The sequence below is a fragment of the Rhamphochromis sp. 'chilingali' genome, assembly GCF_963969265.1.
Source record: "Rhamphochromis sp. 'chilingali' genome assembly, chromosome: 22".
Lineage (NCBI taxonomy): Eukaryota > Metazoa > Chordata > Actinopteri > Cichliformes > Cichlidae > Rhamphochromis > Rhamphochromis sp. 'chilingali'.
In genome coordinates, this window is record NC_137950.1 from 5,410,360 (window position 1) to 5,530,576 (window position 120,217).

At 40.9% G+C, this 120,217-nt stretch overlaps 4 protein-coding genes and 1 long non-coding RNA gene across 10 annotated transcripts; 2 read left to right on the forward strand and 3 right to left on the reverse strand.

Annotated features, from left to right (window-relative positions):
* The first annotated feature begins 3,412 nt into the window (after positions 1-3,412).
* LOC308390454 (uncharacterized protein) lies at positions 3,413-12,426 on the forward strand. The gene is made up of 5 exons (XM_080872473.1): positions 3,413-5,485; positions 7,185-7,278; positions 8,475-8,524; positions 8,649-8,712; positions 10,162-12,426. The coding sequence occupies exons 1-4, from the start codon at positions 3,545-3,547 to the stop codon at positions 8,709-8,711; spliced, it is 2,148 nt and encodes a 715-aa protein (XP_080728599.1). The 5' UTR covers positions 3,413-3,544; the 3' UTR covers position 8,712; positions 10,162-12,426.
* A 2,897-nt stretch (positions 12,427-15,323) lies between these two features.
* bsk146 (brain specific kinase 146) lies at positions 15,324-31,326 on the reverse strand. The gene is made up of 5 exons (XM_080873462.1): positions 31,121-31,326; positions 21,637-21,887; positions 20,762-20,964; positions 20,447-20,638; positions 15,324-20,365 (listed from the first exon to the last, which is right to left on the reverse strand). The coding sequence occupies exons 2-5, from the start codon at positions 21,806-21,808 to the stop codon at positions 19,583-19,585; spliced, it is 1,350 nt and encodes a 449-aa protein (XP_080729588.1). The 5' UTR covers positions 21,809-21,887; positions 31,121-31,326; the 3' UTR covers positions 15,324-19,582.
* A 15,459-nt stretch (positions 31,327-46,785) lies between these two features.
* LOC308390389 (uncharacterized protein) lies at positions 46,786-92,798 on the reverse strand. Of its 5 annotated transcripts, none has more exons than XM_080872339.1 (47): positions 92,475-92,798; positions 86,696-87,513; positions 85,083-85,272; positions 84,630-84,988; positions 84,046-84,165; positions 83,769-83,966; positions 83,486-83,626; positions 82,694-82,954; positions 80,778-80,958; positions 80,506-80,672; positions 80,215-80,355; positions 79,952-80,130; positions 79,246-79,418; positions 77,289-77,513; positions 77,087-77,196; positions 76,348-76,563; positions 74,619-74,745; positions 74,284-74,503; positions 74,037-74,184; positions 73,220-73,397; positions 72,922-73,099; positions 72,179-72,305; positions 71,949-72,068; positions 71,253-71,403; positions 71,051-71,163; positions 70,378-70,528; positions 69,189-69,437; positions 68,690-68,902; positions 64,743-64,924; positions 64,440-64,623; positions 63,858-64,000; positions 62,179-62,360; positions 59,080-59,339; positions 58,743-58,980; positions 58,476-58,659; positions 55,487-55,613; positions 55,210-55,296; positions 54,158-54,343; positions 53,815-54,077; positions 53,506-53,654; positions 52,197-52,281; positions 50,896-51,010; positions 49,533-49,664; positions 49,194-49,445; positions 47,807-47,948; positions 47,542-47,698; positions 46,786-47,463 (listed from the first exon to the last, which is right to left on the reverse strand). In XM_080872339.1, the coding sequence occupies exons 2-47, from the start codon at positions 87,500-87,502 to the stop codon at positions 47,050-47,052; spliced, it is 8,925 nt and encodes a 2,974-aa protein (XP_080728465.1). In that variant the 5' UTR covers positions 87,503-87,513; positions 92,475-92,798; the 3' UTR covers positions 46,786-47,049. The 5 variants fall into 5 exon arrangements, with proteins under 5 accessions (XP_080728465.1, XP_080728464.1, XP_080728463.1 ...); XM_080872338.1 differs by having other exon boundaries at positions 91,957-92,798; XM_080872337.1 differs by having other exon boundaries at positions 91,952-92,798.
* Positions 64,826-66,475, forward strand: LOC308390391. Its single transcript, XR_013970440.1, has 3 exons — positions 64,826-64,944; positions 65,115-65,260; positions 65,374-66,475. It is a non-coding gene; the product is annotated as an uncharacterized lncRNA (long non-coding RNA).
* A 3,872-nt stretch (positions 92,799-96,670) lies between the features above and the next one.
* On the reverse strand, positions 96,671-108,163 carry sult2st2 (sulfotransferase family 2, cytosolic sulfotransferase 2). 2 transcript variants are annotated; one of them, XM_080873628.1, is made up of 6 exons: positions 107,885-108,163; positions 99,591-99,802; positions 98,754-98,880; positions 98,482-98,576; positions 98,190-98,370; positions 96,671-97,618 (listed from the first exon to the last, which is right to left on the reverse strand). In XM_080873628.1, exons 1-6 carry the CDS (start codon positions 108,021-108,023, stop codon positions 97,509-97,511), a joined length of 864 nt encoding a protein of 287 aa, XP_080729754.1. In that variant the 5' UTR covers positions 108,024-108,163; the 3' UTR covers positions 96,671-97,508. The 2 variants fall into 2 exon arrangements, with proteins under 2 accessions (XP_080729754.1, XP_080729755.1); XM_080873629.1 differs by lacking the exon at positions 107,885-108,163 and adding an exon at positions 106,671-107,205.
* Between the last annotated feature and the right edge of the window lie 12,054 nt (positions 108,164-120,217).

Consider the following 120,217-nt stretch of genomic DNA (forward strand, 5'->3'; position numbering starts at 1 on the left):
TGTGATCTGGCCTTATATAATTAAAATGGAATTGAATAAACCCGGGAACATGTTTACAAAGGCCTGTTTTAAATTTCTGAAAAACTATTTTCTTGCCATTGTTTACGACCTTCTTCATAATGGTCATCAGCTGTTTATTGTACTTTAGCAAAACAATTCATTAGACAGTAGTATATGAACTAATTTTGTTACTTGCCTATGAACAGTCCTGTGGTTTTCATTTCTCTGCTGCATTAACAGGTTGCTTTGAGGCCATTAAAAATAACTCAGATCTAAGGCACGCTAAGCTATTTTCAACTATAGAAAACCTGTACAGAAACAGGTTCAAAGTTTAAAGTGTGATGTTATGATGAAGTAGTACATGCCATACTGCATATGTTTTGCATACTGCATAGTACAGTACATACTTTGTGAAGGCAACAACCAGTCATACCTACTGCCACTTAGGATCACCAAGTAACCTAACCTCATGCATGTCTTTGAACTGTAGGAGGAACCCAGAGAGAACATGCAAACTCCACACAGACTCCCATGACCGTCTTGCTGGACGATCACACATTACATTGTAACAACTGTTATTCACATCACCAAGTGATTTTAATGTAACTTTTGTTGTACAGTATGCATTATGTGTATGTTAGTGGTATACTAATTGATGGAATACTTCCTTATCTCAGTCTTACCACTGTGCTATTGAACCTAAAGTGTGTTACCACTTTGGATTTCATCATTATTTATTATTCATCTCTGGCTCTCTTCCACAACTTGTGTTTTGTCCTGTCTCCCTCACCTCACTTCCAATGGCTCACGGTGTGGCATGGGTCCCCTCCCTGAGCCTCTTCTGTCAGAGGTTACTTCCTGTTAAACGGGAGTTTTTCCTTCCCACCTTCGCCAAGTGCTTGCTCATATGGGGTCGTGTGATTGTTGGGATTTTCTCTGTGTTATTGTTATTATTAGTAGTACCTCACAATATGAAGCACCTCAAGTGTAGTGACTTGATGCTAATATAATGAAACTGAACTATTATTATTAGTAGTAGTTGTTGTTGTTGGCCTTTCTTTAATACTGCTATCAGTAGCAACGAAAGATCATAAAACACTCAAAAGTAAGGCACTGATTAGTACTTTCTATTAGATCACACCACTCGTCTCCCATAATGCCTTTCTGTTCCTTAGCCAAGTGACAACTGTTTCATTGCTCGGTTTGACTTGTCAGGGCACCCGATATCAGATGACGGCAATGCTGAATAAAAAGAAAACACAAAAAACTTTTCATCATCAGTGACTAGCAGCAGAACTTGACCTTGAAGTAGGCTAGCCTACTTCAAGGTCAAGTTCTGAAGCTTTGACAGCTTGCACGCAACCGCTGGATAACTGGCAAATTAATTTATCTGGAATAGATACTGAGTTTCATTTCGCGAAACCTTTTTTGTATTTGGACTTTGCTTTTTATTGACATGTTAAAATTTTATAGCACTAAACCTACTGGTAATTACTTTATTGTGAAAGGAGTGCCCGGAAGCCTTAGATTATGTACAACTTGACAGTGCTGCTATCAGAGTAGTGTGTTCCTGGAAAGTGTGTGGATCTTTATTTAATTTAGGGCTTTCTCACTTTGTAATTTTTACTGGGGTTAATTAGAATAGATGTGTTGCTGAAGGAGATGTGGGGCGGGAGGGATTCTTAACTGGACGTTTAAAAAAGCTGCGATTTCTCCCGTCCGGGTAAGTTTTGATCAGCAGCAGAACAGCACAGCGCATTACCTCCGCTCTGTCTTTGTTTCATCCAGCCGGGCCTTGCCCCGATGCTTGCTGTTCTCTTTAATTGAGAGAACGTCTCGCCAAACTCCATGAAAAGTAACCCGTAATTTGATAATACCTTGGTTTACGTGTTGTTTGGACCTCTACTAGCGAACAGGATGTCTTTCTCTAAATCTTTAAGATCTACTCTTCAATTCGGAACTCATTTAATAAAGCAAAGGCCACAATTTTAAACAAAATAAAACATCTTTAAATCTCATTGGCTGCTGTTTTCGCACTAAAGTTAGTAAGAGCCGCAGTAGGATGTAACCCACGGTGTCTGTCACTGAGCTATAAAAGTTGTCAATTTATCGGAATAATCACACTTTGCGGGCAGTGGACCTCGCCGAAATGAACAGTGGCTGTTGTCGATAAGTAGAAGTTGATAAATCACGTTTTGTATGATACGGTTTCCAGTCTTCAACTAAAAAGCCCTTAAAGTTCTCAAATCTTTAATGCAGTTAGAGAATGTTACCGGAGCCGGGCCTAGCTAGCGTTAGCTGTGGCTAAGCTAAGTGTGGTTAGCAAGCTCGACCTGTTAGTTCTAGTAGTTAAAAAGTCAGTCCAGCGTTCGGACAGAGATTATTGGGTAAACGTAACAACTTTTTATTCAGAACATTTAATACTATTAAGACAATTTGGAAATAAGCCAAAGCGTAAATTGTCAGTTAACCCTTGCCATATTCTCCAGCGTTAATGAAAATCAAGCACACGTCAGTTTCCAAGCTAATTTTAATAGCATGACTTCATTTGTACGGGGTTGTGGTTCAGTTCTTTGCTTCAAATGAAATAAGCTTACTTTTGAGTGTGTTGAATAACAGTGTAACAAAGTGTCAACTCAATGTAATGGTAAAAAGTAAAACTGTGATTTGGAGCTTTTGGGGGGAAAGAGTATTTGGTCTTAGGAAAGCCACTCTGGTTATCCTGTGTAGTGGTGAAATAAACCCAGAAACTGATCTCTGTATGCCACCATTTATAAGCTAACATGAATATCTTCTTCATTTTTCTACTGCAGTTGTTATGGAGCAGCCACCAGGGAGCATAGATGATCTACAGCCTCAAGAGCTCTCTACTTCCTGCATCCCCACTGTGATCGACCTGGCCAGGAAAGGGGAAGAATGTGTCCTCAACTCCACGACGGCTTTTGATGGCTTGTCGATGGTCAAGAGCCCCTGCTGGTTCCCAAACTCTGGGAACAGCAACCCTGGATTACAGGGATTCTCAGAGACCAGCTCCTCAGACATCGCACACCAATCAGGGGATCAAATTCAGCCAGACAATGCCTTCTCGCGCACTACAGTCACCCTTTCATACGTGAGCCGGTCTCACGTCTTGTCTTTTCAAGACACCCTATCTCAACACTCGCCTCTGTACAGTGTGTCGCCTATCAGCAAGTTCTCCCTCCACCCTCCTTGTGACACAGATAAAGGGCTCGGGGAGACCGGCTATGCAGTGAACCAGCATTACTTGGCGCAGGTTGAGGGGCCCGAGGACCTCGCCACACAGACGGAACTTTTTCAGTCATTGTCTCAGGCTCAAGGGGGACTGGAGAACAATGTGGACAGAACACAGGACTCTCATGAGTGTAACAGTGGAGTCACTTTCGGTGAGAATCACAGCCTTGCTGGTGATGACAGCCCACATCTGGATAACTGTTCAGGAGCATGTGCCGAATCCTCTCCAGAGACTGTCACCCCTGTCACAGAGAAGGACGAGGAGAAAGCAGGCGCTGAGGTGCTCTTTCTCATGTCTAAGACACCAGAGCAGGTGGTTGCCTCAGACAGTGCGGGTGCCAGAGACCTTTGTTCACTGAGCAGGGAGTATATAAGTCCTCTGGAGGACCCTGTTTCCCCCTCTGCTACCTCACTGGACGATGTGGAAGATGTATTTGTGCTGCCTCAGGCCTCGAGCTCACCCAGCGGCGACAACTCTTATCTTGAGACAACTGAGGGGGTCTCGTGTGATAGCTTGAATACAGAAGGGGCCATTCAGCCAAGCTCTGGCATCAGCGATGGCACCACAAGGTTGGATTCAAGTGATGAAAATAAACAGCCGGGCAGTAGACGAAAGGCTGCGCTGGAGCCTTTGATCGACTTGACAGATGATGTTTGTGCAGCGGAAGTTCCTGAAAACAATCACAAGACTGTTATTCCTCACATGAACTGGAATGCAAAGGCACTAGAGAGAAGTTTGAAAGAAAAGAAGCTGCCAATACGTTCCAGCAGAGGGACACGGCTAGAGGCCATAGTTATGAATATAAATTCAAGCAGGTATAAAGTATCAGGATGCATACGCACTAGTAACAAAGTTAATGCTTCCCAGTCAACATCTAGCGATTCCACTATATCTATTTCTAAGAAGAAAGACTCTGTGTTAGCAGGTAAAAGGAGAAGCCGAGTAAAAGTGTCTGCCTCAGCGAAACCAGTGAAACAGAAAGCAGTAACTCCTCTGAAAAGAGGCAAATCAAATAACCTGAATACTGACAGCTGCAAAGACTCTACCTCTGATTCAGAAATGATCGGTAATTCTAAAAAGTCGCGGCGCAGCGCGCCTCCAAAAAGCCCCCGGTCTGCTGCGCGGAGAGAGAGTTCAAAGACTGAACCGGTGAATGTTTCCCAACCTGTGCACCCACCCGAAACTAGCCCTGTGAAGTCAAAGAGGAAAACCTCCCCACAGTCAAGTCCTCAGTTTGCTCTACATAATAACTCAAAGGAGGAGCCTGAACTGCTTCCTCAGCCAGACCCCTCAGTGGAAATCCAGGTGGCAAGATTTTCACCACCATCAAAATCTCCAAAGAAAAACCAAGGCAAAGCCAACAGCAGATCTCCTGCTAGCAAAGCGTCGCCCACTGCCAAGACGAAGGCTGCTCGCACTCCCAAAAGAAGGCGAAAGAAACATAAAGCGGGTCAGTCTTCGTCCATGTTTTCCCCAAAAGAGCCTGAGATCAAGCTCAAGTATGTCAACTACAAGGAGGATAAAAGGGATATGAGGCCAGACAGTTTCTCTCCGTTTATCCACGTGGAGCGTCAGCAGTCCTCTCCGTCGCTGTGTACTGTCGTCAATTACCCAGAGGAGGTAAGGGCGCAGCACAAGAAGGGCTCGCAGCAGCAGGCTAATACCAGCGGCTTCATTTCTGCAGTCGTACCCAGCACTTCCTGTCTGCAGCTGGGCCGGGTGTCCACTCACGGTCAGGATCAGCGCCCTCTTATCTGCTGCCTGTGTGGGCAGTCAGCCAACGCCATGGACTTGGGGGACCTTCACGGCCCTTACTTCCCTGAAGGTTACCAGCCGAGCACCAAAAAACCAGCCAGCACTTTAGGCCTCAAAGAGGATGACTACAGTGATTCGGACTCTTCATCTTGCAGCATGAGAGGAAGGGGGAGGAAGTGTGCCGCTGTGCCCGCTGTGCGGGCCCTGAGGCCTGGAGCTCAGCTGAAGAAGAGGGGCCTAATAGAGAACCACCGATGGAACATCAGCACCATCGGCACAGGCAGCCCTGCAGCTAAACGAGTGCGGTCAGATGCTAGCTCTGCGAATGTGGAGGACTGGTATAGCCCCCCTATGTTGCTTCTCCAACCTTGTGAATACTGGCTTCATGAAGACTGCGGCATCTGGTCTGCAGGCGTGTTCCTTGTGAAGGGCAAAGTGTACGGCCTGGAGGAGGCTGTCAAAGTAGGCCAGGAGACGGTAAATCTGCACTTTAAATTTGGAGTGTTGCACAATAGCACATGGACTCATAGCTGATATAATGAAGCTGGAAATGAAAGCAGCATTGTGATGTTAATGTACTGCAGGTGGCTTGTTTTCTGTGCCTGTAAGAGAGTTATATATTTTAAATGCTTTCAAATCACTGCAAGAGGAAATGTGAATAATTAACTTATTAGCTCAGTTAGAAAAACACTGGAAATTATTGGTGCAGGGAAAACGACAGTGAGACACTATTTTTGGGGAGATCTCTTTACTTTTTGGCAAAGTTTTAACCATCTACACAGTAAGATGGGTACAGTGCATTCTCTTTTGAGGCCAAAAGTCAAAATTTGCAAATAGCCAGTCAGGATTTCTCACCTGGAACACCTCCCTGAACTCAGGCTTCCAACTCGGAAACCTGGAGCAGTCTCACTAACTGTAGTCTGTGTAGCTACTGTTGTATATTTTCTACTGGCTAAAATAGTCATATGCACTGACCCGGTTCTGTCTGTGAACGTGCTGCAGCAGTGTTTTTAAGTACTGAAATCCAAGCATAGGGAGTGTTGTTAGTGATGTATTAGTAATAAATATATACGCTCCCCCTTGCTGAGGAGCAAATGAAATCCGGATTTTCCAACTTTGCTACCAAGACTTGGTAACCTCGAGAGTGACGCCACTCCCGGTTCCAACATGGGTCCTCCAAGGCCGTTATTCTTAAGGAGAAAAATGGTGCCAGTGGCTTTACAACCATATAATTACAAGCACTGTGCAGTCAGAGTTAGGTTCTAATTTAGCTCTTTATAACCTATTTGATATAACCAGTTAGAAACCTTGTGAGAAAAGGCGAAAATGACCGAAAGTTGATTTAAAGGTTCTAGTTTCTGAAACTATCCTTATTCAGCATGTAGTTCAGATGACCTAGTCCAGAATTCCCCCAATGTTTCATTTGCCTCTTTTTAAGATAAGATCATTAAATTAAACATTGATCTCTTTTTAAGTCATTAGTAGAAATCTTGCATAACTTAAGGCCTTCGATATTTATATGATGATATCAAATGTGTGTTTCATAAAACAGTCCCTGCAAAATGTGTCACGGCAAACTTTTGACTGTTGGTTGAGGTCATACAGCTCAAGATAACCTGAGCTAGCTTGTGTTCATCCATTGTTCTACACATACACTTGAGACACTGCAGCTGGAGGAGCAGCTAGTGCCAGCATGTCCCTGCAGCCACCGGAGTAGGAGTTATGCATAGAAATTAATAGAGGTGATAGTATATTTTAGCTTGAGCATGCCTCGGGGACTTTTAGTTTGATGCCTGATACGACTGAAGATCAACATTGGCATCTTAAAGTCAAAGTGTCTCCTGTATGAAGGGTACACCAAGGCAGCGTTCTTTCAATTTCTCCCAAGGTGATAAGGTGTTAACCATCTTAAACCATCATGAGTCAGACCGATGTCAGATTGGTGGTAAATGCAGCCTTTCGGTTTCGCTTTATTTTGAAAGACTGTTAAAGAGCCTCACTGTTTACATCAGCCATTGTACATTATGACGACTGCTGCTGAAGGCAGTGTTTTAATTAAAACTATATAGTAATTACCTTAGTGCTATATATCCTGTCCCATGTAGTAAAAATGGAAATCACAGCTTGCAGAAGTGTGCACGATGTCTTCTCTTAACCTCATCTGCTGTTTTTTCAGACGTGTTCAGCGTGCAATGACCCAGGTGCTACGCTGGGCTGTTTCTTCAAAAGCTGCCCCAACAAGTACCACTACAGGTGTGCTCTGGAGTCAGGTACGCAGCAGAGCAAAAACTCTTATCATGCCGGTCTTGTGCAATTTTAAAATTTGCATGCATGCTTAAGTTGTAGACTGCATGTAAAAGATGGACCCGAATTAATTTCATTGACCAATAATTTTCGTCATAGTTTGAAACTTTTGTCACGAAATGTCTGTGAAGGTTCTCAGTCATCCAGGTCATCGTAGTCAAAGGAGCTTGCAAAGAAAAGCGTCTGGACTCCTTTAAGTTGCTTGAAGACGTTTCACCTCTCATCCGAGAAGCTTCTTCAGTTCTAAGGGTCAAATGGCGGAGAGTCCCAGATTTAAACCCAGTGGGAGTATCCCCCCCCCCACAGAGGGACAAAAGGACCCCCTGATGATCCTCTAATCACCTGAGCCAAGGTGTGAAAATGGGTGTGGGTCCCAATCAGCCAGGCTCCTTTGACTTTTGTCACAAAATAAAAATGAGATAATGCAGGGGAAGTGATACAATCTGAAGTAATCTCCTTGTGCATATTTGACTCTGGCCAATGCAGAAGTGCCTCAAACTTGGATTCTTTCTGCTGGCGCCTGTGTTTGGGGAAAAATGCTTTCAGTTGTGTAGAAGTCCGCGGGAAAACGGCCCTGGCTCTAGGTGACATCCGTAAACCTTTTACGGAGTGTTTTATAGTCTTAACTGGTAGTTCCAAGTTTTCTTAAATACAGCATTTTTTTCTCTAATAGTCAAAAAAGCGAAGTATGTTTTAGGGCTTGGTGGCCAGGTTCATCTTTTATATACAGTCTATTTTTTCAGGCTTATCTTGAGTGTTGAATTTACTTACAGTAGCACGCAGCCCTGCAGGTTTTCCTCTGGTGATTGGAATTTTTGCCACCACCCACACTTTGATGGAGTAACTTTAGATTTATGTATGCCATCTGCCCCTCTGACTACTGTTTTTACTCTTTCTTATTTACTTTTTTTGCTCCACATCTGAAGTCTCAAATTAAACTTTAACAGGTACAAATTTAAAGTTGAACACATACACCCACGACTGTTGCTTTGTGCTCAGTGTGTGCGTGCACGCATGTGCACTGTTCTGAAAATAGCTCCTTTGTGAAGGGCTGTTGGCTCTTATCACTTCCGCTCAGGCTGAACTTGCACGTGGGGGCGTTTGAGCCTTGCAGATGAATCAGTGCATCGTTGCCAACTCCTGTTCTGTTCTTGTTCTGCAGACTGTGTACTCATTGAAGAAAACTTCTCCATGAAGTGTAAGAAGCACAAGGTGAGCAGCAGTGCTCTTTAAAACTGTATTTGTGTGCGCTTTTAAAATGTATGTTTGCTCTTATTGAAGATTTGGCTTGTGATCATTTAAAAACGTAACCTCTGGATTTGTGATGTCTTCTTAGAACAAGACATTCAAAGGCCCCTCCAGGGAGCAGATGGGACGAAAGGGGACAGAAACCTCGTGAGGTCAGTAAATACTTTTTCTGCTTTCTGCTGATCAAACCACTGACAGTTGAAATATATCGGGCAACAAGAGAGCGTTTTTTGTATTTTTAAAGCTGTGAGCCAGTATAGTGGTTATCTTGGTTTGGGGTATCTGCTGAGCGGCAAAAGTACACAAGCTAATTTTAATTTAGCTCGTTTTCTAAACCCACAGTACAGATTTGCACGAGGCATCAACTTCCTGAAAAACAGTATTGAGCATGGTTTTAGTTTAACCTCAGCCACAATCAAATCATATGTAGACGTGCTGTTACCTCTAGAACATCGAAATGCAGCCAGAAATGAGTGATTTCATTTAACTGTTTCCATTAACTGTTCATGATATTATAACAATCTGGAAGTGAATGGGAAAGACAGCAACTCAGGTTAGCTCAAGAACAGTGTGTACAGAACTTAATGGAAAGGGTTTCCATGGCTGAGCAGCTACATCATCAACCACAATGCAAAGTGTTGGATGCATGGGTGTAAAGCATGTTGACACTGGACTCCAGAGCAGTGGAGACATGTTCTCTGGAGCAGCGAATCACACTTCTCCGTTGAGCAATTCGATGGACGAGTCTGGGTTTGGTGGTTGCCAGGAGAATGGTACTTGTGTGACTACACTGTGCTAAGTGTAAAGTCTGGTAGAGGGGGCATTATGGTGTGAGGTATGAGTTGGACTCGGCCCCTTAGTTCCAGTAAAAGGAACATTTTGGCCACTTTCATGGTCCCAACAGTTTGGAGATGACCCGCTCCAATTTTAACATGACTGTGCACCAGTACATAAAGAAAAGCCCATAACGACATGGACGAGAGAGTTTGGTGTGGATAACTTGACTGGCTTGCACAGAATCCTGCCTCAGCCCGACAGAGCACCTTTGAGATAAATTGGAGCAGAGACTGAGCTAGCTAGGCCTTCTCATCCAACATCAGTGTCTGACCTCACAAATGTGTTTCTGGAAGACTGGTCAAAAATTCCCATAAACACTCCTAAAACTTGTGGAAAGCCTTCCCAGAAGAACAGAAGCTATTACAGCTACAAAGGGTGGGCCTGCATCATATTAGTCACTATGGATTAAGAATAGTGTTCGCTCAAGTTTATATGCATGTGAAGGCAGATGAGTGATTACTTTAGGCAATATAGTGTATTTGTTAAAAACATATAAGCTAGTTTTATTAGATCGGAGGGTTTACTTTAACAAAGCATGGTTAAGTTTTTACTAAGGGAAATGGGAAACAAATGAGAAACATTGAGACAAATCGACCTGCTCTTATCACTCGAGCTACTGGTGGTTAGGATCCCGAACCCTGGTGTGATGACTCATGTAGTGGCAGCTGCTGCTACTTTTTTTGCTCTCTATGAAATGCATTGAGAGGGGGTTTTTTGTTTTTGTTTTTCTCCTGTTAGAAGATTCACCTGCAGCATTTTCGCAGGCCTTCCCACCACCTCGCTGGTAACCATGGCGACACTGGACCAGGGTTGTTCTGACTGACAGCTAGCACCCGCAAACCTTAACTTCACCCTCTGTCCTTCAACTGCACTGTTAACCCCCACCAGGCACTGGGACTGGAGGACCCCGGTCACCTCCCTCAGTCCAGTCTGACAGTACTTATCAGCCAACACCACCCGCGGACTGACGAGAACCGTTCTTGAAGTAACATGCTGAATTTGTTATTTGTGTAGTTATTTATATGGGATGTTTTGGTTTCTTTTTTCTTCTTCTTCTGAATTAAATATGAATAACAATCAAAGATATTTAATTTTTTTTAAAGATTTTCTAAGTATTTGATTATATTTGGGTTATTTATTCTTGTATTGGTTTCTTTAGCAATTGTCAAAGAGGTTGGATTGAGTGTTGTGTTTTGTTTTTTTTAAGTTATTGCTAAAGCAGTTTTGATGTTGAATTAAACAGCCAGTCATGGAGACAGAAAGAAGGGGCTGGTGGTTCAAGGTAGTACCCTCCCAGAGTAAAGGTACCTGATTATCGTCAACACAACAGGGTTCCAGATTTAATGCAACACCTTGTTGGATCATTATGCTTTCTGTTTCCCGTGCAGATTCACCCAGCAGGTGTTACTGAGCGAGCCGCAAAGCGTGCATGTATTTGAATGTATTTTCACAGGAAGCACTTTGGCCCTCTGCTCCAGCTGCAGTATTACTGTCTTCAGCTGACCACTGCCTCCAAACGTTGTTGGCTTCAGGCTCTTATATCTGGCTTTTGAGGCTCATTGGTCACCTTGTCAACTTAAAATAGTCAGATCCAACTGCCTGCCTCCCACCTCGGCCTGAGAGAATTTCTGCCTGTACGATCTTTAAATCAGTTTGGATCTTTACAAACTTCAGTCTGAATTGTTAGGAGCTGTGTTAGGGGTTTATAAATTATTAAACAATTAATTTTCTTCCACTCCTTAAGGAAAGGGAATCCTGTGTTAGATTTCCCTTTCATCATCTCAACAAACCAGCCCCCTTAGACTACAGGACCACTCAGCTGCTCACTTGACTTCAGACCCAACAAGGAGGGGCAACAGTTACTCTGGTGTTCCATCAGTCTTAAATTGAATAGGAATGGCCGCGCTAGTATTAAGGTTCCTGATGTCTTTACTTGGGCCTACATGCTGCTTTTGAAGAAGCCTTATCTGACTTACCAGCGCTACATGGACTCAGTGTTCCTTCACTAGCTTGTGGTCCAACAACAAATCCGTGGATGTACTGCACACGGTGTTCCTGAGGGCAGCTTGCATGCACTTTTATGCAGCAGACTCTGTTGTTAGTAATACCAGATACGTGCTGGGCCGCCTCCTAGTAAAACCCTCTGACTGCACAGGTGCTCACCTACTCTGTGGGACTGGCTCAAACCCAGCGTACCTGTTGAGGACGTCAGACTCTGTTTTTTGTTTTAGAAGAAAAAGTCTTTGTGATCAGTTTTGGTGTTAAAGTCTGTGTACTTCTCCTTAGCGCCATTAGGAGCAGCGCTGTGCTGTGTGAGGCCCATTAAGCCATTACTCGATGTCAACAGACATCCACACAGAGGCAGCTGAAGGCTTCGTCTGCTTAGTGTCTCACCAGCAGCAGCAGGATACAAACACACACATCTCCCTACCCTGAAAACACCATGTCTGTTCCATTTGTGCCATCTTTCTGTTTTGCCGTTTTTATATTTTGTTGCAGTGAAATAATAAATGTTTTAATCAACCATTTTTAAGTAAGCAGGTGTGTCACTGAGCCTGTAGTTCTTTGTTTTTCGTTTTCCAGTTTCAAGCACTTGTACCAAATAGAGATTTTGGAGAATGTTTTATTATTACAGTCTTGCAAAATGCTTGGATTTTTTTAAAACTATGTTGTATGTGTGTTAATCTCAGGGCTGAATCTCAGATATTCGAATGGGTTTTTATGTTTGTTTTCTTCTGTTGTGTCAACCCCACATTGACTGGAGCAATGACACATGTAGCAGGAAGTGCTCATCTCCTCAGATGTAACGCCTTTTTTCTGTCCTGGTTACACACTACTCGTCACATTCCAACGCCGCCTCCATGTGTCCGTCAGTGATGCGGTGTTTTGTTTTAGGACATGGACTGCTTCACTGTCACACTTTTGTCATCGTCTTATTTTTATGGTAACTTTTTTTGTATTGTCTTGTCCATTTGTTGGAGCACCAGAGGTCATGTAATTGTTTAAGAATAAATATTTTGTTCACTGTTTTTCTGAAAGAATTTTTTATCTTTATCTTGAGTAAAGTTTTTATCTCATAATATAGACATATTAGAATACTGCAAAGCATCAGAATGACTAATATGAAATTATATATTATGATAAAAATAAATGTGAAATTGATATATAGTTATAGCATTTATCCCTTCATCCTGCATACTGAGGTGATGTCCACAGTTTGGCTCAGTTTTTCCAAAGTTGAGACATTTTTGTCTTTTTATTTATATGGTTGGGAAGAAAGCAGACAAGGGACAGCAGCATAAACCTGCAGCCATCTACAGATTTTTGTTGAATGCAATACATAAAACAACCACACACCCCTAAAAGAGAAGGAAGGGATGAAAGCATTTAAACCTGGGACACCTCCAGTAACTGGATAAAACCGTAGATGCTGCTCTGGGCGCAGTCGTTTAAAAGATGTAATCTGAATAACAATTATCCAGCTTTGACAGGGCCCTTACTTAATCCACTTTGTCTTGGTTGTTCAAAAGGACATTTTATAAAATCACACTGATCCAAAACTACTGAAAGCCTTACTGGTAATAACCAGTAATTTTACTGGGATGCAGAGGGCGCCAAAGTTCATGCAACAGAAAAGCTCCCTTATTAATTCATGATATTAAGTTTGACATTAACAGCTGTTATGTGAAATATCTAGTTAGCAATGCATTTGCTGTTTAATTCATAACCATATTTCACCTGCTTTGTCTTTATGAGAATGTAACAGCTCACAAACACTTAGCAAAAACACAAAGACAGGTGGAACTCATGCATGAGTAAATCTACTATTTAAAAGCGCGATCGTGGCTCAAGAGTTGGCAGTTCGTCTTGTAATCGGAAGGTTGCCGGTTCGAGCCCCGGCTTGGACAGTCTCGTCGTTGTGTCTTTGGGCGAGACACTTCACCTACTGGTGATGGCCAGAGGGGCCGACGGTGCGATATGGCAGCCTCGCTTCTGTCAGTCTGCCCCTGTGACTACAACTGTAGCCTCCACCAGTGTGCGGATGTGAGAGTGAATGAATAGTGGAATTGTAAAAGCGCTTTGAGGGTCCCGAAAAGCGCTATATAAATGCAATCCATTATTATTATAAAACAAAGTGTAAAAGAAGGGCTACAATGCAGTTTGCCATTCTCTTAACTCTGTTTTCTTGTTTGACTGCCTTTTGACTTTTTATTTCATTTTTCCTTTGAAGTCCATTCTATTCAGTTTCAATTCAATTTTATTTATACAGTGCCAAATCACAACAACAGTCGCCTCAAGGTGCTTTATATTTTAAGGCTTCAGTAATACAAAGAAAACAGAGAAAACCCCAACAATCATATGACCCTCTATGAGCAAGAACTTTGGCACCAGTGAGAAGGAAAAACTCCTTTTTAACAGGAAGAAACCTCCGGCAGCACCAGGCTCAGAGAGGGGCGGGGCCATCTGCGGTTGACCGGCTGGGGGGAGAAAGGAAGACAGGGCAAAAGCACGCTGTGGAAGAGAGCCAGATATTAATAACAACTAATAACTGAATAAAGAATGGTGTATCAGTATCAGTCTGATTCCAAGTATTTGCTGGGATCAGAGTGATTTGATATTTTCAAGAAAATTGATTAGTTACAATGTCCTAGAGGGGCGGGAAAAGAACAACAATTATCAAAAATGAAAATAAAGTACACGGTTAGTGTCTGAGTAACCCACGGCAGTGCCCCAGCATGCACAACTGTGAAACTGAGGCAACTAAATTCAGCCGTCACCCACTGTGGTTACACAGCTGTTCTTTTCCAACGTCATTATGTTCATTTCCACTTAGTGAATAAGAAGTAAAGGGCCTGCTAATTTTCTTTATGTTGTATCAGTTTAAATGTTTGCTGTATGTACAGGAAAAATGCAAAAAAGTCATTTATATACAACAAGTGTTCTTCGACTGCACTGGGGTACGACAGGTTAAAGCAACTTTTTGCTAAACTATAAAACAAACGCTCTTTACTGTGATTTTTAGTAAAAAATTGAAGGTCACAAGCTAATTCATCATTAGCTGCATGCTATCAGGCGTCTATGGCCTCGTTAGGCTTAAATATTAGAAGTTAGTTACTGTGTCAGCTCCCTGAATCCAGAATTGAATTTAAAGTCCTCCTCCTGATATACAGAGGCATAATTCACCATCATGTCTTAACGATCGTCATATTAAATGGCAGAAACAATTCTGTGCATGATTCTCCTCTTATCTGCTTTGGTGCAAATAATTTTTTTTTAACTTACTTTGAAAAATCCTGGTAAACATGATTGAACCTTTGCCTCGCGGTTGATAATTAAAGGGTTCGCCTTAAAACTGGTGCATTAACTAAAATCTGAAATTATTCTTCTGAATTATACTTGGACACTGTACTCAGCCACCCAGCATTTACGTTTCTATGGAAACATTGTAACATATATCCAAAATACTTTACTAGCAGCATATACCTTTATTCAAAATATTTTGTGGTTTCAACTCATACAATACTAGAAGTAATTTATCTACTATTCTTGTTTTATTCATTTATAAATTTCAGTGCACTATATGAACATCATTAACCTGAGCCCCCATATTAAAATTTAAAATTAAACCTTTCCTGCCAGAGGTCTCTTCCTGCTAAAAGGAAGTTCTTTTCCCCCACCATCACCAAGTGCCTATTCACAGGTTACCATGGAGTGTTGAAGTTACTTATTTCTTCTTGGTTATAAAATTTGTCCACATTCTTTACGGTATTATGTGCCCCTAAAGATTCCCTTGTGTGAATGCGATTACATAATTTCACCTGTATGAAATTCAATTGCATAACAAAGAACTCTTGGGAGGGGAAAAACAAGAAAAATGCAAATATCACTCGAACAAGAATTCTTATTTTATTGACTAAATCTCAGCTTACAGGAAGACAGTTGTATTGCAAAGACAGAACCGGGTACAAGTTCTAGTGCTGTGGTCATCTACTCACTAAAACTCCACAAAAACCATGATGCTTTGAAATACAGCTATGTCACCGGACAGAAAGACACTGGAACGCCATTACAGCACGTCACAATATGAATAGGATGAGGAGGCAGCGGTGGCTGACTCAGACGCTGGGAGGGATCAAGGGGAAGGTGGCGTATGACAAATGCACATCTCACTTTCTAGTTTTGTGTCACTCATCTTCTCTCCCAGCTTGTGAACGGATGTGTCCTCGTCTGCAGCGTACTGTATACTGCACTGGTATTTCATCTGAGCACAGTGCTTGTACCACAAGTTCTAGTGAATCATTTACTATCTTAAAATTATTCTGATAGGAAACTACAGCAGTACGGGGCGTGTCTTTCAAAATAAAGATTTACTTTTTGGTATTTTGATATTCTGTGTTTTGCTTGCTAACTCATAAAACAGGGACTGCAACTGATCATCATTCATTCATTAGAAATAACATCCTGTTGGCTAATTGTCTATAACTAACAACAGCAGTTACTTTGGATTGTTAGGTTAGACTGGAGGTTTGGGTATAATGTTTTATAAGACAACGTGATAAAAAGTCAAATTTTCTGTTTTAAAGAATGTTGGCAAGACGATGCTAAAACATCTGACTTTACCAATAGCTCTGTCTCCACTATCAAAATGTTAGCTAGCTAATTTAGCTACGGATGGTTCCATGCTTGGAAAAAAGAAGCAAGGCTAAAGAAGAAAATTGAATATTTCAATTTCAAAATACGCGACATAATTAAAAATTTACTTGTGTAAAAAGCAACATCAGGCTATTCTTACATTAGGGGTATGATAAGCTAATGTTGATCTCTTTACTAATGCAAGAGAATAATTCAGAAAAATCAAGCTGAATGACACCAAACTAAGACAGCTTAAAAACACTGAATTCAGGGGTTGTTTGACACAGATGAAAAAAATCCCGGATCCTGTTTGCTAAACACAATTTTCAAAACTCAACTGCCTACATAGCATAAAAGTAAAGGGAACCTTTTATTCATTTTCATGTCTTTGTCATAAACATACTGTTACAGTGTTAGATACTCATATTAATGATGCTTAGATAGTGAGGTCTTTGGATGTATAATGCCTGTGAGCTGAAAACTACCTTAAAACTTGTTTTAAACACTCAGGTTCTGATAGCTACCCTTGGATCAATATGATGTCACGAGAGGGAGGTGATATACTCAATACAGTCATCCCAGGAACATAGCTTTAGCTGCAGACACTGTCATCCCACCTGTCTGCTATTCAAACCTTCTGTTTACAATCGGCAGCCAATCAGAAGAAAGTTGTCTTAGAGGGGAGGAGCTAAAGTAGCTCGTTTCAGTTTAAAATAAATAACAATTACTTTGAAAGGAGCAGAATAGGTCCCCTTTAGTTATAGCAAATCTAAACTTAGCTTAAAGGAAAATGAAATATTGTAGAGCAGCATGAGAGCCTGTGTAGCCCAGAATGTGCCAAAGAAACAAAGGCTCTATTAGGGCCATTTTTTGTGTTTGAAATGAGGTGAAAGCCACCAGAAGTTGTATTGAGCTGCTGGCAATCTGCAGTCTTATCATTTAATATCACCGAGCCCTACGTACTGGCCCTTTTACAGAAATAGTATTAAAGGTGGCCATGGTGTCCATGTCTGAAAAGTGAAACCATTAAAGAGGTGCTTTAAACCCAAACTGTTTATACTGACCACCAGGCGATGATCCCTGTGGCTAAAATAGGAATTCCAGCCATGTGTGGTAAATGGAAAAAAACATCATTCGTTTCACTTTGCAAATTTTTGTCAGAAAAGCGAATTATGGAGGCCATGCTCATTGGCCAGTGACTTGTGACTGACAAAACGCATAACATGGCTTCATAGTCAGATCCACCTCTGGCTTGACACATCTGCTTTCCAAGCAAGAGCAAAGTGGTGACGCTGAAAACACAAATTCACAAACCAATCAATAATAATGTCTACACTACTGGGAGACTGGTTTGGTGTCGGCTCTTTTTTACGTAACAAGAATTGTCAATAAAACCTCCCACGTGTCTCTATTTACAAGAATCCTCACGTTGCTTATCGTTGCACGTTGCCATGGGTGCTTCAAGCACGTCACGTTTATTTGGGAAGAGCGCGAATGTTGAAAGATGGTTTCGGAGTGAACGCTGCAAAGGAACAATGACGCGATGAGGTAATGTGGCTTCATACGGTCATGCCAGTGTGGGATGTGCTTGGGCTCGCACGGTTTACTCCGCACAGCACAGCGCTGCTTGAAGTTGACAGATGGGGAGCAGTGTCCGCATCAGGACCGTCCTTTGTTCTGAATCAGGAGGCTGCCGATGAGGTCAGAGATTGTCACAAGATGCAGTTATTTACTCTCTCGCTGATCCAACGCATCATGCGGAGGGGCTGAGCTGGTCCTCTGTCAGATCCGAGCTGAGGCTACTGACATGTTGTTTGTCACCGGTACACTAACTACAACTATAGAGTGCTACAGCCTGTGACGGGATAAACACTGAGCAGTTTTTCACAAGAGGGCTTTAGCACATACAGTTTCATGCAGTTTATGTCTGAAAAGCAACACAGAGAACATCCATTCACACACTACGCATGATCCACCCCCCCAAAGAAAAATAATTCAATTGATATTCATGAAGTCAAAAAGGAATGGATTAGTTTTGTTGTTGTTTTTTAAATCCAAAAGCAAAACATTTAAGTCCCTACATTTGATTCAAATTCAAATCTCTCGCTCTGTCTTCATGCTTAGCTTTTTTTTAGTTCCTGAAGGTGGTGAGATGAGCACACAACATTAATAGCATTACAAATACATCACACTGGATAGAAACTAAGTAAGTATATTCAGATTTTTTTTCTTTTAGCCCTAGGATGTCTCAAGAGGTCATAACAGCAATATTCACTCTGGGACATGATGCAAGAAATTGTGCTACTGCAAAAAAAAAAATCACATCACAACATTTTACCTTTTTTTTCCTCCTAAAGCCAGTTCAGATTCGAAGTTTGAATTACTCGTCATGCAGTTTATAAAAAGTGACTCTTGAGTGTTTGCTTTTTTCCCCCTGCACTTAATTGGAACAGATCATTTTTCTTTTTCAGACAAAGTTTAAAAGAAAACACATTTTTAAGTGAAGGTCTGGATGAAAACGTGAGCAAAGCAGACAGATCTTTTTCTTGTTCTCTTTTGGAAAAAACGCTTCAAAGGAACATCATACAAACGGAATTTCAGGAGTGAGTAGAAAAAAGTCTTCCAACTGTGAAGTAGATATGTTCATGGTGAAGAGCAGAGACATCGCACGCATTCGCTCCATCTAGTCTGAGATGAAGGAAAGCTGTAGATCATCTCACATAATGCGCAAGTATTCAGTATGTACAGCAGCATACCACACCTGTTACACAGCTATACCTCAACACCATATCACAATGCTGAGTCGAATGGGAAACAAAGAGAGCTACCTTACAAAAAAATAGAAAAAATAGATTGTGTAGTCTTTTTTTTTCTTCTTTTTTTAAAGATTCAAATAAATAATAAAATTCTCAAAGAAATATTAAACTACTTGTTTTAGATTCAAACGCACGGCGACGCACACGGACACATTCACACTTTCATATTCTTGTTACAAGTAAAACACTGAAACCACGGCTCAGTCAGTCTTTTTATCTTGTAAGGTGTTAGCTTGAGCTCTGTTTCGGTCAAAAACACGAATCTTTTGTCCCTTGGCTTCTTAAAAAAAAACTTCTTATCAGTGTTGAAGAGATCACGAGGAGTTCTGCCCAACTCCTGCTGACTTTTTTATCTTTTTATGTTATTTTAATTCATTTTTTTTGCTGCAAGTATTGCTTTAAGGAATATATTTTGGTCTTCTTGTCAGATCGATTTAGTGGTGAAATCTCTAATGTAGCGTTTTTTTCTTCATTTTTCTACACTTGCATTTTGAACGTGTCCTTGAATTCCAAGTGTTAAAACAGGACATTCGACCAATCATGAGGAATGTGTGCGTTCTACAAAGACGTCCTCGGAAGTCCTCCGGCGCGTGTGTCTGCGCTCTTCCTTTCCCACAATGTTTAAAACAGGAGACGTGTTAGTGCTTTGTTATCGCTTTGTTTCTTTTCCCATGCATGAACATCTACGTGGTTGGATGAGAGGTATAAAAGTGTGTGCCGGTGAGCCCTGACATGCTCAGACGCAGATTTCTATGGGTGTCGGCACTAGCATGCGGCCACCAGGTGAGCCGTTTTCTCGGGGCATTCGATCGTAGCTGTTGGTGGATGACACGGAGCTGTTGGTGGAGACGGACACGAAATGGTGGCCCCCGCCGGGTTCCATCATCCCTCCTTTGGCCCCGCTGCCTCCGCTCCCCCTCTTCACCGCCACTGGCAACATGGGAGAGAGGGGCGACACTGGGGAGCGAGGTGACAGAGTCTGCTGCTTCATCCTCTCCACGAGATGCTCCTCGTCTTCTTCCCCGGATGATGATGACGAGATTGTGCCGTCCACCTCCCCACGGACTCCTCCTCCACCTCCTCCGCCGCCGCCGCCTCCGCCGCCTCCGCCGCCTCCGCCACTAACTCTTTCGCCGCCACCTCCAGCAACCATGTTGCCGTTGTTGTTATCGTTCTCCGCGTCTAACATCCAGGAGTGGCTGAAGTACCCGAACACTTCTTTGACGGAGCAGCGGCGGTCCTGCTCCACCGATAGCAGGCGGCGGAACATGCGAAGGGCCTGCTCGGTGAAGCGCCTCCACTGCGACGGCACCGTGTTCGTCCTCCTCCTCTGCCAACGGATGAACTCCTGGTAGAAAGAGTCAGAGGGCAGAGCCTTCTCCCAAGGGAAGTTACCAGTCAGCATGCAGAACAGCAGCACACCGAAGGCCCAGACGTCAGTGCTGTAGTCCACGCAGAAGCCCTCGTGGCGGGACACATCGCAGAGCTCCGGAGCTGTGTAGGGGATGGTGCCGCTCACCTGGAGGGAAAACCCAACAGGTTACAGTCACTGGAGGAAACGTGCGAATATAAAAGCGTACAAAACTCAAACACTACTCACTCTTTTCACTGGTGAGCCAGCCCGGCGAGTCATTCCGAAGTCAGAGAGCTTGACCTTGCGGCACTCTCGGTCAAAGATGAGGATGTTTTCAGGCTTAATGTCCCGATGGACCAGCTTCTTACAGTGCAGGTAGTCCAGAGCGATGGCTACCTGGTGTACACAGCGCTTTGCTACTGTTTCAGGAAGACCGACCTTGAGGGCCAAAGAAAGGAAAAGCACTATTTTATTCAGGGGATTTTACAGTTTTAAGCCAACTTTCTTCTGACTGTGGATCAGTAATCATCTGTATTACTATCGTTATCTGCGAATCAGCACCTGTGGAGGAATTATATCGAAGAGGTCTCCCGCCACGGCGTACTCCTGTGCAAACACGTAGTACTCGTCGGTCTCGAAGGCGATGCCAAACATGTTGATGATGAAGGGGCACGGAGACAGGTACAGGGAGATGCTGTACTCCCGTAGAAAAGACTTCAGCTTGGTTGTCTTCTTCTTCAGGAACTTCAGTGCCATTTTTGTACCTTTTGGGAAAAATACAGATGTTTTTTTTACAGATGCACAAAAAAACCAGTTTTTGTATCACAACTTTACTGAGGTATTATTTTAAATTACTCACTTATTTAGATTTTGTTGAGGCTTAAAGTTAAACCCCTGTGCTGATTGGAGTGAACTGAAACTCTTTGAATTCAATTCAGCGTTATTTATGTCACTAAATCACAGCAACAGGGGCCTTAAGACGCTTTATATTGTTAGGTAAAGACAGAGAAAACCCCCGAAATCAGATGACCCCCTTCAAGCAAGCAATTGGTGACAGTGGAAAGGAAAAACTCCCTTTTAACAGGAAGAAACCTCCAGCAGAATTAGGCTCAGGGAGGCGCAGCCATCTGCCATGACCAGTTGGGGGTGTTGTCGTCTATCCAAGAAGACCGTGCTTGAGATTTCTGCTATTTTAATTATTAGTCTGTAACGTTTCACTAAGGAGGTTTCTGTCTGTACATTTATGAATGCAGTTATTTAACCAAGCTTGCAATTTAGCATTCCATCCACTAATCTAACTATTAACACTTCTGTCTAAACAAAGGGACATCTCATTAGGAGCCAAAAGCAAAATTACACTTAAGGTGCAGAGACCAAAACAAAAAGGTGACAGCGCAATCACTTAAGACGTCATGTACTCTGTGGTGGTCCCTTACCTCTGATCTTGTGAATGACCAGATCCACCTTGCCATAGGTTCCCTTGCCCAGCTCTCTGATCACCTCGTAGTACTTGTTGACCTCTAGTCTCTCCAAATTTTGGGCAGCAATCAGCTGCAGCTCATCCAGGATGTCCATGTTGGCTCGAGAAACCAGCGGAGAGGAGGTCATGGTGCGGACTGCTTCAGGGTGCAAAAAAAACTGACTCGGGTAGGACAGGAGCAGCAATAGCAGCTAACAGCTGGTGTCACTGTACAGAAAGAAGAGAGGAGAAACATTTTGAAAACTGCTTCATCCTTCTACTCTTCCTCATTTCAAGTACAACAAGTTGGCTGTGATAGGACGGGCACACGAAGAGAAAAACAGGCTCTCGTCCTCTTGTGGGACCAAAACAGGAGCATGTGATATGTGATGTTTGTGTTGCATTCCAAGGTCGGCAATGCACAGCACGCTGTCGACACCGAAGCTCACAGCGTGCTGCTCTGATCTGCAGTGTGATAGCCGCTGAAAATGCTAATTATCTGCAGTGAAGGCTTAAGTAATTCTAAATGCTCGCCAAGGGGGATACCAGAGCTGAGCTGTGAGCTGAGTCACACACACACACACACACACACACACACACACACACACACACACACACACACACACACACACACACACACACACACACACAGGCAGCCAATAACAGTCCTTTCTAGCAAATCCAATTCCTGCTGCAGTGTGATTATTCTTAGTGATTGCTTCCCTTTTTTCTCTTCCTGAGCGGCTGGACCTGCCAAGCACTGACCCTCACTGATCCAGGCGAATGTGGAGGAACTATAGGAGCGCGCACACACACACACACACACACACACACACACACACACACACACACACACACACACACACACACACACACACACACACACACACACACTCGTTACACAACCCGAGGTGCTGGAAAGCAGCCACTCTATATGAGCAGACACTTGGATTGGCTTTATATCTACAGCAGCCTCCTCATCATCAACACACTCGCCTGCCATTCCATGTACTTCACATATCTCATATTCTCCGCACACATCCACAGATGGATAACATTTCATTGCACAGTCTGGTTTTAGATGCAGAAAGTAACATTCAGTTGTATGCATCACAACGTTAAGTTGCCAACTATGTGATCAAACACACACACACGCAGCAATGTGCTACTTTACAGTTTTTTCTGAATGCTTAAACCCTAACTGTGATTCCTGTAGCACAATCTCTAAAACTATTCAGACTTATAGCAAAACCACTCACTGAGTTTGCAAAACTAAAAGCACAAAAACTGCTTTGCACTCAGTTTGCAATTTTGTAACACACACTTTGCAAAACTGTAGGCACAATTCACTGCACAACACTCAATTACCAAATTTCCAACACACTCCTAGCAAAAGTATACACATGTATGGCTATCATTAACACTAATTTGCCAACTGTCTGGCACACTTTCACATGTGAAAACTTTCTTAGATAATTAGTTCACTTTGCAATCAGCCTAAGCACTATAATACAGGTAAGCTGTGTGTGCGGAGTACAATGGAGGGAGCAGAAAGAGTGAGAAGTAGAGGAGGCCGAGGAAGAGGACGTGGAGGTGAAGAAGTAGGATGAAGAGGACGACAAGGACAAGGAGGAGCAAGAGGTTGATGAGGAGGGGGCAGAGGAAGATGAGGAGGGGGGAGAGGAAGATGAGGAAGAGTAAGAAATAGAATTGCTGATGACATCAGAGCTACAATAGTGGACCATGTAATCAACCGTGGAATGACCCTGAGGGTAGCTGGCCAACGGGTCCAGCCTAACTCGAGCCGCTACACTGTAGCAAGTACCATAGGGACATCTTGAAATGAGAATCGGTGAGTACAGTCACTTCGCACAAAGATTTGTAGCACTGCCATATGCCAATGAGAAACACACCAATACCATTGATGTAAAAATACTGAAATTGTTACTTTACAGAATTGCTAGATGACCAGATGCTGGGGGCAGAGGAAGCATGTTCACTGCAGACCAAGTAACCCATATAGTCATTATGGCGATTGCAAATAATCCTATACTTGGAAATAAACACTTGTGTTTGTTTTGATGTGTGTGAATAAACACCAGTACTTGAAGTTTGGATCCCTCTATGCTTATGGATCTATGACAGAAGTAGCTCAAACTGACATAGCCTACCTTGTGCACAGAGGAAGCAAAAGCCAGATGTGTTTTGTATTCATACCATCAGTGTGCAATTGGCGCATTGTGTGCTTAGTAGATGATGGCTTGTGTGTACTGTTTGATACGGAAACACCATTTTTACGAAGGTGTGAAGAGTTAATCCAGCTGTGTTTGCTTTTGCAAGAGAACTACAATGTTTTGATTATTGGGTGACAGGTTTTCTTATTTGTGTGAAGAGTTTTGCAAAATTAGCCAATAGTTACAAAAAATGTGCTTAAGCAATCAGAAAAAACTGTAAGTACCCCGTCGCCCCTCCACAGACCTCTGCGTTCTCTGTGGGAGTGTAATCTTTTTTTGCGTGTGAAGCGGACAGGAAGAGAGGCTGACGGCAGCAGGTGAGGAGAGATGAGTCAGTTTGGGTGATAAATGGCAGTGCAGAGAGGATGTACTGTATCTCTCTCTCTCCTCTAAATAAAAGCTCTTGGGTGCATGTGATAAAAACACACATGCACAGGAGGGAGTTGTAAACAGAAGAGACCGTTTGTTTCTGCCGGGGATCAGAAGTGCTTACTGTAGCACTGCAGGATTGTGCCTCGTTCTTTTTCTGAGTGTGCGTTTGGCTCTGGTATGTTATCACGATAACATTCATAAACGTACAATGTATATTCAGTCAATAATAACTACTTAAAGCTGCAAATTCAACCAAGCTAGCTGTTTTGAGTGAAAACTGGGGCAGTAAATTTGAACTTTTCCATTTTTTTTCCATTTAGCTCCATCAAAAAGCGCTAAATAACTGAATAAACAGTTTAAACTGATTTTCCAATAACTAATTAATTATTTTACAACAAGAATTACAGTTATGAGTAAATAGTGATATAGTGATTTAAGTGTTGCTAACAGTGTTATCTCTCTGTAGATGAGGAACCCAGATAAGCCACAGATATTGACACTCTGCAATGCTTAGAGCTAATTAGCACCAGTTAGCAAGCGCTAATGAGTCCTAAAGATGCTAACAGCTACCACAAAGATGGAAAGGGATTGTATTTCTCACATTGTTGTAGTTCTATCCTTTATAATATAAAGTGCCACTGTTTGAATAAAACCAAACTAGATTTAAACATGCAAAAAGACGTGCTGTGGTGGTTTGTACCATCGCGTCACAGCAAGACGTTTCTGGGTTCAACTCCACGGGGCAGCTTGGACTTTTCTGGAGCTTTTTGGTTTCCCCCCACAGACATGCATGGTGAGTTAATGGGTGAATCAAATTTTTATCTAAATGGATAAAAAACTAAAGTTGTGGACGCAGTAAACATGTTGCAAAAAAGGAGGAAACATGCACACTATTTGGCACCAAGTGTATCTTCAGAAAAATGGGAATTACAGTGGCTGTGAAGATAGCACATATGACCCAGGCTGACAAAAAGGCCCAGTAATCATCTCCTGAACCCGTATCTATTAATGCCATTGTACTGGTTCAGTTGTCCAGCACAGTCTGCAGACCTTTAACGACTGGCTAATGTGATTTAACTTATTTCGTACCTCTTTACTCAGGACGCCCTGGAAAGCAATATTAATACTGAATTGATTTCTGCCTTAGGTCTGATGATCTTGACTAGATTGAGTCCCTAATCATTTTAAGCATAACCGGATTAACGCACTTCCACTGTGCTCGACCAATTCGTTTAATGGAGCCAAACTTCCAGCCCGATTTCATTAGGTGTACACAACCAGGAGAGAGCACGGAGCGAATTTCAGCTTTGAGAATAAACTGGTTTCATAAAATCAAAGTAAAAGGAAAATTTTGACAAGGTACAGCAGCTTGTGTGGTTAGTTGCAGCAGTGATCTTCAAACTGTTCCCACAGCTCTTATTAGCAGATCTAGAGCTTAAGTTTTTCCAGCTAGTATGTGCAAAAAAAAGTCTGTGATGTAGGTCAAGCTACAGTCTCAAAGTTCAGAAGATTCTGCATCTTTATATATTTAATATTCACATCAAGATGGTGTGTGCGTGTGTGTGTAGACCAGACAATCCCAGCATTCATCACACTCTGCCTTTATCTAACACACTCTGTTTTCAGGTCTTTTTTTCCTTTTCCAGCTTCTATAGACCTGTGTGTTTTTTGGCCTGCTGCTGTATGCGTGTGCTTTCGTTTACCACAGCTAAAACTGCATCTGTATTTGTATAGAAGCAGTAAGACTCGTGTAGCTCAGTGAGTCATCAGGCCAGGATAAATGTCGGCTCTCCGTGTGGAGGGGAAGTCTGCAGTCCCACTGCGTGAGTGCATCACATAGGCTCACCTTTAACAATAGAAACAACTCGATGCAAAAGCAGCTGCGTGTCGCAAGTGCTTTGCATCGCTGGTAGGAACAACTGCAGAGCAGCTGGATGGGTAAAATGAGATGATCAAAAGGGTTCAAATTTGGTATTTTCCCTGCAGCTCACGTTCAAATAATGCTGGGAAACTTTTCAGGATGAGGTGAAGGAGAATGGCAGCCTCTGTCTCACACCACTGTTGTTGTACTTTTTGGTGTTTAGGAGTATAAATACATAAACAGATGTATTAAGTTAGGGGCAACTGCATACCACATACTGTAAGTTTATACAAAGTTATCTAAGGTTGAAATAAGCCTTTCACATATTAATTATTTGTTGTAATCATCTTCAACATTCGCTCCACTACACTGTTCATTTTCCCCAAAGCATATCATTGATCTATTCATCTCAAAGCGAATTAATCGTCAACAATTGCTATAATTGTTTAATATTTAATAAATTATTCGACAAGCACAAATAAGAACCACACGCTGAGTCCAGTGTATTATTGTGAAAGGAATATTTCTGGTTCTTTTTATACAATGTGAAGATGCTAACCTGAGTCATGGTAAATTCAGATTGTCTGGTCTCTAGTTTGGGACAGTTTTATGCTAAACCTAAAAAGTCAGTTGACAGATTGATGCTTGTGTTAGTCCTCCTTTCCTGCAGACTGTTCTCTCCGACAGCCTGCAAAATTCAACGTTCTGGGAACAGACACAAAATACAGCATGTTCCTTTCAGCTGACCACATCCCCCCAGCCCTCCCCACTCGCTCAACACTGACCCTCTGTGCCACCAGGTTTAACACTCTGTGGAAACAGAGCAGCGACCAGGGGCCGCAGCTGACTAAATCCCAGACTGCTTATGCAACCAGCGGGCCGAGCCGGAGCACATTCGACGAGCCAAGGCAACGATCACAGCCACGTCCACCCCCACTGATGCAGCCGCGCTGCCCTCCAACAATAACAGCTTAATTTTTTTGCATTTCAGTGACTGTTTCTATTCTCCTGATAGATGTGCTGCAAAGAAACACATTCCTGCCTTCCACGTGAGAAACTGCAGCAACAAAAATATTTAGCCTTTAAATGTTCTGGACACATTTGATTTGTCTTCTATTTATTGAAAAAAAGCTGCTGACTGCTGCACATGCACATAATCAAAGTGACTGTGTGTAAATGTGCACTGGCAGGGAGCAGAGGGAGGCCAGCAGCAAAACACCAGTCAGTGTGTGTGTGTGTGTGTGTGTGTGTGTGTGTGTGTGTGTGTGTGTGTGTGTGTGTGTGTGTGTGTGTGTGTGTGTGTGGAAAGTGAACAAAAACAGAATGTGGTTGCCAAAATCTCTAGTACCTACTTATATTACAGCTCCTCAGCAGTAGATATTTACACCTTAGTTTGATTTTACAGATTTTATTTAGAACGTTTTAAAGGCCTGAAATCAAAATCAAGCAAATTTTACTAATAAAATAAATAAATAATAATAATATTTTTAAAAGGGATCAAAAAGAACAGTAAATAATACAAATTGAAATACTAAAAGTAAAAGAGATGCACTTGGAGAAATTTAAAAAAATATATGTTGCTGGTTATTTTTGGAGTTTGGGGGACAAGAAAGCTCTGTTGCCTGTACGAGCCAGTTGGGAATTCTGAATTACTAGAAGGTGCTGATCGACAGACCTAAGTGAGAGGCATAGGACAACTAAAGGATTTGATAGTTACAGTTTTTTCTGAATGCTTAAACCCTAACTGTGATTCCTGCAGCACAATCTCTAAAACTATTCAGACTTATAGCAAAACCACTCACTGAGTTTGCAAAACTAAAAGCACAAAAACTGCTTTGCACTCAGTTTGCAATTTTGTAACACACACTTTGCAAAACTGTAGGCACAATTCACTGCACAACACTCAATTACCAAATTTCCAACACACTCCTAGCAAAAGTATACACATGTATGGCTATCATTAACACTAATTTGCCAACTGTCTGGCACACTTTCACATGTGAAAACTTTCTTAGATAATTAGTTCACTTTGCAATCAGCCTAAGCACTATAATACAGGTAAGCTGTGTGTGCGGAGTACAATGGAGGGAGCAGAAAGAGTGAGAAGTAGAGGAGGCCGAGGAAGAGGACGTGGAGGTGAAGAAGTAGGATGAAGAGGACGACAAGGACAAGGAGGAGCAAGAGGAAGACGAGGAGGGGGGAGAGGAAGATGAGGAGGGGGGAGAGGAAGGGTAGGAAGAGTAAGAAATAGAATTGCTGATGACATCAGAGCTACAATAGTGGACCATGTAATCAACCGTGGAATGACCCTGAGGGTAGCTGGCCAACGGGTCCAGCCTAACTCGAGCCGCTACACTGTAGCAAGTACCATAGGGACATCTTGAAATGAGAATCGGTTAGTACAGTCACTTCGCACAAAGATTTGTAGCACTGCCATATGCCAATGAGAAACACACCAATACCATTGATGTAAAAATACTGAAATTGTTACTTTACAGAATTGCTAGATGACCAGATGCTGGGGGCAGAGGAAGCATGTTCACTGCAGACCACGTAACCCATATAGTCATTATGGCGATTGCAAATAATCCTATACTTGGAAATAAACACTTGTGTTTGTTTTGATGTGTTTGAATAAACACCAGTACTTGAAGTTTGGATCCCTCTATGCTTATGGATCTATGACAGAAGTAGCTCAAACTGACATAGCCTACCTTGTGCACAGAGGAAGCAAAAGCCAGATGTGTTTTGTATTCATACCATCAGTGTGCAGTTGGCGCATTGTGTGCTTAGTAGATGATGGCTTGTGTGTACTGTTTGATACGGAAACACCATTTTTACGAAGGTGTGAAGAGTTAATCTAGCTGTGTTTGCTTTTGCAAGAGAACTACAATGTTTTGATTATTGGGTGACAGGTTTTCTTATTTGTGTGAAGAGTTTTGCAAAATTAGCCAATAGTTACAAAAAATGTGCTTAAGCAATCAGAAAAAACTGTAACGTAGGCGAGCCCGTGTAAACACTTACACGCAAGCAACAATATTTTAAAATGAATCCTGTACTTCCCAGGAAACCAGTGTAATAGTTTAAGAATGGGTGAAGCTTCCGTGTATCTTTCAGGAGTCTAGCAGCTGCAGTCTGAACCAGCTGCAGACATGTTTTAAGTGTTTTGCTCAACCCAACATATAATAACTTGTAGTAATCCAATCTAGATCATGAAAAGAAAGAAGTTTTTAACTATATTTAATATCTTAATTTGAGAAAGCTGGCTATAACAACTGCTGTGATCTGTCTAATTAAGGAGATGAATCAAAGATAACACTCAGACTTTAAACCTGAGGTTTAAGAAATGAGTCTCAAGATCTAAAGGGATAGTGAAAAATGTAACTGGCTGCTTATTCGCCACAGGAATCACTAAAATTTCAGTTTTACCATCACAGGGTTGAGAGACGGGTTTAAGAGGGAGGTAAATCTGGGTTTCATCTGCAAAAAAGTAGTAAGGAACATGATGGGTTTTTAAAAAAAAAATAAACCCAAAAGGTGTGTGTACAACTGAAGTGGACCAAGAATGGAACCTTGAGGTACACCACTGGTTAAGGGGGTAGTTTTAGAAGAATAACTGCCAATGCTAATGGAAAACCACCTACAACTCAAATAAGACTTAAAACAGTTCAAAGCCATCCCACAAATAACAACACAATGAGTGTTCAAGATGTTGTAGTCCACTGTATCAAACACAGTGGTAAGATCCAGTAATATACGTACAGCATTAACTAGCATCAACAATAAACAGGAGATCACTGAAAACTCTTAACAGAGCAGATGCGATGAATTTGACTGAAAAACCTCACCAATATCATTGGTGCGTAAAACAGACGGCAGCAACAACTAGCTTAATTAGTATTTATGCTAACTAGGCTATATTCAGGGCTTCATCTTCATATTTAGCAAACAAAATTTAACTTGGTAATTGGATTTTTTAATCAAAATTGAATAAGGAAGATCTATCCTCTCAAAATCCTTATGGTAATACTGGTTATTTTCCATCTTCAACTAATTCAAATTCACCAGTCTTATCCATCAGTCGTCCTACCCGCATCTTCAAGCCAGTCAACCCAGTCCCTGTTCTTTAGAATCATTATTTAAACTCCTTCCCATCACCTCCTCATCTGGGTTATTCGGTCTACTTAAAGGTATGTGCTCACTCAGCTCTCCACCCGGCCCCTAGTTCAAGTTCAGCTGGCATCTCATCAACACAATATATAGGCACTGTGGATGAGCATTGAGGCATTGATTACATGATTTATCCAAAATAATGGCTTAGATCGGCTTGTATAGATTGGCTATAGGGCGTAACCCTTCATTTTTCTAAGCAAGTCCCCAAAATTGCCCAGTATAATCCAGCAAACATAGACAGCAGGTAGACCAGTCAGAATGTAAACATTCTGGTCTTGTATCATCCTCCAATCACTAAAGGCTTCAGCTTTCAGCAGGTCTGCATCGTCACCTGCAGTGTGTGTGCTCAGACAGCACTCACTGAAGGGACAACCACTGTCACTTTAGTGTAACAGAGCTTAGATAGCGGAAAGGAACAGACATGCATTAGCTCCTGCAGATACCTGACTGCCAACCCCCCTCCTCCACCCCTTCCTCCTCCTGCAAAAACACGGGATGCATAGTGGGGGTGAGGGAGGGCTTTTAGATGTTGTGTTGTGATCAATAATACAAATTCCACTACACAATCCGATACTGTAAACAACCTAAAATGCTTACAATCAATGATATTGTTGCTTGCTAGAGATCAATGACATTAGAAAATGTACATACAACATAGAGAAGAAATCACAGTTTTGTTTTCAGTGTGAACGCTGCTGTATGGCATTGGCCTAATGATGCACTGCATGCACACATCATAGCGGCACACACAGTAACGGAGCCTGGTCGGTCAGGGTGCAGGTGAGGATAAACGGTCAGCCCGGGTTTAATTCGCTACTCACCTTTCAGTTGATACCCATATGGAGACTGTGAAGTCCGCCCTGTCGGCCCAGGCTGCTACTGGTAAACACACAGGGAGATGTGAGCACATACTAAGACCAGGTGAGCCCAGAGAAACGTCTGATATCGGTGTCCAGCGAGAAGCCTCCGAGCAGCGTCGGTGGATGTGGTGTCGAGCATCCTGCAGCCTCCTCCGGCTCTGCGTCCTATTGTCTCCGCATCGCTCTGTCCTCTAGGATGGGAGGAGAGCAGAGGCAGGGGAGGAGAGACAAAGCCCTCCCCCTCCTCGCTGGCCCGGCCAATCGCAGCGCTGCTCCGCTGGGAGCCGCCGCTGCTCGCTGTCTCCATACAGACTATGGTACATTCAGGGATGATGGGAAATCCAACTTCTTCCAAATACAGTCAAATAAATAAATATGTTACCAACAGATAGCTTGAACTGGATATTGGCTATTTTTAATAATAGCTAAAAAAACAACAACATTATTGTTATATTATTATTATATTTGCTTTTACATAATTTTCTCTGGGATTAATAAAGCATTCTGATTCTGACTCGTAAACGTTTACGTAAACAGACTTTGCTGTGTATGTTTTTATAAAATGTCTTTAGGCAATGTCATTTGAGGCAGTGTTGGTTAGTACAAAGATATATTAAGGCTTTTGTGCCAAGAATAAACACATAAATCAATGGAGTGGTCTGTCCCAGCTATCACGGCCGAGAGGCAGGGTGCACCCACAAATAAAGACAGACAACAATTCACACTTTATCCCAAACCCATATGTGTCTTTGGACTGTGAGCGGAAGCTGGTGTACCGAGAGTGGCCCCACACAACCCCCTATGAATAAGCACTTGGTGACAATGGGAAGGAAAAACTCACTTTTAACAGGAAGCAACCTCCACCAGAACCAGGCTCAGGGCGGGACGGCCTGGTTCTGGTGGAAGGAAGAAGAAAGGACAAAAGACACAAGAGAGCTAGAGATTAATAAAAACTAACAATTAAATATAGCGTGATGTATAAACACATAGCGAGTGTAAAAAGGGTGAAAAAGAAACATTCAGTGTGTCATAAGAAACCTCCAGCAGCATAGAGCTATTGATGTGTAACTAAGGGAGGATTCAAGGTCACCTGATCCATCCATAACTGTAAGCTTTATCAAAATGGAAAATTTAAGCCTAATCTTAAAAGTAGGGCGAGGGTGAGAGGGTTCCTGTCTCCTGAATCCAAACTGGGAGCTGGTTTCACAGAAGTGGGGCCTGAGAGCAGAAGGCTCTGCCTCCCATTCTACTTTTAAATACCCTAGGAACCAAAGGTAAGGGAGCAGTCTGAGAGTGAATTGCTCTTCTGGGGTGATATGTTACTGTGAGGTAAAGATGGGCCTGGTTATTCAAGACTTTGTATGTGAGGAGAAAGATTGTAAAATTGTTACATTTAAATCACTTGGAGACAGAATGTTTCTAATTTTAGAGATAGTGTGTATCACACAATGGAAATTTGTATTTGTCTTTTATAACTGGTATTATTTGTGAGCGTAGATCTTTTTTGGATTATATTGGACATTTTTAGTGTTTTGTATGATATTTTTTTAATCCACTGCGGCCTACTAGCTGTCAAATGGACTTGATAGAATAGAATAGAATAGCCTTTATTGTCATTGTACAGAGTACAACGAAATTGGAGTGCCACTCCCTTGGTGCAAGTTTCAATAATAAATATAAATGTAAAATATAAAAAGTACAAAAAAAAAAACAATCGTAAGTACTCAAACAATAGTATGTACAATATATACAGGATAGCAGCATTAATATAATGACAGTATGAATAGCAGCATAATATAATGACAGTGACGGTATGGAATAGGTTGAATTGTTTTTGTGCTTATTTACTACGGTGATAGCTCTGGGAAAGAAGCTATCCCTGAATCTGTTTGTCCTGGTTTTATGTGACCTGTACCGTCGGCCTGACGGTAATAGTTCAAACAGTTGGTTGCTGGGGTGAGAGTGGTCCTTGATGATATTGCCAGCTCTGCTGAGGTACCGAGAGTTTGCAGTGACCTCCAGGCTGGGCAGAGAGCAGCCAGTGATCTTCTGGGCTGTGTTGATGACCCTCTGCAGTACTTTCCTGTCCGCAGCTGAGCACCCTGCATACCATGTTGTTATGCCGTACGTTAGGATGCTCTCTATGGTGGCTCTGTAAAATGTCACCAGCAGCCTCTCCTCCAGGTTGTTCCTCCTGAGCACTCTCAGAAAGTGGAGATGCTGCTGGGCCTTTTTAACCACCGCTGTAGTATTTGCAGTCCAGGAGAGGTCATCAGATATCTGCACGCCCAGAAACCTCATGGAGTGTACCCTCTCCACACAGCTCCCGTGAATGTAAAGTGGGGCCGGGTCTGCTCTGCCCTTCCTGAAGTCCAAGATAAGTTCTTTAGTTTTCGTGGTGTTCAGTTGGAGGTTGTTAACTGAACACCACTCAGTCAGTCTGTTGACCTCATCTCTGTAGTCCGACTCATCCCCCCTTGAGATGAGTCCAACCACTGTGGTGTCATCCGCGAACTTTATGATGGTGTTTGAGAGATGGGTAGGGGAGCAGTCGGATGTGTAGAGCGTAAACAGGAGGGGACTCAAAACACATCCTTGTGGAGACCCGGTGCTGAGTGTGATGGTGCTGGACCGGTGGGGGCCGAGTCTGACAGACTGTGGTCTATTTGTCAGGAAGTCCTTGATCCAGAGGCAGATGGGGGTGGAGAGTCCCAGGTGAGACAGTTTCTGGACCAGGATCTCCGGGATGATATGATTGAATGCTGAGCTGAAGTCCAGAAAGAGCATTCTCACATAGCTTCCTCGGTGCTCCAGGTGACTCAGCGCAGTGTGGAGCGCTATGGTGATAGCGTCCTCGGTGGAACGATTTGTCCTGTAGGCAAATTGGTGGGGGTCCAGAGTGGGAGGCAGACCGGCCCTGATGTGCTGACAGACCAGTCTCTCAAAGCACTTCATCACTACAGGCGTAAGTGCAACAGGCCTGTAGTCATTTGGGCTGGCCACAGCTGTCTTCTTGGCGATGGGGATGATGGTGGAGGTTTTGAGGCAGGGCGGGACGGTGTTTGATGACAAGGAAAGGTTGAAGATTTTAGTGAAGACTCCGGTCAGTTCGTCAGCACATGCTCTGAGAACCTTTCCATGTATTCCATCAGGACCTGCCGCCTTCCTGGGATTCACTGACCTTAGAACACACCTCACTTGGTGCTCCCTAAGTGTTAGTGTGCCAGTGCTGGGGGCGGGTGGAAGTGGTGTGGCAGCTGAGGGCTTGGTCGTCTCAAAGCGGGCAAAGAAACGGTTTAGATCCTCAGCCAGTGAGGCATCAGATGTTGCCTGGTTATTGCTTCTGTAGTTGGTAATGTGATTGATCCCCTGCCACATTTTTCTGGGGTCGTTGTCAGCAAAGTGATCTTCAATCCTCCTCCTATAGGCAGCCTTAGCTTTCCTGATGGGCAGCCTTAGCTTTCCTGATGATAAAGAAGAGGGTAGGCCCAGATATGAAAAGGAAGGACTGCGTGGAAGCCAAGCGTGTGAAGGAAGGACCTGTCGCCCGATTGTCAGGTGAGACGGCTCGTGTGAGGATGCCGACCCAGTCCTGACAGCAGAAATGGCGACAGTGGGAAATAACGCATGTGATTGACAGCAGGGCAGAGGTGCACAGCTCGAGGGTGGAGCACAAGCTGAGCTGTGAATGGACGAGCCTGGTGGAGGGACGAGACGGAGATGGGAGGCTTCTTCTTGTCCTCCTGGGACCAGGTTGCCGTGGTCCCTGCTCTGAAGTGAAATTGCTCAGCTGTTTTCAAACACGAGGAACATTCGCCTTGGCTTTGTAGGACAATGCATCGCGGGACTGTGGGGGATTTTAGTGCACAAAAAACTGGCTCACATAAAGACATCCCCAGGAAAGGAAGACCACGAGTCACCTCTGCTGTTGATCCGACTCATCCGAGTCACCAACCTCAGAAATTGCAAGTCAGCGACCAGATAAATGCCACACAGAGTTCCAGTAGCAGACACATCTTTACATCAACTGTTCAGAGGAGACTGCATGAATCAGATCTTTATGGTCATATAGCTGCTAAGAAACCACTACTGCTTGTTGCTAAGGAAAAGCAACAAGCGAACAGATTTGTTTGGGCCAAGAAACATAAGGAATGGAGATTAGACCAGTGGAAATCTGTGCTTTGGTCTGATGAATCCAAATTTGAGATCATCAGTTCCACTCGCCGTGTCTTTGTGCGACACAGAAAAGGTGACCGGGTGGTCTCTACATCCATGGTTCCCACTGTGAAGCATGGAGGAGGAGGTGTGATGGTGTGGGGGTGCTTTGGTGGTGACGCTGTTGGGGATTTATTCACAACTGTGGTGTGCAAGATGGCCTGGCCTCCAGAGTCACCTGACCTAAACCCAGTCGAGATGGTTTGGGGTGAAGAGAGAAGGCAAAAGGGCCAACAAGTCCTCAGCATCTCTGGGAACTCCTTCAGGACTAATGGAAAACCATTTTAGGTGACGACCTCATGAAGCTCATTGAGAGAATGTCAAAGGTGTGCAAAGCAGTAATCAAAGCAAAGAGCAGCTATTTTCAAGAGTCTAAAATATAAAATTCTGCATTATTCCATATGTGTTCGTTCGTGGTTTTGATGCCTTTAGTGAAAATATACAATGTAAATAGTCATGAAAATAAAGAAAAACTTAAATGAGAAGGTGTGTGCAACTTTTGACTGGTAGTGTAGATCCAGGAAATTATAGGTCATCCAGGTCTTTAGTGTCTCATTCCTGCAGTTTAATTAATTGTGTCATCTGGCTTCATGGATATAGCTGGGCATCATCTGCATAGCAGTGAAAATGTATGAAATGCCTTCAAAGGATACTGCCCAGATAGAAAAACAGAAAGGCTTGTTTCCATTGTGAGACTTAAAAGGCGACTTCTGTGTGTCCAAAAGTAAAGTGTTAACAACTTTTTATCATTTAACTTAGCAGCTACTGGCACGTCTTCCGTGGTGGAAGCAGAGTCTGGGGACGAAGGGGATGACCCACCAATCTCTGGGGGCGAGGTCACCGAGGCAGTTAAACAACCCCTTGGTGGCAGAGCCCCTGGGGAGGACGAGGTCCACCCCGAGTTCCTGAAGGCTCTGGATGTTGTAGGGCCGTCTTGGTTGACACGTCTCTACAATGTTGCGTGGAGATCAGGGGCAGTAACCCTGGACTGGCAGGCCGGGGTGGTGTTCCCCATCTTTAAGAAAGGGTGTTTTCCAACTACAGGGGAATCACACTCCTCAGCCTCCCTAGGAAAGTCTATGCCAGGGTGCTGGAGAGGAGTGTTCGTCCGTTAGTCGAACCTAGTGGTGAGAGGTGGTCTCAGGATTTCATCTCTGCTTTTTGCAGATGATGTGGTTCTGTTGGCTTCTTCGGGTGATGGCCTCCAGCTCGCCTTGGAACGTTTCGCAGCCTAGTGTGAAGCGGTGGGAATGAGAATTAGCACCTCCAAATCTGAGGCCATGGTCCTCAGTTGGAAAAGGGTGGAGTGCCCACTCTGGGTTGGGGACGAGTTCCTGCCCCGAGTGGAGGAGTTTAAGTATCTCTGGGTCTTGTTCACGAGTGACGGGAGAAGGGAGCGAGTGTTGTGGTGAAGAGAGAGCTGAGTGTAAAAGCGAAGCTCTCAGTTTACTGGTCGATCTACCTCCCTGTTCTCAACTATGGCCACGAGCTGTGGGTAGTGACCGAAAGAACGAGATCGCTGATACAAGCAGCGGAAATGGGCTTCAGAAAAGTGTGGCTGGCCTCTCTCTTAGAGATAGGGTGAGAAGTTCAGCCATTCGGGAGGGGCTCAGAGTAGAGCAGCTGGTCCTCCACATCGAAAGGAGCCAGCTGAGGTGGTTCAGGCACCTGACAAGGATGCCCCCTGGGCGCCTCCTGGGTGACATTTCCGGGCATGCCCCACGGGGAGGAGGCCCCGGGACAGACCCAGGAAACGCTGGAGAGATTATATCCTGGGAACGCTTTGGTATTCCCCCGGACAAGCTGGAGGAGATGGCTGGGGAGAGGGAGGTCTGGGCTTCTCTGCTTGGGCTGCTGCCCCCGCGACCCGGCCCCACATAAGCGGAAGAAAATGGATGGAACTTAGCAGCTGACTAGTGAAACCCTTAACCCAGTTCTTAGATCAGGGCCCCGGGTTGTGAGCTGTTCTGATCAATATTTGTAGGGACTTAAAGCATTGCTTTCTTATTACATTTTTCTAACTGAAAGCTTCCCCGTGGAATTATTTTCAGTCTAAAACAAAGATGTAAATAATCACACCACAGGGGAAGTCTGGTCACATACCTTTTTCGCCATAAGAATAAAAATATTGCCCTTTTTAATTCTTTAAAAAATTAGGCTGGTACCTTTAAGGGAATACAGTGAAAGTACATGTGGATACATTTAGGTAAAAGACTCATTTTAATTGTGTTAACTCTACCAATTAAGGAGAGAAGAAAATCCAGCCACCTCTGCAGCTCTGCTTTAGATTTATGAATTAATGACATATAATTCTCTTGGTAGATTCTGTCAAGTGAGGAACAAGCAGTTATACCGAGGTATTTGAAACTACCCAGGCAGTATCTGATCTGTTCTGTCATGTTAATTGGAAATGCTTCACTCTTAGTGTAATTAATTTTAGAGCCCGAAACTGCACTGTATGATTTGAGGCGTGCAAGAAAAAAATGGAAAGGAATTGTTCAGTTGAGCTATAAATACTAATAGATCATCTGCATAAAGTCCAGTTTATGCTCCTCGTGCCTATTTTTAAGCCTGTAATGGAGAATTTTGAACAAATAGCAATGACTAATGTAGGGTTTTTTATGAGAGAGAAGACAAATATGCTCCTATTATAAGTTTTCCCAATTTATAAACAAAACGGTTAGAATTTCAAACTAGTTTTACATGGCACCATGGACCTCCTCTCTCTGGCTCAGAGACAAAGGCTGCCACGCCTAGGAAGTAAACACTTTTCATTTTGTGTGATAAACAGGATACTAAGGTGATTGGTCAAAACAGTTTAGGGTGGGCTTAGGTCTGATGTTGGCTCACGTTTCTTCTTCCGCAACTTTCTTGGCATCTCCTTATTTGGAGATGCCTCTTTAACCATCACCATGGCAACCACCTCTTACCCTCCTGTCAGACCTGCATAAAGAGAAAGGCAGACAGTTACGACTATGTTTACCTTCTGGTGCCTTCACTCCTCAAATTCCTTAGAGAAGGGGGCTCCTCTACTGTACTACTATACTAAACTATAGTATAGCCACCTACTTCTAATACTACTCTACAATGTTTAACTGTGTGCAATAAAGTATAAAACACAGTTATGTGATGCTAATTATAAGATATTAGCCTTAAAGATGAAAATAAATCCCACCTTTAATGGCTCTGTAACTATGTAAAACAAGGCAGGCGAGCTTGGACATCCGTGCCTACAACCACGGGACAATGTGAAGGCGTCCGACAGAACTCCATTAGTCAAAATCCAGGATCTGGGACCATTGAAAAGCTTTTTAACAGATCTAATAAAGGAGTCCCCAAAATTCATGACCCTTAGTCTCAAAAAGAGAGCTAGGTTCAGTTCTGTCGAACGCCTGCTCAGCATCCATGGATAATATCACCAAGGGAAGCTCTCATTTTAGAAGTTTCAATTATATGAAACAGCCTCCGAACATTATCAGCTGCTTGCCTGTTTTTAACAAAATCTGTTTGGTCTGCTTGAATAATTTTAGAAATAACTTTTTCTATTTGAAATGCTATAAAAATTAGGCAATACCTTATAGTCTGACTCGAGGAGGTTGAGGGGCCTAAAATTACCTCTGTTAATCCTTCCCAGGTTTGGGAAGTCATATTATTGTTGCAGGCACTAAAGACCGAGGGAGTGCCGCCTTTTGAAAAGTATTCTTGATCGTGTTTGTGAGAGGGGTTAGTAGATTTTTGTTAAGTCTTGAAGTATTCAGTCGGAAATCTATCAGGGCCTGGGGCTTTTTTGTTTTGTAACAATTTAACAGCGAGAAGAAACTCGTCCTCTGATGTTTCTTTCTCCAATATGTGTTTATCTGTTGTGCTAATCTTTGGCAGAGGTAATTCACTTAGAAATTGTTTTATTTCAGTACTGTCACTATCATAGTCGGTCTCATATAAGGCTTGATATTAGTTTTTAAATTCCAGATTTATATCTTTTGGGTTTTCTAAATATCTGCTGTAGTTTGCCAGTCTTATTACCAAATTCATAATGCTATCTAGTTCTGGCCATTGCAGCTTCAGCTTTGTTTGTACACATATTAGTGATTCTGCAAATACTTGTTTTGTTCTCGAGTGATCAATTTCCAAGGTCCTTATGTTGCTATTACTATGGTGGTGGCTATCCATGTGTAGCATTTCATTCCAAGACTAATTTCATCATGTGGACAGCAAATTATAAAAGAAAACTCCGCTTAGTATTTGTCATGTGTGGCAGGCAGGATGGACCCAAATGCAGGACTCGTACACGGAACGTAAACTTAAAGCAGCAGCTTTACTCGCTGAGAAAAATCCTCCATAAAGTAACTTTACAAAAAACAAACCAAAACCCTGAACATGGAAACTAGAATCACTAGAAAATAAGGCGCACAGAACTAAGAATGATAGAAACCAGAAGCACAGCGAAACTTACAGCACATGGGATGGTACAATGCAACAACGGACAGAGGACAACACAGGGCTTAAACACACAAGGGAGTAACGAGGGAATGGGAAACAGGAGGGAAACACAGCTAGGTCTAATCTGACATAACAAGACAGGGAGGAAACAAACCTGAATGCACTGAACACAGGACAAGGAACTATCAAAATAAAACAGGAAACATGAAACCTTCACAAAGACGCAGACTAGACACTGTGAAGTGGAGACGTGACTGATAAGGGGAACAAAGGGAACATGAAACACGGAGACGAGAGTAAGTAAACGTGGAACAGAGGGAAGATACAGTGAACTAGAAACTATAAAAGTAACACAAGCAGAAAACAATAAAGAAAACCAAACCCATGAAAAACAATAAATCAAAGAATATAACTTAAACCGTGACAGTATTATTTGTCTTATGGATTCTGAAGGAAACGGTTTCCAAGGCCTAATCCGTGGATCGACTTCCTCCGAGGCGTGGACGTCTATCAGCAGAGAATGTACCTTAGTCTGTAACACAGTCAAATATATTCTCAAGTAATATTCAAGCATGCCATTCAGCGTGTTAGTACGAGCTCGGTCATGCTTGGGAGAACAAGAAAACAGAGACTGCTTTAGATTGTCTTCCCAAAGTGACTCAACTTTATTCACAAGTACAACAGTTTATATAGAGGGTAAAATTCATGAGACAGCAGATTATCAGTTTAAACCAGTACAGACCAAGATAAGGCAGCGTCTTCCTGCCCTTGGGTGAAGAAGCATCCTTTGTGTAGTGTATCAGTTCAGCTACAATTGTGATTATCTCAGCGACATATTTTCAAGGCACAAAACAAAGAGTTCTTACATTAGTGAAATCTGAAACAAACCATTTGGCCTCAACAGGCGTCTCCTAAAAGATTAAGAAACTAATGTAGCTGAGGGAGTGATCTCTGTGGTATTTCAACCTTGTACCAGCCTGTGATTCTCACACATCAATTCTTGGGTCAAAGAGAAAAATAACTAAAACAAAGGGGCCTTATTGAATGACAGAGTTTTCCTGCATAATGTCACTATAAAACAATATCCAGTAAATGCTCCCATGGTGCTAAAATACCTAACAGTTCCACTCTTTTTTTATTATTATTTTTTTTTTAAATAATAACTCAAATAGAAAGGAAAAATCACAAATGTAATAACATAATATAAAAAGCAAATCATAAAATGTAATAGTTCACAACCTAATGTTCAATATACACATCAGGAACATCATTGGTAACATCTGGCACATCCTCAGGATCAATTTGTGCCAATTGCAAATACATTGAAGTAGCTGTACTGGTAGCTATATAGGTTATCATTGAGCGTACACAGGGTATCACACAACAGGCAATAATCATCAAAAACAAAATAATACATGCTACAACTGTTACAAAGGCTACAATTAGTTCCTTCCATTTTCCAAACGTGTCCTGCATCCACTTGTCTAGCCACTGACCGTGACCTGTATTGGCTCTTAGTTCTATCTGCAATGCTTCAAGTTTATTCATAGCTTGTGTGAATGAACCGTCAGGGGCGGTATTATTGGGAATGAAAGTACAGCAAACATCTTCAAACATAGCACAAACACCTCCTTTCTCAGCTAACAGCATATCTAAGGCCATTCTATTTTGCATGGTCATTAAGGAGGTAGCAGACATCTGTTCTCCTAGGGCTTTAAGGGCCGTATTGGTCAGATTGGTGTGTCTTTGCTGATTGTAATAAACATAATTGATCCAGCCTACATTTTTGGTTACCTGTATCCACGGTAGTATTGAGGCGAACCCTGCTGATATTTCTCCTTGTGCCTTTAATTCATTTGGTATCCCGCGTGGAACTCCTATAGCATCTATGTAAACGTTATGTGAATAAGCGGCGCGTTTCGTCCGTCTGCTGGATACAGGCAGATCCGAGGTTTGTTGTATCAGTAGTTCTTGAGCTAAAGTTACTAGACCACAGGTGCCGGTCCATTTAACAGGTAAAGCCACTCTAAGGGTATTATTGCACATCCAATAAGCATGTGGGATTGGTCTGGTCAGGCACGAAGCTGTAAAGCCTTTTAATATGCCTCCCCAGTACGAGTCGTTTAGTGTGTTGGGCGAATGCAGGATTGTTGAGTTATCTGAATGCGTACTTATATATGCATATATATAAGAAAACATATGTCTATATTGTGTCCTGTCAACACTCGCTGCTAGCCATGTTTCGTTACAGCGTGCTCCTGGAGAGTCAGAAAAGAATGTATAGTTTTGTGCGTCATAATTCATGTTTTCAAGTTTTGGTCGGTGTATGCATGTCATCAAGATATTTGGGTGATGGCGCACCTGTGTTGGGGGCGAAAGAGGTTCAGTGCGGTCTTCGGGGCGCTTCATTGGGTTGCAGGGGTGGATAGGGTTGTCAATCATGCTAACATCCTTACTAGAGACTTGTCCTGTGTATATGAATAAACAATCTAAAGGACTTAGTTCTACTCGCACCGCTTCAATCAGGGTTACTGTTAAGGGCCCCTTTTTATCATTTTTGAATAGCATCTTTGTTAAGGGAAAACCTGAAATTGGATATCCCACTATAACCTGTTCTGGATTACCCTTTGAACAGACATAACAATTACTGTTTCCTAAATCACGAGCGGCTATTCTGGCATTTTCATACCAGGCGTTAGTTCCTGTTCTAGGGGGTGCATAAAATGGTTAGGGGGTGCATAAAATGGTTTATTGGTGGTGTCTGTGTTGCTTTCTACTGATTTTAGAGAACGTGACGAGTGTACTAGGTGGGTGTCTTGCCAAGTGGAGCATGAGGTATTGTCAGCAAAATGTGGCTTGCAGAAATGTGAACAGGGTTGCAGTTTACAATACGAAATAGTAAATAAAAATCCTAAGGTTAATGCAGTAGATATGATTAATAACCTAAATATATAAAAAACACAGTTCTTCAGTCGTCTCCTGGCCTGGTCCCAGGTTCGAGAGACCCCGTATAAGCGTCGTGTGATGACAATGGGCATTTCATTTTCTCCATTATCAGGATGAAACGAGTCTATCTTTATCAGGTTAGACATTGTGTGGTACTCTAGGCTTTCTGTTCCTGCTGGATGTTCGAGTACCTTGTTGTTGTTCAGGCGGGGGATCAAAGGGCTTTCTGAGTCTTGGCTCTTTCAGGCGTTGTGTGTTAATCAGTGATTGTGTGTGTGTAGGTGTATTGGATCCGGGCGTTGGCTCGCCTGAGTCGTCATCTACTTGATCCGACGCCTTAGGTGGTTTGGTGGGGCTGGTCTTAACCCTGCTGGCATGAATCCACTGAGGTTGTCCGTCTGTTAGGATGCTGGTTCTCGTCACTGCAAGTACAGTCTGGGGGCTGGAACACGCGGCCTCCCCGAGTGCCCTTGGTTTTAGCGACTTTACCAACACCGCATCTCCTGGTTTCCACGGATGGGTTGGATCTATGGAAGGGAGAGGCTGAGAGAGACAAACTTTCTGATAGTTATTATTCAGTGTTTCTACCAGGTTATGAACATAGTCAGACAATGCAGTGTCTATGTCCCCTTCCAATAGCGGTGCCCCTCTGGAGGCTGACCATGGTGTTGGAAACGGTCTTCCCATGATTATTTCAAATGGAGATAATTTGGTTGCTGCGGATGGAGTCATTCTAATCTCGCAGAGGATTTGAGGAAGTAGTTTGATCCAGGTCATTCCTGTTTCTATCATTGCTTTAGTCAGGCGATTTTTTTATGGTCCTATTCATTCTTTCTACAACTCCTGAACTCTGAGGATGGTATGGCACATGATATTTCCTAAGTTCGAGACGAAATCAGTCACGTAAGCACTTCCGCATGTTCTGGATACGTAATCATGGAAGTCTTCATTGATTCGCGAGCGTGGGTTAAACGTAACCGGAAGTGGGAGTCGTACTGAGCCGCTATTTTTATATTTTATTTTTTTCGGTTTTACAGTTAATTTTGATTTTTTATCGGACCCGTCTAAGGTCTTTGAATTATTCTGACCCATGGTCAGTGATTTCCAGAGGGGTATAGACGCTTTGAAGGATTTAAGTTAGTTTTTATTTTGCTGTGGCACACCTGAGGTTACTTGATTTTTTTGCTAGCAATTTTATCTTTTTAGTGAGCAACTTCTCACTTTTTAACGAGCAACTTCTCGTTTTATGACCCCAGGCAACTTCCTGTGTCCTTTCTGCTGGTGAGCAACTTCTTAGTTTATGACAGCAGGCAACTTCCTGTGTCCTTTCTGCTTTAATTTACAAAACAACAGGCAACTTCCTGTGTTTCTATGTGGGCCACTAACGAAGGCTCCTCAGCGTATCCCACTTGTTACTATGTGGGCCACTGAAGAAGGCCTCGTCAGCGTATCCCGTTTCTATGTGGATCACTGAGAAAGGCATAACACAGTCTCATAAAATAAAAGACGAGTGCCTACCTTCGTCAGGATCCCACTTCTGACACCAAAATTGAAGGAAACGGTTTCCAAGGCCTAATCCGTGGATCGACTTCCTCCGAGGCGTGGACGTCTATCAGCAGAGAATGTCCCTTAGTCTGTAACACAGTCAAATATATTCTCAAGTAATATTCAAGCATGCCATTCAGCGTGTTAGTACGAGCTCGGGAGCAGCTTGGGAGAACAAGAAAACAGAGACTGCTTTAGATTGTCTTCCCAAAGTGACTCAACTTTATTCACAAGTACAACAGTTTATATAGAGGGTAAAATTCATGAGACAGCAGATTATCAGTTTAAACCAGTACAGACCAAGATAAGGCAGCGTCTTCCTGCCCTTGGGTGAAGAAGCATCCTTTGTGTAGTGTATCAGTTCAGCTACAATTGTGATTATCTCAGCGACATATTTTCAAGGCACAAAACAAAGAGTTCTTACATTAGTGAAATCTGAAACAAACCATTTGGCCTCAACAGGCGTCTCCTAAAAGATTAAGAAACTAATGTAGCTGAGGGAGTGATCTCTGTGGTATTTCAACCTTGTACCAGCCTGTGATTCTCACACATCAATTCTTGGGTCAAAGAGAAAAATAACTAAAACAAAGGGGCCTTATTGAATGACAGAGTTTTCCTGCATAATGTCACTATAAAACAATATCCAGTAAATGCTCCCATGGTGCTAAAATACCTAACAGATTCTATCTTTAAAAACAAGTCTGGAGTCTGATACAGATCTAAATGGTATTTTGCTGAGATCCAAGTGGCAGTATGCCCCATGCTTTAGCTTACAACAGCAACCATAAAAACAACTGAATGTTGAGTTTACAAGCTACACATGAATGCAGCATGAGTCCAGTACAGAGGGGGGCAGCTATGCAGTGCAAGAAGAGTCCCACTTCTAATATCAATGTGTTGTTTACGAAAACAAACATCACCTGCTAGTCATCTCCTTTTTGACTCATGCCTGTGGCCTCATATCACAAAACATCAGCACAATATTCAGCTCTGTGCTGCACGATATAATGACAACACTCAAAATACTTTATTGGCCCTCCAACAGAATGTAAAATGCTGCAAAGGATTGTAGACAAATCATTTCAGGACCCCTTTGCTCCTTTACAGGAATAACCCCCTGCTATTGATTTATTTTGTACATTTTGTGCCTCAGTGCTCCCCGTGACTGATTCTTTGCAGGAAACAGCCCTCTGGTTACCATAAGGTTGCATCATGAGATGAAAATAGGGAGGTGCCGTTTCCCCAGGCTGTTTCTGATCTCTCCACTAGCACTCCTCACATGCCTAATACGTGTCCTGCTTTGGAGATATTACTGTCCTACAGAAGCTACACAGGGTGTGGCTGTCAAAGAGGGGGTCCAAAGACCACCGTAGCAGGCGGGGATTTCATTAGCTTCCCTTTGCAGTAATGGTTGAACTAGACAGAATATCAGGGCTTAGTCAGACTTCTAACTATATCAGAATGAATTTGAGAGGTGAGCTCAAAACCAGAACTGGCTTAGGTAGAGGCAGCCATATTACTTTAAGGCTGGACTACTGTAATTCCAACTGTAATTCAGGCTGTTCTAAAAGTTCCTTGAAAAGTCTTCAGTTGGCCAAAAATGCCGAATCACAGTTACTAACATGTACCAGAAACAAATAACGAGAGGTTGTATTTTCCTCATATTAGTGCTTCTTTGTTGCCGCCCTGTTAAGCTCACACTGTTGGCTTACTTGTGGTTCCGAGTTTCTAACCAGCTTCCGGTTTGGATTTGGGAAACAGAGATGTCCTCTTTTCTTCCAAGATTACACTTCAAACTTTCCTTTTTGATAAAGCTCAGAGTTTGGGCTGGATCAGGTGACCATGAACCATCCCTTAGCACAGGGTCAGACTGCTGGGGGACTTTGCCTGATGTTACGTGATGGGTGTCACAAAAGATCTTTTAGCTCAGTGATTCCAAATATCAAGTCTCCAGTTATTTGTCTGACCCAAAGGTGGCCAGTGGCTTGGAAAAACATGGAAATCTGTCGTCCAACATTAAGTATTATGTAAGTATTATGCCCCTAGTCTGGTTGTGATCTTTGAGCTTTATTTTGACACAATGAGCACTTTCTTTTGGCTGAACTATTTTAAGCACGTTGTAACTGTTTTGTAAAGTGCTGTACAAATTAATGTTTTATTCTGATGCACTTACCCTTCACTCGCCTCTTTTCCCTCCTCAAACATATAATATACTACTGTGAGTCATTAAGGTTTGTCTTCTCTCTCCTGTAGTTTCTGTTTAATCCTCTTTGGTGTTCATAGCCTCACTATGCTCCTCTTTGCATCCTCCTTTCTTGTCCTTCACCTTCCACTTGAGGTCACTTGATAAAAGGGAGTTCTTCCTCCCCATGGTCACCAAGTGTTTGCTTATAGGGGAACATTGGATGATGGGTTTCTCGTCATGTAAACATATAAAGTACCTTGAAATTCAATAAAAGAAACTCTTCAATAGACACACTTTTATTATTTCAAAGGAATAAAGGAATGGTACAGAAAGTAAAAAAGGTTAGCAGATTGCTTAACTTCACTGAATATGGAAAACAGTTGACATTAAAAGGAGCAAAATGTATCTTTTGCTCAAAAGCAAATACAATACATTAAACATAAACGGCACAATATACAGCTAAAAGGACTCAAATCAGTGCATTTACTACAAACATTAAAAATTACACAAAATTATTTTAGGCAACTTGTGCAAATATCTCCACAGATTTTAAAAGGAACTACACAAACAGATAAAGAGCTAAGTCTTTGGTGTGGAGATGCTGCGCTAGGTTCTGAATCCGACAAAGGCGTACGTTCTGAGCATCTCCAGTGCTGTACACTCTGTATATGTGGTATCGTTCCTTCTCCTTCAGTGCAAAGTCCAGCTCGTTGGCAGACATGTGGATAAATGACTTCTCTTTCTTTATAGTCGACTTCACCTCCACATACACCACCTCAGGCTCTCCTGTGGATCCGAAGGTGAGCTTAAAGTCGTATGGCTGACCGGTCTCCCCGCTCTGATTGCACCACATGACGTGCGTGGGTCGTCCAGGGTCGCTGCTATCTCTCCAGTGGCACAGGAAGGAGTTGACCAGCTGCTCCCCCCATTCGCCGATCGCTGCCACATCTATCTCGTCTTCTGATAAGACCACCTACAAAACAGAGGAGCTATTAGGAAAGACTTGATAACCAGCGACTAGGAAACCAAAGCTTGCAGTCGGTATACTGACGGTGGTGGGTCTCTGGCAGGTGAGCTCCATGTCTTCAAGTGTGGCCTTGGTTTTGTTCCAGTGAGGAAAGTCCAGGTTCAGAGGAGGACGGATCTCTGCAGCAGCTGCTGCAGTCCCCTGGAAAGTACTAGAAAGCACCACAGCCTCAGGTACAGCACTGACAGAGAGAGACAAAGGAGAGAGATTAGAAATACATACTCAGTAAGAGTGAAAATCAACATTTTCTGAATATTTTACATATTTGGGAAGAGGAGAAGAAGCCTACAGGCTGTTTGGAACGGGCTGGCTGCTGGCTGTCTCAGCAGGTGGTTCAGATGGAGGACTCGGTGGAGGTCTGGGAGCTGCAAGGCTTTTCTCTCCACCTTCAGCTGTGTCAGACCGAGTGGTCTCACTCTGCTGACGGCGCTCTGTTGGTGACAGACAACACCAAATGGAAAACGTTAGTTTTTACAGGATGTGCTGTAACAGTTTGGGAATAATGACACAACGCAGAATTACACAAGAACTTTCTGTTTGTAGTGTTGTGTCTTTGCTCACTAACAAGCTAAAATCAACATCTTAACTGATAATGCAAGATGCAGCTGGTTAAGACAATAAAACTAACTTATTGTGGACGATCTTTTAATCTACCTGTCTCTCCCTCTCTGTAAGTATTTTCAGTTTCTTGTGATTATCACAAACTGAGAAAGACGGTTCTGTGTTACCATTCTGCCCTGTGGTGAAAATATAATTTTGCAAAGGTAAAACACTTAAAGCTGCACACATTTATTCTTTGTCCATTTCTAACACAAACAGCCTGAGCAGAGGAAGAAGAAAATCATTTTCATATATATCTCCTGTCTTCCTTCTCTCAGCCAAACCAGTCACGGCAGATGGAGGTTTCTTCCTGTTAAAAGGGAGTTTTTCCTTCCCACTCTCGCCACAGTGCTTGCTCATAGGGGGTCATATGATTGTTGGGTTTTTCTCTGTATGTATTATTGTAGGGTCTACCTTACAATATAAAGCACCTTGAGACGACTGTTGTTGTGATTTGGTGCTGTATAAATAAAACTGAATTGAATTGAATATAAATTGCTAATAGTCAAATCCATCTTAAAACTGTGATGTTTTTTGTTTGTTTTTTGTGAAAATCTGACTCACTTGTGTGTCAGATTCTAGTAAACAGAAGTGTGTTTATTTTTGGCTTCAGTTTTGTTCTATAAAATTTAGTTGCATTTGTTGCTATTGACTGAAAAACGAAAAAGTCCTAAGCTGTTATCTCTCATCCAGAGGCCCTCGCTATACTGGAAACCCACAAATCCGCCTGCAGCGGCAAAATCACTAAACCACCTGAAAGTTTACTAGATTAGGCAGGTTAATAACTCTTTTTATTCTGCTGCAGCATAAATATGGAGAAGTGTCACCTCTGATATCAGAATGTTAACTGGTGCAGGAATCTAATTATTCAAGTGGAGGTTTCTTCCTGTTAAAGGGGAGTTTTTCGCCATGTGCTTGCTCACAGGGGGTTGTTTGATTGCTGGGGTTTTCTTTGTATTATCGTACGATCTTTACCTTACAATACAAAGCACCTTGATGTGATTTGTTGTGATTTGGTGCTATATAAATAAAACTGAACCGAATATCTGTGTTTTTAAGGATCTTGAATGTGAAACCTGGTGGTGGTGGTGTGTTGGTGTTTGCAGCAGCAGCAGTTGTGTTAGCTTGCTCTGGATGACTGGGAAGCCTCTGAAGGCTGGGTTGGTCTGCAGGTCTGTTGGTGCTGCTGCTGCTTCTGGGTGGATGGTTTCCTTCATGGCTGCTTCCTCTGGGTGCGACTTCCATCTCCAGGCCTTGTTCTTTCGGTCCAGCTGGAGGAGGCCACATCTTCATGACGGCCTCCACCACTTTGCTATCTTCCTGACCTCCTGACAAATGTGACAAATGAAACATGCACTTTTTATACTGCTAATATAAACAAAATTTTCTTTACTCTGAGCATCTGCATTAAGTACCAGCTCGACTGCCTCCTGTGCTGTGTATTGGTGCTCGAGGAGGCCAGCAGACAAGCGTCTGTTCCCCGTCCTCTTGTCCAGGGTGAGATGGCTCGACTGTGGAGCTGGTGGAGGAGAAACTCCTTGACAGCACTGGAGGATAATAGTTTCAGTTAAATCCAAAGAATATAAAGGAAACATTGAAATGAAACCTTAAATAAAACACCAATCATACACAGTGTGAGCCTGTCTCAGAGCTGTTGTGCCATGAAAGCAAAATGTGTAATGAAAAAGTCTTTGATCATATTAATCCTTGTAAAATGTGTGTGTATGTGTGTGCTCTCTGCTGCAGTATGGGATCTGCTCCTCTTGCTCTTTGAGCCCTGGCAACAGCTGCTCTTTTATGTCACCACACACAAGAGTGAACAAACTCGAATTAGCATATGCGAGAAACACACCAGTTATGTGCACTGTGTGTGTGTGTGTGCCGAAGGAGAGTGTTTGTGTGAGGCTGAGACTGCGAAGAAAACCACTTTGAATATTATGAAATGATAATGGAAATGGGGGCAAGTGTCACAGAGAGAATTGGAGGAACTGCAGATGGAAGCGTGAGAGGAAGCAGCAGTGAGTTTTAGGATTCAGCTCGTGTTGCAGTTGTAGCACTGAGCTGATATTCTGCATCAAACTGTGATTCTCATGCACAACAACACTGGGCTGAACACATGGATTTTTCAGGCTGTTTTTCAAACATTCTGCAATTTCACAAAGGTAAGTAAATCAGTGAGGAGCACTATAGAGTAACAAAGAACCTTATTTACCGATATATATTTTTGGCACTATGGCTCTGTTGTAGGAGAGCAGGTGTTAATGACAAGTCCGACCCATGCAGACAAGCCAAAATGAAAGAAAAACATAGGAGTTGGCTGGGTTGCAAAGCAGCTTGCAGATGTGCAACAGGTGTGGCCAGGTTACAGCAGCTTAAATCGCATGGTGTGTGTGAAAATAGCCAATTAGAGGTGTAGAAGAGTGTAAACAGAGCCATCGCAATGACATCAAGCAATGCTACATTCAATTAAACTGTTATTTTAATCAAACCTATTTCGCTTTGAGAGTTAATGTGTCTGTTATGGTGAATAAATTAATGGAAACAAGTGGAAGCTTTGACTTTTCAACTTTCACCTTTAGTATTCTGTTCGATCAAATTCCATCAACATAACGATAACCTATCGGTTACGCTGTTTTTCCAAAAGGTTACTACCTCTGTGGCCTAGGGGGTCACTGTTGTCCTGACTGACAGATATGTTCTGATATTTATGTAAATCCAACATTTCATGTGAGACAGGATGGCTGTGTGTGTGTTTTTTCCACCATGTGTCTTCTGTACCTCTTTCAGGGGGAATGTCTGGTTTGTGAGGCTCTGGGACCTCCCACAGTTCCTCCTCACTGGGCAGCTCTCTGATTTCCTCTTTGGCAAAGAATCTCTTCAGGGCTCTTGGGTCCTGCATATGTATTTATTATAGTTATTGTAGTTATTATAGTATACACGGCATACACATAATATTAGGCAAGGTTGACAGACTGTATAAAAAAGATGGACGTAGCAACATGATATCACCAGTGGTTTGTGGACTTTGTATTTTAAAACTAAAACATTTACATTTTGCCTGTTGCCATGTTCTTTTTTTTACATCCAGAAATGACCATAATCAGATGAGACACAGGAGTGCTAAGGTAACTGCTACAGCTAACTAACATAGCTAACAAGCTGCATCCATAAACTGTACCAGGTGCAATGTACAGACAAAGCCTTAGGAGCCTGCCTCAAATGGAAGGTACTGCAGTTTTGGCACTTCCGCATGCTTCATGTTTATTGTTGCCTGGACAGCATATAGCATTTGTTTTGTATCAAAGAACAAAACTAACTGCATTTCATAATTTTATTCACACTGGAAGACCTGTGGGACTTGCATTTGAGTTATTTAGGAGGAACACAGAGGTCTGATCCATTCATCATCTGTCTGATTCTCCCTGTTCCTCCTTATAAAATCACTACATAATAAGACCAGTGCTGACTAGATCTGAGGTCTCTCTTTTCAGATTCTCTTGCCAACAGTGGCAACGACAGACATTCTCAGTAAAACTCCGATGTCCTAATTAACACGAACTTCTAGTCATCAACTTCCTGGGATACTCTAAGTAATAAGTGAATATAATAAGTTAGGAGCCAGATTTCCCCTAAGCCTCTCATATCTGTCTGACTGCAGTGTAAAGGGATGTTACGCTACAGGATCATATCATTAAAGCCTTTAATCAGACACTGAAGAATTTCATTTTATTGACTTTGGAAAATCCCAAAATGGAACCTAAATCAAACATTTGATCCAGATGTCAAAACTGATTATATAATGCAGCTCTGTTCTACTGGAAAACCAGAAGAGAATGATCAGTGGAGCAGGATCAAAGCTGAGGCCAGATCTGAGCATCTTTTGCTGCTGCACTGCTCTGTGAGTCGGCAAATAATGCAAATGCAACTGCTCTCCAGGGAAACGGCCGTTACCCGGCGCTACGGTCAGCTATGTGGTGAGTTTGTGCAAGTGGCAGGATGAAAAAGTGCAAATGACTAAAGACTCTTTTCACTGGTTGTGGATTAGTGATCGATGCTGGAAGGAATTATATATCACTTACACTGCGCGAGGTTATCAGGCCAAAAAGGAAAGGTGTCAGCTCCTTTTGGTGGCTGCTCTCTGTGCAAAACAATTTCACCACCTCCCTGAAACACACACAGCATTGCAAGCTACTGTAAGACAAATGCCAAAGCATGTACAGGGTAAGTCTATGAACAGCTTACTCAGGATATGTTCTCTTTATGAGACTTAAATGCATGTGAGGGAAGGACTTCTGAAATTCAGCAAAGATCAATATGAGTCTTCATCATATTAATAAAATCATGTGGATGCATGGATCTCAACTGACAGCTAAGACTCGATGCCATATTAAAAATTAATTGTAGAAATAATCTGATAATAAAAGGGTTTATTAATTCACTTATATCTCACTGAGAAACACTCTGGGGAAAATGGCTAGAACTTCAGTGCCAGAGCTTGCAGAACTTAATAGTTTCTGTTGATATTAGTATTTCTTTAATAGCTGTTCACATGTTCTGAACACACATTACGTGAATGATGCTTTGTTAAATTACATCAGGTTGGTCCAAATTGCACCACAAACTGTTGATCACTTAGTAAAAATCCAAAATCCAGAATTGCATATTTCTTCTTCGGTCACCTTTCTCACTCACTATGTGTTAATGGCCTGTATTTGTATGGCGCTTTTACTAGTCCCTAGTAAAAGTTCCTTAATAGGCCTCTCTGTACTGAATCATACTTATTTATCTCTCGCTCTCTTCCACAACATGTTTTTATTCTGTCTTCCTTCTCTCACCCCAGCAGATGGCCCCGCCCCTCCCTGAGCCTGGTACTGCTGGAGGTTTCTTCCTGTTAAAAGGGAGTTTTTCCTTCCCACTGTCGCCAAAGTGCTTGCTCATAGGGGGTCATATGATTGTTGGAGTTTTCCCTGTATGAATTATTGTACGGTTTACCTTAAAGCGCCTTGAGGCGACTGTTGTTGTGATTTGGCGCTATATAAATACAACTGAACTCAATTGAATTGAATTAGAACAGAACGTGTAAATATGCTATAGTAATGCATATAATGATGAGGTTCTACTCTGTGTTTCCCTCCAAATTCAATTCAATATTTTTCTAATGACTACACATAAAACTGCAAAACGAAGGAAAATAAAATAGAGTTCTGTGGAGTTCATAGAAAAATAGTTGGACACCAACATTTAACACTGAACTGTTCTACAAGACTTTTCCTGACTTAGTGAAGGTTGAAAAACATCACTGATTAAGACATGATTAAGACATTTAAGACATTTAAGAATCATTTAGATGGAGAAACTAATTTCTGAGACCGTCCATCACACACAAACCTGCAGATGTCCAGCTCAGCTGAGAGATTATCTTTCTGGATGTAAAGCTCTTTTTTATCCTTCAGCAGACAGATGACATCCACGATCTCAATCACAGGGTCCTCATCGTCAGCTACATCCAGCTGGTGGCGAATGTATAGCTTGCCGACCTGTGAATAATCAGACAGAAACAAAGGAGTGCATATTTGTTGTCTTTGTTTTCATGCTTTCTTCCTTGCAGAGCTTTAGGTGTTGTGGATGCACCTACAAGAAGACTCTTAAGAGGAAAAAATAAGACAAATTAGGGTTCCTTCAGATTTATCCTCTTACCTGTGCAAAGGAGAGGTGCTTGATTTTTCCTGCTATGTTTTGTTCAGTCAGCTCTGAATAGACTTCATTCAGTTCGTCATGGTGATAGAGAAACCTCTGAACGTAGGGAACAATCCAGCGCACCAGGCTCTGCATGGACGGACAGGGCCTCAGGTTCTCAGTCAGAGGCTCACTCTTGACACATTCGGAGAGCTGACGAATACCACAGATGTCCAGAAACAGTTGTCTGTCTTCCTCATTGAATGCAGTTCGATCTGCCGCGTCTATTAAGAGAAAAAAAATCATGAAAGTATCAATCACAGTCTATTCTAACACAAACAATAAAAATGTAAAAGCACTATACCAGAGTTTCCTGTCTTGTTCTTGAGCGCCGTCTTCTTCTCTGGTGGGGGCAGGTTGAGCAGACGCACCTGCTTATGAGGTTTGAAGATCTTCTCCAGCTCTTTGCTGTCACTGATCATAGGCTTATGTGCCAGACTCACCCAGTTGTTATTCTTAGTAGGGAAGACCTTCTTATCAGACACCATCCCTATCAGACATGCACACAACCATATAAATCAGACACGTAACACATAAACAGCAAAGGTACACACAGAATAAGCTGTAGACATTTAGCATGACTTTTTTTCTCATTGTACTACAAAAACTGCAGGTTGGTTGTAAGAGGTTCACACTAAATGCAGATTTCGATTTAGCATTTCATCTCCCTTCCACTTATTTGAAGCCAACCATCTTTTGGTTGCCCGGCAGGTGGGCGGGACTTCTGTGCTGACCATATAAAACATATCTGCGGTCAGCATCATATAGATACAAAAGTAGAAAGAATTGCCCGATGTTGACTGTTAAGTTGGTTCTCTGTGTGCTCATATTTTAATGATTTATGATGCAAGTTGCAGCAATCTGCACCAAGGTTTACTTTAATTGACTGCTTTATTAACTTTGACACATGCTGTTGTAACTGCTGACCATACTCGTGATCCAAACTGCCATAACAACTTTCCATCATTTTAAGAACACTAACATGCACCCATGTCTTTTACCTCACACAATATCTTTGCGTCACATCTTTCACCTGATGCTTACATTCAGCTTTCTGCACAAAGGATCTGCTGAGTATTTATATTGTTTTAAGTCTGAATAAATATTTTTCCGCAGGTACTACAAGAGTATTGCTAAATGTAAAAAATATAAACATTCCCACTCCAGACAGTGCAGTCTGACTGTCTTCAGTCCCAAGTTCAAAATGCTTTAATGCTGCAGCAACAAATTCATCCCAGCTGCATTTAAAGCATGCGGCACACTGACAAATGGCAGATAATGCTGGATTTCCAACAGAAATTCTGCGTGAACAGGTAAAGAAAGGTGCGTTGTTTTTGGAATAGATACATGACTCACCTTTCAAAGTGGAGCAGTAACTGTGATTAAGTTTGGACTGAGGAATTCTTTCCTGGTCTCCGGACATTTTGGATTTACAGTTTTTAGCTGTTAAAACAAATACGACATTGCATTAAAATATTTTATGTAAAGAAAAACAGAAGAAGGATCAAGTATCAAATCAAGCTAGTCAATGGAGAGACTATTGAGCAGGAAATAATGAGCTCCTGGCAGATGGGACATCAACAGTAAACAAATGTATGAGTCAATGAAAGAAAGGCAATCTAAATGTTCTTACCAAGTCTGGCATAGAGTATCGAGACATCCTGTAGCACTTCAGCAGTTGGTATGGGAAAGGAGGAACAGATCAGTTCCAACAAGCCAACATACTGGTTCATGTTGGGGTCGTTTTCCACATTCAGCAGCTATGCATGAGAGAAAGAAATGCAGACACAAAGAGTTGAATTAGTATTAGTATTATTATTAGTATATAGTACTGCATTTTTGTTAACAGTCGGTCCTCCTTTATTTTTTTTTAACTCAATTTGATTTATATCAAATTGCCAAATCACAATTCATTCAAGGTGCTTTAAATTGTAAGTAGGGCTGGGCCATATTATACCGTTCACGGTAATACCGGTATAATGTTAGGCAACGATAGGAAAATGAAATATCGCGATAGAATGGGAGTAAAACGCGCATGCGCAGTGCCTTTGTTTTCATACGCACATGGCCGATTGTTGAGTGAAACAGATGAACCAGAATTTGTTTGTAAAAATGGTGCAACTTCAGTGATGTGGAACTGGTTTGGTGTTTGTCCGTCAGATACACAACAAAGCACATTTTTTTGCAGAACATGCAAGCGGCCGTTGTTATTGTCGTATTTGTCGGACTAAGATGCTCTTAAATCTGGGAGTAATCTGGGTCCTAAACTCCGTAGACTTCAGTTCAAACGAACACTGCAGCATCACTGAGCGTTAAAAACTGTCTAAATTCTTTCATCTTTAATAAAACGATCAGCATTGCTGCTTTACCAGGTGTAACTATAAAGTTTAACTTCCAGGCATCCATGAAAACAAAAGTTATTACATTTAACGGAGTTAGAAGTTAGCAGGAAGCTAGCGGAAGTTAGCTCGCTAGTTTCGCTAGTTACCTAAGCATGATATAGCACGTTCTGACGGAGAGATTTCTGAAAAAAATCAAACGTACAGCTCTGCTATCACTTCCAACATAAATGAAGACAGGAAACTAAACAGCAGTGACGTTTGTAGGGTTACTGAAGTTGGGCTAGCTGGTATATAATGATGTGCTACGTGATCGCTAGCGACACAGCTATGTTAGCATAACATAAACAGTGAAGCTGGAGGACAAACGCTAACACTTTTCCACTTATAAAAGTTAACGTGAAGGTTCTTCATGGTTAGAGACAAATGCAATCGCATGGCAGGATGCTGTAAACGGACCAAACTTCAGTCAGGAGAACAACTGAGATAATCCATCCACTATACGAGGTTAGTCATTAATATACTGCAACAACATGGGAATAGAGCAGCTGCCAGAGAATTCAACATTAATGAATCAATGGTACAGAAGTGGAGGAAGCAAGAAGAATGAGTTTAATAAAGTTTGATTTATCTGACTGCTTTGTTTTGCTTAATGTGCCTTATAATCCCGTGCACCTTATGGTCCGAAAAATGCGTACTGCACACTGCAGTTTAATGTTGCAAAGCACCTCTTTTTAACTTCAGTGGATATTATACATGGTTATGCTCAGGATATGTCAGCCCATTTCTACTGGAAATGCCTTTTGGTTAAACTTTCAGCAAGGAATTTGCATTTGCACTGTTACATTTTTATGAAGCTTTAATGTACATAAAAACCAGCTTCTTGTTTAAGTGAAAATAAATGGAAGGTTGTCTTTTTGCACTAGTAATGTTGTGGAGTTGTATTTTGTCTCGCATCAATTATATCGTCGGTTATATCGTTATCACAAATTTTCAAATATATATCGTGATAAATATTTTTGGCCATATCGCCCTGCTCTAATTGTAAGGTAAAGACCCTAACAGAGAAAACCCCGAAAGTCATATGATCCTCTCTGACAGGGGTGTCACCAAGGGGAGGCTAAGGCAAGCACTGGCTGCCACCTAAAATTTGCTTCCCCCCTTTGGCAAGATGGTCCTCTGTTGGTAATAATTCTAATACACATGAGCAAAAGAGAAAGGAAGACACCCTACAATGATTTGAGACATTGACTGCCTATTTTCAGTGATATCATCTTTAATAGCAAGAAATTAACTAGGCATATAATTATTTTCTTTCTCTCTTTTTTGTCATATTTTTTCTAGTAACCTAAATTTGACAACAGCATAATAAATCTGGAGATTCTGTTGGTGTGCCACCCCAGTGTTTTTAGTTGTCCCATATGGCACCACTAGGCACCCCTGCTGTATGAGCAAGCGCTCTGACGATAGTCAGAGCAAGCCATCGCTCAGAGCAAGCCATTGTTTAAATGGCTAACTAGCTAGCCAATAAAGTTTTACTTAGCACAATCAGTATTTGCTATGTAGGAATAATGGAGCTGCTTTACTTTAGTTATTAAGGAAATCTGAAGACAAATCTACAATAAAGCAGACAATTGTGATGAAAATTCCCACTGAAATTTTATAGGCAGTACTCAAAAATAAAAATCCAATGGCTTTCTAGCCCAAACACAATACAACCATACAATCCTTTTCAACAACTACCCTCTAGGTGACCTACAGCCAATTCTAGCACAAGAACAGTAACAGAAAGTTTAAGACTTTTAAATGGCTTTTTAAAATTAATCTGAGTTTGTATACAATGATATCTTAGTTATACCAGGAAACCTGGTTGACCCCAAATGCTAAGTACACCAATGGACACCCAGACTGATGGGAAGTAAACAACCTCTCTGCAGATAATCAGTAGGTCATATTTTACACTTCGAGAAAGAAAAATCATGTGAGCTTTGTTTTTTGAAAAATGACTAAAGCATTGAATCCATACCAAAATACCATTCAGTATCCTCAGAACTAACTCAGAGCATGGCTACACAATCTGTCTTCACACTGATCTCACTGTGCTGAATAAAACCTGCTTCCTTGTTAGCTTAACAGAAGCAAATCTGCATTATTCTCATGTATTGATTCAGTGCTTTTACTGATTGACAGTAAAGCTGAAAAGCTGACAGTGACATCAAAGGGAAAAAAAAGAAAACAAAAAGAAACCTTATGTTTCTTTTCTTCTTTAGTAGGGCAGCTTACCCTGACGAAGAAGTCTTTCATGTCTTCCAGACGGTGATAGAAAGGAAACAGGACTTTGGGCTCCCGGACAGGGCTGTCTGGTTTACGTGTGAGCTCTTTGTAGCGCTGGAACATGTTTGTTGGGTCGCCCCAGCACACCTCTTTCAGGTGGTAGAACCGTCCAGTGCACCAGTCATCACTGCGCCTGAGGAAACAAAGTACTGCTTGTGGTTTTCAGGTACTTTGAGAATAATCTGAAAAGGTATGCTGAAAATGATGATAATGTACCTTTCGTTCTCTATAAACACAGCAGGTGTATGCTGGAAGAGCTCCTTCAGGCTGCCCTGAGAACAGTTTTGTTGCAGGTAGGTGTAGACGTTGTGGATGTGCTGAATTGTGGAAGTGAAAGTTCCCCTTTTTGACTCATCCTCAGGGAGCCTTTGCTCCTGAACATCTTCCTCTGGTTTGATGCACCACGTTTTCAGATAGTTAATCAGAACATCCACTGAGATTGTTTCTCTCATCCCTACAAGAGCAGGAACACAGTTACAGACTCCTTTACAGGACAACCAACAAGAATAGCAATGGACAAAAGTAATCGCCACTGTAAAAGACACATTTTTACCAAGAGCTCTGCTGAAGTCGCTGGAGCTAATGTCCACATAGTCGACATGGGTCCCCAGCAAGTTGGTGACTTCAGGTGATGACAGGTAGACAGAGCTCGGACAGAGGTACTTTCTGTCCAGCTGGCCTCCTTGTTTTGGGCGATAGGCTGGCACCCATTCAAGACGACACAAGGAATGGTAGAAGGAAGACTTGGTGCTTTTGATTGGTTGCCCATCACTGTCGATCACCTGGGCTGTGAGGTACTGAGAGTAGCAATGTCTGAAAGAAAGAGACAGAGAAAGAGACTGTTTGAGATGTTTTCAACCCACTTCTACAGTGGATTGAAAACACCACACGTTACAGACGACACGCGACACCATTAATGTGGGGTCATTACAGTGCATGGCTGACAATTCTCCAGCTGTCCTGATTTAATGACTCAGAAAAGTGACAGAAGTGTGTGAACTACATTCTCAGCAGCATTGTGAGATAAATATACAGATAAATTTTCACCAACCTGATCAGTGCAATAGATACCAGTTAAAAAATAGTATTCTCTGAGTCAATCTCATATATGCTGTGGAACACTTTCCCCATCCTGTTACCCTGTAGAAGGTAGATATTGTTGCTTAAGCATTTTCCACATGCCTTTATGGGAATTCTCCCACCTATGGGTGCTAAATATCCTTGGGCAAGATACTAACCCCAAGTTGCTCTCCGAAAAATCCACTGGAATGTGTGAATGTTAGATATGGGTGAATGAGGCAAGTTGTGTAAAGCGCTTTTAATGCTCAGATAGAGTAGAAAAGCTCTATATAAGAACCCGTCTATTTACTGTTTTAATGGTTTGAGGTGAACTGAGCTTCTTGTCTTAAAGTGATGTTAAACTGATACATTCATAGGTGTGTGAGATTGTGTGTATAGCATAAAATGAATAGAATAAAGCACTGCATGAATGAGTGCATAAGTAGGTAAACATGGCTAGAAAAGTGATTTATAAATGCCAGTCTATTTGACTTTCTTTATTAAAGTGGACCTACTGTGCGAATTTCCAGTCATTTGGACTTTACTAGACTGACTTTGGATAATTCATCATTCAAAAAATCCAGATTTTTCTTACATTGGGCCTTGGTGAAGCCCCTCTGTTCACCTACTTTCTAAAATAAACTGTTTTTGCTCCCTTCCCCGGCATTTAAGCCAGCTTTCATCTGGTTGGCTGCCCTTTCATGATCAGAAATGATATCACCATATTAGGGTTATCCACTCACTGACATCATACAGGGCAAAGAGTAGAAAAAGCAGATTAAAATAGGAGGAAAAAAAAGAATTACACCAGTTTCTAGAGCTAGTGAATGGTATGGTATATATAAGGGACATGTAGTACATTAGTATTAAGTATTTATTTATTTATTTTTACTCATTCTGTATTTGAAATTTGATTTAAAGATTAATTGTTAACTATTCATTCCTTCAATTTCATGTGCTTTAGTCCCTTTTTTCAAAGGTCACTGTTTTGAAACTGAAAATGACACTGCTGTGATGCATTTGAGAACTGTTCGGGAGCCACACCATCTAAAAACAGTGCAGTTGATAAGGACTACAAGCATAAACGAAGCTGCTGATAATTCAAACGAAGGAGAAAAAGCAAAAGTAGACACACAGACAGGCACAACGAATAGCTGTAATTTAAAACCTATAGGGTAGTGCTTGGCAGTCAGCCAAAGTCTAAATGATAAATGAGTTTTAACACGCAAAAACAATTTTGGGATCCTTTAATTATTCATTGAAATGTGATGTATAGCAACAGCTGGTACGAAAATCTACACGAGAAATAATTCAGCTGTGTGCTGCTCACTGGCATGAGTTTGGGTGACCTCCTTACCTAAACTGCTCTTGTCTGTTCCCACACAAATATAACAGGAACTCATGAGATGGGACCGCACTAAAAGCACCTAAATCCAGATTACGAATGTTATGCCTGTGTGAGCTCAAGCCCAAACAAAAGCTCGGTGTGTCACTGCTTTTTTCCCTCAGGAAGAAATGATTTTGAACTGCTGGTGCTGGGGAGGTCAGCCCTGTCACCTCGCAGCAACAGGTCCAGGGCTCCAATGTATTCTGGGGCCTTTTACACACAGAGGCTATTTAATCCACTTTATATTAAAGACTTCATAACACCATATAAACCCAATGGTGCACTTGACTCTGAGACTGCAGGTTTACTTGTGGATGCTAGAATGCCAGCTCGCAGTTTGGATTCAGGAGACAGACCCACTCTCTACTTTTGAGATTAGGTGTAAAACTTTCATTTTTAAAAGTTTATCTTTAAGGCTGATCAGGTGACCCTGAATCCTCCCTTAGTTATGCTGTAATAGGCCTAAGCTGCTGGGGGCTTCCCAGGAGGCCCGACTTTTTCCATTATATGTTTATATGACACGCTGCATTTAATCATTAGTTAGTATTGATCTCCGGCTCTCTTCCATAGTGTGTCTTTTGTCCTGTCTCCCTCCCCTCACCCCCCTTCCTGAGTCTGGTTCTCTTGGAGGTTTCTTCTTGTTAAAGGGAGTTTTTCCTCCCCACTCTCACCAAGTGCTTGCTCATAGGGGGTCATCTAATTGTTAGGCTTTCCTTTGCATTATTGTAGGCTCTTTACTTCACAGTACAAAGCAAATCTAGGCAAATGTTGATGTGATTTAGAGCTTTATAAATAAAATGAAACTACACTGAATTTCGGTTTCCTCCCACAGTCCAAAGACATGCATGGGGTTAGGTTAACGGGTAATTCTAAGGATAAATGTTGTCTGTCTCTATGCTTTAGCCCTGCGACAGACTGGTGACCTGTCCACAGTGTACTTTCTCTCGCCTTAGATAAGCTCCATTCTCCCCACAACACTGAACTCAATAAGCGGAAGAAAATGGACGGATGGATGCCCAACAATGTCTGCACTCTAACACAGTAATCACTTAATGGCCACAGTAGAAACAATAGGAATTGCCACCTGATGCTGACTAATCCCAAACCCATTAGTCTGACCATTTGTTTCCTGAAATTGGGCAAAATCCACTGGAAAAACATTACACAGGAGGGGGAACATGGTGTGTTTCATGGTGTGATTGTTACCCAGTTTCCCAGTTGGCCTCCAGCAGCTCTAGCAAAGCCATTCTCTGCTGCAACAAGAGGGAGCCAGGCAGTTCTGCTGTGGCCAGAGCGTGAAATTCCTCACACGGGTAGTCGTCGAGTACATAGCCCTCCCCTGGGACTTGGCGCCACGTTGCACTTTCGACTGACCAGGGGCTGGAGGCCTGGTGGAGGAGTATGGCAAAAAAGTAAGCTTTACCACTGATATCGACATCTCTTTTAAATGTTCAAATCCATCTGAAGTTAAATCAACTGAGGTGTCCTGCAAGCATTGCTTGCTTCTTTATGGGCTTACAGTAGCAAACTGAATGTGTCTTCTCTTAGGTTGTTATCTACTAAAGCCAGAAGAAGAAGAAGGAAATCTGATCATGTCCAAGGAACACTGATCGCTGGCGGCACATACAAAGCCAAAACCAGTTTTTTTTGTACAGTTACAGTATAGGACACCAACAAACAGTTGTTAAGACTGATAGATTTATGTGTTTCAGGTTGCCTATAGTTGCAAGTAAAGTAATCATAGACAGTTTTTTTCTGCTAACTTGCTTGATAAATGGCTTAATGAGATAAATCAGTTTTAAAACTACTGTGAATCACTTTTGATTCTGACTGTTCAACTGACAAAAAAACACAAGGTCCAGTTCTGGTTCTGCCAGAGGTTTCTTCCTGTTAAAAGGGAGTTTTTCCTTCCCACTTTTGCCAAAGTGCTTGCTCATAGGGGATCAAATGATCGTTTGTTTTTTCTCTGTATGAATTATTGTAGGCCCTATAATGTAGGGTCTACAATAATACATCTACCTTACAACTACCTTACAATATAAAGCGCCTTGAGGTGACTGTTGGTGTGATTTGGCGCTGTACAAATAAAACTGAATTGAACTTAATTGAATTAGCCGTTTGAGTCAGATAATTTATACATTCACAATCCTACAACAAGTGGGCAAACTCTACTGCTAATAGGCGGCATAACACAACCAACAGCTCTAGAACAGTTACTAAATGGATCTTCTGGAAGGATTTCTTATCATGGCCCTAACCACAGAATGAGCAAAGCCTACTTTTGCTTTAACATCATTAACAATAGCATAAAAAATCCTTAATGTAATGACTTGTTAATAGCATCTGATGCATACAGTGTTTTTAAACAGGAATGATGTTATCGCAATTTTCCAGCATTGTATGTAGGTAGTATCAGTCACACCATGACTGATAGTATCATCACAAATCCTCATACTTTCCACTGTAGCTGTGGCTCAGTCTAAAACAGGCGTCAGGAATGTGTGAGCTGCACACCTCCGACTATGCCTAAGTGACATTTCTCAGCAGCCACCTGTTTTTCTTCTTATCCTCAAAGCAGCCATTGATCTTCCTAGTTCTGGTGCGACTCATAATTGTTAGTCTTTTCGTCCTTTAATCACTACCTTACTCATCACGATGACTCACAGATGCAGACATATAATCTGGTCTTCCTCTGGTGTCCATGGAACCACTAAATATTTTGCCCTTACAAAACACATCCATAGCCTTTTATCACCTGTGCTTACATGCAGAGCCATCGTGACCTTTGTCTGATCTTTTTCTGCCTATCTGACTGGATCAGTGCAGCGTGAGCTGTGTGTCATTCTTTTCTAGCTGAGGTAACAGTTCAGGAATATCGTCCTCACCAGTTCTGTAGCAGTGAGTGTTTGTCTTTGTTTGCAGATGATGAGACCATCTTTGATTCCCAGTTTACTGAACAGCTCTCTCCATCCTGCCACATCACCGTCTGTCTGCACATAGCAGGGACTCAGCAAGATCCAATCATAGCCTGGTGAAAGGGAAACACAACAGTCAGCAACACAAAGGTTTACAGAAGGAATATCAACAAAGAAATGCTGAACCTGGTAACTGAAAATGTAACTGATTAAAATGAGTTGTTCAGTCATACAAACAAGGTACCTGTGATGCATGGGCCTTTGTTACTAGAATATTATAAGAATAGTCACAGGAACACTGATATTTAGATTTGGTGGCAAGGCTGTTGCTGTCCCTTTCACACAGGCAAGGGGAGCAGCAGCAAGACCCGAGCAGAGAAGAGAGCAGGTATTATTGACAGCAGACTTAATCAGTGTTAATTGATTATGTGGGAAACGTCATGAAAAGGATGATTTGATGTGAAGTTGGGTTGCAAAGTGGCTTGCAGTGCGCCTTACACCAACACAAGCTGTTATTCTTTCTTTTAATAAAAGCTGTGGGATTCTCCTTACCAGGCAGCTTCGATGGTAAGTTGACGTTTCCGTACTCTTCAGAGAAATGCACCCTTTCATTGGATGGGCACAGCAGACCCCTGGAGGTGAGGACGGGTACTGCGGTGTCTGAGTACTCCTGGCTAGAGGACGAGTGCTGCTTGATGAAAACCAAGTAACTCACAACCACAGGTGTAGGCTTTGACTTCAATGAAAAGGGTAAACAGAAATAAGAGAAAGAAGAAAGAAAATTCATCCAATTTTTTTTTTAAAAAGATCACTGATCTTTTTTTTTTTCTCATATTCATTTACAGTGTTTGTTACCTTCCATTTGTTGTTCCTTATTGTAGGGTAGATGTGCTGCTCCAGCAGCTCTTGAGGCTCTAGCTCGTGAACCCCAAGTCTTCTGAGCAGCTCATGAACCTGCTGACTTTCCAAAGGCTCCAAACAGCTCAGCAGGGACGGGTGAACCACACTGACATCCTTGTACAATGCAGCCAGTGGTCCTGTGAGAAGAAAAGTACAGGTTATATCACCAAACTGGTCACAAAAACAAAACCTACTGCATGCTCCTCATTTACTGTAGGGTTATATGTTATATAATAACCACCCTGTTTAAAGTTGAGTTCTTTTGAGTGAACCTTTTCATCAGACTCTAGAAAGTGTCACTCCAGTTCATTTCATTTCATTTCACAGACTCGCCCTTCAGAGACTCGCCTGTAACAGATGTGAAGAGAGGCAGAAGACTGCTGTTGTGGCAAAGTGCTAAATGTGGAAGACGTTTTTTCTGAACAGGCATCTAGTCTCATTTTGTCCTGGATTTGGGAAATACACAATTCTTGGTAAATGTTGAATTACTCATACACTGTCTTAATTTTTAACACAATACTACAATAAAACACAGCAACTACCTTTAAGTAAAGACCTCCAGTGACCTACTTTTCTTCCTTTTAAGGCTTGCATCTGAAGGAACGCTTTCCCACTGATCTCTGCGCTGCTCAATATTTCAGAAGAACACTGTGTTTAACTTCGCTGTCTCTCTAAACCCATCACACTCATCTCTGTTCACCTCGCCTTTGAGCAGAGCCTGAGGTTTATGCTGCACCGAGGCTGATTTAATCTACAATCACTGACCCGAAAAACCAGCTAGAGTAAAGATTTCACTCTGACTTTTATTATTTCCCCATCAACTTTCCAAACATTCTTTATTGAGTCTGTTTCCAGTGACAAAAGCTTTTCACAATTATGAATAGGAGCCTTGCACTCAAAATCATGTTTTTCACTAGCCAAGAATTTGTCAAACTTTATTGTTCTCAAACACCGGTGGTGTGCACTGGTGATTTAGTGCTCTTACATGAAGCAGTCGACCCACAGGAGGCAGATCAATGCCCAAAATCAAAGCCAGCCTTACTGTTAGTCCTCGTGCAAGACCATGCTTCTGGCAGCAAATCCTAAAATCTGAAACCTCACTGGTCACACACTTCCTGTCAGACTTACTACACAAGGCGAATTACTGTCCACAGTGTTCCTATATGCTAATTAACCAACACAGAAGCAGCCAGTTCATTTCAATAACAACCAATGCAATGCATCAAGAGCGGCACAAATTAGCAGGTCAGATGAGGTAAATCTACCAACAGCACAGGTTCAGCTGTGCGACTTCTAATGTGATGCAACTGTTTCTCTCTGGAAACGACACGGCAATTCGTACCAAGGAGCAGGAGTGGAAAAATAAACGTTCTGACACGAGTAGCACGAGGGAAATCTTCCTTCAAAAAGTGAGAGGGGCAGCATGAGGTCTTTAAGGCAGGAAAGGTTTATGTTTGGATGAAATATGGGAGCCCAGGTACAATGGAAGATTTATCCAGAGAAGAACTGCTTTATTAGAAACGACTTCCCTGTATTGACCTGAAATCTGTGTCTAACAGCTGACCTATAGGAAGGAACACGATTGATTATCAGATCCAGTGTACTATCTACTCTTTATATGTATTTTTGTTGCATTCATTTTTTAATGACTCACAACCAGCTGTGTTCTAGATAAATATGATGGATCTGCCTCCCAAATAAACATCTGGTGCAAAAAAGCTATTTTGTAATATTTTTTGGTCTTAAAACAATGGTGGAATTTTCTATAAACTTGATAAATTGATCCTTAGCAAGCCAGATGTCATTCTTTTAAATGCTCCCCTCCCCCTTTCTAAGGAAAGTAAGATATTTGTCTAATCTAAGCAATTTTGAAAGACAGACATTGGTGATGCTTTTGTGAGCCACAGATTCCAGAGAAAGACAAAGGCAGCAGAGGGAGAGGGGAACATGAACATTTTGGCTCCTTAAAGAAACACTAAACCACTTAGACTGCACATCTATTAAAGCCAGCAAGCTGCAGCGGCAGGATGCTTACATCAAAGTGTGAAAATCCATTATTCATGCTCGCCATTCTAAACGTCTGCTTTGGGTACCATCTTCAAATACGATGACGCACAACACAACACCGGTGCCGTTCCTCAATGCTTGTGCGAGCGTGCTCCGACCTGAGTGGCTACATGCCTGCTTATTCTTGGAAAGAGGTCAACTTCATCTGCAGACTGTACAAGTTTGTCATACACCTACTTGGCTAACCTGCATGTCTGAGTCAGAAGACAAAGCTACTGACGCAGATCCTTTTAACCTTTTCGAGAGCTCAGAGTCTTTCCCCCTATGCCATTTCTATATCTACTCAGACATTAAAAAAGAAAGTTTGAATGTGTTCTGTAGTCTGTTACCGTGTCTGTTTACCTAAGTGCCTTGATTCAAATGTACCAGGTAATGCACTGTGCTATTTTTTACTCAGTTTATGAAGCTCCACAACAATTTCCAGCTTTGCAAGGATTTCCTGGCTGAGGTTCGTGAGCACAGATGGAGAGAGTTACATGTGCACTTCTCACCGTCAACAAGGTGATACTTATTTATCCGTTTTTGTTTCTCCTACATCAGTTTGTTACATTTTTAGAAAATGAAAACCTGTGAAAGCGTACTGTTCTATATTCTCACTGCTTTCCTTTCTCCATCTCTACTGCTGGTTCACTGTTTTTTGTTTTGTTTTTTTCACGCTTGTTTTAGCAAAGTGCAATCATCACATGCGTATCTATAAATTCTCTGCAGGTGCAGAGCAATTATCTGCACCAAAGCAGCAAAAACACAGAGACATTGCTGCTGACTCTTTCACAATTCTTCTTTAATTCTACATGCAGCTGTACACTGTATGCTGGGCCTGTCTTTTTATCACAATACTGCAGCTATTCATCTGTTAAGAAACAGTATTAAAATATGCAGTAGTTTTAGTTTTACTTATGTATGTAAAACACAAGCTGATGTGGCCATTGTGAGGTTGCCTATTTCTTTGTGGATTATACTTTTAAAGCCTTTTACTCTTCACATTGGTTTTAGGAGCCAGAAGTTGCCATATTTGGATATGAGTGTGCAAGGCTAAGTTCTCAGCTAATGTTAGCAAATTTGTTTAGCAACCATTGAAAGAAGAAAACAAGCTAGGTATACAGCTAGGAACTAAAGGCGCTTGTCCTTGTGTCAGTACCATAATAGCATCCACTTTTTTACTCACTCCATATTTCAAGCTGAAGCTGTTAGTATTTGGTCAGTGCAATGTAGTTTTTTTTTTTTGTATAGTCAAAGATATCGCATTTAGAACAGCACTTGGAGTGATAAGCTATCAGCTAACAGGCTAATTTAACAAGTGCACAGAGACACATATTTGCAAATTATAGCAAAGTAACAGTACGTGAAATAAACAGCTCCACACACTGCAGAACTCACATTTCCTCATTTATTGCCTCTAGTAGTGTATGATGTTCAAGCACATCGTGTAAGAATCGTTTAACCTTTTCTATATTAAAAAATAATAACCCCCACACAGTTGTTAGAGGGGCTGAAATTAACTTTTAAGAAAGCAAGTGCTATTTTTACCTGCCTGTAAAAATGCCTGCCTGTTTTTATGCTAAAAGTAGAAAATGGAATGCCTTGCTTTTGGAGCAGCCTCTAGTGGCCATTGGAGGAAGTGAAGCTGTTTGGATTTCTGCAAGCTTCACTTTTCAGCCCCAAACTTTAGGCTTTTCCTATTCTATTCTTTGACTTAAAGCAAGGCAAAGTTATTTCAGAAGGAGGCACATAATCAAGATATCAGTTTGCAATTTAATCACCGATCACATTTCACAGATCAAGCCTCTTAGCCACTACATACTGCCACTAATAGAGTTATGAAGTCAGAGTATTACCTGTCTGTGCTTGAGCTTTCTTTTTCTTGGTCTTGCTCTCTTCCAATGGAAAGAACACTCCTTCCACACTTAGTGCCACCGCACGTCCGTCAGCTAGAGGGATTATGGGTAGCTCTCTGAGCGTCTGCAGGATGGAATCTGCCTCTCCGTATCCATGCTCCAGAGCTCGGAAGTTACAAACCAGCAGCCTGGCCAGCTGATGTAGACCTGCATCTGAAAGTAACACAATTCAATTCAATTTTATTCATATAGCGCCAAATCACAACAAAAGTCGCCTCAAGGCGCTTCATAGATACAGAGAAAAACCCAACAATCATATGACACAGTCTGGTGTTCAGATTTGCCATTACATAGGCAGAGAAAACATCAGTTTGTTTCTACTGAATGAAAAAGAAACAAAATGGAATATTTAAAGTTTAGCCATTTATTATAATGACAATATAACTATGCAGCATCATATTGCCCTCACTGTGAGATGCCAGTGTTGCTCTGCACACACCTGAATGGATACCTCCTACTGTCATCAGCTCCTTGGCCATGGCTGTGGTTACTATGGTAACATCCGTTCCCCGCAGGTATCGGACTCCCAGGTGAGTGAGCAGGGAGGTGGGCGGTGCTGGGCTTAGATCCGGATGCAGATAGGACAGAGACAGATGCTTTTCCAGCTCACCTCCACCAATCACTTCCCGTATCACAGGGTCCTGACAGACGGCCACCTGGGAGGGCAGCTTGTACACAATCTTACCATCTGAGAGAGAAAGCAGAGGAATGTTTACAGTGTTACAGGGAAGAAATAATCTTTCATATTTCTTTGACATGCTCCTGTTTGTGCTCTGGTCTAACCCCAGCTCAACCTGTTTGGTTTTCCGTTTTTACCTTTACCTGAGCTGGTTAAACTTGTGTTGACTCAATGGAAATATCCTCTGGCTCACTCAACATTTTACTTGCATCTTTGTTTAAAACAGGTTTACCCGTGTCTGTGTCTGTATGCGAACTGTAATCAGTGCTTCACTGGTCTCTAGTCAAGTCCTTGCTTATTCTAAGAATGCTGTCATGTTCCACTTTAAAAAAAAAGCCAGCCTTGAATCTTTTCTTCTTAGCACTTACACATTAATCTCCAGTTTATTATTTCTTGCAAACATTTTATAAAAGCTTGTAGCTCACGAGCTGACAGATGTTCTGGATAAATGCAGTATTGGGGTGATCCAGTCTGGCTTTTGCATTGCTCATCTTACTAAAACAGCTCCTCTTTAAAGTGACACTTTGACCTATACTCGTAAAAAACTAAATTCTGACCACCAGGTTTTGTCGATAGCCTGAGATATTGGGTTCGGGCTGGTATCGGGCTCCGCTTTGGTTGATTGATTCTCCTCATATCTGCCTGAATGATCCTTTTCTGTGTCCTGTTCCACTTCTCTTGCCTACAGTGTGCCGCAGGGTTCCATTTTGGGGACCTTATTGTTTATGTTAGATCTGCTCCCTCTTTAGGACACTCTGAGGTTATTTCTTGTTCCTTTTGACTCAGCTTTAACTTTAAATGAAGTGAAATCTTTGGTTCATTTGAGCTTTTTTCATTCAAGAAATATTCCCAAATTGAGTTAATCTGTATCACACTCTGCATTAGAAATTGTTGGTCTTGCTTTCATTTTTCACATCTAGTTTTAGTTTTTAGTTTAGTTTTATAATACCTGAACTGAGAGTAGGCAGGAAGGATTTGCCCTTGAGCAGCTGAATGATCTGCCCGGCAACAGGCTTGAAGAAGTCCAAAACCTCGTCAGACAGGGGGATAAACTGAAGGAACTGGCACAGGCCCTTCAGTCCCTTGAACTCTGGGTGATTCTGGAACAACGAGAAGATGGAATATGACATAAAAGAAAAAGCTCTCTTCAGACGGAGACACAACCAAGATCTAATATTAGCCTAATAATACTTTATGTTCTAGACTTTTTCTTTAGTTACCTCAGCTACAAAAAGAACCAAGCCTTTATTGGAAATAGACAGACCTGTAATTTCCTGCTACATACCAAATCTGCATATTATCAGATTTCATAAACTTCAGTGCTCAGAATTTATTTTACACAGTAATGTATCAAATATGCAGTTTTAACGCTCTCTTCTAATAGAATGATTTAATGTATCTGCTAATAATTTCTGGTTAGTATGACTGAGCAAATTTTCAAATTTTATCCTCCTGCCCAGATACGTCACAGTAAACGATCCTTAAATCATATTTTCTAAATCAACTTGCATATTAGTTTCTAATGATTTCATACTGCAACATAATGTGCATACACATTCCATGTATCATATAATATTGCACTTTCTTGGTTATTGTTCTCTATTTCTGCAGCTATGTCTTACAGTGAAGACATCCATGGCCTGGAGGAAGAGCTGTGCTATTTCAGACCGGAGCCACTGGTTCCAGGAGCTGTCTCTGTCAACATCTTCACGAGAAGAAGGGATGTCAAAATCACCTAAACAAGAAACGGACATCAGTTATTGACTGCACTTGTTCTTCACCCAACGGCGCCCGTGAATAAACTGCTCTCATCTCCACTCTCACCTTGGATGATAAAACGGAAGCCAAAACTGCGAAGGGGCAGGTAAGCAAACACGGGCTGCTTCTGAGGCTGGCACACAATGTTACTTCCTGTGGAGTCGCTGCCAAGCTGGAAAGCCAGAGCGAGCTCGGTCGACTCTACATCCTCTTTGATCTGAAGGAGGCACAAATCAATGTCACAACAGAGCCAACAACTTGCTAACAGGCTGACTTCTTGCACAAATGGGTTTGCAAAAAGTGAGGCCACTGGAAAAAAAGAGAAGAAAATCAAGAGCACAGCGTGTCTCAAATAGCCTCTGTCACTCAGCTTTGCTCATTCTCTTACATAACCTAACTGCAGATAACAGGACGCTGCCTCTGGGAAATAAAAGAAGGAAAACAGCTGAAGGAGTAAGAGCAGGTATTACTGAACCCTTTCAGCCAGACAGATCATTAAAATCAGCTCGGTGGTGTTTGAAAATACTATCCAGTGAATAAGTTTTCATAAAGTCTGATGGAAACCCGAGAAAAGACATTTGAGGAGCAGAACGATCAACACTCATATTTACAGGAGTACATCAGAGAAATGCAAATCCACAGCAGATTTTATTTATGCCCCAGGAGGGATGGAATATAGGAACAGATGGTTAGTTGTTGTTCTGAAATCCAAATATGATATGTGCGCCTGAAAAGTTGTGGGAGTTAGCTTGTGTGCATCACCTTCTTGGGCTTCAGTGTGGTTTTGACCACTAGCCAGCGCTCGGTACCCTCCGAGTGTTCCACCTCGAGCACATTGTGATTGAGATCTTTACGAGTCATCGTCATGAAACGCTTCTCACTCTGCACATAGACACAATAAATACAGTAGCAACAAGGTCTTTTATTCCTAATCCATTTAGGTGGGTTTATGTGCAAAAACACACATGTGCAAGCGCTTGCTGTTGACTTACCTGATTGTAGATGGTGATGGAGCGTAGTCGATGCAGGAAGAGCAGCAGCGAAGGGTGCACGTCATGAAACAGGTTCCTGGTCTGATGGCTCTCAGTCCGGAGAGGAAGGCTGATCTTAGTGGTCCAGCTGAAAAGAGAAGAAGACAAAAAATTAGACCATGGGTCTAATGTGAGCAGCAGACTGCTAATAAAGTTAAACAGATGTTTTGGCTTCCCCATAACCAAACTAAATTACCCGTATTATAACAATAAACAAGGAATACAACTATTTATACTAGAGTGGGGACATAAACAAAGAGGGTCAGACTCTGACGCAGGGCAAATTATCGTGAGACCACGCTTGCAAAAAGCAGAGGAACGTTTAGCAGCTGACCTACAAACAATGTGCCAATTTATGCACACAGACACAGTCAGCGTTTCAGCGATCCACTGAGAGCCCCACAGATTACAGGGCAACAAATGAGCAGACCTGACCAAGAAGCTGACAATGCAGATGCCGTTTGTTACTTTGGATCTCACAAACATGAAGTATGTAGGGAGATGACGGTAAAGATGGGTTTTAGCTGCACTCTGTAGTGTAGTTTATCACAACTGTGTAATATTGAACTCCAAAGTTAAAATAAGAGGTTTGTTTTTAGAAACAGCTCCAAGAAAAGCACTGGTGTAAATACTGAAACTGGTAACAGATCAATTCAATTTAGCTGATCGACTCTCAGGGTACTGGGATCAATAAGTCATCTGACCTGTGCTGATTTATGTCCCTCAGCTGTGGATCCAGAGGCCTCGTATCTTCAGTCCAGTGGGGGAGGATGTATCCCATGGGGCCACAGTTCTTGTCAAAGTGCAAGTGGAAGCCATTGGAATGAATCTCAGGACAGTCTGTGACCTTAAACACTGACTTGAAGCCAATGCCCTTCTGTCCTGTACGAAGTAAAACAGGAGAACGTCATTTGTCTATGTGGTTTTAAGTTCTCCAACACTACACACAAAAAATTTAAATTCCTTTACACAGTTGTAACGGTGGAAGAACGAAAGAGTTACCAATGTATCCATATTTGTGTTTTCCCTTAGTGCTGCGGCCTACATCACAAATAGCCCGAATGTTCTTCTCCTGGAAGCCGGTTTCATTGTTGAGGACAGTGATACAGTCTCGCTCCACCATAAAAGCCAGCGCTGGAACAACACCAGGCTCTGCCGGGTAACTGTTGTCGTCGGCATTCTGAAAGAAAGGAATACAAAGAGTTCGGAGGATATTGGACAAAATTCAAATCAAAATACTAAAGCAAAGAAGTTTCCTTTCATAGAATTTTAGACCCACAATCAAACTGCTGTTTTTTGTTTTACAGATCTTTGAAAACTATTTTTATCCTTCCTGATTTCTTATTTTTTCTTATTTGTCACACCGGCCACGTTTCGGTTCATCAGACAATTTTTAAGATCCACCAAATTTACCCACTCTCAACAGTATTGCTTTAGTTTCCAAACATTAAGCTCATGTCAAAGCATCTCAATCGGATTTAACTCAGGACTTTAACTAGGCAACGCTAAAACCTTCATTTTGGCCTTTTTTAGCCAATCAGAGGTGGACTTGCAGGTGTGTTTCAGATGATTTCCATACTGTATTACCCAAGTGCCTCAAGACAAGTGAGGCCTGCACTTCTTTAGAAGTTGTTCTGGGTTTTTATGATCTATAATCTTGATTTAAAAACTGCATATTGTATTAACTCGGGTTATCTTCGTATAATCTTAAAATACGTTTGATGATATGAAACCTGAAAGTGTGACAAATATAAAAAATCTAAGAAATCAGGATGGAGAAACTCCTGGAAGCTTCTGATAAACACGTTCAGATTTCTACCTGAATGAGCTCCAGGACAAAGTGTGTGTCCTTGCTGTAGAGTTCAGTGGAGAGGCGGTCTAAGCTGCGGCCCAGTCGCTCCTGGTGGACCTGCATCAGTTTCTGGCCTTCAGCTGTCAGTTTCACTCCGATGCCAAACTCACTTTTCCTGTCAGAGAAAGAGGAGACCAAAAAAGAGTGACAGAGCAGCCACAACCAAATCATGACACTTAAACGGACAGAGCAGTTATGGATAAAGGTGACAAACCTGATGTCTTCAATGACGGCTCTCTGGATTGTGTCCTCGGACTCACAGCTGTCACCCTCTTTTTCATCTCCGTCAGACATTTTGAGCTGTTCCTCGCCCTGGCCTCCTTCAGCGTCGCTGCTGACGTCTGATATCTCTCCGTTAGGCACCGAGGCCAACTCATACAGCTGCTCTTCATCCTCTTCCTCCTCCTCAGCCTCTATGTCTTGCTCATCGTTGACTTAAAGAACACATTTGGTAAAAGATGTCAAAAATGGAAGCAGATTATAATTTGTCACAGTATGAAAACAGTAATAAAGTTCAAAATCCTGCAGTGGAGAGCCACTTTCAATCACCTTGGTGTGGGCTGTGGTACAGCTGGGAGGATTCAAAGCTGTTGTCCATGATGTTATCCTCAAGAAAGTCATCTTCACTCATGTTGAGAGCTGACAGACTGCTGCACTCAGAATCTGTCAAATTAGACTGAAGACATAAGAAAGGTAAGAAGAATAAGTTAATAACAGAAATATGCTGCTGAGCAACAGTGTGCAACATTACAACTAGTAGACAACATTGTTGAGCATTTCTTCACATTTCTGTATTTTTACTGCTTTGTACTTTCCACACAATTCAAATAATTAATTAATAAATTTACTGTGCTGTCACTGACCAATCAATCTGATCAATGTGACTTAATGGCACCTCATTGGTTAGCGCTGTTTCCTCACAGCAAAATGGATCTGTGAGGAGCTCCACATTTTTATACTGCATGATTCAAAGTTCAAAATAAACCTTAGTAATTTAATAGTGGGCCTTTGTGTAGCCGTCCAGTTAATCCACTGTCTGAAACAAGCTGATTTCCCTTTAATTGTACATTTTCTAATTACCCTCTGCAGAATTTTAATAAAACCACCAGGAGGCTGCTCACGTGCAAACAGCCAGAGTTGCGTGCCTAAAATGACTTGCATCAGGAATATCACTGAAATCTACGAACAAGTATTTGGGCCGTGTTAAGAAAAAAAATTATTATCGACCTTTTTGAGAATAAGGTCGAAATTGTATTTCGAAAAAAATAAATAAGTAGAAATGTGGAGATTACAGTTGTTGTCTCAATACAAACTGCCACAGCTGCCCTGGGAGTAAAATCAAACTTCAGAATCGTTTTCAGTAACAAGGAAGGAAATGATTTCTCTTCAGAACGTAAACATATTGTGTGATGAGAATAAGGATGCAGAAAAACAGAAAAACACACGAATGTAGGAGAGTGGATTTGTACAAAATGAACAGCCTGGTAATGGACAGATGCAGTTATGATAGTTATGGATGTGCAACCAAGACGATGTATGTACAAGTTGGCTGATCAGTTTGTTTAACAGTGCATTTTGTAGAGGGTTATATGTAGATGCAGTAATCTCCACATTTCAACCTTTTTCTCTAAATACATTTTAGTGTTTAATCTGGAATTTCAAATTCATTTTGAAAATGATTAACTAATTTTTTTTCTTGACGTGACTCTGTCCTAGAAATCATACAAGAGTCAAGAGTGGAGAAAAAATGTCTAGAAATCCAGGTTTTTGGCTCACGGGACCTATTTTATATACATTCTATTCAAACGTTAGCTATCCAGCAGTTTACATCTGCCCTTTAAGAAGTCTCTGATGCAGAAGAAAATATAGATATCTCCTATATCTAGTGATAATAAGTCTCAATTCTGAACCTCAAGAGTTCCTTTTGCGCAATAAAAATGTTTAAACATTGCTGCTTTGTCGTGGCAGCAGGTCTTTGGCATTATACCCTTAAAAAAAAGCAGACTTTCCACTAGAACCAGTTCTTATATGTTGCTTTTTTCCCCTTTTTTGTGTTTTTCTCTTACTATTACTGCTTACTTTACAACTCAGCTATCATATACCGCATGCCATTTTTTATGTTATTTGAGCAGCAGTGAGATTCCAGTATACTCTAAATACATAGTCCATAACTTTGTGGATTGATGTTGTGCTGATATATGTCACTGACAAAAAGGACTCTTCAATTCCAGTGTAATGTATAAGCTACATTTATAGATTCCCTCGCTTGTGTTCTGACCTTGGCTTGGTCCACAGGTGCTGAGTATGTGTTACAGCTCTGGCTTTGAGGTGGGTTCAGCTTTTTCTCGTAGTCTTTGATCCAGTCTGGGATGCCTAGAAGGATGCCCAAACGATGCAGACAGTTCATGTACCTCGGCTCCGACTGAGCCACGGTCATCAGGACCCGTTTAGATTTGGCCTGGCCCAGGACACGGGAGAAGGGCTCCAAAAACACCTGGAAGAACATAAATGCCAGAATTTTAAATGCACATGACCGTGATGTTTGATTACACATATTTGTTATGTACATTGTATTGTACAAATTGTTGCAAAGCAAAAAGAGACAAGATGTTGCAGACAACTTGAGAGAGCTTTAGCTCTGAGATGTCCAACAAGCCATCTAAGTCTGTGGTTGGCATGACAACTGAATAACAGCCTCCTCTTCAGCGATTTAGCTGAACAAACTAAATTCAGAGGCTAAAGCTGCCCACTCATGTGTTCCAGGACACACTGAAATGTTGTCACATGTTCCCTTTTTGTTGGTTGAAAGCTGTTTACTGGAATCATCAACACATAGTGCCAGCATCGATGTCCAATAACACTAAATATGATCAAGGGTTTATGTTGTGCCAAAGAGCACAAACTAATCAAAACATCAACTAGATTTCAGTTGGATATAAATATATAACATATCAGATGTTGAATTTCTAGCCTTCTGCAGAAGACATGAGATGCATTTTTCAGCATCCACTCCTGACCTGCAGCAGAAGAGCCTGACAGGTTCTGGTGGGGATTCGTGTGAGACACTCCAGGAGGAACTTGGCAACTTTGTCGTAACATGACACATCCTCCTCAGCCATGGACAAATCTAAATGACACAAATTCTGTTAGTCCAGTTGTGCTTTACTCTTTTCTATGGAGCAAAATGATTTTCCATCATCTATCCTGTTAAATACCTACCTTCTTTAGCCACAGCTGCTGCCAGAGAGCTTTGCATGTGGTTGCTCAGGAGGGCTATGGGAGCATTAACTATTCCGTCAGCTACCACCATGGACACAAGGTGGCCAGCTGTGCCCACAGGATCGAGGGCCGTAGTGGCACTAGAGAAGTGCTTGTCTCCTGTGTCTGTGGTGACCCTAAACAGCACACCGGGGGTGACCTCTAATGCTGCTAGGCCTGTATTACCTGTGCAGTAAGTAAAACATGAAATCACCCATTAGTTGTTGATGCCTTTGTATTACTGCTAATTGCTCAAGAGGACACATCAAATTTAATTATCAAAGCCTGAATACCCAAATGATGCAGACAGCTTATGTGTCTCGGTATGGAAGAGGATTACGGCAACTAGGAAAAATACAAATGGGCACGTCTTCTTTTTCTTTTCCGCAATCAACTTCTGTTGTTTTTAATTCAAATTCTGAATTATTTTTTTCTCAGAATTCAGAATTCTGAAATATTTCTCTTCTGTGTTTTTCAACTTCTGTTGTTTTTATTCAGCTTCTGTTTTTTTTAAATTCAACTCATCCCATTTTCATTCAAATTCTGAAATGAAAACATCATGAAAAGATGATGTAATCAAATTAGTACTCAGTTATCTAAAATTTGCTTTCGAGGTTGCTGGCTTTTTTAACTGTTCCAACACTAAACAATAAAAGAGACACTAGATTCTATATGTCTTAAGAAATGTGATTTAGTTAACTAAAAATAACTGCGAACCAAAACTAGAAAAGCATTTTTATTAACTAAAATAAAACAAAGTAGCAAAGTAACTAACAGTAATGGTTTTGCAAAGTCCTTGTTAATTTGGTAAATACTTTATCACAGCTCTTCTGATGAGGCTGTAACGGACGTGCTTATTGAGACTTTGGATGTCTGAATGAATGTGAGTCAATTGCTTTCATAATGTTCTCTTTTTTTTATTCTAATATCCATACTGATCTCTGGCATTTATTCTCCATATAATAACACTACAAATGTCTAATAAAAATTAACAACTGACTAAACTACAATTAAACATCTTCAAAAGCTAAAGTGGAAAAACCAAACCAAAAGGTGAAAGGATAAATGTTTCTCTGTGCAATGTGAGACACAGTGGTGGTCATCCTGTCCTTTAATGTTAAAACTTAGAATATGCAAACTAAGGCCTTCAACAAATAAGGTTATATTTATCTTAGTAAGAGCTTGCAGGAGCTCAAAGTGCAGGACCCAACTGCAGCACAGCCGTAAAAGTGGGAGCAGCTGTGTGTGGCACTGCTGCAGTTTTCAGCTACACTTGTTGTTGCAGTCACAGCAGTGCTCACTCTGTGTCTTCCACATTTATTTTAAAGTATGTAACTTAATCTAATCATCTTTTTATTTTACAGTGTGTAGTCATGTTTATGTTGAAATGAGTGCACTGGTACGGTTAGTTACGTCTCACCTTGTATCGACTGCCCTCTTGTGGACTTAATGTGATAATCAAACATGATTTCTACACACGTTTGGCACTTTTTGACAGCAGAAACAAATATTTTTTATTTATATCTTTAAATCGAAACAAGGCTTTGTTTGTACATAATTAGCTGAACTGAATGGCAGAAGGTAAAAATAATGCACTCTATATTACCAAGGATTCATTCTGGATTCAGTCTACACATATACCGTATCACTGAACGACGTACCGTTTTATCAACTCATTTTACACCGATCACTGGTTTATGGGAAATGGGACACCTTGTATATGGTTAAGTTACATTTAAGCACTCAAAGTGCTTTCTACAACATGCCTAAGTTAGCTGACTCAGGAATACGGTATGCTGTAGCTCAGCAAGTATGACCTGCTATATCTCCTGAGCTACAGCCACTCCATACATCACATTTTGTTCAGTTTAAAAAGTCTAAAAATGGTCATGTTCAAAGCAATATGCCTCGTGCCTACCTGCATTTTTTTCAATGAATTCCTTGAGGGAGCCGTGAAGGGGTTTAAAGATCAGCTCCCACTGGCTCCACTCACTTAAATCCTCCAGCAGAGGGCAGGAGAGCAAGCTGGCCAGGGCCTGATCCTTGGACATTTCACCAAGCCGACCCACTGACTCAAATCCACCTTCAGCACTGTTCATGGATGTGAAAGACAGAAGAATAAAGGCAACTGACATGAAAACTGGACCTGTCAAATGATGGGGAGTTTATCTTTAAGTTATTCATCCTCCCATAAGGTTTTCTCATTTTAAAGGGGACCTAGCATGCTCACTTCCAGCTCTACATATTTATTGTTGGACTCTACATGTCCAGGCAGAGCGGCTTTGTTTGATTCAGAGTTCATAGCAATCCTTATTTATCTTAATACTAAGCCTTGGTACAGTGTGTCTGAATCAAGCCATTTCACCATGTCTCCATTTAAGGCTGCTGTCCCTTTTAGCTAACCTCTTCTAATTAGCTTCTCCTCACAAACAGAAGGTTTGAACAGCAGGTGGGTGGAGCCTCTCACTGACACACCGTGCCAGAAGTAAAAAAACAAACAAAGCCTGAGTTTTTGCCTCCACCACTCTTACAGATATACAATAAACATAAGGAAAAGCATAACATTACAAATCCTTCCCATATACTGAGGTGCATTTCTGTCTGTCTGGTGATAGGCTTCTAACCTTGATTTGCCTTGTTTAGCAAACAGGGCTGATTCATAGCAGACTGGGCTCAGTCCTCCTCCACCCAGTGCTTTTTGGCGTTGGACCAGGTCAGCCAGTCTGTGCAGAGGACCATGCCCCAAGTCACGACTGTCCCGGACCCCATAGTGAGACCTCAGTGCTGACTCAATGTAGGAGAGCTGAGGAAACACAGTTGCAGTGTAGTTTTAGAACATCTACTGTGAAAAAAGGTTGCTGTATCTGTGTCTGTTTTTATGACTCACTTCATCTGGATCAGTGGAGGCTACGTCGCCGCACTGTTTGATGAACTCAAAAACATCTTGTTTGGAGGGTCTGAAGCCACTGCCGGCTCGCTCCATGCTGCTGCCCAGAATCAAGGTGGACCCCACTGTGTCCTGCAGCAGCTGTACACAACCAGATGAGAGACACTGAATTTGGATGATTTGGTGCAACTTGTTATCTCCTTATTATGACCGCAAATTCTTTTGCTTTGTTAATTTGGTCCCATACCTGTGATTTGCAGAGTTAAAGTAAATCAAAAATGAGAGAACTACCTGAATGTTGTTCACCAAAAACTCCAGGAAGCTGCCTTTCTCTAAAGACAGGAAGTCTTTCACGTGGAAGTGTTCAGACAGTTTTTTCTCCAAGGAAGCAATGTGTGCCAAAGTGATAGCTGAGTTCTGAGCAGCCAGTTTGTCCCTTAGATACTGCTTCACTTTAGCTGAGAAATAGAGAGTAGAAATGTGCATTTGCCATTTAAAAATATAACAGATTCATGTTTAGGATAGGATAAGCTAATATATGTGTAACATCTTGCGTTAGAAACCTTCGCTTGGGAGAGATTTGGTGGATTTGTCCTCTGGTTTAGTTTTTTCCGTGGGTTTGGAGGTCTTGTCTTTGGGCACTAGGTCGTGTGGAACAGCCAGGGATCCCCCACAGATGGCCAGCTGAAACAGAGCTGTTTCCAGCCGATTACCTGACACCTGCAGCAGGAAGTTCTGGACGTGCTGGATCAGAAAACAAATAGAGCATTGTGTCACAGGAGCGCAGAAATAAAACAGGCACACCTAGCTTCTCTGTTGCTTCTCTCTCTGCTCAGAGCAAACACAGACTTCAATCTCGTGTGTGCCATTACTGTGTGTGGATGCTGTTTATTATATCTAAGAACTGACTCTGAAAAAAACAAACAAACTAGAAAATCTTTTCCAAAAGTCTAGTTTTTCTGATAAATGTGGACGGTGTGAAATCTGAAACCTGCTTTGCTATTACCTGCCAATTTGGACTAACACATTTCCAGCACAGTCTTGTCTTTGTTTTTGTTTTTCACTTGTCTGTTCTGGGGCAGAATGTGAGGTCTCGCTTGGTTTACAGCAAATATAATAGAAACACAGGCATAGTTTGGGCACTGATGCTCAATGTAAGAATTGGTGTGTGTTTACTTTGAGTAACAATCCCACAACTCTGTGTTTTTTCCATTCGTTTTTTCATATACAAGAGGTGAAAACCACCTTTTCCATGGAGTATGTGTCACTGATAATTCCTGTAAAATGATCCACAGTAGGTTGGTTTCTCTGATGAAAACCGGCAACAGCGCATAATTACTATATATAGACAGCACTGCAGGCCAGTAGGCCAGTCTTTTACAGGCCTCATGTATTATCTTACTGGTCTGCAGAAAAAACAAAACATCTACTAGTATTTTAAGTACTTTAGATGCCATCTTAATTTATAATCAAACAGCATTACTAATTACTATACTTCTATCTTATATGAATAATCCAAATCTGTAAATTATATAGAAACTACATTCTTAAAATAACAAAATAATAGATCACTAATAGAAAGAGAGGGGAATAGGTGCTCTCAGCAGGCAGCAAAGTGCACCTTCATATGTCATGTTATGTTTTTGAGTTTATGGACTTTTGTTTTGTTGGTGTAACTTTTTTTGGGCATTTATTCAACGGTAGAGCAGTTAAGAAAGACAGAGAAATGGGGAAAAGACACACAGCAAAGGGCCCCGGGTCAGAAGCAGGGCACATCCCGGACAGGTCACCAGCCTGCTGCAGGTCTTCTTCATGTATTTAGTTTCTAGTTCCTGGTTGTACTTGGGTTTAGTTCTACTCTTAGTGATTGTTTTTTCTTCCTCGTGTGTCACTTCCCCTGTATTGTTCATTTGTGCATCTGTGTTTCCCTGTTCAGTTATCACTGCTCACTTCCTGTTTGATTTTGATAGATATTTGCTCCCTGTGCCTTGCTTTTAGTTTTATCTTCCAGTCTCTTGTATGTATGGACCGAGCTGGGATGTATCGTATAGACATACTAGAGACAGCTTTCATTTCTATTTGTTCTTAATACAAAACAGTGTTGGCCGCTTACTTTTCTTCATGTTTGAGCTTGTTGAACAGGAGTTTTTCTCATCACATAATATTATCCTGACTATATGAAGAAAACAAAGTGAGCATTCACCTCAGCCAGTTGGATTCACAGGTAACATATAAAAATAAACATATAAACCACATCTTACTAGTTATGTGCCGTCAGTCACATAACTCAAGTTACAGCCCTGCTATAACTCATTCACACCTAAATGCTTTAGTCTAGCTATTAAAGTTGTAACCAACTAACACACGCTCTCACTCAAACTTTGATGGATGCTTTAGCGTCATTCTGTGACCCTCTTACTGGCAAATGACCCAGTCCAGATTCAGTAACACAAGACATCTGTCAGTGTGTGACACCCACCTTGGCCATCCTGGGGCTGAACACCTCCCCTGCATTTGTAAAGACCGCCAGCACGACCTCGGCCGCTGTCATTGAGGCATACTTCTTCGAGAGATCCGAGCTGCCCGCAGAGGAGAAGGAAGCTGCTCCTTTCAGCGGCTCCAAGATGCTCTTTTTGAGTTTCCTCAGCCGTTCGTATATCTCCTCCTCCAGCTCTTTCTGAATCACCTCCCTGGCACGCTCCAAGATGGTGTGCTCGTTACGGCCTACCTTCGAGATTGTCTAGAGTAGACAAATGTGTTTGTGTTTAATATGAGAATAATGGCAAAGTATAGCAGGTTAATCTTTACCCAAAATAAAAGTGAAGTCGTTTTTTTTGTTATAAGTTCACGAATGAGATTTCCACACATCTCACTGTTTGTCATAGTTAATACTTAACAACGCATGGACAGTGGGGTTCACAGAGAAGAAATCACAGCATTATTCATTAAATTTATCAGTTACTTGAAACTACCTTCAGCAAAAGAAATAATCAGTGTGGTCCCAAGCGGACATAGGCTCTAGCTGAGACCACAGCCGGAAGCAGAATAAAACAATAATTCATGCTGGCACTTTAACTCGATCCCAAGCCTCCCTGTATGTTTGCCAAGAAGGTTCATCTGGGAGGATACCCAGGCTGTGCGGGGTGTGGCTGTGGATGCACATGCAGCTTGTGTAACCATAATATATCCCAGCAAATATGTCCCAAACCTCTGCTGATCATAACTCATCAGTAAACCGTCCTGGAATGTAGCAGAACATTGTGCTTCTTACCGATATGGGCAGGCCAAGACCAGTTATCCTGATGCCCAGCTCGTATGGAGAGTCACAGTTATAGTGGTCAGCCAGATGCTTCATAAACTCAGCCAGGTCCACTTTTACCTTCGTCTGCTTCCTCCTAAAAACACGAAGTTGCTAAACAAAAGAATGGAAACGACATATATTTATGACATATACTGTAACTGTAAAACATAATTTAACAACAACAACAACAAAATAAGCTCTTATAAACATTAAAGCTCAAGTGCAAAACAAAACTGAAGCCCTGTGAATGCACCTTTAAGATGTCTACAGTCTCGATCTGGTGGATATCGTCATCTTTCGTGTTGCTGTCAATCTTGAATATGCGGTGAATGAAGGGGAGCTTGCAAAGGGGGCCGAGGTTTAGCTCTTCATAGCGCTTCTTGTCCTTGAGGCCAGCTAATGACTGGCCCAGCTCATACAGGGTACAGATGGATGTCACTGCTGAGGTGGTCTGGGAGAAAGAGGACAAAATAAAATTCAGTTTGGCAACCTGACAGTGAGAAAACAGGTGAAAACTAATGCGTGCCAACCTCTATGAACATGTTGATCTCTCTAATGAGGTACTGAAGATCTTTTAGAGCTTTAAGAGGCAAGTGCTCTACCCCTCTTGGGTCCAAAGAAGGCACCAGCCTGCATACCCGGGATATCACCTGGAAGCAGGAATGAAAGGCAGTGAGAGGACAACAACAAAATCAAACGCAGCGAGTTAGTCCAAATGTAACAGAGTGAAACATGACTCATTGTGGGAAGCACAAGCCTAGCACACCCGTAGTGATGGTGCCAAGCCCAGATAAATGGGAAGGGCCAAATCAAATATCCTCTTGGAAACTTGACAGCAGATGAGAAACAAAGATGCAGCTGAAAAACAACTGGTGATAAACTAAAGGAAAAACAAGACGGAAGAAAACTGCAAGCGAGAAAACTGGCGTAAATAAATATGTGTGTAGAAGCCCAAATATATTGATGGTAACCTGGGTTAGAAACAGTGAGGCAAGCAGTGTAGTCTGTGAGAATAATTTAATGTTGCATAACAGACTAAATGATTAGGAAAATGATCAAATAGCATATTATGCACAGCTACACAGTAGAAAAAACAAGTATAGTTCGTCCTCACCTTCTTTGTGGTGACCAGCTCTCCATCCCCAGCGATTTCTCGTATGACACTCTCCATCAGAGTGTTGATCGTATCCTGATCCATGTCCCTGTTTCTCCACCTCCCATTGAAGTCCTCCTGGTCTGCTTCCATGGCCTCCACAGCTCGCATATTTTCTCCAAGGAGCTCCCTGAGCTGTGCATGATAACCTTTATTAAAGACAGGACCGCTGCCTTCTCTCGGGCTGGCATCCCTCACTTTGGTCTTCTGCTCTTTGGTCAAACTCCGATCTGCCCCCAGCACTGGAAAATCAGAGGCAGACAGGAAGCTAAGCCCACTGGCCTGTTCCTGTTCTTTTTCAGGTTTAGGACTCTGTGTTGCTGTGGGAGGATAATACAAACTATTTAATTAATATGGACTATTGAGAATCTTTGCCTTTTATGCTTGAAATGGAATGTTTTGATGTTTGGCTACCTGCAGCGGTCTGCCACACCCCAGTCTTGGGATGAGTTGTTGGCTGAGACTGAGTGGGGAGCTTCTTGGCTTCCCAGTTGTCGTACAGTGACATGTACTGGGCAAGAGGAAACTTTTCACCAAACTTCTGAGAATAGCAGGTTTGAAGCTGTTCCATTGATGGAGCAGTTAGCTGGTACGTCCCCATCACCTGAAACACATCAATAAACTTTTACACACCAACTGGTTTCCATAGGCAAATACCTGCTATAACACAGTGTACTGCAGAAGCCAAAGTTCAGTTTTAAGAGTACATTGGTAGAAGATGAGTTCATTCAGATACAAGCTTGTAATGCATAAATGGAAAACTCTATTAAGAACTTCCACAAATCTCTCTGTGTCTGGCAGTTTTTTGCATATTTCAACTGTTTTAATGTAAGACAATCTCACAATACATTGAAGTGAGCAAAGCACGCTTTAAGTTTTCACATCCTTAGGTGAGAAAATTACTTACAGATGGCTTCAACCAAATTAAGTAGTGAGAGGGAAAACGAGCTGTCTCTAACTGCATCCTTCTATTTAATTTACAAGCATGGGTGTGTTCCCACTATCAAATATAACTACATTAATGGGTTTATGGAACTGGATAATGTACTTAAAGCAGTAAAAATGCTGATTGCTGAACTCCTCTATGTCAACGGTTGTGATGTTGCAAAACTGGAAAGGAAGGAACGATCAGCTAACAAAATTAGGAAAACTACTGATGGTGATGCCAGTGTTATATATATTTATTAGGGTTTGTGTATGATCGACTGTTTTCTTCACTATATAAGTAATACTGAGTAATATTGAGTAATATTACGTGTAGTCAGAGGTATGAGGAATGGAAAATGTTGTCAAAATCCAAATGAAATCGAATGCTGCAAATACAAATGCAAAACTCTGCATGGTCAATCTGGGACAACCTTGTCAAAATTTATGTACTAAAAAAATGTACCGTATACACAGGTAGTGTGAGACATGTTTACGCTAAGTGGACTTTTTAATTCATTTATCCTCCTGCAATGAAAACTCATTACTCTGTAAATTAAAATAACCCCACCAGGAATATTACCCCCCAACCTAAGCATGTCAGGGAACAATTTAGGCCTCTTTTTATATTTTCATCTTCGCGAGCTAACAGACACAGGACTGAGAACTATCTATAAGAGATGGTAGATGCTCAGCTGCTGACTGCATTCTAGTTTACTGTTTAGGCTAACCAGTAAACACATTTGAAAAAAAGCATTCTTTACTATCTTTACATTAAAAAAATTCAGTTTTTTATCTTGTGCTTTTGTTTTATTGTTCTTCATTGTGTCATTGTTCTATTATGTGTTTTATCCTATTATACAGTGTCCTTGGGGGTCTTGAAAGGTGCTTTATATATAAAATGTAGTTTATTATTATTATTATTAATAATAATAAATTATGATTCCTTTAATGTCTGTACCTTTTAACTTAAGAGGCAACTATTAGCCTCAAAAGTATTGCAGATTTTTAAGATGTCAAGATAGTCAGCATCAAACTGTAAAGATAAAAGATGCCTATATATATATATCTATATATATATAGTATCAGAGTGCACAGCTAACCTCTAAGATCCTCTGGTAGAGCTGCTCTTGGGACAATTCCTCAGCTGGCTGGGGTACAGTAAGAAGGGGAATAACAGGAACATAATGGGAGGAAGATATGGAAGCAGTGGAAATCAAAGGAGATCCAAGAAGGTTCATTCTTGCCTGAGTGGGAGGAACAATCTGAGGACTGGCATCGCGCTGTGGTAGAGTACGAAGGGCAGGGCTACTGCTCCTGATAAGCGAGTCAGGCGTACGTGGTGTTGTAGGTCTGCTGTTCTCTTTAGTCTTCGTGAACATCCCAGCCTGAGGCTGATTGTGAGGCCGGTGACTCTTATGGTACACCACATCCTCCACCACAACCAGATCTTCATTCAAAGAGTCTACCAGGCTGGAAACTGTTTTGAAGTCCATAGAGACTAAGGAGACGTCATGGCTGTATTTCTGTTGATAGGCTGCAGTCAACAACTTCAGAGGGATCCCATCCGGATGTCCTTTCATCATTTTCACAATTCTCTTCAAAGTCTTACATCTTTTTTTCACTTCGGGAGCTGTTGCTGATTCCTTACTTTGAGCTGCAGCTCCACATTTGGCCCCAGCTGTCGCCTGGTTTCCCCCACGATGGTCCCTGTGAAACACCAGTTCTTCTTCTAGAACCAGATCCCTCTCCATCGAGGATACCAGGCTGGTCATGGAGTCAAAGCCCAGTTTGGATAAGGTCAAGTTCTTGTGATATGTCTGGCTATAGACGATAGCCAGCTTTTTAAGCGGGATCCCATCAGGGTGCTCCCTGACAATGGACACTAGCTCCGTCCGAACTTTTTCCATCTTGAGTGACACTATCAGGGAGAAAAGAGACCAGCATTAATGGACAATATGATTATCTGCTAGAAATATAGCTTGCTGTATAGTAAGTAAATAAGTAAAACTTTATTTATATAGCACCTTTCTAGATAAAAGACCACAAAGTGCTTCACGCAAGGATAACAAAGTATAAAATAAAACAGACACCACTTAACAAAATGCAATTCTAAAAAAATGTGCTTTTAGTTGTTTTTTAAAGGAAGCTACTGAGTCCCGAGATCTTAAGCTCAGTGGGAGAGAGTTCCACAGTCTGGAAGCCACCGTGGCTAAAGCTCTGTCTCCCTTAGTTTTCAGCCTTGTATGATGAATGACAAGTAGGCCCTGATTACATGACCTAAGAGACCTGCTAGGGACATGGGGCTGTAGAAGTTCAATGATGTAGGCAGGAGCATGTCGATGAAGAGCTCTATAAGTCAGAACCAGAATCTTGAAATGGACTAAATTCAATGGGGAGCCAGTGCAGCTGTATTAGCAACAGTGTCACATGTGAATACTTAGATGTTTTGGTCAGAAGTCTTGCTGCAGCGTTTTGAACCATCTGTAGACGCTCCAAGGAGTTTTTGTTTAAACATGTAAACAGTGAATTACGGTAGTCCAGTCTTGATGAAATGAAAGCACCAATGACAATCTCCAGTTCAGTACGAGATACAATGGGGCTTAGTTTAGAAATGTTTCTTAAGTGAGAAAAACAGGACCGAAGTTAGTGTTACTGTGTATACTGTGTTTGGCAGTGTACTTAATGTGTTAACCAGCTATTAACCAGTTTCGAAATGGTGGCGCCACTGCTCTAAGTAATCGCTAATAAATTTATTTTTACAGCCAATTGTAAAAATGTCCAACTCACTGAGAGCATGTTCTTCATGTTGTGTGTTTATACGGTGTTTAAAATTACTTACACATCAAGGTTAGAATCTGTCTCTAACACATATGCCCTGAAAACTCCAGTGTAAATGTGGCTATAGTCAAATATAATTATATAATTAATTATTATATTATTTTGATGTATAGTTCAATGGCTTCTTATGTTCTCCAATACCATGTTTTAGATTGTATGATAAATGAATATGTAAATAAAGGCAGGTATTTGTTAACCCAGAGAATGACTCAACTTTACATGTTCACATTCCCAGCAGTCAGCTGTTTTATCATAAGGTTACAAAGCCATTGCCAAATACCTGCCTGGCATAACAAGACAGACAGCCAAAACTAACAGTTGCTGCAGATTGCCTGTTGCTGTTGAAGCTGGTGGCTGCCAGCTGATGCATGCATGAGGAAGGTGAGAAGGTAATTCATAGGTGAGGTGTCTTTTTACTAAGAAGGGTTTGCTTTACTTTCTTTCTTTTTTTTTTCTTTTTTTCTATCTCAGACTATTTTTTGGAGTATGACATATGAACATTCAGTATCTTGATTAGACATGCAAAAGTTATTGTATGACAAAAATTTACTGATTCTGAGGGTGTGACACTCACTAATTTTCCATAGAATGACTCATGAAAAGTTCTGGCACAGCTTCAGCTATTTCGAAGTTGCATAGAAGATGAAGAACAACTGAAACACATCGTGTATGTGAACTTTACCATGTATATCCATCACCCACAACAGCACAACAAAAACATGGTCAGACATATGTGACAGATCAAAAGAGGAACCCAAAGAATTACTCCTATAAGTGTCACTCCATTTAAAGCCACAGCAACAACAAAGTTAAAGAAATCAATAGTCACAATAATAATAAAATAAAAATATTAAGACAGATTCACCACAAACTAGTGTCCACCAGTTCATCACAGAATCCGAGTACCAAGATGGTAGCAAGTAAAGCATGCATCTCATAGGCATTACAGCATTTAATTAAATACCTAAACAAGTCAGTATTGTTTTAGAGGCAAACTTAAACAAATTCTGATTTCTATCAGAATCAAAGTGGGAGATGTTTCACGTTTTAAATTATATTTAGGGGGGGGGGGAGTGCTGAAATGTTGAACTTTTGTTGAGTGATGAAAGCAGCGCAGTATTCCTCAGTCCTCGGTGAACATCATCTTCACCAGGTCTGCTTTGAAACATTCCTCCTCCACCTTAGGTTTGCTTTACTTTCTAAGATGCGTAGTGTATTTACTCAACACTGTGAGCTACTGTTTTGTTGCTTTGAGCATTTCATTGCATGTATCGCATGTCTGAACTTAACCGTTAAATACAACAATAAATATTCAATAGTGTGTGATTTAAGCTACAGCCCAAATTTAGCAAAAATTTAGCTTAGTTTGGAAAAAGAAATGCCATAAATTCCTCCTGTGAAATTACGCTGCTGGTGTGAACGGCTGCATTAAGAAGAAGTGATTCCAAAAAAACATTTTTAATAGACCAAATATTCACACAAATTTTACATGTCTGGTGTCTAAAGGTCTTTATTATTTATGATCACGCATGATCTGAAATGAAATCTATCACTCCCTCTCTGTAAATATAGATAGATGCTTCCAATTAACAGCACACATACAGTTCCACAAGTCGTTGGACAATAAGACTGTTTATAATTTTGCCTCTGAACACAACCACGGTAGATTTGATTTTAATCAAGCACCATGGTGTGAATGCAGTGCAGACTTTCAATTTAATTCAAATGATTTAACAAAAGTTAAATTAACTGTTAAGGAATTACAGCCATTTTTATACATACTCTCCCATTTCCAAGAGGCTGATCGTTAATGACTCTCACACCAGTATTAAAAACACTCCTTTATATTTAAAGTTAAGACGGTTGTTTGTCCAGTTACTTTTGAGCTACTGGCTTTTCTTCTTCAAGGACTTTGTGTCAATGTGTTTTACTTAAATTAAACTAGCGAAATGTGCAGGTTTTAATGCTCAAATGTCCAAGATTAAATTAACACTAAATCAAACTGTTGTGGCTACTAATCCTGTGCACTAGTCAATGTTTTATCACTGGTGGCAAACACTAAATGTGCAGCACTGTGAATAAAATGGCACTAGTTATATCAAAATAGCAATAAGTGAGAACATGTTAACCACAGAAGCAGATTATGTTTTATCCAAAAGAACCACAATGTGTTTGCTGATGACTACTGTTTGTGAGTTTACACTGTTATCATCTATGAAAACCAAAAGGCTCTATAAACATATAGACTATATAATAGTTATATGTGTGCATAAAATACAGCCAATAGTACAAAAGTGCTGGAATCAGAGCAATCTTACCTGTTCCTTCAAATGATAAGATCTGCACTCATCTCTCCCTGAACAAAGACATGAACCTGAAACATCCTGTTCAAGCTTAAATACTCTCCTCCTCCTCCCTTCCCTTCCACCCTGCTGTGTTTCGTTTCAAGCATGAAGAGAAATGAAACTGAAACCAACAGCCATGCTCATGTATGCATGTATGTCATGTCTCTGTCCTTAATTGCGATGTACCCACACTCACATTTCCAGAAATGGTCAAAGCATTAATGAAGACTGAGAATTTATAAGACAACACAGTGTAAAGTAAGTAAAGCTGTTCTCTGATTGGACACTGGAAATTGGGGAGAAAACAAAGAGGGCATGAGGCCTTAGGTTTCACATTCCTGGCTTTTGCTTCAGCTGATTTGCATCAGCTGTTGGGTAATAAGCCATGTGACATGATTAGGCTCAAAACAATCCATTACACAAGGAAAGGAAACAGAAAGTAATCACAGCTCTGTGTAGTTCTGGATACAAATGTACATACTTGTGCTGTGCATGTAATAATTACATCATAACTAACCAGAATATTTGGCTCGCACTGAAAAACTTACAGCACAGTAAGTTTTGATCTTACTAAACTCTGTCTGTTACATTACTTCCTGTCAACCTGTGGTGATATAATAAGGCGTGGGGAAACAGAAACACACACAAGAAACTTCAGAGGCCTAAGATGTTCCTGCCAGTCACGTTTGGTTGCTCAACTCCTGTGACGTTCAAAACCCTCTTGAACTATAGAGGGGTAGCTCACAGTCCAAAAAAGTAATCAGTTATCTCAGCCACACCGTTTTCATCCAGTGTCTGAAACAAGTTCTTTTAGCTCTCTTTTCCTCACTTGAGATCCCTCACAAACCAACAACACAAACAGCAGGTGTGTCACTGAATATATACGGGCGATATTACCTTAATGACATCATGCTGAGCAAAGAGCAATAAAAGGTGAAACAGAGCAGTCTGAAACACACAGGGATTACTCGTACATACACTGACCTCATTATCTGAAACTCTTGATATGTTTAACATGAAATATCAAACTAAGGACAATTAAAACAGCTCCAATTTAACATGAAATATATTGGAAATTAGAGGCTGGATAGCTTTTAATATAGGCAAAAATGCGGGGCTATTTTACTGACACAGAATAGTATATATATGTATAGTCTGTCAGTGAGAACATACCTTACAGTGATCAGTGTGCTTCGATCTTCTCAGTGCATCACAATAAACCACGAAGAGTAACAAGTCTTAACTAGTTTACCTCAGCAGAAGTAAAATAGTTATGAGAGTCCATGTGACTTTTGTCCCAGTCTTGTGATATATGATAATTACCCAGCTACCTGAAACAGAGGTCTCCAACCGCCCGTGCAGTTAGGCAAGTAGTGTCAAGCAGACAGTATATCTGTATGTCCTCAGAGCTCTCTTTAATAAGAGCAGAAATGACATGTTTATAACATTATCTAATCAAATGTAAAACTACAGGGTTTACAGTGTGTCATTTAGTACAGCGAAAGTGCTTTTGAGCCTTCGGAGAACAAGAACAAAACATCCACTAAGAAACGACTACTTTACACTAATGTACCTCGTCATTGCATTGCAACTTTTATATTCATATATTCAAAATAATTATTTTGTTACGAAATACTGTGGAAAAAGAAGCAACAACCTAGAACGAAATAACTAAGTGAAAATGCTGTCCATCTACCTGTTATTACGATAACAACCCTTTAGTTACAGTTGTGGGGCGTGTGTCTTAGCCTGCATTCAACATCTCTGTCCGGCAGGATATAAGCATGACAGATACTTGTGATGGCTAGCAACGGCGCTATGCTGGCTAGCATTCGAAACTAACAGCAGAAATATTATGAAGTAATAATAATGACATTAGTCGGTCAATATAAAGAGTTACAGCGATTAATCGGGGCGGCACTTGTATTAGGGAATCTTAACACTGTTAAAAAAGTCCAATTTAGTAGAAAATCTTAAATCGAAACTCATTGTGCATGCTAACATCTTGGCCGACTAGCTAGCTACTGCTAAGCTGCATTCACGTTGCTCGATAAAGGTGGTAAAAAACCGTTCTCTGCTTTAGAGGCGTTCATGTGCGAAAGCTACTCACAAATAGTATATCACTCACAATCAAATTTGTCACTATTTTGTTTCTAAGTTTGACATATAAAACCAAACAGACATATAAACAGTTTTCAGAGACGTGTGAATGTATATTCTGAGGTAGTGAGGTAGCCTTAGGGCAGCTTTTGTGTTAGACAGTGACATTATCAGCAACTGCTGATCTAGTGTCTGAAACAAGTTGTTTAAGATCCCGTTTCCTCCCCCTTTCCCCCTTTAACACTCCCTTTTCAGTGTGAGATTGATGAATACACGCTTTATATTTTGTGTAATCCCCAGTATCCTATTCTATAAATCATCTATTTGTAGTGGGTGTCTGTGAAGAACAAGTATGTCATAAAAAACAAAACAAAAACAGTTGTTTATGAGTTCAGAAACACATACAAACAACAACAACAAACAAAAAAAGTGTAAAGTTGAACTTAGGTTTTACCATTTCTTTGGTTGAATATTTAAAAATGCCGATGACAACACCCCAATAGACGTCAAACAAACTTTCTTAAAGGCTTAACATGTCTCAGCTTGGCATGCAGGTGTGTCACCTGCTACTCAAGCCTCTTGGTAGTCAAAAGATCATTGCACTTACTGTAGGAATGTCGTTTGGTGCCTCAACCAGTTCAACCACGTCTGACTCTGTGACTTCAATAAACGTGTTAAACTTTCACTCTTGTGCACTTGAGTCCTCTATTCCTGGAAGCATGTACAAGAAATTTTGAGTTTGAAAGTAAACTCTTGAGTTGATTAACTCTGAGATCAGCAACTCTGAGACCCCATTTCCAGTGGATGGAGGAATTGTATGTTTGTGTCCGTGCTGACCATGATATTTAACTCACAAAACAGGAGAGAAAAAATAGGAGAGTCGTTTTAATCGGCTTGTTATTTTGTTACAGGCAAAATACAAGTGTGGCATAAAATATAAAATGTTTTGTAATGTGAATTTCCATTAGATGCACTAATTTTGCATTTAGTTTTTAAATCTAATTATTGAGCTGTGCCCCTGACAGGGCCAAGTGTAGGTCACAACAACTGAAGATAAACATCTGGAGAAACAGATCAGACGCAGACAGTTGTGAGATTAGTTGCCCAGATAGCAACAGACTCTGGACAAATTCAGTTTCAGTTCAATTTATATAGCAGCAAACAGCAACAATAGTTCCCTCAAGGCAACTTTTACTGCAAGTTTAACACTGTTCAATAATAGACAATAACAGACTCCAACAATCAAACAGCACCTCATGAGCCTTGGCAGTGGTGGGTAGGAAAAACTCCCCTTTAACAGAAAAAAGCCTCTGGGACACTCAGGGAGGGGCAGCCATAATATAATTAGGATAAAAAATAGGATAAAAGACAGAGTGGAAGAGAGCCAGAGATGAATAATAACTAATGATTAAACACAGACTGCTCTATAAACACACAGTGCTTCTTGATGTCCCCAGCAGGGGGAGCTTCAGTGTCACCAGATCCAGCCCTAAATATATGCTTTAGCAAAAAGGAAAGTTTTAAGCCTTTTTTTGAAGATGAGAGGGTGCCTGTCTCCTGAACCAAAAGTGGGACCTGGTTCCACGGAAGAGGGATCTGACTTCCCTCATTTTTTAATTAAATAAAATCTGTTTGTGCCCTAATTTGTGACCCTTTCGTTGTTTGAACAATTATTCAGTAAAATACTGAAATCATAAAGGGATGGCACAGCTGATCTTCTGCTCAGTCCTACAATGATCTCTGGCTCAATTTTACGCAACTCAAGAATGCTGAAGTATTTCCACAACCGAATGCCAATTTTTTTGGGGGGGAAAAAACAAATGAAAAATATATGAATTGCTTATAATTGTATTATTATACAATAAATTAAAAGAAAAGCTGCTCTAACTTTAACTAAGTTTGTGTTGGCTAATACAAAGTCTTAACAGTGGAAAACTTCTTTTACAATGCGGCACCAAGAAATCGCTAATGTTTTAAAATGTTAAATTGAAACAAATCAAACACTTTAAGCCTTTTACACTTCTGACAACACTCACTGCATGTTTGGGAAATGGAAACCACATCAGTGTCACCCTGAAACGCAAGCAGAATGTGTCATCAGGGACATTACACTGTAAAAACTGGTGTGACATAGAATGAGGCGCTAATTGGACAACTGTTCTTTGCAAAATAGCAAAAGGACTGTGTACTGCAGGACAAAGCACAGTAGTTTTCCTCTGACTTTAAGTGGAGCAGAGGAAAGATTTTGCAAGTGTGAGTAAACGGAAATACAAAAAATTAAGTCATTAAATAGTTACATATTTACAAAGATTGCAATCTGTTACATTTGAAACAAGAAAAGAAAAGCGGTGGAAACTATGGGGGGGAAAGAGGCATTCCATAATCGTTACTTATGATTAGTTTAAGTAAATTCTTTCCCTACGCACCCACGTGAAAGAGCAAAGAGTTCACGTTTTGACAAAGAAAGAATTTTACAGATATAGATTTCTTTCTAAACTCCACCCTGCACTTAGTTATTAGAAAAAGGATTTGCAGTAGTGATTCAGACAACTACAAACAATTATGGAACAATCTTGCGTTCAGTTACAGCCAGCTTTTACAGCATTACCTTTCAAAGGCTGTCTGTTCAGAACCACACACAAAAAAACCCTGTCTAAACCATTTATTGGTTTATGAGCCCAAATGACTTCATAATGATTGCTTAGTTAAGGTTTGCAGCTTGCTACTGAAGGTTAAATAGCAAGCTAAAGAAGCAGATCATTTTGGGTCTGCTAATTCTTTCTTGACAGTACCTTCTTTTCTGTGAGGCTCAGCAATCCCACTGCTGTGAAAGCAAACATGATAATCAGTATGACACCATTAACCGTCACTGGTTTTATCTTCTCATACATTTTGTTTTACTCTGTGTCTTTATGGTCACTTCACAGCCCGTCATGGCAGAAGACTGAGTCCGGTTCTGCAAGATGTATTTTCATGCTTAAATAGTTCTTCCTTCCCACTCTCTCCAAGGGCTTTTTCATAAGGGATAGTCTGATTGTTGCTGTTTTCTGTCTTATACTGAATGATCTTTACCTTATAATCTAAAGTGCCTTGTTACATCCCCCAGGAGGATGTCTCTTCTCCCTACTAACCCTTTGTTTTGTCCAGGCTCCACCTCCTCTGTCCCGATTGGATGCTGCGCAGAGTCCGGCTAATTGGTAATCAGCAGAGCACTATTTAAGGTCTGTGGAGCTGTGCTTCTGTGCCTTCTGGCTATTTTGGTTGCCATACCTGTGCAGGCTTGCATGCCTTTGGATCTTGTATGAGCATTGTTGTTTTCATGTTCAGACGGCTTGTAGGGGAGAGCTGCCTTTTGTTTTGACAACCTGTTTTCTCCTGTTTATGTGTTGTTAGGTAGGTTATGGTTATAGGTTGTATATGTTGTTTCTTTGGAGTTAGGTAAGTTTCTTTTATTTCTACATCAGGGATGTTTTGTTTGTTATGTTGGCCTTGGCTCTCCCTGACGTTATACCTCAGTCTGACCCCAAATCCCATCACCAGTATTAAATAAACCTTCTAAAATTACCATCTTGGCTCCTCCTTCTCTATCCACCTTTATGTTCGTCCCTTCAACCCCCTAGACTAGCCAGGGGACGTAACAGCCTTCAGATGACTGGTGATGTAACATTGCATTGAACTCAATTATGATTTACACCACGTTATCATTGATGTCCCATACACTGCTAGCTTGTACATTCTTTCTAACAATATTGTACATGTAGTAACATTTAACAAACATGACTTAGGCAAGATTTTAGGGCTTTAATCTGGCACAGTGACCACTTTAACAGACAAGATGTACGATCTGAGCTACAGAGGGTAGCATAACTCCTTGTGACACTTCAGAGCATTTGACCAGAAAAACACACAGCACAGGAAAACTTGCATACTTGTGCAGACCTGTGTGCGTATGCAAAAGTATTATATGTAAAGTGGCATTGCACCCAAATGTAAAAACTGTTTCATATTGAATAAAGGCATAAATCTACTTAAGTAATGGAACAAATGTTTGAGCATTAGAATATACTTTAATTATGCAGAATATATGCACTATATTACTAGATCATAATTTTTGAATGTTTATATCACATGCTTTTAATTACTTGTGCATCAGGGGGTAGCTTTATCTGTAACAATATAGCTTTTTATCACATTTTATGCTTTAAAATCTGCAGAATAAGCAACTTAAGAGTTAATATAAATGGTACTGAGTTAAAAGTACATCATTTGAAAGTTTGGAAGCAGAAAACAAAATGGCATAGAATAAACAAATACATGTTACATTTTACTGGTCCTATTGCCACTCTCATTCAGTGACATTGGATATTTTAAGTTTCACAGTTCTCTAGCCTAGTGGAAAATTATTTCGCGGACTCTTTCAACATCATCACTGACATCGACCCTGACAACTCCCTCACTCCACCAGGGTTTCACTTAAACAGAGCTGATTTTGGTTTTGCACCAATCAGAATGCTGTTACCAGTTTTATGTTGATAACTACGAAATTACGTCATGAATACATATCAACAAACCATTTAATGCTCTACTTTGTTTCTCTAATTCTATGATGAAATGACTTTCATTTAGTCTTTTAATCCCAAACAAATTTATATTTGACATCTTTCATTTTGTCTTTGTAAACAGCATCAAAGCATTCTGCTTCTGCCTCTGTTAGCTGATTCTTCCAGTCTCCAGCAATTCCTGAAACACAACACACAGAGAAGAATTAAACCTAAATTGAAGGAACTGTTGTGTCTATTATTTTAGGTTGTAAATGTAAAATTCTGTTACAGTTTTTCTCAGTTCCTTACGTACTATTACCAGGCTTATAAGCTAAAAATCCAAACCCTATCTCAGGTGATCATTTAGAAAGTTCTTGGTTCATTTCTAAAACCTAGGTATCACGTCCAGGTGCAAACACAGAGTCAAAACTTTTTCTGCACCAATTAGAACCTTTAAAAGTCTGATAAAAGAGCGCTGGGTCGGTGATGCAAAGGAGGAACACAAGGACAAAAAAAATTACCAATAATCCAAGGTACTCCAACATTTTCCTGCCTGCATACTTTCATTTTAAAACCTACATCCACATTCACCTCCTCCCAGAGTCCTGTTTAGACATGCCAGTCGAAGTTATAGGGGGGTGGATAAGAGATATAACTCATGCTATTTCACCATACAGTACAGCTTCAAAACCAACATACTTCGGGGGGGTTTGACGGGGGGAGAGGGGTTGGGTGCGGTAACCATTCTCAGTAGTATTACAAAAACACACCTTTCCTGAGGAATTCAGACTTGCTCTGGTCCATGATTTCTTTAGGAACAGCCGAGTAGTTCGACATGCTGTTTTTCTTCATGTTCTTGAACAAGCATCGGTCTGCTATCTTCTCTATTACTCCAGTATCCAGAGATTTCTCCATGAACTGAGCGATTCTGGCCACAGAGTCCTTCAGGTCCTGCACCGTGCAGACAAACACCGTTCAGCTCATGTTCTTACCACGAATCTCAGTGTTTGACTCTTTTTTTCGTGTTTAAATTATTTGGAAAGCATTTGCAGTTGTTCTCACCTTTAAAAGTTCTTCATAGGAGATGTACATGATGGACTCCTTATCTTTAGCATTGAGCCAACCCTTCACATGGTCAAACCAGGAACCAAATATAACTGAAAGACAAAGAAAAGATTCCCTTTGAGTTATTATGAATACAATAGCAAACGTCTCTGCATTAATGGTTCAACTTCATCAATCCTTATTCCTCTTGTTACCAGTTGTAAAATACAACTGAATAAAAGGCTAAATGTCACCTGCTGTTCTAATACAGAGTAAAAAAAAAGAACAACCTTCTCCATCTAGGAACTTCTGGAGGAACTCGCTCTGTGGGCCTGGTTTCACCAGGAACGAAGTTGACCCGAAATAGTGAAAAGCAGACGTAAACACATCTTTGGGGTTCCTCATGACATAGATGACCTGGAGTAATGACAAATCATTACTTCACTTTAAACATTCAACATTTAAGTTTGTAGCTCTATGACCAAATAAAACTACAATGTATGTATTACACAGACAAAGCACTTTGAGTTCATAACCTGTCCTTCACATGCAATCACAGACCTTCTCACTGGTGATTTTTTTTGTATGGTTGCTTACTTTGCCATGCCAGACACTTGGACACAGGCACAGCAGAATACAAACCCTGTATTTCTTATAGGAACTACTAAGTAATAGCCTGAGGTCTCATAAGAAGCTGTCAGTGGTGAGTAATGACAAATCCTCTGTTCTTGTTGTTGTGTCTTTTAAATTGTGTTGTAATGTTCTTTCAGTTACTTCATTTTCTTTCCACATCAGTTTTCTGTGCGGAGGAAACCTGACAAAGACTTTCACATTTTTCTCCGACAAGTTGTATACTCAGTGTTTTATCAGGCTAATATTAGGGGCTGTTGGCTACATGTCTTTTACAAGTATTCTTATGTTGGCTGCCTGTGCTACATTCATGTTTTAAACCACTCAATTTAGATTATGCCTGGATGAATCCCAGCATATCTATGCCAATTATTTATTATTAAGGAGGAGAAGCTGCTACTCTATAGCAGGAATTAAAGAGACCCATAAAACATCCCATTTCACATTTGAATTAACAGCTTTAATGACCCACAAACCAAACTATGTGGCAGACCTACCTTTGGTTTAACTTCAAAGAAGGATGGCGGCATCATGCTGTAGTGGAAGTGAGTTGTAAACATGCGTGGAGACGGCCTCTTTTCAAGGTTGAGGGTGAGGGCTCGATTCTCCTCCAGCCATGGAACACGGTCCCAGTTGTGGAGAGTCTCAACGGAGGCCGGATCCCCTCCGCTGATGATGAGAGGGAGCATCTCCTGCATCCATGTCGTACCTACAAAAAAGAAACAATCTCATGTTTTGATTTAGCTTTTATTTGGGCCTCCCAATATTAGAGCTCAGCGGTTCGACTGAATTGAATTATCTTGATTAACATGTAGAGTGCAGAGGGTTTTTGCAACACGCTTACACATCATACTGGGCTGAGGGTGTCCGAACAGAATTTCCCAAACTTAAATAATAAATAGAATCAGTAGCATAATATTAATAATCAAGGCTAGTCAGGGAGGCGTCTTCTGTTATTGCAGGAAGAGGAGCAGATACGAGGTGAGGTCAGACGAGGACGGAAAGAGGAGAAGATCCGGCAGGGAGACAGCAGGACTGAAGAAGATAGTCATAATAATACATTTTATTGTTGTGGTATAAACTGTATGGTGCGACTTGAGGCAGGCAATGGCTGAGCGGGCTCATGTGAGCCTCCAGCTGAAACAGGAGGCTGCAGGGGCTCGGCTGAGGCGAAACAGGGCCAGCAGGTGCAGAAACCTCTGGCTGAAGCAGAGCTATCTGGAGCTGTGCAGGGCACACAGCTGGCTCAGGATGCAGCAGCTGGGGCTGCGCAGCCCATGCAATCTGATCGGGATGGCTGGCTGGATGAACTCGCCTAGCTCCCAGCTGACGGAGGAGGAGGAGAAGGCTGCACTGCCTCCAGGAGTGCAGAGCCAGCTGAGGTCACAGGCTCAGCCTCTGAGGGGAGTTTCAGTTTCTGAGGAGCCCAGTTTCACAGTCACGCAGTCTCAGAATAAACAATCTTTGGAATTATTATTCCAGACCAGGGAGGAGTGAGCACAGGGAGGAGTGGGAGTAACACAGTTCTTTAAGTCCTTAGAGCAGATGATTCTGTTTCTGAAAACACAGACTTTAAATTTCCAGGCTCAGGAGAAACGTAATCAAAGGTCGGATAAAGTCCACTACAAAGAGGAAGCCGGAAACCAGGCTTTGTAGCCGGCTAGCTACAATCTTTATGACCACGACGGTATTCCTTATGAGTGAGAGGACCCAAACGCAAGCATTGGAGATGGAACAGAACTTGAACTGAAAGTGAGCCTTTGTTATGGCGGAGCAGAAGTCAAACAAAGCCAAATGTGACAATGACTAAATTAGCGAAACCTAAACTGGGAGAAACCTTAAAAACAAGTACAAAGAAACTAAAGACCTGAGCACCTGAGACATGGAAACCTGGAGAATGGGAAACGCGAGACATAGAAACACAAGGGGAGATACGCAGATAATCCGGTGTTGTGCCAAAAAGTGATTGTCTGCCAAAAACTGATTTCCAGTGTTTCTGTGTATTTTTTATGTGTAATATCTTTACGTATGTTCGTAAATAGACTTCAGTGAACAGGGGATACAAAGGGGTTACATAAAGAATTAAAAAATTATCTGTTTTTTAAGTATCTTTACAACTTGTACTTACATTATAACCAATCCGGTCCTTTATCCCCACTTAAAATATTTTTACAGAACTATTGTAATATTTGCTGCCGTTTCTGCTGTCCTGTTGGGCAACTTACTCTTACAAAATACATTTTTAATGTTAATGAGATTTTTTTTTACTGCATAAATAAAGGTTATATAAAAGTCGCTGCCAAAAACTGATTGCGGCTTGTATCTTGTTACACGAATGTTGTTTGTGGCTCAAGATGACTTTATGTCATCCATAAGGGATGCATTTGACATATGTTTAACATATTATAGCCCAACAAGTTACTTATAGCACTTTAAATATGAGCAATCGCTTTTTGGCAAATACCGGAAATCAGTTTTTGGCAGACAATCACTTTTTGGCACAACACCGGCAGCAAACAGAGGAAGACAAATGGCTTAAATACACAAAGGGATAATGAGGGAATGAGACACGGGAGGACAGCACAGCTGGGAGTACTCAAACATAACGAGACAGGGAGGAAGCAAACCTAAACACACTAAGCAAGCACTACACAAGGACCTATCAAAATAATCCAGGAAACATGAGACACAGACTAAGGCTACGTTCACACTGCAGGTCTTAATGCTCAATTCCGATTTTTTGATCAAATCCGATTTTTTTGTCTGCTTGTTGACACTACAAATAAAATGCGACAGCAAACGCGCTCTAGTGTGAACGCTCAAAGCGGCCCGCATGCGCAAAAGAAGACGTCACACACAACGCGCTCTGTTTAGACCCAGAGCAAACTATTGTTTGACTGATGGCCCTTAATATAAATACTTCGGACTTCACGTTTCCCAATTTTGTTATTTCCATAATAATGTAAATAACCTAATAATTATCCTTATTGCTGTTTTAGAGGAGCGTTGCTTCAAAGGATAGTTGCAGATTTCTGTCAGAATCTGCAGATTATACAGTACAAATAAAATGTTCACGTTTCTCCAACGTTGTCTTCCCAGCAGTTTCACCGGATGGCCAGGAAGCGTTCACGATGTCTTATCGGGCGCTTCTCCGGCGCTGATAATTGGCGTCTGTCTTGTGTCAGTGACGTAAAAGACGGATTTAATGCGACTTGACCGTTCAAACAGCAGTCGCTTTCTGAAACATCGGATATGTATCGGATTCAGTACCACATACGAAAGTGACCCAGATCGGATTTGAAAATATCGGATTTGCGCCGTTCACACTGTCATAGCATGATCAGATATGGGTCGCATAGGGTCAAAAAAATCGGATTTGATGCGCTTTCGCCTGCAGTGTGAACGTAGCCTAAGTGACCCAGATTGGATTTGAAAATATCGGATTTGTGCCGTTCACATTGTCATAGCATGATCGGTGTGAACGTATGACGTGGATTTGACACTGAGACCAGGAGATATGACTGACTAGGGAGAAGGAGGGAACATAGTCTGGACAGAGGAGCTGCATGAACATAGAGAAAAGGGTGACTAGATATGAAATGTGGAATACAGCAAAGGCATAAACACAACCTAAATCATAGAAACTACAGAAAATAACTAAGAAACAAGAAATACAAAGACTATTACATGAATAACACTAAATCAAAGAATATTCAAAAACCAGAAAACATAAACCCTGCGTCCCCAGACCCAGAACCGTGACAATAACCAGGGTTTAGAAATGAGCGAGTTCCAGAATCTTTCACCTTAATGTAGTAGACCAGATATATGTTTCACTTGTTTGCCTTACCTTGTGATTGTGCATAGTATGGTCCGGACAGTCTGTGGGCATTTTATGTTCTACTCACGAGTCTGTTACTAAAAGATCTTTCTGTACAAAGCAAGCTTAATGCAGTATTCAAATATTTACTATAGGCCCACAGTAGTCAGCAGAAACTCGCTCACCTCATTTCATGACACTGGCAAACTTGAGTGTCAAATTTTAAAAAGTTGATGTCAAACATTTGTGCTGGTTTGTGCTGCAAAAAGTTTCGTTTGTGCTGCTCAGATCTGTCCTGCCATTCTAGCAAAACTGAATGCTGGCTTGACAATGAACCAGTTGTACACAGTTCCCTAAATATGCATTCTTCTCTTGTAATAATGAGAAAGCTTAAACTAAAACTACAATAAGCCATCCATTTTCTTCAGTTAGCACTGTATTTATTTAACTTTTTTAATTTTATCCAAGCTGTCTAAGACAGAGCTGATCTAGTCCACTTCCTGTCTGTCCTTTTAAATCCATCCATCGCCTGCTGATTGTTTTTGGTGTTCACAAATACTTTGTAGAAAATATGTCCAAACTCTAATAAAACTTCACTTGTATTCCTCTGTTTTTGCAAGTAAAAAACACCATTCTGGTACTGAACATCACATTTTAAGTTGTAAATACACTGATTCTTATATCGTACTCCCCAAGAGTGCTCAAAGCACTCTATACAACATACTACATTCACCTATTCTCACAAGCACTCTAACTACATTCACACTGATGGACGCATCAGAGAGCAACTGGTTAGTTAGCAGGAGTTAACATCTTGCCTATGGATACTTGATATGCAGACTGGAGGAGCCGGGGATCAAACCACCAACCTTCTGATCATTAGGTGACCTGCTCTACTAGCTGAGCTACAGCCACCCCCAGCTGCTGGTAGAAAAGCTCTGCTGTCTGTGGCTTTATGACTAAAAATCAACCGGACGTGATTCATTGTGTTAAAAGGGCAAGTAGCATGTAAAGTCATATCTATTGTCACAGCACCTTTAACAAAAACATAAAGAAAAGTGCCAGAAGACATTTTTGAGCCTTAATACCACACAGCACATTCATAGGGTATATAGGGTCCGTCTCTTCAGAAATACCAGCCAAAAAGTGGTTCTGTGATTTTTTTTATGTTATTGCTCATCTTGATAAATAGAATGTACTGAAATTATTTTTACGAGGGGTTTGTACATAACATGAAGAAAGGATGCAGGTATAATGCACTAATACAGGTACAGCTGCTCTGTGCCACGGTAACTGTATTACACTGTTCCAAAAAATAGTAATGTCAAATTATTTTACTGTGTAGTTTACAGTTGTGTACTGTTTTTCTAGAACATCATTACATTTACATAAGTAGACTGTGATCTGACACGTCAAATGTAAAACAACATAACATCACTGTAAATGTAATAAAACACAATTTACTTGTTTGTTAAATAAATTTTTTTGTACATATGCATATTTAGATCGTAAAAATACATCCAGAAGTGTCTCCCATCATGCTTTGGGACATGTGCTGCTGTTTAGATGTTCTTGTTTCATTGTTTATGGTTACGTTACTTTAAACTGTTATCTTGAATGTTGTGTTTACGCCGTGGTGCAGCGTCACTGACAGTTGTTTTGTAGAGAGAGTGCTGTACCATGAGTGACTTCTGTTGTGCTGTTGTTGAACCTTGAGGCACATTGCACCACAAGTGTTTTAATAAAGAGCTCCCCTACCAGCTTGGGGTTAAGATTTCTCTGCATGCCACAATGTAAAACATTGCACGGACGCGCTGTGCTAATTATATATTTTGAAAAAGAAATGTAGAGGTAGGAATTGCAATTAATATAAATAACATGACGCTAAGCATCGGCCAATGAATGTGAACTAACAACAAGGTCGCGGGTATGGCTGCGACCGTAGGAAAAAACCCTAATATGAAGGTATTTTACTGCATTTTACAGTAATGTTCTGTTCTTCTAGAATATCATTAAAGTTACGTAAATAGACTTTGACTTCACATTTTGAATGTAAATTAACGTTAAATCACTGTAATGTAATACAACATAATTGTCATGATTATTAAATGTATCTGTCTGTGCATATGCATATTTAGATTGTTAAAATACATTCACAAATGTATCATGATCTCACAAATATCTGTCCGTTATTTGAAAGATTGAACTGTTGAATTCAAATGTAATGCTATGGAAAAGTATATAACACGATCCCTATAAGCTTGTGTTTCATCACATAAGTATTATTATCATTACTAGTTAGGGCGTTCGGGGCTCAAGAGTTGGCAGTTCGCCTTGTGATCAGAAGATTGCCGGTTCACGCCCCGGCTCGGACACTCTCCGTCGTTGTGTCCGTGGTCAAGACTCTTCACCTACCGCCTACTAGTGATGGCAGCCTCGCCTCTGTCAGTCTGTCCCAGGGCATGCAATCAATTATTATTTAAACCAACTGTTAACTGTATATTTCTGTACATTTACGTGTTATGATTCATATTTCCACATTCAGTGACCTTGTTTATAGGTAATTTCATTGTTTGATCACGTAAAAATGTTCCTAATTTAATGTCTAAAAGCACTTGGAAAAGGCAGAATCCAGAGGTGGGACCAAGTCATTGTTTTGCAAGTCTCAAGTAAGTCTCAAGTCTTTATCCTCAAGTCTCAAGTCAAGTCTCAAGTAATGTCAGGCAAGTCAGAGTCGAGTCTCAAGTCACTGGTGTAAAAGTCCGAGTCAAGTCTCAAGTCTGAAACTTTGAATTTCAAGTCCTTTCGAGTCTTTAAAAAAAAAAAAAAAAAAGCATGTTGCAGTTATATGCTAAATGTAAATATTAGACCATGTAATTTTAAAATCTGTGTTTTTCTCAACACATGACAAAATAGTGAACTTAGAAAATATACACAAATTGTAAAATTGCACCTCTTTAAAATGCAGCTCAATTAAACCTAGCTCCAAGAATAATTTTCACCGACGGTTCTGAGATAAGCTGCATGTTATTCTTGGATGCGGTTGTAGGACCAGCTTTAAAATCGCATGACAAAAATATCATACATATTAAAAAAAACTGCATCACCAACGTAGCCTGGACAACATTTGCTAGTTAGATGAAGTCAGCTATCTCATCGTAGCATATTTATATGCATATTTATAATCATACGGTTCTTGGAGTGAGTGCATACACTCATGAAGTTTAGTAACTTCAGGTCACTGCAACAAGCCCAGGTACAGTTTACCGACGGATGGGTACAGGACCTTGAAATGCACCGTGTAGAACGAAAGACCATCGTACGTATCATAAGTTTACCAGTCTCACAAATCGTCGTCATAAATACACATTCCTTAACCGTTTATTAATAGGACCTTTGAGCTCAACGGTAATTAATTAGTAGTGGAAATAATTTCTGGTACCCATCACAGAAATGTAGCAGTGACAATAATACTGTATGCTGTAATCGTACTGGGCAATTAGTGATACAAAACAACTGTTTTATCCTGTGAATAAAAGTATATGTTTTTGTCAATGTACCATAATAACAGAAGCGAAACGCAATATTGTGTCAGGACAATTCACTATTTATGCACAATAAATAAAGGAGCATAGCGCGACAATTTCTGTTCAGCGCCAGACTTGCTTGTAACCTATATCACCAATTATGTTATGAAAATGACGCATTAACTACAACAGCAGACTGACCTTCGTGTAAATGCTTGGAGCAGACTAACCTGTGAGCTGGAGTGTTCTGGGACGTTATATTTGACCTTTGAATGGCTGCAATCCAGGACACCCGTCGCCTCTTTGTTACTTCGGAAACATGGCTCGAACAATTTCTCTTCAACGACGTAATCCGATAACAACCGATCTCTTTACCCGTCGGCTTCCCGTGGCTGTCATGCGACCGGCTATTGCAGTTAATAATACAACAGCTTCTTGACATTTTTGTGTTTCTTTTTATCGCTGTATAACTGATTTTAATTGAAAGCCTAGTACCGCTTGCCACGAGTTCCCAGAATCCTTTGCGGTTCTACCCGTGAATGACGTCACATTTTCAATCTCTATATAATATGCATGTTAAATTTTATATTTGGGGTAAAATATCAAGTCTTTTCAAGTAAACCGGTTCAAGTCCAATTCAAGTCCCAAGTCATTGGTGTAAAAGTCCAAGTCAAGTCACAAGTCTTAGAACATTTTTTCAAGTCAAGTCTAAAGTCATAAAATTAATGACTCGAGTCTGACTCGAGTCCAAGTCATGTGACTCGAGTCCACACCTCTGGCAGAATCCCATGTCAAATTAGCGCAACTAATTGTATTTTCATTACTGGAAATAACCGTATTTTTATGCGGGAGTTATTTTCTGTAATTATACGGTCGTATTTTGGCGCCCCAGCTGCCGGAATATTACCATTTTTTCAAGATGCTTTTTCTAACAGTGTATAAAACAGGTAATTTATGTATTTTATAACCCTCATACATTGCTTCTATAGACTGTAGTCAACTCAAAGACATTAGGCATAAATATACATGGAAGCATCGTCAATAACTTTGTGGCAGACGGTCACTGGTGATCCAGAGAAATGAGGTTCTCAGGTTTGGAGTGAATTGCATATATTTAGACGCCGGGCATTGACAGACCTGTTTCTGCCGGAGACTCAACGGACAGTCGGGGATGAGAGCTTTCCAACAAGGTTCCCACATTTAAAATAAACCCCACAATGAAATTTAATGCTAAATACATACCATTAACGTGGTCGCATAAAATGGAAACTAAGAGCAATCCTTGTTTTAAACGACGTGTTAGACCAACGCCAGGACGATTATATAGTGTTATTGCTGCTTATAATAAGAAAACGACAGGTTGAAAAATCCTCTTCCAGCCTACTGAAACAAACCCCTCTTTAGCATAAAAGAAACCATTTGCAGTCGAACCGCGATCACTCACCAGACTTGGGGTACGTTACAATAAGGATGTCATCCGGACGAAACGCAAACTCCTCGTAGTACCTGAGGCTCTCGGGCGGATGGAGACTTGAAGGCACATAGACGCCTTTGTACAGCGTGTATAACTCTGTCTCAGTCATGCTTCAACAAGCAGAAGCAGCTCACTGAAAACAGCTCTGAGAGCTTCGAGCTGAAAAACTGCTGGACTTTGTCTCAACTTAACGCACTATCACTGTTTTTGTAGCTCGAGACTGTAGCGCAACTCCCGCTTCTCCTGTGGTCTCGCGCTGGCTTCTGTTTGCGTCACTTTCCAACAAGTGTGCGATTCTTTGTCAAAGCTCAAGCATTCATGACCAAGTAATCATTGAACGATTCGTGTAAAATTTACGGACTTAGTAATACACAATTTATTTATTTATTTTTCATTGTTTGTTGGGATAATAGAGCTGTTATTGGAGCTGATAACAGAGCTTATATTGTAATATTCACAATTATAAGTCAGAGAGCCGAAAATAAAACACTGCCACGCAAGCTAAGACCCAAAACTTTATTTCACAGCTGGCACTTTAAAACGAGGATCGCAAACAAAGGCTGAAGGGAGGCCACCTATGTACCCGAGCACTCAAAAAAATAAGTCATTGGATGAACTCAATTGGACTGATGGCAGGTTTTCCACGTAATACATCTATTTTGGTCCAACCTAATCTACATACATCATGACAATTCAATTAAATTGAGTCAGTAGAACACAATTTCGTAAATACTGCTAAAATGAAAAAAAGTACATTAAAATGATGTGAAAGGTTTTGGTTGGTCCAACTCAATACAATGTCATTCACTTGAGCTAGATTTTCATTGCATTGAAATCATTATTTTGAGTTCAACTAAATCATAATTTTCATTACCAGAAAACTAATTTAATTATTAAAATAATGACAAAATGAATTTGTTTTTACAACTCAGGTTTATTCACTTGAATTAAAAGCAGAAACAGAATATTTTGTAAATAAACATACATGTCACATGGTCAAATCAACCTTAACAAAAATCAAAGTGCTCACAAAAAAGTGCTGACGTACATTTGTAATGAATGTCAAATCTGAATAGCACACACCTCTGTACTACTAGGCAATACTGAAAACAAACTGGAATCTGTAAAATCAGATTTCACTTCAGAATCATTGTATATATTTATAGTGACACTTGCAAATTCACAATGATAACCTACTAAACATTGCAATTCACACCATAGTATGGCAGTCACTGAAGATTTGAAACAACCCAACAATACATAAATACACACACACATATACATAAATACACACACACACACACACACACACACACACACACACATATATATATATATATATATATATATATATATATATATATATATATATATATATATATATGTGTGTGTGTGTGTGTGTGTGTGTGTGTGTGTGTGTGTGTGTGTGTGTGTGTGTGTGTGTTTTCATGACGAACATTTTTCTGTTACCAAGGGGGAGGTATTTTAATAAAAAAAAAATCTTTCAACTTTACTTCTCCAAAACCAATTACATGTAAACATTTACAAGCTTATAAGAACGGGAAGACCAACTTTAAAACACTGGAAGACACAAAACTTGTCAACATTTTTCTATTACCTTTGCAAATCCCAAAAGCAATCAAAAAGAAAATGGTGGTTACAACCATGAAACTTTTTCTGAGCTAAATCCCCAGTCCTTTCATCCATCTATAGTAGTACAGATTAAAGGTCACATCACTCACAACATAACAGCAGACAAAAATAGACAACTTCCATTTGGCCAAAAAAAAGAAAGAAAAAAAGGTCACAGTTTGAACAAAAGATATAAAAAGGCCAAAATCAACTTTTGTGCTGGGTCTTGTTTGCCTAAGCAAACATCTTCATTTTCATTTGCTGCATCTTTGTACTGAGCCTTTGTCCATCCAGATTCATCAAAATCTTCTGACAGAACTCAAAAGTGTACTTGTGGTCATTTGGATAGCTCAGATCAAGCGCATAAATCAGTCCAAAGAGGACGATGAATGCCATGATGACACTACCGAGGTTGTTCATAACTGTAGTACCTTCAATGACAACTCCAACATCCTCTGGCTCCTGAATCCCTTCTCTTCTGATGGTGTAAATACAGTGACAGTTGCTGCAGTGGACCTCAAACCTCAGTGGAGGTCTGAAAAACAGGTTGTTTCAGGTTTAAGGGCTCTGTCACTTGGAAGGGGACATATTATGCAAAACTCAGCTTTTGTATCCTTTTGTGCTGAAACATAGGTCTCTACCGCCTCTATAAACACTCCAAACATAAATAAAACCCGTCAATCTGTTTCCTATCAATAGTTTGGGTTCAGGTATTATGTACCTCCCTTTGGGAGGGGCTTGATATAGAGCAGGAGCTCCTCCAGTGTCTATCAGTGTGTGTGTGTGTGTGGGCTGGGTCAATTTCCCTTATTTCATCACAATTGGGAACCTTTTGAAACAGCTTGTTTTATGCACATTATTCCTGAAACCAGGAGATTGCTGTAATGGCAGTGACACTAGTTAGTGTCTTGATGCAATCTGCTGTGTTCCTTATAATGAAGACTTTTTACTAATTGGCATAATAAACTGAACTCCATTGGAGTGTTTACTTTCTGAAGTGCCTTGAGATGACTGTTGTTGTGATATACCGCTATATAAATAAACTGAATTGAAACACTGACAGAAAATGGATGAATGTTTTGTCCACATTTACTGTGTTTATAGAGGCAGTAGATACCTACATGGCAGCACCAAAAGAATGAACAATTGAATTTTTGCTGAAACTATCCCCTTAAAAAGTGCTCTCCAGTGCAAGTTTCAACAATGACTATTAAGAATAATACTATTTCACAATTATATTGTCTCTTTTGAATATATGAGGATTTTGTGTGCGATGAACCTAACTCAAATTGAATCTAGAAAAGAAGGTGTGATAAGCGTACCAGATACTCCTTGAACAGTAGGTCTGGATCTTCATTAAAGTAGATCACCAGGCTTTTAAGAGTATGCTCCCTCTTTATGTCGATGTCATCATACTAATGCAAGGGTGGAAAAAAAATGCTGAAAAAAATGGAATTGATTGATTGCATTTAATTGATGGGTTTATCATTAGTACTGACCAAACTACTGATCGCCATGATATCCTTGATCTTTTGGCCCTTTGCTCCTTTGCTCCCCTGAAAATTTTGCATCAGCTTGTCTGTTAAATTGTCCAGCTGAGCCAAGAACTTCGCCTGCAGGGGTTTAGTAGTGATCTGCAGGAACTCTGCATTCACCTGGAAATAAAACATACACAAATATAATAAACTAGAAGTTTAAATACAGACTGCTGAATCAACACACTGAAAGTTGCTAAACATTTGAACCATCAGTGAAGTTTGTCAAGACCTAAACTGTTTTTAGCTGAGTTTAGGAATATATCGCCACCTGTTGCTTTGGCATGTTCCTAGCAGCGTTTTCCTTCATTTTTGCGTTTACCTGTGGACGGGATTATTTTTTAAAACGAAAACGGAAAATCTCCGTTTTCAAAAATACCTGTGTAAGTGTGGACGTAGCCGAAATCTTTTATAATAATAAATAGGTTTGAACGTCATGGGAGTGCGCATTGTGCTGCCTGCAGTTACTCTTCCGGCCACATGGTTCACTTTTGGTAGCACCCTCAGTAAACTATGTAGTGCTTTTAAAGACACCTCAAAACGATACTTTCTACTAGAAAATGGCATATAATAATAAACACAGAATACCATATTTTTAGATTATAAAAAGAAAACAGTAAGAAAGAAGTTAGCTATAGGACATCATCTTTCATTGAGCACAATGGCTAGCTGCTAATAAGCTAGCACACGCTCCGACTTAAAAGTTGGCAGCTACACAATTTCTCCTCTAAAACAAGGCACTTTTGAAAAGACCTGGCTATATTGTCAAAAAAAAATAGTATTCAAGCAGAGAAGAGAATGGTAGCACCACCAAAAGTTCAAAAAACAACTGTTACAAGCTTCTATGATAAATAGCATTATAGATTTAGCTGATAAAGAAATACACAATTGGATATATGGAAAAATAATATGTTACCTTACCTGAAGGTGTAGTTTTATCCAAAAAGTACAGAGAGGCCAAGAGCAGCTGGATTCATTTAGGTGATCCTGAAAGAGCGCAAAATTTTCAAAGAAGGCGGACCGTTGTGTAACTCAGTAACTTTGTGTTCTTGTGACAAAGACTGCTTTGAGAGAAAATAATTTAGGTTCACCACACGAATAATAATTGCAGTAACGCTGGAGTGCTACATTTGCGTTGAATGAGATTAAAAATAATGTTTAAGCTTAAAGAGGGGCTTGAATTGATTTCTTTGAGTTTACAAATACTTAAGTGCAAAAATGTACTCCTCCTACCCCCAGTGCCCCAACAAACTCATTCATTTTGTGTTCAGAATCAGCCTCTGCTGGTTTTGAATAATTTTAGGTTTACACAAAGAAAATCAAATTAATTTGGTATTTTTTAATTGCATTTGTGAACAACTAACATAATTTGCATGTGTTCTTTGAAAGGAGGACCTGAATCTGTTTTTTGAGTGAGGGAGGGCAAAAAACAGCACACTTCAAAGGGATCTATACACTGCAAACAACCGCATGTAAATGATTGACACTGCAAGCAGTGAAAACCATTAGGTTGGAGCTCCGATTACAGCTCCCAGCCTGAACTTGGATCATCTCTCCCCGTCTACGTTCCCTCCGACAATAAAACAACGATACGGATCTTACAGAAACACCAGACCTCCCTTGGGATCTGATCTGGTCTGTGTTTCAGTGTTTTTTATGTGTAATGTCTTTACTTATATTTGTAAAAAGACTTTAGTGTACATGATTTGCAAAGGGCTTATATATAAAAAAAAAAATTACATGTTTTTTATGTTTGTGTTATTGTACCTAACCAATCCCGTCCTTTTTGGCCACTTAAAATATCTTTATAGATCTATTGTTATATTTCTGCTATCCTTTGGCCGGATCGGTCTTAAAAAATACATTTTTAATGTCAATCAGATGTTGTATGGGTTAAATAACGGATATATTAAAGTCACTCTGTCAAAAAACTGATTGAGGCTTCTACCTTGTGACAGGAATGTTGTTTGTGGTTCAAGATAACTTGATATCATTCATGAGGGATACATTTAATGTACGTTTCACATATACATAGGCTTAAAAGTTATTTATAGCAGTTTAAATTCAATCAATGACTTTTTGGCACTACAATGGCAACTAAAGTCCGCAAGGACTTATAGGTGGCATCTTATTCCCAGCCCTATACTAAGTAAGGAAGGGAACTAGCCTCCCCTCGTCACACTAGAACACCAGTCCCCTTTCTATCTATCTTCGTCGCCTCATCTATGAATGCAAAACTACCATGTCTGTCAAATGCGTTTGTTAGGTTTTGTGAGGTCAAAACCTCACAAAACCTAACAAAACCAAAAGAAATTAGCAACTAGGGCTAAAGAGTCAAACTAACATACTGACAACCCCCAAGAATATGCATAGCCCCCCATTTTCTGCTCTTCACTCCCATTACTATACTCTTGCAAATCAGATCCCCCCCCCCCCCTTAGTAATACAGAACCAAACTGATTTAGGTATAATGGAATATGATTTCCCTGTAATAACCAATACAAACCCACCTAATTTACCATCGATGCATTCAGAACCTTCTTTAGCACTTTCCAAGCCTCTGACAGATACTAAAAGGGTTGGGATGGACAGGTATTGGGCCCTATGCATGCCTCCTTTCCTGGAAATAAGGGCAATTTCACCATATGTGTGGACTACAGTCACACTACCAAAACCCTTCTCCTGTTACTGGAACTAGCAGGCTGAGGGAGAAGAGTGGGAATAACTGGGAATATGTCTGTGAAGGTTCTCAGTCATCCAGGTCATCGTAGTCTAAGGAGCTTGGAAAGAAAAGTAACAAGCAATGCTTCTGATTGTGCCAGAGCACATTTTGAACAACACCATGGGAATTTCGGATTTTACACAGGTGGTTGGATGTTACACTCTGGAAATGGAAGGAAGGTGAGTGTTATTAACCCTCTGTGGTCCACGCTGCACCTGCAAATCACATGACTGATGTAAGCTGACATAGCAACAAGCTGCAGCCACCCTGAGTCTCTATTTCAGCCCACATTGAAAGTTATGACTTTAAAGTTTTTAAATTTTAATTACAGGCCAGTAAATCTAGAGTTGTGATAATATATATAAGGCACGCTTTTTTCTAAATACTGTCATCACGTTTTTGTGTGTGTGTGTTTAAAGCGTTTTCTAAGGAAAGCACGAAAACAGTAAAGAAACGTTTAGTGTGGAGTGGATTCTTAGTGTGTTGTGTTGTCTTGTGTAGTTGTTCTGTTGTGTAGTCGTTTTGTTTTGTGTGTCAGTGAGGGAACTAATGAATGTCACAAAGGCACATTTGCAATGTAAACACTGTCACTAAGTAGAAAACCAGCGGAGTGATACACCTCCTGTTGTCAGGCCTGCAGGTTTATCCCTGTGCTGTTCTCTGTCTTTTGGTGGACAAACTTTTTTTTTACTGGCACACATCATTTGTGGGGCATCTTATTGCAACACCTGATTGTTCTCTCATTTTAGTTTTAGTAATATTTTTAAATGGTTGTAGAAAAAAAACAGCAGGTGTATTGGCTGCATTTTTAGATAAATAGTTGTATATGTTTACAAAATGTACAATTATTTTATATTTGCATTTCAAGTTATAAAAATTTACTCAAGATGTCTGTGGGGGTTTTTACAGTAAAAAAATACTACTAGGATTTTAAGTTCTTTGTGTGATTTCAGATCAGTAATAGTACTATTAATAGTAATAGTAGTACTAATGCAGTATGTCAGTGAAAAACAACTAAATTCAGTTGAGCTGAAAAGAATGATACCAAACAAGGCAAGGGGGGGAAAAAAATTAAACAATCTGAGGGTGAAACACAAACGTAAACTCAAAAGGAGTCAAAAATGGCCGGTTTTATTTCAGACCTCAGTGGGTTAATCCAACAAATCATGAAAAATTAGGTTTACATTTTTGTTCATGACAGTGCAGATTTCTGACATTTTGTGTAATTTAAGCTGTAACAATGTGATTGTTTTCTAACAAAAAACAGTGTGAAACTTAAGTTAGACTTGTGTTTGTAAATGAACCGCCCCATGTTGTGTAGCTTTCTGGAGTTTATACTTATTGGGCTACATATTTATTTATTATACAGGCTATACAGTACATAACATCAAAACTCACATGTTTTATGTAACTAAAGTGTGTAATTATGTGGGCTACAGACAATAATTAAGTTATAGACTATATATATATATATGAAAAACGTGTATACTTACTGCATTTGAATCATTTTAACCATATATAACCACCTACATGTGTGTTTGGAGAAAAAAAAAGGCTTTGATTTTGCCACCCCATTTGATTTCTTTGCCACCCTCATGCCACCCTAAGAAAATTTCTCTAGATCCGCCCCTGCTTAGAACTGAAGAAGCTTCTCGGATGAGAAGTGAAACGTCTTCAAGCAACTCAAAGAAGTCCAGACGCTTTTCTTTCCAAGCTCCTTAGACAACTGTGGGAATAGAAGCAAAATGCGTGGGCTCCAATTTCAGGCACTGAACCGCTCTCCCTTCTACTACACCAAGTAAAACTTCCAGCTGCTCATCCCTCTTTGACTTTTGTTCTACAACTACATTACTATCCTGAGCCAAGTGGCCATTTTGCAAACCTCTAATAAGTTCCAATTCTGCAGTCAAATTTATTGCAGCCGCTAATGTTGCTGGTTTAGAACTGCTAAGAGTAACATGCAAAATCCTACATCCCACATGTGTAATAAAATGATCCCTTGCCAGCAAGTCTTGTGTCACATATGTGTATCATTATCAGTAGAAGTGTACTCTCTACATACCAGCCTATGTGAGGCAATGCAAAATTCCTGGACTGTTTCATTATGTAACTTCCTCCATGTAGAATAATTCACACAGTTGCAATCTTCACTATCACAAGGATCCAAACACCTCCTCATAGCATCTTTCAGGAGAGTATAATTAGTTTTAGATTAAGCGGACAAACCACTATAAACTTCATGAGCCTGTTCCAATTTTAACTTCTTCACATCTTCCCATACGTTAATGCAACATCTGCATGCATGTCCATTTCATGTTTCAGAGAGTTAAAATGTGAAATTGACACGGTGGATGCGATGGACTTGGCGTGTCTATTATACGTTTTGCTGTGATATACATCCTACAGGATTTTCAATAAAATGTTTTTGTTCACAGTAAAAAATATTTCAAATTGTTGCTTAACACTCGAAGAACATTCCTGAAGGATGACTAGACACGCATTCCTATTGGTGGAAAACACTGAGCTGAACAGATCTGTTTCGTTTGTGTGTTTGCCTGTCTTAATACGTGTGCCTGTATTTACATTGATGTTGCTGTGCATAGTATAGACAGGATATAGTCTGTGGCAATTTTATTTGTTTATTTATTTACTTTACTGATAGGTACTTTGACTTTATTGGGTATTCAAATATTTACTAAAGGTATTCAGTAGTCATCAGAAGGTCCTTAGTTTTCGGTCAAAGTACCCTGTCCCCATATACCTCATTTCAGGGTTACTGGCAACTCTGTTGACCCTTGTCCTTTGCTCTTTTCAGCTTCATCTGTGCCTTCTTTATTAAGTTTCCATCTCTTCAAGTGCTCTCTGAAATTCCATTAATTCCCTCTTTGCACAGATGAATACATATACAGTGTTAGGGATGTCGCTGATGAACTAAACAGAAGCATTTGTTTTACAGTAGCCACAGCATTCCACACATTTCTCTTGCAGTGCACTGACAGAAAACTTTTCAGTAGAGCGTACAGCCCGATTCGATCCGGTGGGGGGATGCCAGATCAGGCGCCCCCATCCGGCTCTCCTCTCTCCTGTCTTGTCAGTTGTCTTACTTCTCTCTATTACCTTTTCTATCCCTTTGAAGAAGTGAGGCTCCTTAAATATTAAAGGGTAAGTATTAATTTTCATTTCGAACTGATAGAAGAAAAAAAATTGTAGTTAACTAAATAGAAGTAGAAGAGAAATAACAATCTAACGTAAACCAGTGACACACTCTTGGGCCTGATCAACCTTGGCAGGGCCTTCCTGGATGGTGTCTAGTGATAATGGCTGAAACGCCCAATGAATCCAAGGTCCACTACTGATGATGTGTCCCAAATTTAATATTATAATAAGTGCTGTCAGCGTTAATCTCGTTAAAATGACGTTAACGGCATAACTGCATTAACATGGCATATCTCTGTTAGCGAGTTAGCACAGATCGCCCCGTGTGTGGGGCTGCATGGCGCTAACGCGTTAACGAGCTAACCGCGCTAACGCCTTCACACCTGCACAGACTATCGACAGTAAGGCTATACCTGAGCAGAAAAGTGTGTCAAAGTGTGTGGACCGTGTGTCAAAATGACAAATGCTACACTGGTTTACAAAGGAATTCCAAGTTTACGTTTAATTTCGTAATTCTTATGTTTTGCGTGACTAGCAATCTCCGTACAGGTGTTCAGAATGTATTCTCCTGGATAAGACTTTTGATAATCTGCAACCATTTTTTATTAAACTATGTGAGGTCAAAAGTATTGCTTGGCGACTGTCAACATGTTCTCTAAATGAGTACCTTTTTTCTTCTAGCAAACAAGATGCAGGTTGTAAGGAAAAGTGAGGGGTAAAAATCGCCCTCCTCCAACAAGACAAGCTCCAAGTAAGTGAAGTACAGAGTGAGACTTTGTGTCGCCCACAAGGGATCAACAATGAACGCAGAGATTCATTTAAGCAACCAGGCTGATGTTGCCTGAAAGGTTCAGTGTGGGTTTTTTTTGGTTATGGTGGTGTACTTATGTGGATTTTTAGCATGCGTACAAATGATTACACAACTCTCCAAATATCAGAAATACTAGAAAATATATATATATGTATATATGTACATGTAAGGAAGAGGACTCCCTTACTATATTTATTTATATTATATTATCTGTATAGCACTTTAGAGCACACCTTTCACTTTATTAAAAGCACCTTATCAAACACTTTATTTAGCATTGCACTTTAAGCATGGATTTGCACACAAGAAGTTTAAATATTTATTGACTATTTATTGGGAATTTTAAAATCAGTTGGTAGCCTTATTTCAGATCCTGCACAGCTGCTCCTCATCAAGGAATGTGGTGGTTGTCTGTCAGGAGAGAAGAATGGTGATTGAGATTTTGATTAAGGTTTACCAGTAAGGAAAACTAATGCAAGTGTGTGTGTGAAATCTAGGGATAAAAGTGGTGCAAATAAGTGTTTGTAAGATAATGATTACTCACCTTTCTTGCCTGTGTCCTCTTCAAGGTGTTTGGGCAAATGTTTCCCCTGGGGTCCAGACACCATTTAAAGGTTCCGGGAGAGACCATTGGTAAAGAGAGTGTGGTGAATCTTGTTGTGCTTGGGTTTCTGGGTTTTTATAACATTGGGTTTGGTGTAACATTAAAGTGTGAAATATTTATTAATATGTAAATGTGAAAATGTATTTATGTATTTATTTATTCTTATTGATATATTGGATATTGTGGTGGAAGGTTGGGATTTAAGAATTTACCTGAGAGTGGAATAATGGTTTAGTCTGTGACAGCTGAACATATTTAAGGCTGCCAGTTGTCATTAGAGTGTGGATTTTTGTGCTGTGAAGAAGCTTGACAAATTAATTGTTGTAAGGGGAGCTGTATAGGAAATAAATGCTTTTTTGTTCCACTACACTTGCCTTGGTCCATCTCACTGTGTTTCCAGCCGCTAAGGGCTGCCCTGTTACAAGTGGTGTCAGAAGTGTGTCACTCATGGCACAGTGAGAAGATGATGACAAGAGGTGGAAGAAAGCCAGGCCAAGAGGAGCAGCCTGATGAAGGAGTTGGAGCTTCATCTGAGCTAGAGGCCATGGCAGCAACAAGCCCTGAGGACAAATTGGAGGAGTTGACAGGGTTGGTGAAATCTCTTATGCGGTCTCAAGCAGCCAGAGACCAAAAGTGGGAGAAGGATTTGTCACGTCAGGAGCAAAGGTGGAAAGGCATGCAGCATCAATTTCAGCAAATCCAGCTACAAGTTAACGCTGTAATTGATAAGCCTGATCCACCAGAGGCGCCAGCACCCCCTACAACATCTGAAGAACAAGAACTTGGATTCAAAGGTGAAGACATTCCAGTGGCCAGTGGGTCCAAGTCTTTAAGTGAACCAAAACTTTTTCCTCTGTCTACAGAAGATGACATTGAACATTTTCTGACTACGTTTGAAAGAATGGCAAACGTGTGTCGATGGCCCAGAGATGAGTGGGCTATTCGTCTGGTTCCCCTGTTGACAGGTAGAGCCCGCACAGCCTACATTCTTATGGATTTAACAGACTCTGAGAATTATGATAAGGTGAAAGAGGCAATTCTGGTAAAATATGAGATCACTGCTGACACCTACAGACGCCGCTTCAGATCTCTGAAAGTTGAACCAGGTGAGACGCCACGTGAACTTTATGTAAGATTGAAAGACCTGTTTTCAAGATGGATTAAACCTGAAAAATCAACTGTAGAAGAAATATCTGAGCAGATAATTCTGGAGCAGTTTTTGAGAATGGTTAACCCAGAGCTGGAGATCTGGATACGTGAGCATGATCCGAAGACGGCAAAGGAAGCAGCTAGCCTCGCAGAGGTTTTCACTTCAGCCAGAAAAGGAAGCAAGAGCACCTACTTCAGCCGGGAGACCCACTACACCCAACCAAGTAAGTCCATTGGGGGTGAACAGGGTTCTGGTCAAGTTCAGGCTAGAAGTTTTTCTAGTTCTAGGCAGCTCCCTTCTCATAGACCTCACAATGTGAAGAAATCCTTTAAGTCTTCAGTTCAGGATATTAAATGTTATCACTGTCATAACTTTGGCCATACACAACAATTTTGCCCTGCCCTTAAGTCAAAACCATCTCTTTTGTGTGCAGTTCCAAGACCAGCCACAGAGCCGGTAGGAAAGGAAGCTTGTACTGTCCCTGTTTTAATTAATGGGCGTAAAGAGGAAGCTTTGCTTGACTCTGGGTGCTTCCAAACTCTTGTACATTCTAGCATAATTTGGGGCTACAATAAGGTGCCCCACTGCTGAGGTTTACCTGACAGTGGGAGGTCAAACCCACTTGTTAGTGGTAGCTGTGGTTCCCAGTTTGCCATATTCAGTGATACTTGGTAATGACATCCCCACTCTTTT

Excerpts from the sequence above, each read along its gene's own strand:
- LOC308390454 (XM_080872473.1), top strand. The coding sequence starts at position 3,545 with ATGTCTAAGACACCAGAGCAGGTGGTTGCCTCAGACAGTGCGGGTGCC. Across the intron at positions 7,279-8,474 it reads CAGGTGTGCTCTGGAGTCAG|ACTGTGTACTCATTGAAGAA; the intron begins GTACGCAGCAGA and ends CTTGTTCTGCAG. Across the intron at positions 8,525-8,648 it reads TGAAGTGTAAGAAGCACAAG|AACAAGACATTCAAAGGCCC; the intron begins GTGAGCAGCAGT and ends ATGTCTTCTTAG.
- bsk146 (XM_080873462.1), bottom strand. The coding sequence starts at position 21,808 with ATGACCTCCTCTCCGCTGGTTTCTCGAGCCAACATGGACATCCTGGAT. Across the intron at positions 20,965-21,636 it reads GGTCATTCACAAGATCAGAG|GTACAAAAATGGCACTGAAG; the intron begins GTAAGGGACCAC and ends TTTTCCCAAAAG. Across the intron at positions 20,639-20,761 it reads TCGATATAATTCCTCCACAG|GTCGGTCTTCCTGAAACAGT; the intron begins GTGCTGATTCGC and ends TTGGCCCTCAAG.
- LOC308390389 (XM_080872339.1), bottom strand. The coding sequence starts at position 87,502 with ATGGAAAAAGTTCGGACGGAGCTAGTGTCCATTGTCAGGGAGCACCCT. Across the intron at positions 77,514-79,245 it reads ATTCATTGAAAAAAATGCAG|GTAATACAGGCCTAGCAGCA; the intron begins GTAGGCACGAGG and ends CTTACTGCACAG. Across the intron at positions 77,197-77,288 it reads AGCAGCTGTGGCTAAAGAAG|ATTTGTCCATGGCTGAGGAG; the intron begins GTAGGTATTTAA and ends TGTGTCATTTAG.
- sult2st2 (XM_080873628.1), bottom strand. The coding sequence starts at position 108,023 with ATGACTGAGACAGAGTTATACACGCTGTACAAAGGCGTCTATGTGCCT. Across the intron at positions 98,881-99,590 it reads TCTTTGAAGTTAAACCAAAG|GTCATCTATGTCATGAGGAA; the intron begins GTAGGTCTGCCA and ends TCATTACTCCAG. Across the intron at positions 98,371-98,481 it reads CCTATGAAGAACTTTTAAAG|GACCTGAAGGACTCTGTGGC; the intron begins GTGAGAACAACT and ends TGCACGGTGCAG.